The sequence below is a fragment of the Aricia agestis genome, chromosome Z (assembly GCF_905147365.1).
Source record: "Aricia agestis chromosome Z, ilAriAges1.1, whole genome shotgun sequence".
Lineage (NCBI taxonomy): Eukaryota > Metazoa > Arthropoda > Insecta > Lepidoptera > Lycaenidae > Aricia > Aricia agestis.
The window spans coordinates 5411236-5555414 of NC_056428.1; the positions used below are offsets into that span (position 1 = coordinate 5411236).

Below are 144179 nucleotides of genomic sequence, written 5' to 3' on the forward strand. Positions count from 1 at the left end.
TGGTATTATCGCCAATATTATAAATTAATGGTATTATAAAAAACTTTTGATTATAGTTTAACACTATAAGTTAAGTTTAAAATTCTGTGTCTCGTAACTTTCATTAAAGTAAAATCAAAGCCAAGCGAATTGCTTAGTCTGTTCGAGCGAAATCGAACAGACTAAGCAATTCGCTTGGCATTGCCGTTAAATCCGTCGTACCCATACACACACACTTACACCGTGCACTTAACATTCACAACCACGTCTGCAATCAAACCATCCAAATTCACAAACAAAGTTTTAAAAGTGATTGACGACTCTGTACTATCAAATAAATTGACAGGTAGATCTATTTAATTTGGTCAGGCTATCCAGCTCACAAACCAAGACTACCATTGCCACGATAGAACACGACCAAATAACGTTGATCCGCCTATTTATGATTCAATTTCTCAGTAAATATATCAGGAAATGTAAAAAAAAGACTCTGATTATTTTAATGGATATTTTTAGGGGACAAATCTTCCCGGGGGATACATTACTTTGATAAAATATGTCTTTGATCCCCCACTACCCTTGACATTCATATCATGTAAAAAGGTCTACAAGGTAAAGTTTCCTATAAATCAACATAATGTCACCGTTTGAATTTCATTACCTACTTTATCTTTAGGCCGTATGTCCACCGCCGCCATCACCGGGACGTCAGTCGTCACCGACAAAAATTCAAATAAAATGCCACTTTACGACCTAGGCTATAGGTATTATTGGAACGAAGTTTCTTATCGCGCGTTCGGCGTAAAGGAGGCTAGATAAAACGATATTTCACCTCGAAACTTTTAGGGGCAGAGGGCGTTGATAGTATTCCTGTGCGTCAACTAGATGGTGGTTTTTGAGAATATAAAGCGACGCGTTGTTAGTAAGTATTCCTAGGCGTCAATAAATGGATTTTTTAAATATATTTTTTAATTGTATACAGGTTTTTTGAACATAAGAAATGACTTCGTTCCATTCGGGTGTCCCTTGACACAAGTTTTATTTTCTACCGACATTGGTCTAGCGACCCATGCCGTCGCTGCTTTATAATAGCGTAGAGCAAAATAAAACCTAAAAAAAAACAAGGCGTCTGTACTCTGCATCCATTGAGGACAATTTAGAGAGCGAAGTAACCGCTCTTCAAAATATAATATGATGCCCAAGCGGAAACGGCATTTTCGCAACATAGTCCCTCTAGTGTAGAGGAATAAATAGGTCTGGAACTAACCTTGTGCGGGTTCCTCACGATGTTTTCCTTCGCCGTATGTGCGTCCATATTCTGTACTTGAGATCTGAAAAACTCTCATTGGTACACGCCTACACCCGGAATCGAACCTGCAGCCTCCCGAGTGCAAATCAAAGGCCTACCCACTAGGCCACGGACGCTCTGAACCGCTCGTTCGGACGCTCGAAACCTATAGCCTAGGTCGCGATCCACACGTTCTTAGATAAAAAATTAAAAGGTAATTTCGGAAATTACAAAGGTATTTATTTACATATCAATGAGAAAAGTGAAAATTTTTGTTGCTTCTTATCTCTCTGAAGTTTGAAGTGAAATTGGTGCAAGCTATTCACATTAAATCCTGGAGGTATTCATCAGTAGATCGAGACCGAAATTTTTTCTTAACAATACTTCAAAAATGCTTGGTCTGCACACAATGGGTCGGCGGTCCGGTGGTTTTTTTCTTTTATGAAATAAGGGGGCAAACGAGCAAACAGGTCGCCTGATAGAAAGCAACTTCCCTCGCCCCTGGACACTCGCAGCATCAGAAGAGCTGAAAGTGCGTTGCCGGCCTTTTAAGAGGGAATAGGGATTACCCAGGGGAGGGTAGGGAAGGGAATAGGGTAGGGGATTGGGCATCCGGTAAACTCACTCACTCGGCGAAACCGTTCCGTGAGAACGTGGTATTTCTCCGGTCGAGCCGGCCGCTTTGTGCCGAAGCATAGCTCTCCCACGTATAAAACGTGGACCGCGGTCCGCCATTCGGTGACCTCCCGAGTGTCATCCCGGTGCCGATGGCAGTGGACAAAGGGCCTTAGTAGTAGTAGTACACGCTCATAAATAAGGTTGTACTGTTGTTTTAGGGTTTCATACACAATAGGTAAAAGGGTATTACTGAGTCCAGAAAATATTAACCATCGTGTAGGACTTGAAATTTTTCAAATTATGATAATAATATTTTCATAATAATTATGATGATTATTATTATTAATGTTTTACTATAAAGTGGAAAAGTATACACAAGGTTGTAAATTATGATAAACATAAATCAACAAGAACAGTAAACTTATTCAATAGAAAATCATACTAAAATAAAATAAATATTTGGGTAAATATTTCTTATACAAATATACTATAAAGAACGAGCAATTCTGTGCTTATAAAGTCGGGGAAAGCAAATAATAAAATTTATAATTGACTTACGAGTATGCGTATAATTATTATAATAATATGAACGGGACCAATATTTAGACAGAAATATCAAACATCCTTACTTTGAGTGCCCCATTGGGGCATCAAAATTTTCAAATTTAACGCTGTAAAAGGCTAACAGGTTAAAGTCAAAAAATTCACAAGATTTTAGAATTTTGTAAGACTGTAAGGTAATAAAAGAATAATAGTAGAGTTAATTAAAATTGAAATTCAAGATAATAATACTTATTAAATAAATACTTACCTGATATATCAATCAAGGGATATATCAATCAGTGAAGGGTGCGCAATATTTCTAAATCGGATAAAAATTAAAACATTTAGCTGATGGCATCATTCTTGTACGATTTGTTTTATATTAACCAGATAGTATTATTATGTATTAAAATTTTAAAAACGTATTTATGAAGACTTACAACTAACCTTGTCTTTCATGTAGCTTTTCCAATGTGCCAGACACAAACAAGCAAATCGTTATTGTTAACGCGACGTAAATATTCTTATTAATAAAGGAGAATATGTATGTAATGACCTACCCTTACCTACAAATCAGTGTTCAATATTCTCGCACGTTGATGGGTTATAACCACACGAAATCCACTTAGTTGTACTTACGCGATTACGTGACGTGACTGGAGCTTGTTCATTAACACATTTCATCACAGCTAATGCCATCAATTTTCATTAAGTTCTCATTACGTTGACTTTTCTTAAAAGTGTCAAGAAAGTATAGCCAGTATAAAATGATCTAGGGAACGGCTGAACTGGTTTTAACATGACTTTCAACGTATGATAGGCGTAAATTAGACCAATTCTCTTAATTAAACATCCTTGTAGGGAAAAGTAATATTCTCTGAACTGCACTAATTTATAGGCCAGACTTGTATTGGTATAGCTAATGTTTGGGGTAACTAATGAGTAATGACACATTTTACCATCCATTTTATACATTTTGAAGAATGAAGACTGTCACGTAGGTACACCAGTAGCCCTAGCACGGCCACCAGTAGAAATGCGAAAGTATGGACAAATTTCTGTGGAGATAATCTTAAGGTACCGTTCCAATATTTTTTCTTTCCCAAAAATTCAATTAACCCTAAATTCGACGGATTTTTTTTTTCGCGATTTTTAATTTTTTTTTGTTCATATACCTTTCCTATAGTGTTTAAAGAACTACAGAAAAATATAAAAAAAACCCCTATTTGACAATTTTCGAGAAAATGATAGTATAGTATATTATACATTGCCGGGTTCCTACAAAACACCCTTCCAATATATACGTATAGCCCGCTATGCAACTCTGATTCAGAGCACATTACATTTTTTTAAGAAATAAAAATAAATTTAAAATATTTTTTTGGTTTTAAGGCTAAGTTAGGATAAATAATAGTTGTTTCTTTGGCTTGTTTATCAATTTGCTCAAGCAGTGACATTTATTGGGGATGAAACATAGGGGTAGTTATAAGTTTCTGCAAAAGATTATAAATGCCCTTTTTTAGGGTGTTAAATGTCCACATAGAGTAGTAGCTACATTATAGACTTAATTTCAAACGTAATTTTCTACAAATTGGAGGTTTTCGTTATGAATTTTAAAATTAATCAAAATTTGACTACTTAGAGCATTCACAGATAAAAGCTTCTGAAACTTCGAGTAAAAGTATTAATCGATTGGCTGATTTCAGAAAGCATTTAGAAGACGCTTTTAAGGTCCTGATCTGTAAAAAAAATAAAATTTCAATAAAATACAGCTATATAACTTACTTATGGCTGGTTGGCAAAAGCGCAGTAATGACAGAAACTTTGAAAGCCCTAACAAAATGTTTCATGACCTATAATGGAGTCATATACCTAAAGAACCACAGGATAAACATTGGAAAAGATAATATTATATCAAAAACCGATTTAATAGCCATCTAAGTACCTACTAAAAGTGTTTTAGTCAAGGTGGTTGGTGAGGGTTTTCATCTAGAAGTAAAGATCAATTAATTAAGTTTTACTTGTAACAAAAGCTCAGTTATCGTGTCCAGCTATACTTTTGGATCTTTAAAAGGCCTTTCATGTGACAACTAAAAAGAAATGCCTCAAACTAGCAATTTGCCAATTTTTACAAAATTAGGAATATCAGAAAAACTTTTTTTCAGTAAGCTACTTCTCACTCAATGAGGAAAAGAAAGCTTTGTAAGAGCTTAGAGTGGATAGAATTGTAAAATTCCTAGAATAACCAAAATATTTTTCGTAGACCAGTACAAAAGTAAGCTAAGACTAAAGAGGCCGAACAGTTTTCCCATAGATATTATCAAATCTGAGACCAAATGTCGAAATATTAAGTATAATGAAGACCATGGACAAAGTTTAAGTCCAATAAGTCCAACAGCTCCAGCTGCAGCAGTTCACAAAAGGTCCAGGATGATAGTACCGACTTCACCTTTAATTCGACGAAGTGAAACTCGCTATATATAGAATTTTGTAGTGTGATTTCAGAGAAAGCGGCAAATCGGCTAAACGTATAGTTTAGGCATAATTATAGGTATGATATGAAAGCAGATTTGTCCAAATTATTATTCAGTCGCATGATTCAGATAGTTGACAATTAATAACTATTGCTAAAGTGTAACTTGGACCATTTTAAATATCCTTAATAACATTATTTAAAAACGTATCCTGCAAACCATCGACTTTGGTTTACACTTTTCGATTTTTTATATTATTTTTCTTTGAAACATATAAAATAGTATTTTTTTATAAAAACTAGAAGAGTTTTTTAATGGTACAATACATAAACCTCATTAAAATATGGAATAATTTTCGAGCCAGAATTTTTTAAAGTAAACGTATAGCCCTCTATTTAGGGTCGAATTAAGGGTTAAAATGCCACTTTATGACAGACTATAGTCCTATTAAAAATTCAAATAATATCCTACTCTATGACATTTACTATAGTCTGTCATAAAGTGGCATTTTAATTGGTTTTTGTCGGTTGCGATTGGCTGCGATGAAGATCGGAACGGCACCTTTAGTTTATATCCACAGTTTGTCTATACTTTCGTATTTCTACTGGTAGCCGTGCTAGCGCTACAGGAATAAGACAAACATATAAAATGATAATAATTTTAAATTATAATATAGGTTTAGTGTAGGTATCAACAAAAATAATGATGATCTGATGATTATAATATGTACCATCGAGGAAGTTGATTCCTATGCAATTGACAGACCAACGTTATTTGGTCGAATATGTCAATTCAATGTTAATTGTGATCTGTCGGCTGGGTTTGACGTAATGCAACCAAACTACTTAGGTCCCCGATTTGCATAGGAATCAACTTCTCTGATAGTACATTGATCAATACCCAATAGGTAACTACGATATTTTGAAAGTATTTTACATTCAGATTTTCAACGAACTTTTCTATACAGGTCAATCAAAAGCTACGAACAATTTGCATGCAAACAGTTTATTTTACTTGTACAGACAGCTCAATTAAGGCCATCCCCCGTGCAAACGATCTTGACCATACATTTGAAGCGTTGGCAAGATCGCACAAAAATCCTATTTTTTTACTTATCTTAGTTCCAAAATGTATCAAAAAATATTATAAAAATTTTGTTAATGAAATTTTTGTCTATCTATTGTCGTGTGTTTCAAATAAACGTAATTGGTAAAAACTAGGGAGATGCTGAAAGTATGCTTCAATTTTAATAAATTGGTATTACTTTGGAAGCTAATATCATGAGTATAATAAACAAAAATAGGAAATTTATAACGGGGAAAGGATATAATATCAATATTATACTGAAGATTATTTATTGCTGTATTTTCATTATAACTTTGTAGCTTTCAAATTATAAGTTAATAAGGCTTTGAATACGGTAAATTACGGCATCTCCGTAGGAGGAGCGCTTTAAAGGTTTTATTTTAGTATGATCTGCTTATGAAGGCGATTCGCACACTGAGAGTCATGCAATTTTGAACATACGTCAAAGTAGCTGATACTGTCATTTTATACAATAAATAAAAACATGTTAATTAACCAAATAGTACCTTATAAAGAGGAAGTTTGGTGTTTCTGTAACACAGGTTATCTTAGCACAGATACCAGATATCTTACGAAAGCTACGTTCGTAAGCTGACACAACGGGTGTTATCTATATATTAATACGTGAGCCAAAAACTTTGTATCCCTTTTGACGAAAAATGGGGAAACATAGGTGAATGAAATTTTGCACAGTTATACTGCCGCGCAATTTGTAAACGCAGTAAAGAACATGTCAAAGGTTTCGAGAAAAACGCGGTCAAAGTTGAAATTATATTTTTGGTTGCCTGCACTTTGTTACTCAACCATTAGTAAAAATATATATATGGGTTCAAAGAGCGAATTTAGAAGATGAAGTGGATATTGGTTTTCTGCTTTTTGTTTAATATTTTGTGTGTAAAATATCAAAAAAACCGTTTCAGTTATGGCTTCGCTTAGTTTTCACTCGGTACTCAACTACTCATAAATGCAGTAAAAGTGTTTCTTACTGCATTTATGTGTAGTTTCCTGTACTTACGGTACTGTATATATGAGATGATTCAATGTAATAAAAATCCTACACCATAATATATACGCCGTATATTAACTGGTTACTGCATTTATGAGTAGGAACATGAACTGAAATAACTCTTCAATACTATTTACTGCACAGTAATATTACAATTATACTACGTTTATCTTATGTCAATGCCGCCTTCACGTTGAACTTTACCAAATGAGTAATGAGTACAAATAATTTAAAGGACACAAGGAAAACAAATAATAATTACTGGAATTTCTTAATTTAAGAAATCACAGACTCAATCTATTGTTAAGACATTGAAAATCAAATACGTAAAATCAAAACAAAACAATTTCTCTTCTCGAGATGTTATACATTATTGTACTTTGAGCATCTTAATTTCCTAACAGTTTTTCTGAAATAATCACAGCTTTAGCTACTACTACTATTTAAAAAAATAACGGTCTTACTATTTTAAATCTAATCTATTTAAGTCTTACTATTTTTAACACATGTCTTTGCACTCTAGTGGCTGTGAAAATATAATAAAAAGCATTTCTAGGTATACCAGGATCTGATGGCAAAAAGTGAGAAAAGAAATTGTCTCTAACAATACCCGGGTAGTTGTAATAAAACATTTTTATCAATTTTTTCCTTATAACGGCTGATTCTGTGTGTGAAACATGCAAATATAAAAAAAGTTGGCCACGTGCGAGCTGGACTCGCGCACGAAGGGTTCCGTACCAATACAGAGCGAAAATAGGCTAAAAAAATGTGTTTTTTGTATGGGAGCGCCCCTTAAATATTAAAATACACATATAACAAAAGAATGTATAAAAAATTCAAGTCCCTACCTTTTGCCACTTTTGATATAGAGCGAAGGAGTCCCCCTTAGATATTAATTTTATTTTGTTTTCGGTATATTTTGTTGTTATATTGGCAATAGAATATATACACAATCTGTAAAAAATTCAGAAGTCTAGCTATAGCGATTCTTGAAATACAGCCTGGAGACAGACAGACGGCCACGTTGGGTCGGAACCCTTAAAATTTATCCAATGATCAGGATATTTTTTAAAATTCTGCCATCAAAATTTGCCATCAGATTCTGGGTAGGCCTACTATACAAAAGTAAGTTATCAATATACCTAGATAGATATATCAGTTAAAAATTAAAATTTCAAAAATGCTTACAACCATTTTTTTAATAAATATTATAGTCTTTAAATATTTGAGATGTAAAGTCCGGGCACACATTCATGTCTGCTGATAGTTGTTGTTGACATGTCCTTAGATTTTTTGAAGGTTAAAAATATATCTGAATGGTATATTTCAAAGCCCACTCCAAAATTACAAATGAAAGGAATATTAGAAGCCACAAAGAATGCAATTACTTATCCAAAAGTTAGTTCCTCTAATGCCCGAAAATAGAAGACGATTTTCGTATAATTTGCCGGTAATACTAAAACTAATTCATTTACATTTTAAATAAATATTTACAGACTATAATAAGTATTTATTTTCAATGTTTAAAAATTGTTGTAAGCACTTTTTGAAATTTTATTTTTTTAACTAAGTACATAATATTTAGGTATAAGTACGGTATTTGATTTATTGATCTCACATTGATAACTTACTTTTGTAAATGCTTTTTCTTATATTTTTACAGCCACTAGAGTGGAAAGACCTGTGTTCAAAATAGTAAGACTTAAATAAATTAGATTTAAGATAGACTTAAGTCCGTTATTTTTGAGTTCACGTCATTAAAATTTAAGGTAAACCAATGCGCACACATACTATAAATGCCGTTATTGTCATTTAGTGCGTTTGTAATATGTTGCAGTTAAAACAACACTTCGGTGAACCTTAATATGTATGCAGTATAATTGTAAAGTACTGCATTAATGTTAAGTAGGTACTAGTCATCTGTTTTGACCATGGAAACAATTTTTTTAGTGCTTAAATGACCTTACTGCATGTATACTATGTGCAAGACTAAATTAATAATTTTAGAAATATAATAAGAATGACGTAATTGGCACATACTGCATATTTGTTATGTTGCTTATTCAGTAACAATGGGTTTTCACGTAAAATTACGTTTTTGAGTACTCTTACTGCGGTTATACTAAGTACATAAATCTTAAATCTGCTCTTTACTGCATTTATGTTAATATGGTTTGGCTTTTGTAATAACGATAGGAAAAAATGGGTTTTTGATTATTATAGAGCTTAACGTCAGCATCTCGAATATCTAAAACAACCATAAACGCAGTAAGTGGTACTTACTGCGTTTATGAATTGTGCGGCAGTATAGATTATATGGTGAACACGTGCATCGAGCTAATATTATTTTGAAATTATGTTTTTATCATAAATTTTTTAAACAAATAAAACATTACACACACTAAAACACACACACTAGGAAAAATGACAGATTTTTGAGTGATAAGCCTGTACATACGAATTATACTCTTTTATTTATGGTTAAAGTCTGACAACAAGGTGACAAATTGAAAATGGATTAGAGTTTTTTTTTATTGAATCTGATATGTATTGTCTAATAACACAATATGTATTGTCAATAAGTATTGTCTAATAGTATAGATTCAATAAAAAAAAAACTCTACACGGCCAGTCTGAGATCAGCTGAGTCCCAGAGACAAGAGTTGAAAAAATATTATGATAAAGTCAATATTTTTTTACAAAATATAGGTAGTAGTACTAATGTCGTTGAAACTAAGGTCGAATTTCGACCATTGGGCGATCTCTAGTTATTTTATCTATGTCAATTTGTAGAGAACGCAATATATTTTCATTTATTTCAATAAATCTGCAAAGAATTCATCCCCATATCTGACATTCAGCGCTGATGTCCGTCGCGGATGATGCCATTCTGATTTCGTCAGTCCGTATAATATCCATCTTGGATTCAACCATTTTGTGCTTATTTTGTCAATCTGGGGACAATCCTGCAGATTCTACCGTGCTGCGTTCATTTTGCTACTTCGCGTTGTCTTTCTTCCTCTCTAGACGATTTAAGTTAAATATTGGTCGACTAGCCATAGCTCATGCCAAATTTTGACTTCCACATACGGTATGTGATTGGAGGACTTGCGACACAATCTTCTATCTATATAAATAAAAATAAATTTTACATTTTGTTAGCCTCGAAAATACTCGAAAATAACTAAACTATAAAAAAAAATAGTTTTTACCAAAACATGAAACCGGCTTCACTTTGTTGTTGAGAATATTAAGGCGCTCCCCTTACGGAGATGCCGTAATTTACCGTATTTAGAGTATTATTAACTAATAATTTGAAAGCTACAAAATTATAATAAAAATACAGCAATAATCGTCACCATAATTATGAACATTAACTTATCTGTTATTAATTTCCTATTTTTGTTTATTATACTCATGATATCAGCTTTCAAAGTAATATCAATTTATTTAAATTCAAGCATACCTACATTCAGCATCTCTCTAGTAATTACAAATAACATTTATTTGAAACATACGCCATTATATCGATAATTTCACTAACTACATTATTTTATTTGCCGTTTGAATTTTTTTAGGTCAATTTTGAACTAAGATTAGTAGAAAAATAGGATTTTGGTGCGATCTCGGCAACGCGGCAAATTTATGGTCAAGGTCGTTTGCTCAGGGGATGGCCTTAAGAGAAACTCTTAGTTACTTACCTTGTAAATCTCTTGACTCAATCTTATCGAGATAAATTTTACTTGAGAAGGTGTCGTCTTTCATTAATGAAATTAGTATTCAGCTTTTCATTTTATGGTGAAAATAGATAAAACCACTTATTTTACGGATTAAAAATTTTTATTCATCACTTATTGACCTAGAAACATTTCAGAAGCATTTTATAATTTAAATTTTAGTTGTACCCTTCTTAAGTACGTTTTACTATGTTTTATTTGTTGTAATTTCGTTGGTGTATAACGCTTTATGAATAAAATTTTTTTCAGTGCAGATTTTGCAAATTGGTTTTGAAAAAAAAAAGCTGTTTTAATTTGAGCACACATACAATAATTATTTATTATAAGAATGTTGCTCGTAATAAGATGTATAATTGTGTAAAGGTAACTGTTATTGATTGATTGAATTTCTAATTGCGATTGATTCAATCGCAATTAGAAATTCAATATTGATATTATATCCGCGTGAGTAGGTACTCAATTAAAAATAAATTATTGCGAAATTAAAAAGTTGGAAATTTTTCAAATCCATCAAACTTCAACTGAACACGAAACTAAATTCGAAAGCTTTGAATTTTTTAGCACCGAAACTGTTTAATTTTAAAATACTTTTATTAGACTTAGTGTTTTAAAAGCTTATGGAATTTTTGAAAATATATTTTAGCATCGGTTTATACTTTGCGATTCAGATTTCATAAAGGCAAAGAAACTCATGGGTATTGCAAACGTCAAACAAATTATTATCTACTATAAAAAAAAGCTTTTGGGTATAATAATTTAGATTTTTTATTATTATACCGTACTCGGCAAAACATGGCCTATCAAAAACTTGTCATTTTCTATACAAAGGCTCGATTGACAACATCTGACACTCTATTGTCAATCGCGGTTTATATAGAAAATGACAAGTTTTTGACAGAGCGTCAATGACCGCTACCGCCATGTTTCGCCGAGTACAGTATAGCTAAAGCCGAGCTTTGTGAGGGCTCGCGACGTCACACCTTGACTAACTGATGATAACACATCTACACATAAATAATGCATACTGCGGACCCCCTGAAGCATCCCCCTGCCCCCTACTATACTAATCCATGAAACTTGCTATTATTTTAAGTAACAGTCGCTGTGCTTTTCAACAAATTTTCAACAAACAACTAATGCCACACGCCAAAAAATTTTGAGCACGCTACTGATCACAAAATTATTGAAGTGATCAGTACAAAGGCACCAAATATACAAGAATTGCTCGTTTAAAGATATAAGATAAAAAATAATTGTCTTCTCGATTCAGTGTGAACTGGCCTCTATGAATGCAGGCTACATTATAATCAAGCTCCCTGCATAGAGTGTACTTTGATAAACAGATTAGCTGCGCTGGTAGCCGCGCAATAATCCTCTAAGCTTGTAAAGTAGCTGTTATTAAGATTACGAGGTGAACGTACTTTATAATCTGCGATCTCTATCCGTGAATGATCTATATCATAGGAAAATGCGTCCTATAACCTTACCATAATTTATGTTATTTTGAGTTTCTTTTGTTTCCCAACTACACAGCAATAACACAATAGTTAATAAGTGAAGCAATAAAAAGGTCTAAGTAGATAGTAGATAATATCTACGTTGACGCGTGATACAATCCTACAAGGCTCATTTAGTACTATCATAGAGGACGTACGTAATTTAGTAGCGTTATGTCAAATCCAGCAGACAGGTCAGTACTTACAGAAGAATATCACGCGTCGACACAAGTGCCGTTCGTCTGTATGAAGCCTTATGAATTAGAATCATATAACCCGACCGAATGACTTAGGACCGCCGTTTACCTATGAATAAATTTATTCGATGCTACACCGAACGCCGCACCTTGTACAGTTTATAAAATACTTTTTACAGTGTCACTTGAGAGAAAGCTCATTACAATAATTATTATCATTTTGCAAGTATTCGCACGTGGGAGAGCCATGCATCGGCACGAATGGGCCGGCTCGACCGGAGAAATACCACGTTCTCACAGAAAACCGGCGTGAAACAGCGCTTGCGCTGTGTTTCGCCGAGTGAGTGAGTTTACCGGAGGTCCAATCCCCTTCCCTATTCCCTTCCCATTCCCACCCTCCCCTATTACCCTATTCCCTCTTAAAAGGCCGGCAACGCACTTGCAGCTCTTCTGATGCCGCAAGTGTCCATGGGCGACGGAAGTTGCTTTCCATCAGGTGACCCGTTTGCTCGTTTGCCCCCTTATTTCATAAAAACAAATAAAAACAAAAACACCCCATGCCAATGTCATCTAAGTGCAAGGTCCATCCTTGTAGATAAGCATTGAGATATAAGGTGTAGACAAGTAATTATATGTTCATTAGAGAGAAAAACAATCATAATGTGACTGCCATTAAAACTCACATTCCATCATTTGAATTCCACTGGTTTAACTAATCTATTTTATAAACCGTGGCTTTAAAACTGACCACGAAAACAAAATAACGATTTCCCCATTCGTAAATTAGTAAATGCAGCGTTAATTTCGCAGTACGTTTGAATACAAATCAGTCTCTGAAGCATTCCACGTTTTATGTAATTATAGGTCATACTGGTATCTGTATACATTAGGATATTAATCTGTGTCTGCATTGTTTACTTGTGAAAATGGACTTTAATTTAACGGGATAGGGGCTAAATTCAAGTACGCGTATTCTGTAAACCGTAACACCTTTAATTTACCCTAAATCCCTTTTAATTTTAGGAAGGCACGTTCCTTTTCCTCGTTTAATTCTGTGTATGTGGAAGATTAATTTTTGCCGCTTGAGAGATCCGGATTATAATTTGATCTATTGCTTTCTATAGATATTCTACATGCATGATAATTTAAAATATGCGTTCATTCGAACGTAGTTATTCTAAGGGCGCAATCAGACGTGCGCGTGTTCTGCGTGGGTGTATTATAGCGTATGGGAAAACACGCGCCCGGCACGCGCGCGGGTTCTGAGTCTACTCATGTAGTCGACATTCAACTCATGTTAGGTCAGTTCCATACATTTTGATCGGCGATTCTAAAGAAGTGACGAAGAAGACGTGAGTCAGAGAGATATAATGCTAACAGATAAGCTATTAGCCACTTATAAGGCGATTGTATAGGGCCTGAAGATATTTCGTAGTAGGATAATAGAAAAATACACCGCGGCGATAACTCTCCGGCGTAATGTCCCGCAAGTTGCCCGCAAGAGAAAATATTTTACATTTACTTTAAAATAAATTATTCGGACCACGGCGATCCACTATCTTTATTTAAATAAAGTGTTAGATGCATTTTAATGCAGTTTTGTTCTACTTAGTTAACTTAAATAAGTTTACAGTAATCGTAATCTAAGCAGAGACGGTTTCATTAATTAATAATAATAATAATAATAATAATAATAATAATAATAATAATAATAATGCCCGCAGGGCAGCTTGTGGCGAGCTGTTGGGGAGTAGCGACCCCACGAACCCGAGCCCAGGGAAGCCCCTGTTCTCCATCTCCGGCTTACCTTCACCGGCCGGCCGAAGTGAACACCGACGGAGAATCAGGCCCTACCTTTGCCTTGCCTTAACCGGCCGGTCAGAGTGGAGTCGCAAGAGCTTCGGCTCGGAGGAAGGATGTGAAGCGTAAGTGGTGAGTGGGCGACGTGATGGGACCCTCTGAGGGTGCAAATGATCGGCGTTTAAAGTCCAGCGACACCTCTCCTGCCTCAAGCCGCTCTGTCATTGTTGCCGCCTCGGTGCACCGTGCGTGCGACCATTTTGAGGGGCCCATTCAAAGAGTTGGTCACCGTCTGCCAACTTTATGATACATGTTTCCACGTTGTATTGGCAGACGCCATAGTCCTTCCATAGTTCCAGTTACCCAGTCCACTAGCACCTCACCCCATAGCCCGGTATCATTTCTAATATCCATTCCCTGCAATAGTCCTACACTGGCCGCTGGCTCTCCTTGGTTGTACTCCCATAGTGCGGACAGGGAGAGTCGCCGGCCAGTGTCACATAACATTTAGATTAAAACCGTGTAACGGGCCTCTACTTGTTGGCTTCGGCTTCCAAAGGTCCGGGATTTAATTGCCCGTGAGCAAGGAATACCTAACACAAACATAGTAATAATAATAATAACATAGCAAAATAAAAAACAAAGAAAAAAAAACAATGAGACGGACATTATAATACACATTTTTAATATCTATCTGGGTACAAAACACAATGTAGTGTAATGCGAATGCTGCCGAAAAGGACCCCACTCAGGTGATGATCGCGGTATAGTACCTACACCGCGATCCCTGGTGTTCTGTGGAGCCTTGTTGTCGTTCGCTCAATTACAATTACAATGTTACTTTATGAAAGTTGACCATCGCAGATTCCGTGATATCGCCCATGACTATTAACAATGTCGGATTTGAAAAACGACAACTTTACGGGAGAGCGATTCAAAGTCTAAATTGTGCATAACGTTTTACTTATTTCAAGTAGGATCATGAAATTTCAGGGTAATATTATAAAAGTTATTTACGTTTGTTATGTTGTTATGAGTATCTTATGCCTAAATATGAGAAAAGTCACTTCTGACCTTTTTAACGGGATACGAGTAATGCTGATTTGTCGGAAGTGCCAGAACCGACATTGTTTCTTGTAGAAAATCGATGATTGCTTGTCGGAAGTGGCATTTACGTCATTGTTGAGTGATAAATGTTAATTTAAAAATATGTCGCATGTAGAAATTACCAACAAAAACGACAATAATTTGAAGAAAAAAAAATTGTTTTATGAACTTCTGTCAAATAAAACGTAAAAACAATGTACGTATGAAAATACAAAACATTCCTTATGATTTAAATAATTCGGAAAATCATATTTTCATCCGAAATGAAAACTTACTTAAAACATTAAAATTAAAAATTATTATACATTATAAATAACAAAATAGTGTTGGCACTATTTTGTTGACTTTTTGATAGCATAAATTAAATTAGCTAAAAAAAAATTAAAAAATATATAATAATTATAAACAAAAAAAGATGTGTATTATTCGTATGTTTGTTTGTATTGAATGGGCTCAATAACTACTGAACTAATTTTAAAAATTATTTTACTTTTGGAAAGCTACATCATTTGCAAAGAACACAAGCTATGTATTATTCTGAAAAATATTATGGACCCTACCGAAAATAGCAAAAATAAAACCCAAAGTGGTAAAAGTTTGCCAAAAATTTCATGATTTCGCTTCCGCTACGAAAAATACTGATTATACATCAAAATAATGTTATACATGTTTATGGTACTCATCATTATCTACCAAGAAGCCCAGGGTAACTTATTTCTATCTTTTATGGTTAACGAATAATAACCATTACTTTCATTAAAAAATTTACTTCAAATCATCTCCTTCTAGCGTGTCTTTTTTTGCATATTCGTTATTAATCCTTACCTACATAAGTATCAAAATATTAATTGGACTTATGTGAAAAATAGAATTGTCCTTTAAATTATTACCATGGGCCAAATATTTTAGAAGTAAGGACAGTTTGATTAAAGCTCAAAATAAGGCGCCCGTGCCGACGCGGCAACGGCGGCGGCTACCACGAATTTGTAATGGAAAATATTATATTTGCAAGTCGAAAAACCGGCTATCTATCTCATCTAGATCTTCCAAATATGCTGGAGAGATGAGAGTGCCTAAATATGTGGGGAATACAGAAAGTACCGACGAAGGACTGACTGTTTTGCAGGCCAATGAAAAGCAGTTCGCGGGGTCAAGTAGTTCTTAAAAATTTCTACATTTTCCTAAAATGTAGAAATTTTTAAGATTTTGAGACTTACGTACCACCACAGCCTTTGTTAACATGAAAAATTGAGATTAGTAGTTATTAGATTAATTATTCAAAAGCAGTCCTCTTCATCCGAGATTTTCTCTGATCCAGTGTGGTATTTTAAATAGCATTTTAAATATTATTTTTAGGAATTATGTCACTTTTACATAATTTGAGTAAATCTTTATGTTTGTTGCCTACCTGCTTAATAGCAAAATGCCAAGAAAGTCTGGCTTTATTGCGGCTACTTGTCACCAAATCGCAAAACCATGAAAAAGACGATTAGTAAATAAAAAAATATATTAGTTCATTATGTATGACACGTGCCAACAAAAACCTTATTTTCGCACAAAAATTACCCTTTTTAAAGCCTTCTGAAATTTCTTAAAAGTTGGTAAGCAACGACAGATATGGTACAAACTACAAGCTCCATTTAATCAATAAGAAAATTAAATGAAATGATTATGATTTAGTACTACCGACATTTTACCAATTTATAAATCCACATAACAATGTCAGAAGTGGCACTACCGACAATTTAACCATTTGTAAAACCGATTAAAATGTCGTATGTGGTACTACCGACATTTTACACATTTAAAAAACCGGTTAAGAACGTTGGATGTGGTACATCCTACAATTTTAAGTTACCTACGATAAATTAATGTTGATGAAGTTAAGAATTCATCTCATAATCAAATCTAAAGCATAAGCTATACTGTTAAAAATATTTAAAAATATTATAAAGAATAGTAAATACCATTTTCCGTACTAGCGTTAGCTTTGGACATAATATTAACAACAGCATTTTTTGCCTTTTACTATATTTTTCTTCATTTCGTTGAATACCAAGTTTTAATTGGCCGTGCTGATCTTGTAGACATTGAAAATGGAGTCGAAAAGTAAAAAAATATAACAACGGTAGCAAACAAGTGACAGCGCGACGTCCATTCCCTCCGTTAACATAGTCGGACGTGGCACATCGTGCGCTCTTGCTCGCTTCCGCGTTCCGTTAATAACGTAGGTAGTGACTATCCGACATTGTTAGCGGGCTATCGTAGTAATATACGACATTTTTAATGTGGCTATTTCAGAAACTACGCATAATATAGATTTTTTCTTTTCAGCTTATGATAGCCTCATGATAGCCATGAAAGGTTGGTGAAAGGACATATTTTATGAAATAAAACAAAAATGACGATTTTGCACATCCGACATTGTTAATAGTCATGGGCGATATATTTTTAAGCCATCGCTAAAAATATAAAAAATTGTGAAATTTAAATTTTAAAAACATAATAACCTTCTAAAATTGTGTATATTCGTGTTTTGGTGTGTTTGTTTGCATTGTAATAGTTGGCTTACCACATGGGTTACCATTATAAATATTTATGTTATACGATCCAATATTAGCTGGCAACTAAGACCTTATGATGCACTCTCTAAACATCTTTGTGGCTCCCTCTCATATCCCCATACTCTCAATGTAAGAATCTCAAGATTTTCCAGATCAAAACGTGCATAAACATCAATATTTTCCTGTTCCCGATCTCAATGGCCGTTACAGCGTCTTGGCCGTTGACATAATTCCGACTGTGACAACACTTGACCCTATTTGACAACTGACGACCTCAGTACAAAGAATTATTAACCTTGTTCTTAAAAGAAAGGTGCTTTTCGGTAACCTGAATTCGCTAATGAGGTAAGAAGCTTTTTGTATGTTTTACCCGCGGCTGAAGGGAAGGGATAAAGCGTTTAAAGCCGTAGACCTACATTTTCAACCCCGATGATAAAATTTATGTGCTATCCAGTATACTGGAATAAGGGCCTGTATCACCACTTTCTGATAAAGTGCCTAATAGGCTATTTACATCTTTTTTGACAGATTCTCCATACTTGATCTGTCAAGTTAATTGGTGGATAGCCTTATCAGGAAGTGGTGAAGCAGGCCCTTAGACTTCCAAAAACATGACTTTTGGTACAAGCAATATTATGTACTATCAGAGAAGTTGATTCCTAGGCAGATAGCGGACCTAAGTAATTTGGTCGCGTTACGTCAAAGCCACCAAACCGATCACAGCGAACATTGAGTTGACATAAGCCGACCACATGACGTAGGTCCGTCAACTGCCTAGGAATCAATTTCCTCGATGGTACAAGTAGTGCATATCTAATGTTGATTATCTGGTTGAATCTACATTTTGATTGAAAGAATAGTGGATTCATTGAATGGAACCAATAACCATTTAATTTACAGTCAAAGACTTGACGAGTTGTCCCGTAGAGTTGGCATATAGTCAGTCAATTAAGTGGTTTCATTCAATGAACTTGGTCATAGTCATTTTTATTAGTAGGGCTATAAATAATTGATCAAATAGCAAATTCAACCAGATGACTGTGGCATTGACATGGAAGCGTGAATAGGAATTAAATATCAATGTCATTAAAGTGCCATACTTTAATGAAATTGATGTTTCATAATTTGAGCAAAATAATTTTGATGACTCCGAAGACTGACAACCTTACAGCATGTGTGTGAACTATAAAGTTAATATACCTAGCGGATTAGAGCAACAATCTCGAGCTGTCAAATTAGTTTTCATCTGTGTGAAAATTATGTGTACGTATACACTTACACAAGCATGATTGAACATGAATTCTATCAGATTAAATTGTCAACGTGCGGCACGTGCCGACTGGACGTCAAAAAAGAGTGCTGCTGTCATGTATCACACGTCTCTTTTTACCACGCAGTGTTACTGATAGTGACATCTCTCTTGCTCAGGCCTTTGTTTTTCTATTCCGCTAGGTATATTAACTTTATGGTGTGACCTGTGAACCTTTGGGACAGTAAAAAATATTTAATAATAAAACGTCAATTCAAAAAGTTTATTTTTATTTTTAAACATCTCGTACCTAAGTACAATACATCTAGCATATTTAAAGTAACACTTGAAAGTTTTAACATATTAACTCGTATCTTAAATAATAAGAGGACGGGGAACAAATTAATTGATACAATCAAAATATGCTTTGACTACGTTATCACAGCATAATATATATTTAATTTAATTAATTAAAATTATGAGCTTCAAACGTAACCATAACAATATTATAATGGAGTTTTACCAATTGAAAAAGGGGCATACCAATTAAAAAAAGGTATTATGGGGCATTTTAAAATACTATGACATATTCAATATAATTATTATTATACTATTTACATAGTATTTTTAATAGCTGAACTAAACAGTTGTACATTAAACAGGACATCTGAAGCCTAAATCTGTTTTTTCTTTCTAATTCACCACAACTTTATCGTACCAATCTCACTTTTTTGTCTCACTTACACACACATTTTTCTTATCAGAATTGGCCCTCAGGAAAACTTTAATTTAACCCCAAAAATTTATTTTCTTTACTTTTCAAATTTCCTTTATTTTTTCGACTTAAAAGTTTTAAAAAATCCCTGAATGCTTAGTCACAAGCACCTAGACAAGCGGCAAGCGATTATCGTAAACGCCAACGCCACCAAATGTATGGGATTTGTCATTAGTATTCGCCAGCGAAGCGATGACTTATGTCAAATCGCATACATTTTGTTAGCGTCTACGATAATCGCTTACCACTTGTCTACTAGGGCAGCATTCGCTGTTAAAAAAGTTAAATGTTAAAAAAGTATGGGTGTCAAGTACACCAACTTCGCTAACGAAACTAACGAATGCAAACTAACTATGCAGTATGCACTATGGTCAGTTTCTGGCCAAATAAATGCTTTATGTTACACGTCTATTATATTTTACTCAATGGATGCACCATAAAAGAAAATTGTGACGTAATGAAGCGTCTATTACGGCAGGCGATATCGTGCCAAATGACGTGTTTGCTAAACTTATATGTCAGGTCAGATCGATACGAAATTGCTCAAATTGTTATGTCCGTTTTGTGGAGTGACAGAGGGTCAATTTGAGTATATTGGCGCCCATTATTTAGCTATTAACCCCTTTTGATATTGTAAAATGTGATTTGATAAAAAACGATTCGAATATCGAATTAAAATTGTCAATTATTTGAATTTTAACCTCGCAGCGTTTTACAACTTGTCATGTAGCACTCTGCACTGTTGAATATTTAAAAAATGTTTTATTGTTACAAAACGAGCGACTGGCAAAACTATGATGATTTAGGAACTATAATAGCTCGTCTAATGATCACTTCCTGAGTTTATTAGGAGTAATTCAAAATTAAACTACATAATATTTACTTCTGAGGCGGTAGAGATAATAGTATTTTCGTCTCACCTCCTCTCGTTCTAAGCACTTAAGCCAAACTACATAGATATTTTTTTAAAACAAAAATCAATAATAACATCAACACTATAACACAACGAAACCGTAATTCAATATGGCGCTTGATTTTACCTTCAATTCACGAAAAAATATATTCGGGCGCGGTATTTAAATATTCAGCATGTAAAACCGGCAAGGCCGCCTGTAATCAAAAGTATTTGTGAATCAATTCAAAGCTTCAAGGCTTTCAGTCAATATGTTAGTCGGCTTATAGTTTTAGTTTCATATAACAAAGTGTTTTTAAGGATTAAAATCGATGGAAAATTGCGTTGTGGTCCAACCGTAATTGGACGCTTTTCATGTTATGTTTGTTTACACGTCCTGCGTGTGGACCTGGTCCGCATGCGGGTGACATTCTCCTGGCCACGCGCACCCGCACGTTTTGCCCGCGTGAAAAACATCTATGAAATTATAGGAAATGGGCAACTTTCATGCGGATATAGCAAAAGCGCACTTACTATAAGTTAGTTCGTCAGGGGGCCTTTTCATAATATTGTTTGTGATGTTCACTCACTTCTTATAATACTACTGTTGTGACAGTAGGAACCTGGTATTAATTGTGTTAAGTCGATGAACTGACAATCGAAGTGCCCCACTATTTACAATAAGTAGAATATAAGCCCGGGCGAGATATAGGCCCGTATGTATCTCGATGGCCGCCGCGACCTGGCCGCCGCGGCCTGGCCGCTAGTGCGCGCCCAGGCTATTACTGCAATATTTTCACGCTAGAGGCAGTATCAGCACAGGCAGTAAGCAAAAAGTTTTGTTAGACATTTGTCGCCGTTTCTGTCAATATTCTGATAAAATGACGTGTCCAACATGTGTTTATGTGTCAGTAATGCCCTCTGCGTAAAATTCCCTATTGACGTTCGATTGTATTAGTAAACATTCCGCGCGTTCGTGCTGTCTTCGAAAACACCTTTTGATTATCGGCAGTCTAGTCGGCACGATAGATTTTCGAATCCGAATCAAACGGGTGTTATGAATAAAATCACACGGCCCCGTTTCGCAATGCGAAATTCGACACGGACTTGCCAACTTTTCTGTGTATTCCTTGGGTAACTGCTTATTAAAAAATGCGTAAGTATTAAAAATTAACCAATTAGTTCAGTACACAAGTAATATGTTTACAGTACCAAGGGACAACAATTATTTCAAGCAGATTAGTAAAAAACACTTTAGGTCTATAACATTTATAGACCAATGATGTAAAAGAAAATTATGCTTATAAGATAATTTATTTTAAATTCTCATAGTAAAGAAATGAAATAAATTATGTTATTAAGATACTTATTTTAACAAAAACAATATTTTAATGAATACAACTATGATATATTTAATAATCTGTACTAAATTAATAAAAAATTAAAAGTTAAAATAGCAGTACTAGTGGAAAAACTAAACTATCAAACAGGAATATATTTACATTTCTATACAGGTTTTATATATAAATAGAAAATATTAAAAGCTGACTATATACAAAACGACTATTTCAAAAGAGCTGACATGAAAACACGGCTTCCCATCACAAGTCTGAGGTAAGTTTAAAATAATATTAGTAATTACTATAATTACTTATAAGACGTGATTATAGTAATTTTTGTAAGCTTTCTACCAACTGTATAATATTATACAGTAACAAAACATAGTGATAATACTTAAGGGTGTGTATGAGTCTCCTGTATGGATTTCACTGTGAAAGTAGCGGCGCTAAGCGAGCAACTTTTTTAAACTTTTGTATGGAAAAACACATCGCGCTAAAGCGTTTGTCAATACATATATCTTCCAAAAAATTTTAGTCTTTCAGTGCTGCTATTTTCACTGATCTCTTTGTAATAAGGAACACGTACACACCCTAAATTATTATCACTTAGTTTTATTACACCTGTAGATATCATGATTAAAAAAAATATTATGTCATTTGTGCGTAATGGCTCAACAACAATAGGGACCATAATGTATCTAAATGTATCTAAACCGTATCCGAAATCGAAAATAATATTTTCGATTCCAAGAAAAAATTAAAAATAACGCTTCTAATAAAAAGCGTGTATTGTTAAAAATATTATCATCAACGTTTTCGAAACTCCAAAAACGAAAATAATAATTTCATATCGCCGTGTGTAAAATTTTAAATATTAATTTCATATTTTTATTTCAGTTTTGTAATAATAAAATATCAGTACCACTGCATATTGAATTACAAAAGGTTTATTCTATTTGGTTTTGTTTGATATTTAAATCCGATTTTAAAAGTCTTTCATAAAAATATCTTTCATGAAACGAATAAACCTTTTTAAATCATTTACTCTGCGAATATTCAATGTGCTTCGGCCTTGTGTTTTCATACTGTGAAGTAAGTCGATTTATTTCATAAATAGTTAGTGTTAATTATTTAGATTTTAGACCTTTTGAGTGGATTGGAAATTATTTTGATAAACATTTACGACTGAATATTAGTACTAGTAGCAGTTTAATTGCATTGCTTTAATAATGATTATATTTTGAAGTTTATTTTAGAAAATATACTTAAGGTATTTTGTGAATGAACAGTGAATAATGCTACGTTAAAATTCTCTTGAAATTCTGGATACAAAAATAGTCATCAATAAGGAGTTACATTTAAAATTCTAATTATAAATTTAAATATCTTTGATGTGGGGTTTTAAGTGGAACAAATCTTTGATGTGGGGTTTTAAGTGGAACATTTTACAACCAAGCCAAGTTCAGGTAGAACTTTCAAGGTCTAGATTAAGAGTGTTTTTGTATACATTTTATATAATTATATAATATATATAATTTTATAATTAAATCCGGTTACGGTAACGGATTAAATATTCTCCCCAAACTGAAAAGGTTGTTGTAGTAGAAAAATGTGTTACTATGAAATAAAAGTGCGATGATTGAATAATAATAACAATATTATATTATATGAAAACATAAAACTAATAACTACAGAAATTATGAAATTATTTAAAATGCAATCATGAGAGGAAGCCGTGTCGTATTTTTGACTATAGATTATTTAATATTGTCGTTATGCTCCACGAGAATTTACATTTGTAACTACGTTATTATGTACAGTCTTCACAATTTTATTTAGAACATCTCTATATTATCCAACACAATACGAACTGGGACTAGACGCCTTTGAATATGCCAGCGACGGAATATTATCTGCTTATTACAATTTCTGTAAGCAACTTTTGTGCTTTGTACACTTTAGTTTGCGCTGTTGCTAAGTTTTTAACCGACTCCTTATTTTTATGTTACATAAAAAGTTTTGTGTAATATAAGTTTAGGTATGTAATTTGATAATAAAATAAATGATAGTCTTGTAAACAAATAATGAAATAACAAATTAATTATTGCTTTACGGATACGAATTCGGAATCTTCGTATCCGTAATAATAGTTTATAAAAAATAATAACTAATTGTTATAGAAAATAATAATTCATTTTTTCAATCAAAGCTTAAAATAATATTAAACTCTCATATTGATTCCATTGTGTAATATTTATAATAATAGTGATCTTAGATGATTGTCGTAAATATACTATAATCAAATTTATTTGATTTTCAAAATTGGTGTATTAAGTAGCCACAATTATTGTGGCTACTTAATACACCAATTTTGAACCATATTGTTATTATTCAATAAACTCCAAAAATAGCAGGGAAAGCTATTCTTGTAAGAGCTAATTATATTCCGAAAACTAGCATTGCATTGGATAATATTTTGAATTTGATTAATTTTAATACAATTTCAACGTCTATAAATTATAACTACTGTCGTTTTGTTTTTCTTCGATGTGTTTCTGGATTCTCATTTTTTCATTTACGTCAGACCTGTTAAAAAGTGAAAGATTTCATATTTTTTATGCATTTACCTCAGCAGGCTTAGCATGGCCACCATAGAAGCGATTTCTCTCTAATACGGAAGGTTAAACAAAGTGACAGTTTGACAGAAAATTCGCCATTTTCTTACTTAAATTCGTCAGTATGTCCATTGTTTTCCGTTTCTTATCTTGTTATGCTAAGCCTGCAGATAGATTATATACGGGATTATACAGGGACGGGAAGAATTTTTAAAGTCGGTCTAAACTTCTAGAAGTGAATATTATTCTTACGAAAATAAGCAACTTCTATAAAAAAATCTACAGTTCCATAAAAAAAACGCCTCTTTTTAACTTCAAAAGTAGACTGCATAAAAAGTTGCTTATTTTCATGAGTATATTTTCTTCTAAGAGTTTGGATAGTTTTTAAAAAATCTTCCTGTATTTTTATTTCAATTTAAATCTGACTTACTTAGAGCGTTTTTTTCTTCGTGCTGTATCAAGTGGTGTCGCTTCAATGCAAAGCACGATGAGTCTCGTACTGCACGAATATCTGTTGACAAAATTAATTACTTAATAATTATAATTTGGTAACTAAGCCTCTTTCGCTAACCGATTTAAGCCTCCAAAATTAAGGATATACAAAGGTTTATTGACATTATATCCTTATGGATCCAGTAATTTAATATAAATTAATTACTTTTTCTTAAAAAAATTAACCTGAAATATAAATATATTTTTTGATATAACTCATAGTAACCAATTGCTGTCAGTGGTTTAGAAAGTTGTTAATATTGGTCCTATGGCTTTACCACAGCGTTATTTATATTGGTATATTTCTATTGTAAAAGAAATGACTCAAAAGCCATTTATATTATTAACGAAATGAATTTCAGCAGCTGTCGCCACAGCATTTTCTTTGAACTTTAATCAACTTAATATCAACCCCAAGATTAAAATAAAATAACACAACGCTCCAAAGCAGATATGCGTCCTAGCTCCAACGAACTATTTTCCCGATATTCTTAAATTCAAATGTTTAAAAAGTGAATTTTACGTATCAAAGAGATAAGTATTCATTCCTAAATATTTACTGCTCGGACGGCGAAATTTGTTTGAGATATTATTTTACTTTAATTATATATTTTTATTTTACTGTAGAAGTTTGACGTCAGATATTGGCGTTGCACTTCTTCATCGGGCACCAAGTATAGATGAAACATAATAATATGAACAATGGCATGTAAATAAAGACAAAAATTATAATGTTTTTATTGTAAAGCGGGGATGCGATGAACCATCACAAATACATTTGAGCTTACTCACGGTGTTTACATACTAAATCAAACAACATCAGAAAATAAGAGAATACAAAGTTAATATTATAAAGAATTAACTAACAATATATAAGATTGAACTTTGGTTTCCTATATTTTGATATCTATTCAAATTATCAAAATTTCTCAACTATGAAACAAGATTATTCGGATTCAAATTTTAGCTGTAATATTCAAAAATTATTCGAATTCGTAATAACACTAATTAAATTATTCTTGATTTAATAACTTGTTGGGCCTCAGCAATAAGACCGAATTATTCGAATCCGAGTAACGATTATGGTAATTCAAGTTTATCTACTTCGGAATTAACAATAACATTAATTGGACTTACGTTTATTGATGGAACGTCATGTCGGTCAATTGACATTGCGACATCACGAGGCAATAAGATGCATTTTTAAAATAATATGAGCCGTCCAATTTGGAAAAGGCCAAAAATGTCGGTGCCAAGTCTGTCAATCCATTGTGATATTTTCGTGTAGTGCTTAACTAGTGCTCAAACTTATGTATAGTTTTTAATGGCTTATTTTAGATTCATTTCATTGAATCGATGTGTCAAATTACAATAATAAGAACTGGCTTATCCGAAACACCAATCACTTCATATTTTCGAAAATTTATCTTATAGAGAAGAGATAATTCCTTTTAAAGTAGGAACCCAAGAAATAGACTTACGTTTCTTGATCTAATAGCTTGTTGGAGCGTAGCGAGGAGGCCAGGCCAAATTTGTCCGGACTGCTGCTGTGCCATGCATCGCAGTACGCGTCCATGGCCGGCTCGCCATTGGGACTCGTTCCATGCCATACTGCTTTTATTGGCCTGAACAAGGGATACAATATTGTATAAGAATCCTACTAAGTAACAACATATTAGGATTCTTATACAATGCTGTAAAACAATCGCAATACAATAGAATGTAAATGAAGAAACGTTTATCGACAAACAAAACAAAGGTGACCTTGAAATTTACTTCCTTTTTATAATAAAATTAAAATTTAATAAAAAAAAGTTCTGAAAAGGCATTGGATTGAAACCCCAATTCTGTGGGATGGTTAAATATAAAATTAAATGCAAATACATGTAAATTCATACAATAGTGTATTACGAATCGGCTAATGGAACAAAATTAAAATGATTAATTTCGAGGACTTTGTCAAAAACATTAACGAAACGACAGTTAATTATAACTACGCTATTTCCACCTTTGAAGTCGTTTGCTTTGAATACCCAAATGAGAAATTAATGGAAATTCTCAAATAATAATTAGCGAAGTATATTTGAGGCAAATATTTCGTCATGACATGAAAGTTATTACCTCGGAAGATTTGTCAGTGTCCTTTATTACCATCTTTGATACTTTATTGTTGTTTGTACTTCCTAATGACAAAGTTACTTTACTTTATAATAAGAGAATAATGTAATATTGCCATGGAATTATACTCGACATATTCGTAGATCCATGAACGTATCCGAAACATGAACCGTATCCGGATTTAAATTATTTTACAACCCTATTATTAGGTTGTTTCAATATATTAATGTCATAATAATGAGTCATAAAAACATACAGCATGTATAAAACCTCTCACCAATTTAAATGTGAGTGTTCTCTGCACCAAATGCAAGTAATAATTGTAACAATATAGGTGAGTGACAGGGGCATGTGTTTCATTTGTTGAGTATGGCCCCACACCCATGACCCATTGGATACCTTGTTCTTATCCGGAGCTTATATTATACTTGTACAAAAAACTGCTTAGCAGCTAGTGAAAAACTTACCAATCATGCTGTAAATATATACATAGACATAATAAAAGCAGTGTCAGGGCAAGACCAAAATTTGATGTAGGCAAGATGCTTTGTCAGGCCCCCTGATTGATGGGAAGGATTTTGTTAACAGATAGAATTTTTTCGTACTTAAACTGTTATTTTAAAAATATGAGTATAAGAACTGGTTAATCCTGAAAAATCGCGTAGCCCGCGCCTCGCGTGGACCGCGAGGTCGTAGGCGGTGGCTAACATCGTCCACGCTTTAAGCCGCCTCTGAATAAAAGACAAGCATAGCCATTTGAAAACTTACCACCCAGGATCCGTCAGCACATTCTTCCCGTTGAAGCTGTAAATCCTTGGTGCGTGGGCAAATAGAGCTCCGGAGCCGTCGAACATCTCACCCCAGGAGTTGAATAGGACATCCCCTCGTGTGTTGACCACCGGTATGTCTCGGTCCACCCAGCTGACTATTGAGTCGATGTTTTGGACCCTGGACGTAATAAAGACATCTGCAGGGTGTGTTGCGGCAGCAATGCCACGGGCGAGAGCATCAGCTATTATACAACTTTCGCTAGAGCGTTGCTGTAGCAAAATTATCCTGCAATACGGCTACTCGTGACAGTAAAGGTACGTGACACAAAAGTGACGCGACTACTGCTATTTAAGAATCACCTGACCCTAACTTGACTATGTAGTCAGACTTACAGATTTTGAGATCTAGGTTTAAGTATGTACTTAAACCTAGATCTGTTATGTCTAGAAAACTGATTATTTTACACAAGTAACTACAATTGACGAAAACACGATAACTGGAAAAATGCTTGATAGTTTCTTTTTTACAAAAAAACCTTGTTTTAGACACATTTTTGCTTGGATCTTCGAAGTTTGTTGTCTTTTCTTTAATATTTTTTAACATCTAAAAAGACATTGATAAAACCTAAATTTTCTCAAAATGCTTTTTGCTTCAATATAGTTCGTCTTTTATTCAATTAAAACTAACTTGGCGATGATTCCGCGTCGTCCCTTTTCACCTGGCATATTAGACGGGCGTGAGTGTGAAGAGAGAAGGACGATGTTTGATTTTTTGGGTCAGTAGCCCTCCAAAAGATATGCGTCGTTTGAAAATACCGACTTACTAATAGACTTGCAAGGTCTTGCAATATCATGACCCTCATAGAGTGATTTAATTAATATTACAAGACTAATGGAACAAGACTAATGGAACTGGAAAAAGAAAGAAAGGAAGACAATTTAAAAGATGGACAGATGATATAAAACATGTAGCAGGTAGCACCTGGACTAGACTGGGGAGGAACAGGGAAAGATGGAAAGCCCTGGAGGAGGCCTATTGCCAAAAGGGCAAACAAGCTTAAGATAGAAAAGCAACAAAGAAACTAAAGAAAACTGCAGCTTGATAAGGAGGCTAAAATAAATAAATAAACAAGACTAATACGGAGATAATACATTGAGATGACGGCGATAGTTTGCCGACCTTGGCATGAGTATCTTTATAGTGCCCAAAATGAAATGAAATTAAATTAAATGATATGAAATGAAATGATATTTATTTGGATAAAATATGGTTGCTAGAGATGTTACATTTCGGTATACACTTACAATAATACACTTACAATGAGCACTCTTTTTTTGCCTTAAAAATATTATGACTTGTGCTCATAAACTACTATACCTTGAAGACACAAACGCCTTGAAGCTTCCTTCTAACCCTACTCTCTGGGCTTGTCTTTGGCAGTCATAGTTGAGGCTGCTCACTCCGTGCATGTCGCCAGTATGAGGCTCGTTCAATGCGATCAGACGTAGCTGGGAACAAATGAGTATAGTTATAGTAAGAAGGAAATACTAATACTATATTTAAACTTGACACAAGTATTAGGTAGTGGGTACTATACTAAGGGCCTGTTTCACCGCTTCCTGATAAGGTGCCAGATAGGCTTATTTTACAGATCTTCCATACTCTATGTGTCAAGTTAAGTGGTGGATAGCCTTATCAGGAAGTGGTGAAACAGGCCCTTACTATAATATTCTACTAGATAAGTACTAATGTCAAGTTAAAATTTCGTTATAAGAAACAGAAGATATTACCATAAGGTCGTTCTGATTGAAATTTAAATTGGACGATAAACAGGGTTATGTAAATTGTTTGATAATATTATGACAATTAATATACTTCGAACATGGCGCTTGACATTTAGCGCGGCCCAAGTGAGCCTTATGAGGATACAGGAGTTAAAGCGAAAGAGTAGGGGTCATTGGGAAATAATTTGAGTGGATTTAGCTAGACTTTGAAGGCGAGTTAAAGGCACCAAAAGACAAGCCAGTCATAGCAGTCACAGGATACTTTCCTTTGTAAGTTGTAACGCTACGAATAATAAAAACGAAGGAAACGTAACTCGCATACTTCAACCGTTTTGAATTTGGTTCTTTTTCGAACATTAAAATATTATGACGAATAGCAATCGAATGGTTACGAACGAATTGGAACGAACCTTAGTTTTTAATATTCTTAAGATAATAGCGACTAATCAAGTCGTTGATAATTAGTATTGGTGAATGCAGTCTTGTTCGAAACCAACTAAAGAACATGACTGCATTCATAACTCAATACGTAATTTTTGTGGGATCATACGCAAATGCTTAACAGAGTCCTATTATAATATTACACGTACAAACATTTAAACATTATTATGTATTTACACGTACTTAACAAAGGTTGTTAAGATTCAAGTATAACGAGAAATTAGTTCTAATTTCTCCTAAGAGAACCTAAGCTTCAAAGCTCCGACACGAAGGCAGTATATTCTTAGGACTATGATTACATACCCTCACACTCTCGCAAATACAGAGAGCCGCTTAAATTGCTTCAAGCTTAGTAAATTCCTTACAAATTATGTCCAATTCACACTAATATTATTATAAATGTCGAGTATGTCTGTCTATTATCTCTTCACGCCCAAACCGCTGAACCGATTTTATTGAAATTAGATATGGTGATACTTGGAGTGCCGGGAACGGACGTAGGTTACTTTTGATCCCGAAACAATTTACGGTTCTTGTGCGATAAACTATATTTTGGCGAAACGGAGTTGCACGCGTCATCTTCTATTAAATACAGTTTTCTACGAATTCTAAAATATACTAAACTAGCTTTTGCCCGCGGCTTCGCTCGCGTTAAGAAGTATTATTATATTATACAATCGTTCATCCCCTATTTTATCCCCTTAGCGATGGAATTTCTCAAAATCCTTTCTTAGCGAATGCCTACGTCATAACATCTACCTGCATGCCAAATTTCAGCCCGATCCGTCCAGTGGTTTGGGCTGTGCATTGATAGATCACTATGTCAGTCAGTCAGTCAGTCACCTTTTACTTATATATTTAGATATAGTTTCCTTTTAAATATATTTTGAACAAACGAATGTTTAAATATTTAAAAGAATCCTGGCTACGCCGAAATTCGTGTTTAATAGCGAGTGTCAGTGACTCAAACACATTTCAGGATAAAAACTATTCTCGGAACAGCTTAAAATATGTCTATCTGAAATACCTGTACTATTTACGTGAAGGTGATATTGATAAAATTAGTATACACTCTACACACTAGTGAAAATATACTTCCTACTCCTAACTTCTTCTGATTAATTTCGTTGCGGGACGACGGCTTAGGATATCCTTTGGGCTCCCAGAGACCAAGGGTTTTTGGAACGAAGTTCCTTATCGCGTGTTCGGCGTAAAAGCTAGACAGAACGATATTTGACCTCTATGCTTTTTTATTAGTACCTGCATGGTATTATTTTGGAGCTGAGGGCGTTGATAGTATTCCTGTGCATCAACTAGATGGCGTTTTTTGAGAATAAGCCGACGCGTTGTCGCCTTTTTCCTGGGCCTCAAATAGATGGCGTTTTTTAAATATTTATTTTGAGTATATGTTTTTGAGTAAATGTCCCTATACAGGTTTTTTGAACATATGAAATAACTTCGTTCTATTTGGGTGCCCCTTGCCACCTCTCAAGTTTTTGTGGTTAGATACCGCTGACGATCCTGGCGACACAGGAGATACAGCGGTGGGAATAAACCAAAGCCCGATATAAAAATACTTGTGGTACTCGGGGACTGCCGCGGTAAAATTATTGCATAGCATTTTTATCAACTTGTACAAATAATAGGGATGATGACAAGGTCAAATATTAGCGAATTTTGTTAATAAAATAAAGAAATCACGGTAAAAAATAAGTGTTCCCAAAATTTCAGCTTGATAGCATTTGTATTTTTTTATATGCGCCTTCAAAGTTGGATATTCAAGTAGATTTTTTTTTTCAATTAAATTTCTTAATATTTGTATACAATTCGATAACTTATGCAATTAAAAGCAACTTATGTTATGAAACCACTTTCATAAACGCAATATTTAATATACCTATCGAACAAAGTTGTCTCCCGATGCATACAAACTACGAAAGACTTACGTCATACTTTCGTAGCACTTTGTATGGAGCGTTTCGGGCAGGTCTTTTTATGAGATATTTGAATTGTCATATCTTGGTGAATTTTTAAGCTATCAGAGTCATTCTTTCAACGATGTTTCTATTTTTTAAGTGTCTTTGAATTGCCGATAAGAAAAAAAAAATAGTCATCATGCCTATTCGCATACGACTTGTCGCACGCACAAACATACACAAACACCGCTGAGCCGGTCGGAGTGGGGGTGTTAGGTTTTTATCGTTACGGAATTTCTTGATTCGGTCGCTGCGCTCAAAGCCTTAAAAAGCAAAAAAAGGTATGATAATATGTATAATGATAATGATGTAAATAATGATGTAGTCAACTCGAGGTAATAATACAAGACGTTCTAAATGCAATTATATTATTATATATACGTGTATTATATACGTTATATACGTGTAACATAAACAGGGATATTCAGGAAAGCTCATTCGGAATTCTCAATCCATACAAAATGTATCGCGGTTACCTGCCCGCGGTTCGCACATTCTTAACGAACGAGAAATTCTTGGCTTGAAAACGCTGAAAATAACCGTTGTTTGCTGAAACAGAAGCGTTTAAAGTTCCAGAAACTTCACTGTAGGTTTAACTTTGTCAATGAAGATAAAGTGAATGTTCGGCGAGTAAGATTTCGAGATTGTTTCGGTCACAGATCGAAGAAATTGACGTAGCGGTGTATTTTATTGTGAAAATCAAACAAAGCCAATCCATTAACGTTTAGTTCTAAAGTTTTTAGGTCACAATAGTCCTACTGAGTAATATTTAACGATAACTTAACTTGTATTGAATGAAAAGTTTGACAGAAAATGTTTGGAGTTCTTGTCAAAATCATCATTCAATAAATAATTAAATTATTTTTACTTGAAACGTCTGGCTGCAGCCACAAGGGCCATTACAGCAGGTGATTTTCTTGTGACAATAAAATAATTAATAGACGATAAAATGCAAAAAAAAATATTTCCTCAGTCCATAATAACGGTCTCGGTCTCGGTTAAAAAGCTAGTAATAATAATATGTAGGTATACATATTATTATAACTAGCTATTTGACCGAGCTTTGCTCGGTATTCGATAAAACACGAATAAAATGACATTTTCTAAAAATGATTCCTAGCTAGATCGATTAATCGTCCCCGAAAGAAACCCCCTATATACTAAATATCATGAAAATCGTTGGAGCTGACTCCGAGATTCCAATTACATATATAGATATATACAAGAATTGCTCATTTATAGATATAAGATAACATATCGTGAACCAGAAGTTCAGAAATACTGGGTCATTTGCGTAATACACGATAACATTGTGCGACCATTCTGAACCATAACCTGACATGTGACCATCATAACGAGATTCGAGGTGTTGGAATGAAGCTTTTTCCTATTTTCTCATTATAATTGTAGACGGAAGTGGAAGAACACAAAAGGTAACAGTAGAAATTTGACGTTTTAGTCATAAATGGAGGCTTTGGGGCCGGAAAAACTATTTGAAATAAAAATAATGTGCATTATATGTGCCAGATACGTTAGCCGTGTGATGACGTAGATAAATTATTACAAGGCTTGTTCAAATTAATAGGGGTAAAAATGAGTAAATGTTACAAAATGTTATACTCGGAGAAACATGGCGGTAGCGGTCATTGACTCCGTGTCAAAAACTTGTCATTTTCTATATAAGCCGCGATTGACAATGAAGTGTCAAATGAGGCTTTGCATAAAAAATGACAAGTTATTGACAAGTCAATGACCGCTATCACCATGTTTCGCCGAGTACAGTTTATAGTTATCGTGTTCTTCAACTCACGTTTTCAATTAAGTACGATTGTATCCGCTTCTTAAGTCTATGGTTTTGATTTGGAGCGAGCGTATTATCTGCTGAGTAGTCAATATTATGTTGTTGTCTTGTGCAGTTCTCAACTACGAATGTGTGCTCGAAAGTTTCATCATTAATTTCGACAATACCGTCTCTTTATAATAATACTAGCTGTCCCGGCAAACGTTTCTTTGCCATATAAAGTATTTCGCCCGTATTATTTTATTGAAGTGACTAAATAAGTATGTCACCATGGCAACGTCCATCGCTATCCCGTCGCACAAACAATAGTCGCCGTCAGTCTCGAGTTGTAATAATTTACTATTATTTATTCAACAAATGCACTTATCAATATAAAAAGTACCCAGTAGCCGATTCTCAGACCCACTGAATATGCATTTAAAATTTGGTTAAAATCAGTAAAGCCGTTTCGGAGGAGTAGGCGGCCTAACATTGTGACACGAGAATTTTATATATTATAAGAAGATGAAGATATTGGTGGATAAAGCAGGTAAGTAAAAATAAAAAATAGCCGTTTTTTGCATAAATGTAGCTTTAGGGCTGGGAAAATATTTTTAAATCAAAAAACTGTGGATTCTATGTATGGAATCGGAACAACTGATATTTATTATAAACTTACCTAATTCATCATCTGGCTACTTTAATAGTAGCCAGATGATGAAGTAGGTAAGTTACAAGATTTGTTCAATTATATGGGATAAAATTAGTTATGTTTCTTAGGTTATAAAATGTTTATTGTCTAGTTTCTCCACTCTCTTCAATTATAATACGGTTTATAATACTGACTGCTCTACTCCCATTTCGGTGACCGTAGAAGGTTTCATTGAAACCAGGCCAGCTACGTGGGATTGATTTGAAAGTGCCCAATTAGTGTGTGCGATATACACAAAAGCACTCTGTTTTCCTTTACTCTTAACGGCCGTTCCCAATATTTGATCTATCTCTGGTTTTGCCCTACTAGAGATAGGAATAGCTCACATTAGACATTAGAGACATATATTTTATGTCAATTGTGAGCTATTCCTATCTCTAGTAAGGCAAAACCAGAGATAGATCAAATATTGGGAACGGCCGTAACACAATAGCATATCCGACACTTCTGGTAAGAGATAAGGCGCAGGATCAACTTTTGACAAACTCATTTGATGCACAAATTATATTTCTTGTCAAATGATCAGCTGATGAGCCTCCGTTGTCGTAACCAAATGTCAAAGCAATATTTTTCCATCGCGGAAATCGAACCTACGACTTCCGAGCCAAAACCTCCAAACCACTGGACCACGAAGACTTTCTATCTAGGTGATGAGCTTGTATTATCTTAGCCAAATGTCAAAGCAACATTTTTCCAACGCGGAAATCGAGCCTACGACTTCGGAGCCAAAACCTCCAAACCACTGGACTACGGAGACGTTCTATCAGGACATACACGTGCTCTTAAACTAGGTCACGATTCCTAAAAATATTCCAAAATATTAATAAGTGACTTTAAAATTCAATTGAGTGTCCACGTGTTTCGTTTAATTAAATTCAAAACACGAATATTAACTTATACATAGTAGGCGGGTCAATCTCTAATTACGTACATTAAAATTAACATTCGGCCTTCGTACACTTGTAAATTTGACTTTTTCTCCATTTCATCAACTTATATAATATCATCACCGCTATTAATAATATAAGGATAATTATGATATTAATCGCTTAAATATTAGTGTTGTAATGATAGTCGAATAAGTAAATTAACTCCCTACAAACAAAATATATCCAATATTAGATAATTAATTATTAAATTATTAGACGAACCATGATATTATATGCTAAGTAGTGACATACGGTTTTGCTCGATCGAGCAATCACGTAGAGTATACCCACGGCTATGGTTTTCGTCCACGCATTCAGCATTGCTCGATAGTTTTACTCCAAATCGAAGGAAATTAGATATATTTAGTTAATTCCATCGAGCCGGCTCGATGCGAGCCTTCGAGCTGTATCGATGCGAGCCATCGAGCTGTGAGATTTGCGGTCCACACGTGGTTTTTTTTTTCGATTTGGAGTAAAACTATCGAGTAAAACCGTATGTGAGTACTTAGCAATAGACTATTTAATTTTTTTTATTGCGCAGGGCTTCGCCCGTAAAAACAGTTTTCCCGCTGTAAATGTAACTTTTTCCAGTAAAAAGTATAATATTAATAATATGTACTTTTTCATGGTATACTTTATGTTTTTGCCAAATTTACTCATAATAGGTTGTTGCAGTTGATTTTTAGACTCGTTTCGGAGCCTATTCGATGCAAACAACCTTATTTTTCTTTATAATATACTTTACATTTTTGTCAAATAACATAAAAATCGATAAAGCAAATCAACTTACGACTGGTCCTTCTCCCGCTGGATTCTTGTGATGTACCAAGCTGGATGTCTCCAAAATGTTCTGGAGTGTGGTCCGCGTTGGCCCACTCTCTGGTTGGCTATGGATCGCCAGCAGGGAGCCCATCTATGAAAAAAAAAACATCATAAGTCATCCTGACGTACTTCGATTAATATCGCTACTACGACTTTTTCAGTTATGTTGTGATTTTTATCTATCACTAGATAAACTTACTTTTTATATTTTCGAGTCTAGTAACGGATATGAGCTATATTAAGATGCTTTTGATTGACGAGATTGACATGAAGATGAAGAGATTGACATGACGTGGTGTTTTGAAACAGAATTTCTGTGACTATACTTTAGACTACAGTACACAGTAAGAACAGGTTTGAGTACAAAAAAGTATAGGGCCGCGCCACACCGGAATGGCAGCGGTGAGGCGAGCACTTAAAATCATAATATTGACAGACACTGAAAGAGCTCGCCTCGCCGCTACCATTCCGGTGTGGCGCGGCCCTTACAGTATGCACAATTTTAGGCAAAATGTTATTAAGTGTATCTATCTATATATTAATACGTGAAAGAAAAACTTTGTTACCCTTTTTACGAAAAATGGGGAAACGTAGGTGCATGAAATTTCGCACAGTTATAGTGGAGGAGTGCATCGAGCTAATATTATTTTAAAATTATGCTTTTATCATGTATATTTTTAACAAATAAAACGTTACACACACTACGACACTACTACTAGTCAAATCAAATCAAATCAAAATTGTTTTATTTCTGAATAAATTTAAAATAAATGTTATCAGAAAGTCCTACATGGTCCTACATGATGCCTACCACCGGTTCGGGAACTAGGAAAAATGACAGATTTTTGAGTGACAAGCCTATACATACGAATTATACTCTTTTATTTATGGTTGAAGTCTGTTGACAACAAGTTGACAAATTGAAAATGGATTATTGTTTTTTTATTTTTTTATTTTAGATACTAAACAATGCTTAAACGGCCAGTGTAAGATCAGCTGAGTCCCAGAGACAAGAATTGAAAAAAACTATGATGAAGTCAATATTTTTTACAAAATATAGGTAGTAGTCCTAATGTCGTTGCAAGTAAGGTCGAATTTCGACCATTGGGCGATCTCTAGTAATAATAATGGCAACAACTGACTCTTTCACACACTTTGTGTATTTGTGTATTTTGTTGATAATGAAATTATTTTATTGTTGTAAAAGTTTTCACCACAAGAGCTCGTGTGGTATTCGGGGGATTATTTTTCCGTCCCAAATGTCGGCCAATAGAATTAGAATTTGTTTTTTATATATAGCAACTACCAGAGAAAATTTTCAAAAAATTATCAGTATAATACCATGTAGGTTGTACCACGTGACGTCGAATGGTGCAATTCTATTGGTCGATATTTGGGTCGGAAAAATAATCATAAAAATTTCTCCATAAATTTTACTGTAACGGTTATTAAAAAATGTCTGCGACGACATGAAGGAAATTCTAAAATTTTATAAGCAAAATGTTAAACTACATAATATCTTGTCTTTATTTAGCCAGCTATGTAAGGTATTCTAATAATCCCAAGTTGGGGTTATATTACATAACTTCGTATTGACATAGCCCTGTTTACCCTAAGTATATGGTAATATGTAAAGTTGTATGCCTATGTTACCTCCCAAGTTCAGCCTTAAATAAACCGCTACAATAATATTTTAGTAACAATGATATTAATTAAATGATTCTACCAAAAATATAAATAACAATTAATACCATCAAAATGGTGACTCTCTAAAATCATCATTTTAGCTTATTAAACTTTTCTCAATAACATGGATCTAGTGAAAAATAGAGTTTATTTTAAGTCCATTATAATGTTTGCGTATTAGGTTAATTTAATGATTAAACCATTAAGCCACTATTTGGCCCCGGATCAATATTCCCAAGCTATGGAAATATGAAGTCAAATTTTCGGCTCAAAACGGCGTAGCTATAAATAAGGAAGTTTAGATAAGGCAGGATCTCGTGTTCAAACACATACATTAGAACTATCGGGTGATTCCCAAATCGCATACTGTTTGGGTCCGTAGAGTCTCTTTCTGGATAGAAAGGAACATTTTTAGTTAAATTCTATATCCATACTAATATTATACTCGAAATGCGAAATTTTTCTCACTTTTTTCGTAAAAAGTGGGCTCCGTGCGAGTTCTTCTCGCGGGTTAGTTTCCAAACCGATGGTCAGTAGGTAGGACATTCTGAAAACATTTATTTTAAATCTATTCAGAGGTGAATCAATTTTGATTTTGATTTTTGATTTTGAAAGTGTGTCTGTATCTCTGTTACTTCTTCACACCCAAATCACTAAACCGATTTTGTTGAAATTTCACATGGAGATACTTGCCTCGTTTACATTGATTTTTTCACGTTAGCATAATAATAATATAATGAGAAATTGCGCGCTGATCATGAGCAACTATTGTAGATGAATATTATGCTCCTCATAAACAGGCAGTATTTGCCATAGGCCAACATAGAGAGACCGCAAAATATCGGAATTTACATGCATACTGTTCTTCGATAAAAATATACAAGAATTTAATATAAGAGCTTCCGAATGGAAAAATATTGCCGTAAGTTATTCTTTCTTCAAAGACTGATTTTATTTCCTTGTTATGACATGTTATTGGTATTTTTAATAAAAAAGCTTTCATTGGTTTAAGACTGCCAGAAAGGAGGGTTATGTTTTACGAGTTATAATTTTTGCCACGCTCACTGTAACTTCAGAATAATAAAAACTAGTTATGACCCATATTTGAATCATGTTCGATTAATCTTTTTGATTTGTCGCATTATAAGTTATTAAAATGGAGGTATACGTAATAAAAGTAATTCAGTATTTTAAAATTCTCCGTTCGTCTTTTGGAAGTTCGGGCAAGTGCAATAACTGGCGCAGCTTCCTGACATGCATGAAAATTGCAGTCAATGACCTTCCCTCTGTCCCACTTGATGACAGATTCTTAAAGTTAAGAGCCCCTTAAATCACAGAGTGTCACTAACTTAGGTGAGATAATATATTGTGTCCTTAGCGTTTTCCTGAGACTCTATAAAATGTATTATATCATTAGTTTAAGTTTTTAGTTATAAGGCTAAATATAAATATCTGGAAGTATTAGAAAAGGTATAACGTAATTTTATACGTGGGAGAGCCATGCTTCGGCACGAATGGGCCGGCTCGACCGGATTTCCGACCACGTTCTCACAGAAAACCGGCGTTTCGCTAAGTGAGTGAGTTTACCGGAGGCCCAATCCCCTACCCTATTCCCTTTCCTACCCTCCCCTATTCCCTTCTCTTCCCTACCATCCCCTATTGCCCTATTCCCTCTTAAAAGGCCGGCAACGCACATGCAGCTCTTCTGATGCTGCGAGTGTCCATGGGCGACGGAAGTTGCTTTCCATCAGGCGACCCGTTTGCTCGTTTGCCCCCATATTTCATTAAAAAAAATTATTTGGGGATTAGAGGCAAAGGCACTACCCACATAAACAGCATTGCCGTGGCGGGTCCCAATTATGATACCTCGAATGTCATTGGCATCACGAACGCTCACCATGTCTCATGCGCGAGTAAAACAGCTTATGGTGAAAGCAAAATTCGAGGTTTTAGATTAATAAATTAATTACTATATTTCTAGTTTCCCATGCGATGATTTGAGGCGATAGCCCTTTGACATAGTAAAAGGAGGGGAAGTAGTTACCAGCCGGCTGGTACCGCCGAGATTTTGTTGTGTGCCGTCCGTGGCGACGCATTGATACTATGGCGCACACATGCAAGCCGCGCGCGGTGCCTTTATATGAAGATAACTTACTTCCCCTCCTTTTACTATGCCTTTGACGTCTTGAAAAAGCTTGACGTGTTTCTTCAGTTTCTACAAAAACCGCGATTGTAAATGCAGTAAATAGCTTTGAACTCGAAAAATATTGCAGACATTTATTCTTAAGGTTGTCGTGTATGATCATAATAGTAGGTACTAGGTACTAGAAATAGAAGTTCTCTCAATTATTTATTTGGAGACGTGCGCTCAAAAGGGGCTAATTACTAACATGGTTAGACGGAGGAAATTCAGGTTTTCAATACGAACGTACAAATATATTGAAACCGCATTCACCACGTATAGTTGTGGAAATTCTGGCATAATTAGCGAGCGAGTAAATATGTGAATAGAGAGGAAACGCCGAATAATCGCACGCAACTAGCACAGTTAATTATGTGGCTGAAAAATTTCGAGCTTCGGTCTTAAATATGGGTTTGCAGTTATTTTCATACTTGAGGCCGAATAATAATACTCCACACCGGTTTGACGGTGGCCAGTTTCATTGAAACCAGGCCAGCTACGCTGGAGTAATTTTATAGTGCCCAAGTGTGTGCGTAGTACTCAAGAGTACTCTCTATTCTTTTCACTCTCATAACCCAGTGGGACGGAAGACCGCGCGACACGACTGGCGAGAGATCAGGCGCAGGACCGACTTTTTACATGCCCATCCGACGCATGGATCATCTTACTTGTCACACAATCATAAATGTTTCCAACGCGGGAATCGAACCCACGACCTCTGAGTCAGCAGCCACGCTCTAAACCACTAGACCACGGAGGCGTTGAGGCCGAATAGCAACTAAATAAAAGAAGTAGATGCTTGTGACGGTAGTAAATTATCAAGTAAAGTAAATTATACGATTTTATACTTTAGTATTATTACTAAGATTTTACAAGGCATTATTATTTGTATGATGTATATGTTATTTGTTAATATAATTGAAACTTTAATATTGTAAATCCAATAAATATATTTTGTCTCGTTTACTAAGTGTTTATTTAATTATAAATAAATATTTATTCATGTGTCTTCTACAAATTTGGTTCTTGACTTTTAAATACTTCATGCGTAGCGTAGCTTACGCTCGATTTCAGGTAAATTTATAATATTATTACAGAGAATAACCATCCAATATAACGTAATGAGTAAAACTCTGTATTACACAAGACTTTTTAATACTATTTTAAATCCTACTTAATAATGAAAATTTATGTCATATTGCATGTCCAACAAAGTGCACTGTCCCGCTCAAGTATTGTCCGACATTGCACCTCTGTGTAGTGTGGTACTCACCGCGACGTACTGCCATCCGTTGTCGACGCGAACCAGAAGTGCCTGCTCTTGAATGACATACGCCATTGTCCCCCGAGGGCTGTTTGCTCCCAGCTGTATAATAATATGCTTGATATACTGTATGTTAATCAAAGCCACAGTTGACTTCCATTGAAAAAAAAATCATGAAATATTAAGATCAAAGCTGATCGTACATTATCCAGCACCGTACGCGCCGAACGCACAGCTAGGGTTGCCATCTTGTTTGGCAAGAAATAAAGTATATTCAGATCTCTGAAGTATTTTCAACAGTATTTTAGTAAAATGAACAGTACGATCGAGGAATTAATTAGAGCTTCTGTCAAAACTAACTTGAAATTTTAAAAAAAAGTCTGAGCGTCTTGGTTTAATACGCCATAATAAATTGTTGACATTTTGATGCTGAAAACAGTATTTTGTATACTTTATTTTTCTTCAACAGTAAAAAGTATAATTTAATGAAAAACAGTATAATACTGTTTAAAACAGTATGGTTGGCAACCCTACGCACAGCATATATTATGTTGCAGGCAACTGGTTAAAATAGGTGTTCAATCAAATAACTAGCCCTTTGACTGAACGCCAATCTATCAATTTTCATTCAGTCATAACGTTCAAGACTACAGCTGATTCAAAAGCCGCCGTCTAATTGAATTAGTTCAATGCTCACCACTGTGGCGCTAGTTGCGTTTAGTTTACAATTTGGCGTCAACTAGCCGGTGTTTGTGGTTGTTTCAAGATAGTTTTCAGAAAGAAAGTAGTAAATTTACGTAACAAGTGTTATTAAAGAGGTATAATAATAAATAAGAGTAAAGGGACAGAAGTTTTAAATAACTTTTTCGGTAACAAAAGTGCTCCGTGAATGAAGCGTACCAATTTTCCTTTAGTGTAATTTGTAAATTCTTTTTTGAACACTTTTTGAAAGTTACAATACCAATAAAAATAAAAGTCGATGTTTTGTGACACGAATGAAAGATATTAACAAAAATATGTGTGGCACTCGGGGACTGCCGCTGTAAATCTAAAGCATAGCATTTTTATCAAGTTATGCAATTATAATTCGCACACGTTTAGTCGCAGTCGCACACACAAACACCGTACCGAGGTCTGGCATCGCTGCACCGACCGGCACAGCGGTACGGCGGTCGTGTGTTAGGTTTTTTCGTTACGGAATTTCTTGATTCGGTCGCCGAGCTCTAAACCCGCGATAATAGCTATGCAGTAGCTTTAATAGTACTTACCCGTAACAATGAGTCCGTAGTTTTGAATAACACCGTGCCGACTAATGTTACCCCGTCTTCCTCTTCCTCTCCGGGGACATCAGGATTTTCTAGAGTATCTAACTGGTCCGGGTCGCTTGGGGCTAAAAATATTATTTAGAGCTTCAAACATCAGTAGTTTCAAATTGTAACAAAACTTGAACAATTTCAACATTATCACTTTGATAATGCTTTAGGGTGTGCTCCGCGCATCGCGTTGTAGTGACAGTGTAGGCCTAACAGCCATGCACTGAAGCCTTTAGAGGCATCCGCTGGCAGGGTCGCGGTTGTGTATTCCGCGTATCCCGTGGCTCTGCCTTAAGCGGAAGAGTAGGAACACCGTTGGGGTTTTAGTGGGTATGCCCGGGCGCGGCCCTCCACCCCCAGGGAGTCCCACATACCCCGGTAGCCCTCCCCAGACTGCCGGGGATGCGTAAACGCATTTCCCCAACGAAAAAAAAAAAAAAAAAAAAAGGTGTGTACACATGTGTGACATAGGTCAAGATAGATACCGCATGTATATGTATTTCGCGTGCCATATTGCGTTCCCAAACAACGAGCAATGCTCGTCTTTCAAAAGTCTTTTATCAGAATCAGACGTCAATCGCAATTTTAAAAATGCCTAAATGCCTAAAAGTGCCATATTGAACTGTGAAACTTCAAATAGAAACGTTGGCCTAGATAATGGACACGATTCTTATCATCAGTACGTCACAGTACGTAGGAAAAAAGTGACACGCTCGTTTTCCTACAAAAGGAGCGACATGCGGTATCTATTTTGATCTATGTCTATGGGTGTGTAATGTGTATGTGTTCGTATATTTTAGAATTCACTATGAAAGTCGCAGCATCGAAAGAACCCTACAAAAATTAAAGAAGTGACCTTTTTGTGAGGGAAAATCCGTGACATTCGGTACTATTCTCATAGAGGTAAAAAGTAAAAGCATAGACTATAGTTGATGGAAGACATGCACACTTATCAACTGATGCAATTATAATTCGCATACGTCTAGTAGCACGCGCGCAAACACCGTGCCAAAGTCTGCCGAACTGAAACGACGTTAGACTATGCACGGCAACGCCGCACCGACCGGCACAGCGGTACGAGTTGAGAAACCTAAGTGATAGTAATTGCATAGCTTTTATTGCGGGCTTTGAGCACGTCGACCGAATCAAAAAAATATGTATCGAAAAAACCTAACACCGACCGGCACGGCAGTCCCAAGTACTGCCGGTCGACGTGCTCAAAGCCCGCAATAAAAGCTATGCAATTACTATCACTTAGGTTTCTCAAACTTTGTAATTAAAATATATAATATAAAACATAGTTACCAAATTGCTCAGGTCGATATATTTTATGCATCTTCATTATTTGATTCAGTTTTCTGAGCATCTGTATCGAGTCGTAGGGTTTGCCTGAAATATAATAGTCACTTAATATCTGTCATAAAAATATTATATTTTACGACTCATAAAACATAGTCAGTATAATATAGAGTCTGTCAAAAAAGTGAAGAAATTAAAAAGTGGCAACATCGTAAATGGTGTCCACTATTTACAAAAACTTTAGTATCATACTACTAATATTGTAATTATGCGAAAATGTGTCCGCATGCTACCTCTCCACAGTTAAATAGCTGCTAAAATAATATGTACATACGAGAGACGGGAAAGGACGTGAAATAATTAAGAAAAAATTGGCCAAGTACGAGCCGTACTCGCGCATAAAGGGTTCCGTAGCACTACAGAGCAAAAATAGGCTAAAAATTGTATTTTTTGTATTACCCCCTTAATTATTTTATTTTTTTAAATTTTATTAGTTTTAAAGTAAAAATACAACTAAGTATTGTGTGAACATTTCAATTGCCTACGTGTTGATTAAGAGCAAAAATAGTAAAAAAAAACACGTTTGTTGTATGGGAGCCCGTTTTAAATATTTAATTTACTCGTACTTATTTTGTTTTTAGTTTTTGTTGTTATAGCGGCAACAGATAATATATGTACATAATCTGTAAAAAATTCAGAAGTCTAGCTACAGCGGTTCTTGAGTTACAGCCTGGTGACAGACAGACGGACAGACATCGAAGTCTTAGTAATAGGGTCCCGTTTTTACCCTTTGGGTACGGAACACTAAAAAGTTCCCGTGTGATTTCCGAGCCTCATCTAGTATTTAATATCGGATTTTATTGTTACAAGGAGTATTATTTTGTTAGAGCTGAAAAGAAAATGAAGAATTGCGGGTGTTTGATGAGTTTTGTAACAACAGGGATTAGTCACCTGAGCCGGGCCCGCGTTTAGTCCCGGGGCTATCCGTCAACGTGTCGAACGGAACCTCGTTAGCGTATCCCGGGGGCCCCGGAGGACCCGGGGGCCCCGGCGGACCGGGGACAGGTAGGTACTGCATATTAGGAGCCGCCGGACCCTGGGGCCCCGGCGGCCCGCGGGGGCCTTCCCTACCAGTCGGCCCCGGCGCCCCGTTGAACCCGCGGTCACCCTTTTCCCCTTTTATCTGTTAACAGAGTACCAGCTGTAATTTATTGCGCGGCGGCCAAACGTTTGTACGATCTGCCAATTTACCTTTTCTAGGTCCGTTGAGGTTATCCCGGAGTCGCCTTTTTCACCTTTTTGCCCCGGAGGTCCGGGCTGACCTACGGCACCCGGTGGGCCCTATTAAAAATATACGCATTTTGAATTTAAACGGTTTGATTAAAAATAATAAATTATAAACTTTCCTGTTGCTTGAAAATACAGTTTGTAAAAAAACTTATGTAATTTTTAAATAACATTTTTACCGTCCATCCAGGCAGTCCTATGTCTCCGGAAGGTCCATCTGTGCCCGGTGTCCCCGGGGGCCCCGGTAGCCCCGGTGCCCCACGAGGCCCAGGAGGACCCGGATGTCCGCGCTTACCTCGCGGACCAGTTTCGCCCTTTTCTCCCTGAAATATTATAATATATTTAATTACCAAGAAATAAACTCACTGAAATAGAATTCTTAAGATGATTTCTTCCACCTCAAATATTAGTAAAGTTTGGATTTTATCAGGACCGTATATTTTAGAAATTTTCGGACCTTATAATTTTATTGAAGATTTTTCGCAGTCTACAGTCCAGAACAGTTTTCTAGTTTATTGATTACATTGATTGATGATTCAAGGCACAACTGCCACTATTTACTACTCAATTGACATCAGAAATTTCACTCGAGTCTTCGAATTAGTCGTCCTGTTTAATGTTTATTCTATGACCCTAATTGAGTTTTGGATTATTTATTGGATTTTGGCAATTTTGGATAGTTCGTTGGCGTAGTTTGAATACAAATTAAGGGATAAAATAAAATTAACGTTCCCAACCAATTTATAACCTGGCTTCCTTTATTACCCTGGTAAGCTTATCTCAGCGTTATCCGCGTAAATTAGATTTTTGTTACGATGAGAATAATTATAGCGTTACATTTTAAAATTTATTAAAACTTCCATCTGTATGCACTTGAATTCTAGCAATAATTATATTCTTTCAGTGTCGAGCTTAAAAACAAAATGATATTTACAATTTTGTAAATTAACTCGTGTATCTAGCGTGTAAATAATATATAAACTATCAGATAGGCCACTTAATTTTTATAATTACCTTTGTCATAACTGCAGCTTCGTCTTTCGAAAAAGCAACCGGTCCGGGTGGCCCCGCCTCCCCTTTGTCCCCTTTGGGCCCCGAGAGTCCCTGGGGCCCCTGCACTCCGGGAAGGCCGGATGGCCCCACGTCTCCGCGCTCGCCAGGTTTCCCATCAGTTCCAGGAAAACCTTGCGGTCCTTCCATACCACGAGTCCCTTTTTCTCCCTAATAATAAAAATATTTTTAGGATATCAACAAAATATAATATATTTTTTTGTATATTTATCTGAACTTGCCTATCTGATCATTCGATGCTATACAAGACTTATACAGCAAAATAGAACATAAAAAAGGGCCATAAAAATTATTTTTTACCTTTTATAACGTGTCGCTACGGCACACCTTTATAACAAATGTGTTTCATTTCTGTTTATGACTTTTTATGCGCAGAATTAATAGCAAAGTTATGGCTTCTAAAATAAGCATAATCTCATTTATAGCATCGCCTTTATTAACTTAAAACATACGGTGACTTTTTATGGCGCACCTCAGGCTTTTAAACTAGGAATTAGGGAGTGTCATAATCTAGTATTAAAAGTTAACTTGCTGATGGAATATTCAATTCATTGTGATACCAAAAATCGAAAAAAAATCTTCGTTTACATTTTTTTTAATTCAGGGTCAGGGGCCCAATTCTTTTGGTCATTTCGATAGCAGGTCGTGTCATACGTCAGCTGCTGTATGTGCGTACTCGAGTAAGATAGCCTGTGGTCGAAAAGACGTGCCGCGTGATCCAACGCTTTAGATACGGGCTGTTCAAACCAAAACGTGACGAACGGTAGATCATATTATTATAAATTATCATCAATAGATAGCAGTAAATACTGCCTTATAGTATAGACAATAAAGTTCAATTTTCAATTGCTAAATTGACGCCGCGTTTCGTCGCATCTTGTTTCGGTACTCAGTAGGTATGAACTTACCTTTTCTCCTCTCTCCCCCCTGTCACCCTTCAGTTTGAGAACTTCCCGCGGCCCTGCGACGGAAATATATTAAACCATAAAACAAGTTTATTAATGTTAACGTAATACAGGCTGTTAGTGTTTTATTCCCCTTGTATTTGCCGAAAACATGAATAATTAATTACAATATTATGTATAATGTACCAAGTTTATACTTATACTTCAATGGCGAAGTTATTAGTATGTACGTAGAAATTGCGATGAAGGCTTTCAAATTGTAGGAGATGAGAGAATTGGATTTTTCTTTTGCTCTTTGTGTTTGTCTTATTACATTTACATGTTATTGTAATAGTGCAATAATCAATAAATAATATAATTACAAAAATTTTACAAAGTCGCCATGGACAGTGTTATGCAAGATGTAACAATTTAACTCTCCGTGCACCACGTGGGGTCTGACAAACCCCAGACGTACAAAACATTTCATAACTTTTTTTAAATTCGTGTGATTTTTTTGACGCTTTATGTAGCTGGAGTTAAGACGTTGCCTTACCGTTTGGCGGCAGTAGTTTAGGATTTTCTTCACTGATGCAACGAACCGACGTGCACAAAGTGTGCTGGGGTTCCACAAACCTCACGTAGTTCAGGATGTCGTTAAAAACTTGTATAGACAGAATATTGTGAAATGTGAAAAAATCTATTTTTCACGCATATTTAAATTCATTTCAATTAAATAATATTCCTGAACAGGTTTATGAACAAATTAAGTATGACATTCATAGAAGAAGATTTGAAAAATCGCAAATATATAAACCATGGATACTGAGAGGTTATTGTAAGCGGTTTCACGCATTTCTTGGCAAAGCAGCCCCTGGACCACCAGAAAAATTATAAAAATCAATAAAGAAGTGTTCAGATTGTATCAGGAACATAAATTAAAAACTCAAATACGGTTGTGAGCACAATAGTAGACCTATTTGCTTACACATACCGTGCCCACTTTCATTGTAAGAAATGTACTGATTTCAACTTGCCTGAATATCGTGTTGACTGATTTTATTATGTTAATATTATTCAATTTGTATTCCTTATATACTTAGTTTTATAACTCCCATTTTTTAAACCTTTACACCCAAAAATGAAAATTTACTAATCTTTTACCAAGTAAAACATAAGACTCTTTTTTGGTGAGCTCCCACAGTTGAAAAGTTACCTTTCATTTCCCGTTCTGCTTTAAAATTATAAAACTAAGTATATAAGGAATACAAATTGAATATCTCAGCAAGTATCGTTTTATATTACAATTAAATATATAAAAAACAGTTATTTGAAATAAAATGAACAAATAAATACAAATTACGCATTTCTTGCCCAGGTAAGTCTTGGGGTTTGACAAACCCCACGTGGTGCACGGTGTAACTTTTATTCACGTGGTGCACGGAGGGTTAATCATAAACGAAATTTTAGGGTTTGGCTGACATTATACTAAATGCGTTATAAGATAATATGGGTATTCTCATATTCCTGGCTACGGATTTTTTTACAACAAAACAATAAAACATAATGTAATAAATTATGTTCAATCGACAAAAACAAATATTTTCTTCATATTGTAAATGAACAAAAATAAAAAACTGCTAACTGTTCTTAAAATAATATATTAATTGTGAGTTATAAGTAAGTACAAAATTTACGTAAGTTTTTTATTTCATATTCTGTAATAATTTAGCACATAGATTTTTGTAATCTGAAAACGTCTTCTCTAGGTACTCGGACAGTTTAAAATTCGCCCGAGTCTTAAAATATTTGTTCATAATTATTACATATTGTATATTATTAATATCGATGTCTTAACCTTTTAATCCCCAAGCGGCCGGATCCGGCCGCCACAGATTATACTGCAGCAGCCATTCCGTCTACACCCAAGCGGCCGGATGTGGCCGCGCTCTTTCGTTCGATTGAATTACGTATTTCGTCGACTTAGAGACTACTTTTGTATGAAGAAGTTTGGTTAGTTATGATCTACGATAAATTTGCCACATTATGAATGCAAAATATTATACAATCTGTGGTCGACGAATATTTGTCAGTCATTTGAAAATCGTGAATTTTTCGTGTGTGTTCTGCCATGTTGTGTTGTTTGTTTGATATTATTGATGGATTTAACGAATGTAAGTAGTAAAATAGTTTAATTTCTTGATTATAATTTATAAATAGTTTTAGATAATCATTTGAAAGAAATACTTACATCGTAATAACTTCTAGTTTACACGAGAAAATTTGGTTTTTATTTATGGGATTTGAACGCGATTTGTGTAATATTTTTGTAAATAATTGACGTTAAAAGCGTATATTATCGTGTACAAAACGATTTAGATCCTAGTAATAGTATATAATAGTATCGTTTTAGTAAAATAATCAAGAAAAACATTACCTATTTATAACGGCTTTTTGCCCGCCGCGGCCATTTTGAACTTTATTTGTATGGCAATAAGGACGAAGTTTGCTTGTGTATAATACCAAAACCGGTTTTTATTACTCTTATCTCTTATCTGTTTATTGATAACAAGTTAAGTTATTTCAAAGAATTGTTTACATAAACAGTTTGTATAGCTCTGTGTTATTGAGATTATAATAATATATTAATATATTTGTTGCGAAATAGTTAGAAACATAGATTTCAAAGTTTACAGTGGTGAGACAAATATCACATCTGACTAAATACTATATTATGATGGCTTGATAGATAGAAAATTTAACATATATTATAATATTTTTCACACAAACCTAAAATATGGATTAGATGTAAGGTTATTACATTATTTGTACAAAAAGGGGTAGGCCGGGTGCCATTTTTTTTTGCAAACCACGTACCCTACATTTTTGCAAAGATTTTGGCACTTACTGAAGGGTTAAGGATCAGAGAATAATGTTTGATTTTAAAAAAATAATTATGTGCTCGTTTCTTCGTGATAGTAGATGTGCTTGGTGTATACTGCATAATACTATCCGCTTTTGACAATTATTGTTTCATAACTATGACAATGACAATAACCGCGCAGGCTGTCGTCCGGCGCGCAATATTATGATACGTTACCTGGGATACGACCTTGGCGAAAATCTGAATTGTCATATTTTAGTGTTCGAAAAGGAGCCAAATTTAAAACGGTTGAAGTATGGGAGTTACGTTTCTTTAGTTTTTATTATTCGTAGTTGTAATCGAATGAAAATTTTGACACATTTCTATCAAACTCTTCAATTAACGGCCATTCCCAATATTTGATCTATCTCTGGTTTTGCCCTACTAGAGATAGGAATAGCTCACATTAGACATTAGAGACATATTTTATGTCAATTGTGAGCTATTCCTATCTCTAGTAGGGCAAAACCAGAGATAAATCAAATATTGGGAACGGCCGTAAGAGTTAAGTAATTTATATGATTCGTCTCTGACGAGCGGCAGTTAGTGTAAGCTCAGAATATATATTTATACATTTAATATACATTTAATATTTGTATGGAAATACAACTTATACAACATTACTAGGTGTCCCGGCAAACGTTTTGTTATATTTATTAATATATCAAGTATTTAGCCCAAATTATTTTATTGAAGTGGCTAAATAAGTATGGCACCATAGCCACGTCCATCGCTATCCCGTCACACACACAATGGTCGCAGTCAGTCTCGAGTTATAATAATTTACTTTTATTTATTCAACAAATGCACTTATCAATATAAAAAGTAGCCAGTAGCCGATTCTCAGACCTACTGACTCGATATGCATAATTATAAAATTTGGTAAGAATCAGTAAAGCCGTTTCGGAGAAATACGGTAACTAACATTGTGACACGAGAATTTTATATATTAAGATGTGACACGTAAATGTATACATCTACAAATTCAATTCTTCTGACAAATACCAAAGGGACATTTCTCGACATATTATTCTCATTCCTCGGTAAATAATACACACTTCAAAGACTTGAAAAATTAAATCATCGGATGCTAGATAACAAATGTTGGGAGTTAATCTGATTCCAGTGTTCCCCCGTGCCGCCATTTTGTTTATAGACATCGAGGGAAAACTTTTATACTTCAATCGGCATAAAAAGAACAATGCCTACTCGAGTAATTCAGCCTTCGTCGTAAAAGTAATAGACTCATAGTCGAACTTCGCAAAGGGAACTTAAGGCTCTTTTTGGGATTTTGGGATAAGTTTTAGGTATAGTATGAATAAGAATATGAACATTCGCACCACATAATATAGATATTATGTGGTGCTACATAGATCTATGTAGATAAAAGTATGTTTTATTTAATTTTGTTAGTCTCGCCAAATCTTGAGAACGGCTGAACCGATTTGGCTGATTTTAGTCTTGAAATGTTCGTGAAAGTCCAGGGAAGGTTTTTATTTGGAGGGAAGCGATACGAAGTTCACCGGGTCATCTAGTATAGTATAAAGAAAGCCTTCATTATCCCAATTCTAGAAGACAAATCGTGTAACATTTACAACTTTTTTTTGAAGCATAATATGCTTCTTAAAAAAGTTTTTGCAAGTGTTTTATTACAATTAATACTATTATAGCTCTGTAGCAATTATATTATTTTATCATTAGCTTGATTTTTTGTGCTATATTCAGAGGTGAAAATGAATGAATGAAATATTCTTTATTGTGCACACTTATAAAGGAGTACAAGAAAAAGGACAAAATATTCAGGTGTCACAATGGCGGCCTTATTACTAGGTAGCAATCTCTTCTAGGCAACCACCACGGGCAAAGGTGAGATTGCAGTAAAGAATAGAAACGTGCATGTGCAAACAAAAGAATACAAAAAAAAAAAAAAAACAACATGCATAATAAAAATATACAATAATACTATACATATATATTATAAATATAATAGAATGATACTATACTTAAATTACTAATAGATATAATAATTATAGCAGACACGGATAGTAATTAATAATTTAAAGTGTAATTTAACTCACAACAAATGCATGGATTATGATTAAGTATTATTTTTACAGAGGTGGTTATAATATGAATTTAAATAGAAAGTAGTTTATAAATGAATATATTAGTACAATAATAATATTGTACTATATCATTTAGAGGTTTTTATAATCAAGCTAATGATAGAAATAATATAATTTTAACTTTCAAGACTGTAGCAATGATAGTAGTAATTGTAGTAAAACACTTTTAAGACTAGCAAAAATAGTATAGCATCTTTAGAGCGGACTCTACCTACGTAGAAGTATTGTCAACGCAGATATGACTCTACGTTGGTCACCATAACGTCGATTACCATGATAGGCAAACATAAACGAATACCGATCGTATAGATTAAAGAGGCAATATTATAGGCCCACTACGGCCATAACAAGTGCTTTCAAAACACATCCAAAGTATTCAAATACACCTCAAACGTTTTTCAAATCTCACCACTTAATAATAGTAATTTGTAGTTGGAACAAACCTAATGCTTTAATAATTTACGACTCCTGACCCAAATAACGCTAAGTTCATTTTTTACTCACAATTCTATTTGGTTACACCCAACTGCTTATTCTGAACAAACTTCATTAGGAGGTCATTATTGAGACAATGTCCTTTTGTCTTGAAGAGTGTCCCAGTATTTACTTTGACCGAGGGGAGGTGGTCACACTTTTGCTATATCAAAATATTATTAAAGACGATACTGTAGGCCTACTACGAAACCGTTTTGAGACTCAAACAATCGGTCGAGAATGCCGCGTCCTGCTCTAACAACGTCATTTCACGTTTGTAAGAGTAGGACGCAACATTCTCGAACGATTGTTTGAGTCTCAAAACCATTTCGTGGTACGGGCCCTGAATGACTACGTTGCGACACTTCACGTTCCATAGAACTGACGTTTGTGAAACGTCAGATTCACGTTTGCAAAATGTCAGTTCTATGGAAGTAAAGTGTCACGTCGTGTCGCAAGCCCCCGCAGACTGCAGACTTTTAGTCGGCCGATAGTTTGAAAGCTTAAGAGGGCGACTAACCCCAAAAATCAAACATCGCCCTTCTCTCTTCACACTCACGCCCGTCTTTCATATGCCAGGTGAAAAAGAACGACGCGGATTCATCGCCAAATTAGTTTTGTCTCAATAACTCGATAAATATACAACATTTTAAAAATCCGCTAGGTCTATCTCTCAATGATAAAATTTTATACAATGTGTTAAAATATTAACTTAGTTCAATGGACGGTTATGGCAATAAATGAAAAATTCGTGAAAATTAGATGCATCTTTGTGAAGATATCGTGTTTTTGGTCAGATCGAATTCTCGGAAATATAATGTAGTATCTAATTTTAGTAAATGAAACAATTTGGGGTTTATTTTCAAGTATAAAAATGAATTATAAAATCGACACTTTAGGGTTAGTCGCCCCCTTAATTCATGAAGACATAAGCGGCCGCATCCGGCCGCGATAACAATAGGTAAGCTATTGTGTCTCGTTATTCCACGATCGATAGGTTAATCAGTATGAAGATGTGAATGTGCGCATACTAAACGATGTGTATCGGCCCATAATAATGTACTGAAATTACTGAAAAACCCAATTTGGTATAACTATCGGCCGACTAAAAGTCTGCGGGGGCTCTTAAGCCTCAACCCCGAATTTTGCAGGCAGTCGGGCGGGAGCGTTTGCGGCTGTGCGAAAAGCTGTCCAGTACGCCGCGCGCCGCTCCCGCACCGCCACCGCTCCCGCCCCGCTGCACGCAAAATTTAAGGCTGAGGACTCAGTGCAGTCAAGCCCTAAGAAGAAACATATTTTATTTGTTGCATCAAAATAACTCGATTTGATGAAGCTTGGCAAGATTGATTGAAATTAAACCATATTCAAAGGAATTAAAACACTTTTCATTGAGACCAAATAAATGTACGGTTCCCTCTTAATAGTTTGCGGGCAACGTTTTTAAAACTCAAACTCATAAATGATATTTAACGTTAACGAAAACTGTTTACTGTTTGCTATACTACTTGTTTATTTCACTGAATTGGTTAAGGTACAAAATATGCCATTAAAAGGGCCAAAATACATTATGCCCTTCAAAAGGGTCAAGATTTCCGCGTCCGGAACCGGCAGTCATTATTGCCGTATTCATACATCTATGGCGGAGTTGTGAATGTATACTTATTTTATATAATATATTATATTATGTACTTATTTCATTTTTTTGATGAAATAAGGGGGCAAACGAGCAAACGGTTCACCTGATGGAAAGCAACTACTTATTCACCCATACTTACCATTACCCATACTTATTTAGTACGCCATAATCACCATAGTCTGCTAAATTAAACTCGCGTCTTGAGAGCATTAGTAAGTAGTAAAATAAATTAATGTATAACTTTATTTCGTTACGACAATTGCAAGAATAAAAGTTAAATAATATTATGCCACCTTGATGTTAATATCTCTACTTTACAAACACACTGAAACTTGCAACAGACTGAAACTAAAGTGACTACTAATAAATTGCTTAGGCAGGTTATTAGCCAATAAATATTTTAAACAGTTATAATAAGCAGTGACAGTTAATATATTATGACAATTAATAAAAGGGCATTGAGTAACTTTGTATGGACCTGTGGCGTCATTTTTTTTTTCCAGCGGCCAGGGATAAAACCAATACTATTTTGTAGCACTACATTAGAGAAACATATATTAGTAATAAAAATTGTTCTAAGTAATATCGGAGCTGAGCTACGATTATTTTAGTATATTTCTTTTTGCGCCTTATATTCACAAAATCAATAGTAATTAACGCCATTTTATGGAGCTATCCTTAAGAAACAGGTGTAGAAAGGGTATATTAATCTGTTGGATATATATTTCTCACTAGCTATTGCCCACGACTTCGTCCGCGTCAAATATGAATAATTTTTCATACATATTTTCACACGGGGTTTAACTCTCGTCCGACTAAAATATAGCCAGATTTAACCCTTAATTAGGTGCATCAAGAAAATCACACAAGTAGTCGCATGGGGTCTATACTGACCCCAAATAAAATAGTGAAAATTAAGTTGAAGAAATGAATAAAACGAAGTATCAATTATGCAAATTGTTAGAGGGCCTTACTGTTATTAATATTAATCAACAAAAACCTTTCTTTGTCTCTTTACAACAAAAAAAATTAATCAACTTCTTTTCTGTCTCGAAATGTCCAAAATATCACTAAAGCTGAGATTGAGATGAAAAAAATATATTTTTCACTCTGATAACCAAATTTTTTTTGCAGCACCAAGGAATTAGATCTTGAGATAATATTGACAAACATATTTTCCTCACTTTTATGATTTTTTACGCAGTTTTGGTAATCACCCCCTGATCATCATCATTATCACTATCCAGTGGTCAGAGATAATTTTAATAATTACTGGACTCTTCAATCTTGCTTTCCGATTCATGGCCATCAAAAATCGGTGTATAGTTTCGAAGTTTGGAGGCTAGCCTCATAAAATATCTTTGATCTTCAGAAACCTTTCAGCCGCTATTGTACTAATAATGTAAGAAAATGCTATTAATAGAATGATATACATGTATATTTATGAAAAATCCTGAATTATAACAAAAATAATGAAACAATTAAACGTAATATTACAAAAATAGAAACTTATCTTGTGACAAAAAAGTCACGTAAGTGATCGCATGGGGTCAGCGCTCAAGAGAGTAGCGATGAATGAACCAGAGCTAGCTGACCGGCTATCACTTATTAGGATACCTCAATAGGAGTTAGGAGACTACCAAGAGCATTCCTAGAACTCTAGCACATATTTTTTTCGGTTTGAAAGTGATTTGACCCCATGCGACTAATTAAGGGTTAAGAGTGTATTTCACTAAACAGTGGTTTTTAAGGGGCCGGATGCAATATTAGGCAATCATAATTATTATTGTTCTTGTGTGTTAATGTGTTGTGGGTAAAATGACTCTAGGGTGTTGTTCCCATGATATAATGTCGATTATTTTCACTATTTATCTACTTCCCGGCTCATTATAGAAATACAGCTGCTGCTGCAGGAATGTTTTATAAAATACTAACGACCTGCCCTGGCGTCACACGGGTATAAAATATATAGCCACTGAAAAAGTGATTAAAATTGATAGCCTATGATCCTTCACGTGGTCTACTTCTTATCTGTGCCAAATAACATAAAAATTGCTCCAGTAGTTCGCGAGATAAGCCCTTTCAAATAATTTCCCCCGTTTTTTCTACATTCTCCTATTACTCTTAGCGTGATAAAATATACCCTATAGCCTTCCTCAATAAATGGGCTATAAATACTAAAAAAAAATTTTCAAATCGGACCACTTGAGATTAACGCGTTCAAGTTAGCCCTTTCAAATAATTTTCCCCGTTTTGTTCAACATTTTCCTCTATTTCTTCGCTTCTATTAGTATTAGCGTGATAAAATGTAGCCTTTATCCTTCCCCAATAAATGGGCTATCTAACACTGAAAGAATCATCAAAATCCGTAGTTTAAAGGGACAACTAAAAATAAAAATAAATGATGAAATGAATTGTACTTGTATCTATATCTACAGGTTGTTACAAAACTAAGTTATAATAGTTTAGTTAGAGTATATAATATTATGTGTCCCAATTGTATAGAGTTCACTGTGAAAGGGCAGCGCTGAAAGACATTTTTTTTTGTGATTTGCAATGGACAAGCGCCCTGGCGTAAAGAGTTTCCCCATACAAAAGTGAAAAAAATATGTTCTCATTCAGCGCTACTACTTTTACAGTAAACTCTATACATGGGACTCATACACAGTAGGTACACACCTTAAAGTATTATCACTTAGTTTTGTTAGAGGAAGGCTTTAAGCTAATAAATAATGCAGTTTTTTTTTTGTTTTTTCCTGAGTATTCATGTTATGATTGAATTTACTCTTAGTTGAAGATACGAACTTAAAATGCCTAATATCTCGGCTCCGATATAGTTCAGCTATATGTCCCCCATAATAAAGTTTACTCCCCTTGATATGTTCTTTCATAGTATGCCGGTTTGGTGAGTGGCTGCGAGATTTGAAAATGACGCCAATATTACCCAAACCCCTTTATTACGTGGTAGAGCCATGCTTCAGCATGAATGAGCCGGCTTGACCGGAGAAATACGGGCTCACAGAAAACCGGCGTGAAATAGCACTTGCGCTGTGTTTCGCCGAGTGAGCGAGTTTACCGGAGGCCCAATTTCCTACCCTTCCCTTCCCTATTCCCTTCCTTACCTCCCCTACCCTGTAATCCTATTCCCTCTTAAAAGGCGGCAACCACCTGCAGCTCTTCTGATGTTACGTGTGTCCATGGGCGACGGAAGTTGCTTTCCATCAGGTGACTCATTTGCTCGTTTGCCTCCTTGCTTCATAAAAAAAATATCCTTTGAAGACCTGCAGATTTAATCACTAATACTGTAGATTTAATCCTGGCAGCGGGCGATATGAAGCGGTGGCAGACGACGTATAGACGCGACACTAGTTGCTATGTATTGTGTGGCTAGCTTCGTGTCGCTTGCTGCGGAGGGTATTTCATAGGAATACATAGAAACCAGTAGTGTCGCTGCGACACGTCGTCTGCTGCCGCTTCATGTCGCCGGATTCCAACTTCTACCTTTATTGTGAATTAAAATATTTCGGTTGATGTTTATCTTAAAGTAAATATTACACTGCACTGGCTTATTTGACACATGAGAGTTTACATAATAGTATTATAATATGCTAGAAAGTAAATATAATTTAGTTTCTACGATATTGATCCCTAGCTATATCGTCGGCAGAAAGTCAAAATAGCATCACAGTACAAATAAACAGAGTAGACTAGCCTAACATTAAATTTCAAACCCTGCGATTCTCAAATTAACTTGTGCATCGCAGGTCTTAAGCGGCTTATGGTCTGACAACATAAAATCAGTGCTTAGATTAAATCACTGATTTATGTTTGATTATATGGTTTATCGAAAATTCACTAGTATAATATGAACTGTTTTTTAGCAACAAGTCAAACAACAGTCTCAAGATAATGTGGTTTGTATAGCTGTATCTTATTATTATGGTCAAATTATTATGCAAACAAATAATTTGTATTGCAATAGTGTCCTAATCTACAGGGTGTAACAAAACTAAGTGATAATACTTTAAGGTGTGTACGTGTTACTTGTAAAGAGTTCACTGTGAAAGTAGCAGCGCTGAAAGATAAAAACATTTCTCACTTTTGTATGGGGAAATTCGTGACGCTCGGGCCCGTGCCCATACAAAAGTAAAAAAAATGTCTTTCAGCGCTGCTTCTTTCACAGAGAGCTCTCAACAAAGGAATACGTACATATCCTAAAGTATTATCAGTTAGTTTTGTTACATCCTGTATAATAATTATCATACGTTCTCCCGATGCGGTAGTATGAAGATAGCGTACTACATTATTTATACTGTGATATCGTATTTGTGGAGGTTTGATCTTCTAATCCAGCAATTTCAATTCACCTTAACGACGCAACGTGGGTCGCTTATACAACGATTTGCTAGGGTGCGTGAGGAAAATGAAAGGAAACTTGAAAATATTCCAAAATTTCGTTTACTCTTCACTATCTGGGTTGTTTCGGAATATAACATGACATAGAGAATAAACACTTATGTGTTGTGCGACCCTGAGTATTAAAATATCTGTTAAAATAATTATTATAATAATATCACCGCAAAGTTGGATATAACGTATGATGATCAAAATATAGGTAGAAGAAATAGAGGTATAAAGACAAACCAAGAGATGAGCATACTTCTTAATTTTTAGCGATAATTATTTATTATTCGACAACGTTAAACGTACCTGCCTACAGGAACTGCCTACTCATCCCTTAAAAAATACCGTCATCAACGCGACAAGCGTCCGCGACCAACAAAAATTCAACTAAAATGCCACTTTATGACATACGCTATAGGTTGCATTTTGCTCTGCACCATTACATAGCAGCGGTGGCATGGGTCGCTAGTCCAATGTCGATAGAAAATGAAACCTATAACTCAGGTCATAAATTGACATTTTATTTGAATTTTTGTCGGTCGCGGTCGCTTGCAGCAAATATCGGAGAGTCACCCATAGACCTAGCATGGCCACAGTAAAAATGCGAAAGAATAGAAACGCTGACAGTTTTTGCGGACTAACTGACAGATTTCCTTTATTAATCCATCACTTTGTCTAATTTACCGTAAGAATAAACCTTTCTATGGTGACCATGCTAAGCCTGCAGGTAAGAAACTCTGCAGTCGGTTTTGTTTATTACCCTGCGTGAACAATTAGCGGACGAACTTCCAACAGCGTTTAATAATACCCGGCGCCGGTCCCAAATTTTATGAAAATTAATCGCGGAAATCCTTGTTTATCGCTGAACATAAACAAAACATCCCAAACATAATCAAATTGTGTACTTATCTTGATTTTATTTTACCTGTGCGGGCGACGTCAGTTGTAATTAAGTTTTCGGCCTGGCCCCCACCTGCGGGCCCCGGAGGCCCCGGCAGACCTTGGGCCCCTAAAACAGAATTCCACTAATGACATAAATTTAATTAAAAACCGTTATTTACGTGCATTTAAGGTACTTAGTACACGAGAACCTTTTTAAGATTTTACGTCGTCTCGAGTGAGGTGAAGTGACACTTATTTAAAATTAAAATCCTCGTAAGATTCTTTTATGAATTTCTAAATAAAATCTAGCTGCCTCCTTCAGGTGGGTGTAGTATTCTTTCGAGTGAATATTTTCGCTTTGTCGATGTCTTGGACATTTTTCAAACAATTGAAATGAAAAAAATATATTTTCTTGTTTCTAAAACAAGAAACAATTCTACGAATGGTGCTAAAACTTGATCCCCTTGTTCGGAAAAATAAAACAGGAAACACTTAAGCCTTTATTGCTAGGGTGCGCAATATTTAATGTAACTATAAAACATAATGCGAGATCTATACCTGAAATACTAAATCTGTTTTATTGAGGGTTAAGGAAAGAAGTAAAAATTTTCCGAACGGCTGATATGAAGCCTTAAATTCTTATAAACGCGTTCCCTGGACATAAATATGGAGAATCATAAAATTTGATGGCGGACTTCGTTACCTTTTTCTCCTTTTTCCGCGGGCCGGCCATTTTGGCCTGGCAGGCCAGGTATCCCGTCTCGGCCGGCGGGGCCCCGCTCGCCTTTCGCACCGTGGGGCCCCCGAAGGCCAACGTACCCCTGTAATGTAGTTATATGCTAACGGACAAGGGTCAAACGGTTATTTCGTTACGGAGTTTGTTTTCCACTTTGATACCTACATAAGCTAAGGGTGATTCGGGATTTATTGAGTTTTTTCTTGTGACGGTCCACTTTTTAGGGTTCCGTATCCAAAGGGTGAAAACCGGACCCTAATACTAAGACTTTGTTGTCCGTCCCTCGGTCCGTCTGTCCATCCGTCCGTTCGTCAGTATGTCTACAGGCTGTATCTCAAGAACCGCTATAGCTAGAGTTCTGAATTTTTCACATTAATATTTAAGGGGAGCTCAAATACAACCATTTTTTTTTGGCCTTTTTGCTCGATATCAATAATGCCAATGGGTAGGCAGGAGGCAGTTGATGTTTTCACATAGGTTTAATTTATTTCGTATAAATTAAGTCTAAATATAAAAATTAAAAAGGGAGTCTTCCATACAAAAAACACAATTTGGCCCATTTTTGCTCTATTAAATTGTACTAAACCCTTCGTGCGCGAGTCCGACTCGCACTTGGCCGATTATTGACGAGTCTGACAGTTTATGTAAGTTGGCTGAGGCTCTTGAGTATTACTATTTTTTCATTTACAAGAAACTTTTTTGGCCTTCGCTCCATTTTAGTGAATTATTTATTGATATAGGACGAAATCACTTTCGATAATAGCCCTGCATAGTAATAATTACAGATTATGTTTGTTTACAGTGGAAACCAAATATTTACATTAGGATATTGGTCTATGTGCCCTGTATATAATATTAGTGCTTACAAGCAAGGAAAGTAGGTTACTTGACGTGTAGATACCTAGAATTTAACCTACCCACTGTTAGGGAAATGGATTCATAGGCAGATTGTCAAGCTCAGTTACATTGTGATTTCACAACTAACAGTGACTTGATCGAACAAATGACATAGGTTCGTCATGTGCCTATCCTACCACTTGTCACAATCAATTAAAATGTGTCAGAGTTTTACTCACCCGCTCTCCCTTGTCGCCTTTGGATCCATGCAACCCTCTCTCTCCCTTATTTCCCTGGTAACCCCTCTCCCCTTTGGGCCCCGTCAGACCCATGGGCCCCCGTTCTCCGGGAGGCCCCTGAATTCCGCGGTCGCCATTTCCGTATAACCGAGTAGTTTCCTGTACATAAAATTGATTAAATCCCTACCTTATTTTATCAAAAAGTGGTTGGAAGGTCGAAATACTGGTTATAAATTGCTTATGAGGGTTTCATCGCCATTAATTTTATATTTTTGAATTGGGTTCGCTTATAGCTAACCTTTTACCAGCCATGATTCAATAATAAAATGTATTAGGGGACGGTAGGGTAAGATGGGACACCTGAGGTTTTGAGATAATAGCGAGGGATGTCGACATAACGGTCATATATATTATTATACCTACTCTCAGCTTTGCTAGAGTAGACAGAATGATAGAGTATACCGACTTAGAACTCATGTGAAATTTTTAATTTTGACGTATTATGACGAAAATCGTCGCTAGGGTTGTTAAATTGTTACCTACGAATTTAAAACTATGACATATTCGCTGGACGTGTTCCTTTTTGGTCGTATTGTTGTTTGTGTTTTGGCACATGCGATTAAAATTATCAGAATCCAATTTTGAAATCTTTAAATTTTAAATATTTAAAAATAAATTATATCAGCCAGCGCGAGGCACATTCAGTTCATAATCCTAGTGAAACCCGACGAATTTGACAGATATTGAAACCTGTGAATCTCTTTGCAGTCGAACTACTGGTAGTTATGTCTATTGTGGCTTTGCGATGTCTTAACCTACCGTCCCTATACTTGGTTTATTAAAAGTTCATAGAATTAGGCGTTACTTTGCGAAAATTCATAGCTTGAAATTCAGTATATTATCATTTTCAGCAATAGTCCGCTAAATAAACCAAAGCCTATAAATAATTATGTGAGTATACACATATGCATGCCCAGCCTTTCTTCCTTCCTTCTTTTACCCATTATTAAAAGTTTCCAAATCTAAAGTATCAACTTTTTTATTTGACTTCGCAAGGTACCTAATTATGAATGTAATAAAATTTGAAATTCAAAGCGAAATCGACCCGCGATTCCCAGTAAAAACTAATATAATATTCTCAAAAAGAAATTACTACGTATGTGATTATGTATGTAGTATGCAAATGCTCATTCCCTTGTGATGAATTAAGAATCACTGGAAATGCTTTCAGAGTTAACATGGGGAATGTTATTAAAAACACTTTTGGCGAGCTTGTGAGCTAGTTCTATATTCTTTTTAATGTAATTTTAGCGACTTTTAAATGTGATGTGGTTAGTATTAATACATTTATAAGTAAACTTTAGAATTTAAGGGTCAGTTGACAATGAAATAAGACTGGGCACAGCGCCTCGACTATAGCAAAACAAAATTGAAATGCCAAGTGCCGTCAGGCTATTTCACATTTTTAATTTTGTATTATTTTTATGCATTGCCAAGTCGTTTGGTAAAACTTTAGCTAGCATTGCATATTTTATTATGTGTACACTTACTTATTGTTTACAAAATATGTAAAAATAAAAGTTAAACTACATAAATACAGTCCACGAACTATCAAGTACCTATTTAACTATTAAGCTACTTAATACAAGACTTTCTTATTCAATGTTTAATTTTTAATAGGTCAAGGATTATTGAAGTAAGTTAAATTAAAAGATGTCTCGTCCCGTGGACTTAACAGCGTTTATCAAATCATCCGACTGGCTGGTTTATCTTAAGCGAACTGCAGTTTTGATTTAAGGCCCAATTATACTCATACAGTTTGTTATAAAGCAGTTTTATAAGAGTGGAATGATTTAGTGCAAAATTGGGTCTTAAGTTTTTCCTTGGATCAGGGTGATTAAAATTTGAGGTTGTTGTAAAAGCTTATTCAATGTCGTAACTAGATATTGCCCGCAACTTGCGCTAAAATACGTTCACTCATGTGTACAGTTTCCGCCATTTAAATTATCGTAATATCAAGTAGAAAATCGATATACAACTTTGAGTGACAAAGTATCTCCAAACCAAATTTTATAGAAATTGGACCAGCGGTTTTAGCACAGTTTGAGCGTGTAATAGACAGACTTACGCATTTATAATTTTACTAGATTCGGTCACTTACTATAAGAGCCGAAGCTACCACTCCAGGTGGACCAGGCGGGCCCACTGGCCCCTGTAACCCCGGGGTGCCATCTAGTCCCGGCTCCCCTTTGGGGCCCGGTTGCCCCTCGACACCCGGGGCACCGACGTCGCCCCGCTCCCCTCGGTCGCCCTTCTGACCGGGAGACCCTGGGGGGCCTGGATCTCCCATTTGACCCTGGACAAAAAGACATCTTAAAATTGTGTAAAGGAATACGTGAAACCCAACCTAGTCAGTACTTACGAGTATAACGTCATTTATCGACGCCATTCTGTTGATTCGTGACAAAATACAGGGTGCAATTAAACGTTCCTGCCAAATTTTGATATATTAATCCTTGTTAAAAATAAAAATACACGTATTTTTTCTTTTATACTCACTCAGTACTAAAATGTTGAGAAATACCTTCCGAAAGTTATCCTAAAAAACACTACAATTAATGGACACAATGCGTCGGCCGTGCGTGACCTGCCCCCGCGCGCGCACCTCATCCCGCGTCACCCCCTGTCATTCCCTCGCGCCGCGAGTGACCGTTCTGCAACGATTTTAAATGGGATAAAATATGTCATTGAAAAAAAATAACACCCAATTTTATTTGGTTAAATGGACTCTCCTAATGATACCTAAGCCCTGGAAAAAATTTGGCAGGAAGGTTTAATTGCACCCCGTATTTATTTATTTATAACAGCATACAAAAACTATCATTATAGGTTAAAAACCTAATACAATAGAGTGTTACTCATACTTAAAAATATGCTACTTGGTACACATTGAATATATTAAGTGCATTGACTTAGTTGGGATCGCACTATTGCTTTTACATACACTAATTATAATGCGTCACACTAGTCTTACCAGTTGAACTCAGTACAATATGGCGTCGGATGATATTACGAGCACTTGCCAGTATACTGGGTTGTAATTCGAAACACATGCTTTGATTTTTTAAGCATGTCATCCCAAAAAATAATGTAGGAATAATTTAAAAATAGAAGTCAATTATTATAAGTTAGAAACGAGAGTTTACCGTTTTGCCTGGAGCCCCGGTTGTGCCGTCTGCACCTGTGGGGCCTTGAGGCCCCGGGGGTCCTTTTAATTCCGGCAGGGCCTCCAAAATTTGTGAAAAGTCGTTAACACTACATCTACACTGTCCGGCGCTGGCAACCTGTTGAAAAACATGAAATTCATTAATGTTGTTTAAATAATACTTATAATGTTTTAATTATTATTTAATAGGTACCCAGTTTTTCTGGTTTCTTTTCTTTACTGGATTTTTGTTGTCTACCTTAACTAATAAATAATATTAAAACAATATGTAAAAAATATCACAAAGTAATCTATTTTAGCTAATATAAAATAAAATATTATAACAATATAACGATTAGATAATTTTTATTAACTGAAGGTAAATTTTCTTGCTGTGAATTCGCTTTTTTTTACAAAGGACTAAACTTTCTCGTAATCTATAAATAGTGTCTCAAATGTAAGTGGTAAATATAACAATCCGCTACGAAACTCAGTTTTCTAAAGCCAAGGAAAAGCTCAAACTTAATTCCTAACTCGAGAATGAGAAGCGAAGTTTCGATTGAAAAGTTTGGAAGAGGTTTGTGCCGTTCTATATTTCATATTTCGGTTTGGTGGATTTTTAAAACGATTTAAGCTTGTCACACACAGAGCAGGTAATGTAAAGATGTATATTATAGCACGATACATCTCGATACATCTCAATATATCTTTCTATAGAAATCGTCAGGAGACCACACACAGCAGCTATAATGTATATTTTTACATCTTCGTATCTTAAGATACCGAGCTATATGAAAATATACATTTATATTTTGATACATCTAAATACATCTCAATATATTTCTGTATATTTCGATACATCTCTTCTCTTCATAGGGTGTTCAAAAAATTCTGTGATTATATTATATGTGTATGATAGACAGATACACACAGTGTTGCCACTTGCCACCTTAGCACAGCACTTCACACCAGGTACTGCAGGCAGTCTGTTCCCCAGAGCCTATATTTTCAATCAAATATCTTCAATCCACATCGTCCTGTTTTTTCACAATATGTTACAATGCGCGCATCAAAATTACAATTCGAATCATCTTCTGATGAACTATCTAGTGAATCTAATAGCAAATAACTCGAAAGGCCATAGTATTACAACATTAAAAATAAGAATAGCCTGTATAACACTTTAGCAGCTGAAATATGCGTCAAGCGGGGCGTTTAGTATTGAAATGTAGGGAAAGATACATTACATTACCTGTTGTGTGTGTGATACATTAATATAATGTAAAGATATACATCCCGGGATGTAATATACATTAATATACATTACCAGCTCTGTCTGTGACAGCCTTTATATTTAAAACGTCGAAACAAGTCACAAAACTTTATAGAGTCAAAATATTATGTATGAATTTGTTACTCGTCTCGTAGTGAAATGAAAGTAATATTTTTAGCTATAGAATATAGATAAGTCATGACACAAAAATTATTCATCGTTCAACCTACGAATAAAATAAAAATACTCTACGAAAAACCAACGTACTAAGACTCAATACGTTGGTTTTTCTTAGAGTATTAACATTTTTTAAAACAAGATATACAATAGGACATATACATGATACACAAAGACCATAGATATTATGCATAGTAAAATAATAATATTTTGTTGACTTTATATTTTAACTAAAAAAAAGAAACCGGTTAGTGTTTATTTAGGTTATGGGCCCAGATTAACGCGTCCAATGCTAAATCCATGTCATGAATATTTTATGCGTAGGTTTTAAAATGTTGAGAAGCGTTAGAATAATTACAAAACTTTACAAAACATACTCAGTACCACATTTTGTACTAAGTAACGTAATAAAAGGGCTGTTACACTTTAAGTCTACGGTCAAATAGAAACTTTTTCTATGAAACTCATATAGCGATGTTACGGGGACGAGTCTTCTGTACACATGCGCTGTTTATTTTGCCTAGAACATGTCTAGAGGTGTACGCACTAAGGTACGAATAAAGAAAAACCACTAAGCGAAAAGATAGCAAAGAAAGACGCGACGAATTAGTCGTCATTCAGAATAATACTTAAACGTGGGAGAGCCATGCTTCGGCACGAATGGGCCGGCTCGACCGGAGAAATACCACGTTCTCACAGAAAACCGGCGTGAAACAGCGCTTGCGCTGTGTTTCGCCGAGTGAGTGAGTTTACCGGAGGCCCAATCCCCGACCCTATTTCCTTCCCTACCCTCCCCTATTCCCTTCCCTTCCCATCCCTACCCTCCCCTATTACCCTATTACCTCTTAAAAGGCCGGCAACGCACGTGCAGCTCTTCTGATACTGCGAGTGTCCATGGGCGACGGAAGTTGCTTTCCATCAGGTGACCCGTTTGCTCGTTTGCACCCTTATTTCATAAAAAAAAATACAGTATAGGAGTAATGAATTCCAGCACTAGATCTGTGCTGTATGAATGTCGGAATAAGGATTCTAGACGCTTTTTTGCTTTGGAATTTCATAATGAGTTGATTCATTATAAAATTCCAAAGCAAAAAAGCATGATATACCGTACTCAAAAAAGACCAGAGTTATCTAGTCATTTATCAATTTTCCACTCACACCTTGTTCTCTGTCTTATTCTATTGTACTATAGAAGAAATATATTCTTAAGCAGATGACGGACCTGCGTCATTTGATCGGTCTATGTCAGGTTAATATTAGTCCTGATTCCTTGGTTGTATTTGATGTAACGCAACCAAAATAAATAGGTCCACCATCAACCTATGAATCAGCTTGTCTAAGTGCTTAAATACACAAGGCCGAAAAAACGCGGCCGAAGTTCGCCATGATTACGCCAGTAATGCTCTACGCATACAATATAACGCGATGTAATTTCGGCATGGTCATTATCATCAGCAATTAAATATACATTGCAGGCATAATCATACCGAAATTCGGCCGCGTATTTTCGGCCTAGTGTGTTTAGACACAGTAGACAATAATATGTGCTTATTTAGTTAATAGCCAATCTCTCCGGATTGGACTCAGCATAATGTTTGGCCAATGTCTTGTTGGTTTCACTTTGCATTAATGTATCTAATTGTATTTGTATAATAATGGTTTGTGATCAACTGATAGTAATTATCGGACTTGTTACGGTTTGAAAAAATCACAATATTACTGTTATATCTAAAATTATAGTTTTTTTTTTTTATGAAATAAGGGGGCAAACGAGCAAACGGGTCACCTGATGGAAAGCAACTTCCGTCGCCCGTGGACACTCGCAGCATCAGAAGAGCTGCAAGTGCGTTGCCGGCCTTTTAAGAGGGAATAGGGTAATAGGGGAGGGTAGGGAAGGGAAGGGAAGGGAATAGTTGAGGGTAGGGAAGGGAATAGGGTAGGGGCTAGGGGATTGGGCCTCCGGTAAACTCACTCACTCGGCGAAACACAGCGCAAGCGCTGTTTCACGCCGGTTTTCTGTGAGAACGTGGTATTTATCCGGTCGAGCCGGCCCATTCGTGCCGAAGCATGGCTCTCCCACGTATTTTAAATCATCAGACTCTATTTATTTTTTACTAAGTGTGTACGTGCTTCAACAGTCTAACATGGGCCATCATGATAATTATGTCATTTCCTAGGTATGCCCAAACCTGACTTGTAATTTTGCTTTTATAATAGCTAAAATGTTACAATGGCGAGAAGTTTTTGATTTCAGCAGCTTTCATTTGTTTAAATAATTTCAACTATTTGATTGATTATATTGATGTAATTCTGATGATGTAACGTATCTAACAAGTTATAAGTTGTGTTACTGTAGTAATAGTAAAATGAGTCTAAAGTGGTCAAAATCGGATATTGTATCACTTTAAGTACATTTCTTAGAATAATCATGAAATGTTAAAATAATCTAACACACATAACTGTTAAGGAGTGATCACACTGAGACGGGCCGTGCTGGGGCTCAGCGTGCCGGGGTTCATCGCAAAAATCCGTCTCAGTGTGCTCACTCCTTTAAAAACCAATTCATTTCCAGATTCGCTACAACTTTTTGCAATGTATTTTATGAAGAAAATTTAAATGTCACATAGTCCTTATGTAGTATTCTAATTTGAAAATAACTCAAACTTTGCACGAGAACATTATTTAAATGAAATTCCTCGAGAGTGAATATTTTATAATGTAATTTGTTCAACGAATGAAAGAAAGTTGAATCTACCAACAATCTTACATCCGGACCGAAAAAGCGATAAAGGTACCGTTTCGATTGACGCTGCAAGCGAACACGGCCGACTAAAATTAAAATAACATGCCACTTTATGACGTATGTTAAAGGCTTTTTTTACCGACATTGGTCTAGCGACCCATGCTACAGCTAGTTAGATTAGGTTAGGTTAGGTACTGGCGTAGGCTTGGGCAGGACCTCTCGCTCTCGAGCAGGTTCGCTGCATGCTCGAGAGCGATGAGGCCTGGCAGGCGGCGGTCTCTTTCCGCAAAACCGTCCTTTCGCAGAAAGAGGCCGCGGATTCGCTCCGCGAGGATGCCCAGAGAGGATGACCCATCCTCCGTTCTGCTCCGCCGGCGTAGGACGGGAGTGCGGAGGCGTCGCTATGCGAACCTCCAATAACTTCCGCGGATTTCACGGGGCTCCGGGTCAGGATGGGCAGGTGCCCGGCCTAGCTAGTCCCGGCGCCGAGGGGAACGCTTTAGTTTGCCTAAGCGTTCCCTAACTTGGTGTAAGGGACCGGCCCTTGTGATGTAGACCGGCCGGTAGTGGAGGCAGTCCTGTGTTTGTTACTACTGGCGTAGAGCAAAATGAAACCTATAGCCTAGGTCATGAAGTAACATTTTAATTTGAATTTTTTTCGGTCGCGATCGCTTGTGGCATAGATCGGAAAGCCACCTTAAGACAAAACAACGCCAGTAAAACCCTTCATCCATAATTTATACGGAACCTTATTACCCTTGATAAACTGCTGAAATAGGGTTATTTATGAAGTATGTAATATGTTATGTGGAGAAAATTAAATATATGACCATAAAATGAATATAACCATGTCTAATCTGAAAAGATTAGATTTTATTTTATTATGAGGATTTTGAAAAATATGGTAAAAATATCGTCTGAGTTCCAATAAAATTATTTAAGCGAATAATTTTTTAAAGTTCAGTCGGCACTAAGTTACTACTCTTATAATAATAATCGGGGTTCCTTAGAACACAAGATACTTGCTCGGTCTACTCTTATTTAAAATAATGGATATGATGTATTCGGTGTTTTATTTAGGAATATGAATATGTATTAATTTTTACCATCACACAATACATAATAATACGAGAAAGCTATTTACAGAATATTGTCATGAATTTTTAGTAATTACCGGTTACTAATGAGTATTTTATTAACATGATTGGTATTACTAATGATTAATTATAATTTTCATATAATTTTTTTTTTAATGAAATAAGGGGGCAAACGAACAAATGGGTCACCTGATGGAAAGCAACTTCCGTCGCCCATGGACACTCGCAGCATTAGAAGAGCTGCAGGTGCATTGTCGGCCTTTTAAGAGGGAATAGGGAAGGGTAGGGATGGGAAGGGAAGGGAATAGAGGAGGGTAGGGAAGGGAATAGGATAGGCAATTGGCCCTCCGGTAAACTCACTCACTCGACGAAACACAGCGCAAGCGCTGTTTCACGTCGGTTTTCTGTGAGAACGTGGTATTTCTCCGGTCGAGCCGGCCCACTCGTGCCGAAGCATGGCTCCCCCACGTCTATATTGTCTAATAATCTAAAACTAATGATGATGCTTCTGATGAAGACGAAGATAGTGATGACGACTGAATGAAAATAATGTCTATGAAATGATAAAAACAGCTTAGTTCTCATTTTATAGCAGCAACCTTAGTAAGTACTTCCAAGAAAGCTTAACTTCGTACTCATTAACTTGGAAGCTAACCTGCAGTTAACCGTAACAGCATAAGTTGTAAAGACTTTGGTATTATTAAGGGTTTCATGCATAACCATGAGAACTATCAGGTTGTATCATCACATTGCAGTGTCACGCACTGTCAGAGAAATTATTTTATAGGTGGTTTCAAACTCTTGGTTCGGTTTTGGCAAATAATATAGTAAGAGCCCGTGAGGGCCACACCTTCCTTCGTTTCGCAAAGCTGAAAATTGACCTGTTTGTGACCCTTGTTGTGTGAAATTGAGCTTTTCTTCTTCTCGAAGGTCGGGTAGACTTTCAAAACTGGATACCTCCTAAAGTATCCGCGACCGAAATAAAATACTTGCTGGTCGTTCTTGCCTCTGCAAAGGCCACCAACAGGTAAAATTTCAGTTTTACGAAACGAAGGAAGGTCTCGCCCTCGCGGGCTCTTGATCTATAATGTACGGCCGAGATAACCCCCCCAAATCACGTGAATACTACATTGTGAATTTACAGAAGTTGTTTGATAGACGACCTATACCTAGGCAATTTGATCGGGTTATTACAAATCGTAATTTAGATTCACTTGTCATAGCTCGACATAATAATGTAGGTGCGCACCTGTCTTATATTATAACATTGAATTGCTCTGATAGCTCAATAAAAGTACGTATTACAAGTGACAGAATACGTACTTAGACCGTACATTTATTGTACTCATATTGAGAAATTAGAACTTCGTCATATTCAATACACAATGCACATTTACATATTTTATTCATAGAAATTATATAATACACACCTTTTTCACACATTACGGAATAAATAATGTTTGCCCCAAAAACATAACATTATTCGTGATAACACGCTTAATCTTAGATAATCCTAAAATACGGGTTCCCAATACGAAAATCTTTGTTGAAGTATACGAAAAACAACAAGTATCAATAATTTATACTTACTGTATTGATTTTTTCTCCTTTGAGGCTGACTGGAAAAAGATTAAAGAATGTAGATCCATTTCCATAACTTTGCCAACAGGGTGGTAATTTATTTGCTTGTTTTTTAGTAACAAATGTTTGTGTTATACTTACAAGAACAATGAAAAAAGAATTTTTTTTAATCGTGTCCAATATGACTTTTACTACTACAATATAATAATATAAAGACTACATTATCCAAGTTGTAGATTCTCTACAGTCTACAGAGTGTACATTGAAGACTGTCTACGAAAAGTCTACCGTGTGGATAACCTACAAATAGTCTACGGCGAGACTACGTTGTAGCTCCTCTACGGACAGTCTACGGCGTAGACCTTTTACGTAAAGACTACGTTGTAGACCCTTCAAGTAGAGTATAAAGTCACGCTATCGAGCCTCTACGCTGAGACTATATAAGTCAGCTCAAGGTCATTTCGATGGAAACGCGTTTAATTCGATATCTCGAGAATGATCAGTGTTAGGCAAAAAATTGTAGAGATCTTCTCTTCCAAATTAAATTTACTAACTTTTTTATCTGAAACTTTTTTAACATTAATATTTTTCAACTTATTACTCCCGAAAGGCAAACATTTTACTTTTTAGGGTTCCGTACCCAAAGGGTAAAAACGGGACCCTATTACTGACACTTCGATGTCTGTACGTCTGTCTGTCCATCTGTCTGTCCGTCCGTCTGTCTGTCTGTCTCTAGGCTGTAACTCAAGAAGCGCTATAGCTAGACTTCTGAAATTTTCACAGATTATGTATTTCTGGTGCCGCTATAACAAAAAATACTAAAAACAAAATAAAATTAATATTTAAGCGGACTCCCATACAAGAAACGTTATATTTTTGGTCTTTTTGGCTCGTAATCCATAATGGCGACATATAGACACTTGAAATTTTCAAAAAATCCTTAATTATATGCGTGCTTTAATATTCCATAATACAATTAAAATAAAATAAATAATTTAGGGGGGCTCCCATACAAAAAACACAATTTTTTCCTTATTTTCGCTCTATAACAGTACGGAACCCTTCGTGCGCGAGTCCGACTCGCACTTAGCCGATAATTTTTAAATAGAAAAAAAAGTAAAATTTTTGCCTTGCAGGAGTAATAAGTTGAAAAATATTAATGTAAAAAAAAAGTTTCACATTAAAAAGTTAGTAAATTTAATTTGGAAGAGAAAAGGTTTCTGCAATTTTTTGCCCAACATTGATCAATCTCGAGATATCGAATTAAACGTGTTTCTATCGAAATGACCTTGAGGTGACCTCAGTAGAACCCCTCAAATTGGAATTTATGCTCAGAATACACCCCCCTATCGATCCTTAAATACCCCAAACTGTGTTCGTTCATGTTTATTTAACCTATTTTGAGCCGTAATTTTATTGGACTACACTGTAGCTTCTCTAAGGAGAGTCTACGGCGTAGATCATCTACGAAATGTCTACGGCGTAGACATTTTCGTAAAGTCCACTGCAGTGTAGACAATATACGTAGAGTCTACGGCGTAGAGCCTCTACGGAAAGTCTACGGTGTAGACCCTCTACGGAAAGTCTGTCTACGGTGTAGATTATCTACGTAAAGTCTACAGTGTAAATTCCGGGCTCTGGCTTACTTTATTTTACGTTTGTAACTTACATGGAGACGAATGTGATGTCACTGGCAGTCTGTTTTCATCTGGGTTTACCTGAAAATAAATCAAATTATCACAATGAAAATAGGTCACTTCAAGTATTATTTATAATCAGGAGGTATCTTCGGCAAATCAAGAAACAGTGTGAAATATATTTATTTTTAGAGAAATTGGTAATATCGTAATGTTATAACTTATAATATTACAAATGTGACACAATTTCTAGAGGGCTTAAAATGAATTAACTGCAGATATACAAAACTGTACAAAATTGAACCCAAATAAAACACATTTTGTTTGTCTTCACGAGATAACTCCAAAACTACGGCGCAGTTTTAATTGCTCTATTGTTTACAGCAGTTATACCACAATCAGCGCGAAGTTTGTTCAAACTCGCTAACAAGCCGCAAATGGAACATAAAAATTGTTCCCAATAGGGAACGTGCAGGAACTATAGGATACACATGCTATGTAAATAAATAGCAGAAATTTCAGTTCGCTGGCATCAATCGAAAAAAGCCCATATTGACCTATTATTTGTATTAAGATTTTATAATAATTATTTATTTATTAGAAATAGGATAATTGCAAAACATAATCAGATAAAAGAATAAAATATATAATTTTAAGTAGTATATAATTTGCACGCACCCAAAGGCAAAATAAGAGAGCTTGATCAAATAACTTTAACATTATTTCAGCAAATAACCTTATTTCAGCAAATAAATGATATCTATTTCTATAATCTTATATCTTTAAACGAGCAATTGTTGTATATATATATATATATATATATATCTCTCGGTCAAACAGCTAGTCTTAGAAGAGAACGTGCAAGAGCTTTAGGTGGCAGCAAGTGACATAGCAAGTAATAAAATTATCGAGCACAAGACTCGGCGACTATAATAGTTCGCAACAATTAATTGTGCACGTTCCCTATCTCAGAATATGATTTTTGCTTCATCTTCAGACATTCTGAGATAGATGACCATTGACAATCTCTTACCAGTGGCAACATAATTTTGTTGTGTTGAGACAAATTGTAGCCTACGTCCTATGCCTACGTATTGTGTGTTAAAAAAAAATTGTCCTGTTCTATGTCATGTAACCTAAATATATTCCAGATGACCCGGAAAATGTTGTCTTGCCATAAAAATTATTTCTAGTATCAATATAAAGTAGATAAAAACCTATTCTCAGGCCTAAAACACTGTAACACGAGATGTTACAGTGTTTTATGTCCTCTATTTGTCTTTTATCGATTTATATCGCTCGCCAGAATTGCTCTATCAGGATGAAAGTACGGTATATACTTAAAGTTCTAAGAAATAACATTATTCGGACGTGATGTTAGCATTGTTGCAGCAAAATTCCCGGTCACCGCACTACAAATTGTAATAATATTAAATCGAAAAAACGCGTATGCTAAATTATAATTCTATTCAGTAATTTAAGCTACATATGGGATTCATAGAAATTACATTTTTTGATAATTTAAAAATAGGGACTTTATTTAAACGTGCTAAAATATACAGTGTGTGACAAAACAAAGTGATAACATTTTAGGATGTGTATGAGCCACCTGTATTCACTGTGAAAGTAGCAGCGATGAAAGAGTATTTTTTATATCTTTTGTGGACAAACTCATGACGCTGAGGCGCTTGCTCATAAAAATGCTCTTTCAGCGATGACTACTTTCACAGTTGACTCTAAACATAATATTATAACATAATATAAAATTCTTGTGTCACAATTGTTAGCAGCTACCGTACACCATATTCAGTAAGTCTGAGAATCGGCTACTGGGTACTTTTTATGATAAGTGCATTTGTTAAATAAATAAAAGTAAATTATTACAACTCGAGACTGACGGCGAACATTGTTTGTGCGACGATAGCGATGGACGATGTCATGGCGACATACTTATTTAGTCACTTAATAAAATAATACGGGCGAAACACTTTATATGGCAAAAGAATCGTGCGCCGGGACAGCTTATAGTAACATAATATAATAAGGGACACATACACACTCTGAAGTATTGTTACTTAGTTTGTTACACCCTATAAACTATATCACTAAATGCATACTCAAATGTAGAACATATTATTATCAAAATGCTAATGATTGTAGTCACGTGAACCGTCCATTGGACATTTCCTTTGTAAAATATTTTGTTACCTTTTTGATTGTCTTCGGATTTATTGTAAGTTGATTGTGACTTTGAATTTGTGTTTGATTATAGTTGTTGTGTTGTAACTGGAAGTATGTTTTATTATTAATAAGGTATCAAAGTCTCAGCCCAATAGGTTTAAAATTGTCAAAGTTTCATACAAAATTTCATCCCCTTTTTTATCCCCTTGGGGTAGAATTGATTAAAATCCTTTCTTAGCGGATGCCTACGTCATAACAACCACCTGCATGCCAAATTTTAGCCCGATCCATCCGAAAAATAGGGGTTGGTGATAAAAGGGTAAAAATTTAGGGTTGTATGTATTTTTACTGCCGCATTATAGAAAAATAAAAATAAAAAAATTGTCCAATAATAAAAAAAAAACAAAAAACCCTAATCACTATAAAAAATAGATAGTAGCCGATTCTCAGACCTACTAAATATGCATATAAAATTTGGTGGTTAAAATCAGTACAGCCGTGTTGGCCAATAATTTATAATTATAATATACCTAGTTGAAAAGGTACATAGTAGGAAAACTAAGATTCTAATCACGTTTGATATAACTGCCAATTAACAAGTAGCATTTTATATGCAAGGAACTGATAAAATATTTTATTACATTATAAAATATCTTATCTTATAATACTTAATATAAAATTCTGGTGTCACAATGTTAGTTATTGTGACAATAAATATTTTTCTAGCGCAAAACTGCAAAAAACTTTATAAAATTTAGCTTATTTTAATGTAACCCCACAAAGGAACTGAGCGAGCTCGAATTTTCTAACTCGTTAACTACAAAGAAAGTATTCCAAGTATTCCTTCAAAGAATTCCTTTTTTCTGTGTATTGTAATTAAAAATATTATCTACGCGAGAGATAATAATGTTCTAAGTATTGTAGTAAGTGTACAAAATACTAGATGACCAAACCAAACCAAAATTAGTATATCGCGCGGGAACCGTACGTTTTTTCGGGATAAAAAGTATCCTAAGTCCTTGCTCGGGACTTAAAGTATCTCCATATCAAATTTTAGCAAAATCGGTTAAGCGGTTTTGGTGTGAAGACTGAAGTGGTAACTGATCCTGTCCCGGGACAAGTATCTTCATACCAAACAGCAAAATCGGATCAGCGGTTGGGCGTGAAGAGATAACAGACATATAGATAGGCAAACTGACAGATGGACAGACATACAAACAAACTTTTGCATATTTTATAATATAAGTATGAAGTTTGCATAAATAATAGAAGTTTTAATACATGAATAATATTATATTTCCAGAAAGCGAACATATCTGCGAAATGACGAATTACTCATAATTCGCACGACTTGTTCGCAAATAATAATATGGCGTCATTTTAAAGGTGTGTTTCCAACGTCTGTCTTCATTACCTTTTAAAAGCTTTTGCTTATATTATTTTTTTTGTTCGCTAAAAACTCTGGGGTTTCGTTTCATATCTGTAATTGAATGATTCACAAATTTTCTTAAGCTACTTTTCATTTACAATAATATTTTATTTTATTGTAAAAATATTTTTGTACATCGCTTTAAACTTTTGAATCTACAGTTAATAAATAATAACAACTGAATCATTGTGATTGAAATTAAAATTAATTATTCAACACCGAACAAATAAAGCGATTTAAAAATAGTTATCTTTTAATAAATGGCTGGGGTAAACTCTATATTAAAGAGTCTATAATAATTATGTGTAGCTATTGATTTAATGATATTATTACAGTGAAATTATAAATTGTTCTTGGCGATCAAAGAAATATTCGGAACACATCTATATGAATAAAAATGAATTTTTGTTAGCCTCGCTAAATCTAGAGAAAGGATAAACTGATTTTGTTCATTTTAGTCTTGAAATATTTGTGGAAGTCCAAGGAAGGTTTGTACGGTAGAAAATTGATGAGTTTGGTGATACAAATATGTATGATATTAAAATTGTACGATAATATATTATTATGCTTGTTCTATACTATCTATACCCTTTCTCATTATTATATTCTATTTCATTAATATGAAGATCTCATAATGATATTGATAAATCCACCAACAACCCTACTAACAACAACTTACGTACGTATCATACATCTTCCAGCGAAATAAATAACAGAACTAATGATTTTTTTTATGTAACAGCTTTCTGTCTAATGGCCCACTTTCGCACAAAGTGAGAACGTTAAGTGTGGAACATGAGCGGGGCCTGCTACGAAACATTCCACTTTTTAATATGTATTCATCATAATCACTAGTTTTACTACTCACTTGGGCTGGGATTTATAACCAAGACTTTACGGAAAAGTAAAGAACAAACATAATAAATGATATCATACTAGACGACGCCCGTAACTCCGTTGCGCCAAAATTTGATTATCGCGTGGACCTTACATTCTCCCGGGATAAAAAGTATCCTATGTCCTATCCCGGGACTAAAAGTATCTCCATGGCCAGCAAAATTGGTTCAGCGGTTTGGGCGTAAAGAGGTAACAGACAGACACACTGTCGCATTTATAATATTAGTATAGAAGTATGCATTTTCAGTCTTTCATTTTGTTGATTTTCAACTAATTTACGATATCAAATTATATTCCGTCACGTAAAGTAGAGTTCAAAAATGAACTTTATTTAATAAAATTGCAGCAACACAAGGGTTGCTTCTTAAAGCAACGTATGTGTGGGGGTGATTGTCTTCATGATTTAGTCAGAACTCATATTTCGCCTTGTGAAAAATGTATAAAGAATCACATCAAAGAACTTGCTTTATATTTATAAGGTACTGTAATTTTGGCAAAAAAATGTTATAAATTTGTTAAAGGTATACCAATATATTTACTTAGTTTTGTTTTGTTTTGTCTGTGTAGTGCGTATGTCTGGCTGCTGAATAAAAGCCTATAAACTGCAGTACAGCATACCTAATGTCTATAATATTATAACACTATGCAGTATGGCAGATAAAAAGTTATCGCTGTTTTTGTTTTCGAATATTATTTTCTTTTTTATTTATTAATAAAGTTTTCGTCAAGCAAGTTATTAGGTTAGATGTAAAATTATTATGACTGATTATTTTATTCTAAAAGTAAATAATATGATTCAAATAATAATATGAACAGAAATGGTATTCACTTTTAGAATTACACCTTTAAGAGGACTACTGACCCAAAAAATCAAACATCGTCCTTCTCTCTTCACACTCACGCCCGTTTTTCATATGCCAGGTGAAAAAGGACGACGCGGAATCATCGCCAAGTTAGTTTTACTTGAATAAAAGACGAACTATAATGATTAAGAAAAAAGTATTTTGAGAAAAGCAAACTTAGAAGATCCAAGCAAAAATGTGTCCAAAAGAAGGTTTCTTGTAAAAAAAACTATCGAGCATTTTTCAGTAATTGTGTTTTTGTCTTGAGCGTTTAATCTTCATGAACTGATGTTACTTGTGTAAGAAAATCAGTTTTCTAGATCTTACAGATTTTGAGATCTAGATTTAAGTATGTATAGGGTCAGGTGAATTCTTAAGACTGTCTAAAAAAACGAAACAAACTTGGCGATGTTTTAGAAAGTAAAATTGCGTGCCACTAAAAATTAGAATTGTTTCATGCTAAATTATTGATAATCGTGTCGTGTCCCATTACAATATTTCGATATGAAAAGACCCTGAGATCCTTAAAAAGAGCATTTCCAAATCACAATATTACTTTAGTAAAACTATTGCATAGCATTTTTTATCAAATGCGTTTTTTTTAGATTTCGCATACAGTCGCACGCACACAAAGACCGTGCTAAAGTGTGCAGAACTGAAAGACGACGACCGTGACGGTCGGTGCAGCGTTTTCACCGACCGGCACGGTGTGCCAGTCGGAGTGAGGATGTTAGGTTTTTTCTTGATTCGGTCGCCGCGCTCAAATCCCGCGATAAAAGCTATGCTATAGCTAAATACCAAAACTTGGTAATGTATTTTATTCGTGTTTCACCTTTATAAATCGTTTACATTTCGCAATCTTATTAAATAAACAGCGATAAGCGAGTAAATTGTGTGTTATAAATGGTTATTTTTCATTAAAAACGTTCATTCATAAAAATAAATCCGCGCTGTTAAACCGTAGGCCGTTTATTTCATTGCATGCTCGTTCAAAGACTCTCCTACGGTGACATCAGGGTTCGAACTAAATTAGACCAATTAGGCTTTTTGTGACGTCAGTCGATTTAAATAAAATACATATTTTTAGATTGTTTTGTATTATTTAAGTGTTGATTGAAAGATATGCTACATCTAAAGCTGCGTTCGCATTAAGTACCCCGTACACGGTAATTCAGCATGACCATTCATTTACGTGAATTACATGCTGCATGATGAACGCTCATTTTTCATCATGCAGCATGATAATTCAGGAGGATAATTCAAGAGTATAATAATAATGTTATTTACTAAACTAAAAAAAAAAAAACCTGGGAGAGCCATGCTTCGGCACGAATGGGCCGGCTCGACCGGAGAAATACCACGTTCTCACAGAAAACCGGCATGAAACAACGCTCATTTTTCATCATGCAGCATGATAATTCAGGAGGATAATTCAAGAGTATAATAATAATGTTATTTACTAAACTAAAAAAAAAAACCTGGGAGAGCCATGCTTCGGCACGAATGGGCCGGCTCGACCGGAGAAATACCACGTTCTCACAGAAAACCGGCATGAAACAGCGCTTGCGCTGTGTTTCGCCGAGTGAGTGAGTTTACCGGAGGCCCAATCCCTTACCCTATTCCCTTCCCTTCCCATCCCTACCCCCCCCTCAGGGGCGTCTTTCCCATAGGTGCAACGTGTGCGGTGCACACGGGCGCCGCGGTCCTAAGGGCACCGAGCGCCGCTCGCACTTGGCGCGCGCGCGCGCTGGCCGGCCGCCACGGCCCACGCTTTATTGACCAACGTAAAAAGAACTCCAGTTTGAAAACATTTTTGGGTAATTTTTTTTTAAAGAAGGCAGGTCTCTGTAGCCCTGACGTCACTGCGACCCATGAGGATCTATTGTGACTCCTTCGCACTAGAGTATCATCCCCAACCCTATACTGCTCAAAAATTGAATGATATGGTTTCTTTCCATCAGGTGACCCGTTTGCTCGTTTGCCCCCTTATTTCATTAAAAAAATATACAAAAATTTAATTGTTCTCAATAGTTTTTAATTTATATTATAAACTATTAAAAACTAATTATTATAATTTATGTTATAAACTATTAAAAATAATAATTAAAATTTAGTGCTGGTGTCTGTGACACGGGTGGCGGGGCTTTTGTCATAGTAAACACACTCGTGTTATTAACAAGTTAATTAAAACTAGCGACCCGCGCCGGCGTCGCACGGGTAGGTATAAAATATATAGCCACTAAAAAACTGATTAAAATCGATAGCCTATAATCCTTCACGTGGGCTACTTCTTATCTGTGCCAAATAACATAAAAATTGCCGCAGTAGTTCGCGAGATAAGCCCTTTCAAATTATTTCCTCCGTTTTTTCCGCATTCTTCTAATCGTCTTAGCGTGATAAAATATAGCCTATAGACTTCCTCAATAAATGGACTATCTAACACTGAAAGAATTTTTCAAATCGGACCAGTAGTTCCTGAGATTAGCGCGTTCAAGTTAGCCCTTTCAAATATTTTTCCACATTTTCATCTATTTCTTCGCTCCTATTAGTCTTAGCGTGATAAAATATAGCCTATAGCCTTCCTCGATAAATGGGCTATCTAACACTGAGAAAATCATCAAAATCCGTTGCGTAGTTTTAAAGATTAAAGGGAACAAAGGGACATGAGGGAAAAAAAGCGACTTTGTTTTATAATAAGTACTAGCTGTCCCGGCAAATGTTGTTTTGCCTGTTTACCCAGTTTTCCTGCTTTTCTCTTGAAGTTTTTCTGATTTTTTTTTGTTTTATAAACCTCACGGAGCCCGAGACCTTTCCAACGAATGCAAAATCGTGGAAATCGGTTCGTGCGTTCTGGAGTTATAGCGTCAGGAAGGAAACCCCGACTAATTTTTATATATTAGCTGTGATATTAGATAGATACAGATATGTATTGAAAGAAGTTACATATCAAAACACTTTATTGAACAATAAAACTAAAACGTAAATTAATAAACTTAAAAATTAAATAAAAGAAATGCGAAAACAAGTTACCGCGTGGAGCTCGGAAAATTATCTCCTTCTCTATTCTATTATTGAATTTCGAAATTCAGAACAGAAGAAAAAAAACACATACCTATTATATCCGATAAGTATATATTTTTTTAATTTATGTTTAGGCACAGAATATATATTAGTAGTACCAAGTATAGGTTAAACATTTTAAGAAACATTTCAGTCTAAACTCTAAACTGCCAAAAATTAAAAAAAAAAAATTAGCTCGAATAAATGTATAATTTCACTAAAATATTTCACACACCATAATAACGGAAAATAAACAAAAAAAACTTGAGAGGTGTCAAAGGACACCCGGGCTTAGATAGGTATTATTTCTTAAGTAAGTAATAAAAACCTGTATAGGGGAACTGAAGGCAAAATTGCATATTTAAGGCAAAACTCGTCTTACATCAACAAATATAGCTTTACTATTAAATTTTTTATAGAATATCTTTATTATTAATCACTCTACAATTCCTATTAATCACACAGGCCATTTTGCCTGCGTGTGAAGGTAAAATGGACCACGGTAAAGGGCAAAATGGTCCCAATGCATATGTCATTTGGGGAATACCTTTTACAAATAAATGTTGTGTACAACTAAACTACAATGTGCCTAGAGGAGACAAATCATGCACTGCACCCGTCTTTTTTGTTTTTAGGTTTTCATGAATAAATGTCACATTTTGAAGTTAACCGTTTTACCCCTTTCATTCTTTAAATACTATATTAAAGTTAAAATCATGCAGAACACTGTGTCATATCATTAAATAGAAAATATTAATTACAACAAAAGTGCGGACTGGTCAAAAATTGTGTTTTTTACATCAAAATGTGAAAAAAAAATTTAACCGCAATAAAAATCCGCTGTTCCGTATGACAGTTTCGCCGGCAATGACCGAGAACGGGAAGGGCCCGAGTAATTAGTAGCGTTACCTAGCAAATAGATGGCCCTAGTAGGTTTCAAGTAATTTGACCGTTCCGTTTTGCCTGCATGGTCCGTTTTGCATGCAGTTCCCCTACACTCAAAAATAGACGTCGCTTCACCGCACTGTTCAATGCCAGAGAGGGGGAGAGAAACAAGCACTACCGCACGGCTTACAACTATTTAGCATTTTTGCTATAGTTTTTAAAGTAACTAGTATAACATGTAAACTGGACCTTCGTTCCATCCGGGTGTCCCTTGACACCTCTCAAGTTTTTTTATGATGATAATCTTATTCATTGCACCTTGAATAAATTATTGTACAAATATTTCCGGTTTCCCACACCGGTTTCGGTGACGGTGGCCGGTTTCATTGAGACCATCCCACAGGAGTAATTTTATAGTGCTCAAATGTGTGCACAGTACACAAGAGTAGGTATACTCTCTATTCCTTTTACTCTCCTAGCCCAGTGGGCCGAAAGAACGACACGACTGGCGAAAGATCAGGCGCAGGGCCGACTTTTTACATGCCCATCCGACGCATGGATCATTACTTGTCAGACAATTAGGTGATCAGCCTGCATTGTCCTAACCAATCTTGGAAATAAAATATTGTTTCCAACGCGAGAATCAAACCCACGACCACGCTAAACCACTGGACCACGGAGATCACGATACGTTCTTGTAAATACTTACCGACGTTTTTTGTATAAATTAAATTGAAAAAGTTATTTCATCATCATCATCATCATATCAGCCTATATTCGTCCAAAAGTTATTTATTAGCAATAAAATATTATATTATGGCAAAATATATTATTTGATTTATTAATTTTGCGCACATTAACAGTTTGTATGCCCTGTTCAAAGAAACGCATATTTTTTTTAAGTGTTCGGGAGCACCACCCTGGAACTGAGTTGTCCCATGGGCATGCCGATGACATACCGATCGCGCGATCCGCTGCATTATTGCATGACGAAAAATTAAATCACTTGTAAATCAATGTACAGCACGTAGTTTGCATGTCATTCGCGTCATTCACTACAATAAACGATCATGCGTGAATTACAGCACGTCACTCATGTCGTGCTGAAAAATTAAAGAAGTTGTCATTCAATGTACAGCACGTTGTACAGCACGTAGTTTGCATGTAATTCGCATCATTCACTGCAATACACGATAATTCGTGCATTACAGCACGTAATGCATGTAATGCAGAATTACCGTTTAGCGTGCGCATTAGACTTGACTATGAATAATTAATATGTTGAACCGCACTGATTAGTTCAAATTGCAAAGCATTTTTTTTAAAGAACAATTTTCCCATCTTTTTGGTAACAGGCGGCCACGTGCGAGTTTCTTACGCCAGTTCTTCCCGCTGGGTTAGTTCCCGAACCCGTGGTAGGCCTCACGTAGACGTTCTAAAAGTGTTAATTATTGTTAACTGATTTAGAAATAAAACATTTTTCATTTCCGTTTGCAACTTGACGAGGTGATTCAATGTACACTTTACAATACTTTTTAAATGAGTATTTCAAAACTGAACTTTATAGCATAGCTGCTCACTCACTCAGCTGTATTTGGCTGCCTATTTTGAACGGCTCTATCTCAAGTTGCAATTTGTACTGACCTTATAATTATAAAGTCAATTGGAACAAAATGAAATAAACAATAAGTGTGGCACTCGGGGATTGCCGTGGTAAAGCTTTTGCAGTTACCAGCTAGTCTACACGCTTACGTCTAATCGCACGAACTCAAACACCGTGTCGAAGACTGCCGAACTGAAACGACGTTAGACGAGTATTAGGTTTGCTTACGGTTAGGAAATTTCTTGATTCGGTCGCCGCGCTCAAAACCTATGCAATAGCTTCAAACAAGCAAGCACAAGATGTTGATGATGAAAGTCTAAAGAGAAAAAAACCTTTTCTATCTTTTTGCTGGTAAGTAGCAGTTATATTGTGTATTACATTACCGGAATATGAGTATAATGGAGTTATTTTCGGGCTCTTTGATCCTGTAGGTACTGAAAGGACCCCTTTCAACGTAGCTGCATGTCATGCAGTATTGTTAGGATGTGTGCTTCTAATATTTTCATTGTAGCTTGTATCGTAATTAAGGCACAAAGGGTATATGTGACCACACGAAAAGGTACAGTAGTTTTAGGGTCAAGGAAACTGCGTGAGGTTTTATTGGCAATATAATGTTTTTGACTCTAAAAAATCCGTGTGTTTTACATGAATTTTGCCATCCCTAATTAGCTACCTTATCTTTATTTACAAAACTGTGCCCGTTAACATCTGGACCGATTTTAATGAATGTTCTGCCCCCGTAGACAAGTGGCAAAACGCTAACGCTACAAAATGTATGGATTTGACATTAGTATTCGCTAGCGAAACGATGACTTATGTCAAATCGCATACATTTTGTAGCGCTATCGCTAGCGTTAGCGTTAGCGCTTTGCCACTTGTCTCGAAGGATATAGGATTTCTGTAGCTGTAAACGCTTCACGTATTTTGTTGCGCTTGCGTAGTGGTCGTGGAGAACAGCTTGTTTTTAGCATTTACTCTACATGATATTATAAGCTAATCTTTCATTATTTGTCTGATACTCTAACGGCCGTTCCCAATATTTGATCTATCTCTGGTTTTGCCCTACTAGAGATAGGAATAGCTCACAATTGACATAAAATATATGTCTCTAATGTGATGTATTAGTGATGTAATGTGAGCTATTCCTATCTCTAGTAGGGCCAAACCAGAGATAGATCAAATATTGGGAACGGCCGTAAAACATAACGACAATAATAACGATATAATATATAAACGCATACATAAAGTCTACATAAAGTGAATATTTTCATTTATGTAACCCAGTTCTTAGCTTTTTTTAGAGTACCTACCAATAATCGTACTCTATTTTATAAAAAAATAAAAAAGATAACATCTTTTTTATCTTTTTATTCTTTTGCATAGCTTTTAAAACCCTCGAATTATCTGTAAAATCAGTAACTCTCATATCGTAATGAAGAATATTCATTACCGAAATTCAAAAGGAAGCTTATCAAACTTCGAACCTGTATCGAAAAATGTGAAATCAATGCTTTCAGTGATTCAGACCGGTCCCGAGGAATGATTACGTACCGTAATCAAAACTTGGCAAATGTAATCAGTTCTGGATGATGAGCCAATAAAAGTGTTAAAACTCCGAGAATAGAAGGAATTTTTGAGCAAGAATCTGGATGATTACAAAAACAGCCCGTAACGTTTGTAATGCTTCCTATTATACTATATTAATATGCAATCCGTACTAATATTATAAATGCGAAAGTGTGTCTGTCTGTCTGTCTGTTACCTCTTCACGCCCTAACCGCTGAACCGATTTTGCTGAAATTTGGCATGGAGATACTTTGAGTCCCGGGAATCGTACATTTTTCGGGAAAAAAGTATCCTATGGATACTTTTTGTCCCAAAAATGTACGATTCCCGCGCGACAAACGAAATTTGGCGCAACGGAGTTACGGGCATCAACTAGTTGTATAATATATTTTTACTTGTTTCAGTGTTCGCTGCCAAACTCCTCCAAAATTAATAAGTTTATGTAATGTTTAGTTACAAATGGCATATGCTAGGCCTAAACTTGTAGGTCTGAAAATCTTAACACATTTTCATTCCAAAAGAGCCTGTCCTTTGTCCTGTCCAATGTCCTTTTAAAACTCAAAATCTCTAGTTCAAATTTCATCAACATCGTTTCAGCGGCTTATGCGTGATTCTAATTAAAAAATCTATTTCTTGTCGAGATCTCAACAACACGCGAGTTTATTAACAGCTCAGTAGCGTAACGACTTACTGTTGAGTAATTGTTTTTAGTTTTATTGGTATAATCGCGAAATAATGAAGGCCATTGCATCGTGACTGGAAATATGTGGTGCCACTAAACATTGAAAGAACTTAATAAAAAAGGAAATAAACATACAATTGAGAGACTAGCCTCCGCGGTATTGTGATGCCTGTTCTTTGGCTCATTTAATGTATCGCGACACCTTGCAATGTTGCAATGAGAAAATTAAATAATAATAACTCCCACACCGATTTCGGTGACGGTGGCCGGTTTCATTGAAACCAGGCCAGTTATGCTGGAGTAATTTAATATTGCCCAGGTGTGAGCGCAGTACACAAGAGCACTCTCTATTCCTTTACTCTCATAACCCAGTGGGACGCACGACCGACACGACTGGCTTGAGATAAGGCCAACTTTTTATATGCCTCATCAGCCTGCATTGTCCTAACCAAACTTATAACATGTTTCCAACGCGAAAATTGAACTCACGACCTGTGAGTCAAGAGCGAGTCTCTAAACTACTGGACCACGAAGACGAATGAGAAATAACCCTTACATAATTGAATGTTTGTCACAAAAATGGGAACACATCCCTCACTTACATCAGATTCTAACAATTGCTTTTTTTGTCATAATCCCCCAAAACAATAATAATACTACAGAAAAGCGATGTACAGCGCGTCCCCATCTACTCGGCTCGGCGTCGTGTCGTGGCACGGTCAAGCCCTTTTCAGAGAAAATTCCGAATAAAAATTGCGTTCCAAACTTTAACGAAGCATAATATGGAAATACCTCTCAAAGTCGCGTAATGCAAATATTGTCAGATTTCAAACAAACTGAATAGAGGCATGAGGCGGCGCACCGTTTGCGGCACCGTGTCACGGTGCGGCACCGCAACGTGTCACGTTGGCGGTGTCGTGTCGTTGCACGTTGACGACACCGCGACGTGTCTGATGGGGGCGCGCCCTCAGGGTAAATTCAGACCAAAATGTGACGCAAATGCATTTCTAATCAATTTGTACTAAATTGACAGATTTCATTTGCATGAGACGTCTTGCAACTGTGTAGTGTGAAATTTATACAAATTAAGAAATTCATCTATGTGTCACGTAAAAACGTTCAAAACAAAATCGAGCTTACCGCGCGATGCGTTACAAACGACGTCCGTCCTTGCAGCCGCGCGCTGATCTTTGCCGGCGTATCCTCATCCTCCCTCTTGGGGTCAAACCAGCCAAAAGCCACCCCCACCACCAGAACAGCTCCGAGTATCATCAGCGCTAGGATCCCGCCTATCGCCGCCTTCGTCGTCTGAGATATAACCATCGCCATATTGATTTTATTTCACCTCAACATTTTATTCGTTCATTTTCTCACTTATCTCGAGTTCACACTTCACAAATGGGAAAAAGATTGTAAAGATTTATACTGGATAAAAATGTCGAACATTTATATTTCGTTTTATTCCCGAGATTATCTTCACATGTTTAAAATATTATATTCACAAGGTGGAAAAAAAGATAAGAATTGTTTGTTTATTTATATTTTATTGGCTCATAATGCCCACATTAATGTCTTAGTTTTAAGTACTTTAAGTCTGATTGTATACCCATTTTTTATGTGAGCAATAAAGACGTGTTAATCTATCTATCTAATCTACCTTGGTAATTTTGATGATCGCGATGTAAGTAGATACTATCAGAGAAGTTTATTCATCTAAGGCAGATGGCGGACCTATGTAATTTTCACGGGTTACGTTAAGCCCAACACATGGTGATCAACTTATGTTGACTGACATGACACAATCTGACCATATTACATAGGTCCACCGTCTGCTTACGAATCAATTATAAAAGAATAATATTATTAGACTCTTACCGCCGTACTCAGAGACATTTAATTATTATTAACCCTTAATTTAATGAAGAGTTTGACAGATAATGTATGGGGCTCATGTCACATATTGAATTAATTACATTTAAGTAATTAATGTTCCACTCTGAGTGCGGCAGTTAGAACTTAACGATCAGTGACTTTGTCAATGTTACCAAGATATTTGACAGGTTTTTAAGTTACATCTCCATTAATTGATATTACACTGAAATCATAATTCTTGCCCAGCAACAATAATGGAAACATTAAATTGCTTTGATATCGATTCTGCCTGCTTTTGGTACCTGTCTTTGAAGTAGACACAGTTTATTGATAAATGATAATATATGCGAGGGTTCTAAAAATAAACCAGCAAACAAACATTCCTTTTGGGTTTATGGGGCTTCGGAAAACATTCGTGTATAAATAATAAATGAAACGGACGTAAGTAAATATAGAACTTAGAATGATATAGACAGGACTTTGTCCTACTCGAGACTGAACGAGTTTACGCACGCGATTCCGTTGCACCAAATTTCGTTTATTACGCGAGTACCGTACTTTTTTCGGGGATAAAAATTATTCGATGTCTTTTTACGGGACTCGATGTAACTCCATACCTATCAAATCGGTTTAGCATTAGCATAGCATTAACTGTAGCATTTGCTTCTTATTTCTGTGGCCAATCAGATCACTTAATTATAAACATGATAAAAGGGGCTAAAATGGTGTGAAGTTCTTTTTAAAAAATCCAACTTATAATAAAACGCGCTCGTTGCATTCCATTTAGGTTTAAGTCTTTGATTACCGAAACAAAGGCAATGTCAATAAACTCCTTTTTCTGTACCCTATTCTGTAAATATTAAACAGTACTTAATTAATAATGTAAGCTACGTAGCACACAAAGCACCGCGCGTACAACGTTGAATTATAGATCTGCAAGGATTTTGATGATAATTTCATGGAGAAGCAATGGAGAAGCAGAATTCAATGGATAATAGCAGCAATACTTTACATTTCAGGTCCGTGCCAATAATAAAAAAAAAAACTTTCAAAACAAACTATATTCGATGTATGATATTGAATATACCGTAACTTCTTGGTGGAAATTCATGTTTCACAGTAATAATAATTATACACTTTTCATGCAATTTTTCCACTTTTATTAATTAACAACTATGTTTCACACGACACATAATTTTTGTTAATTAATAAAAGTGGAAAAAGTGCATGAAAAGTGTATATTATTACTGTCAAACTATATTCCTTACTAGGTGACCCGGTGATCTTCTCTTTCTCTCCAATTTTAGTCAGTCGATCAAAATCATTTTTGTAAGTCTGTGTGACTGGTATATGTTTTCTAGATCTCCGGTAAGACGAAAGCATAGGATGGTCCGATAACCTAAAACTAAATAGTCATTTCATAACAATACCTTAGTTGATCAAAACCATCCTTGTAAGTGTGTGTGACCGTTCTATGTTTTATATATAATATATCTACTGTAAGTCGGAAGCGTAGGACAGCCACGCTCAACACGCCTATTGAAAGTTGGTCCGATAACCTAGAACTAAATAGTTATTTCATAAAAATAACTTAGTCGATCAAAACTATCCTTGTTAGTCTGTGTGACCGGTCTATGTTTCCTAGATCTACGGTAAGTCGGAAACGTAGGACGGCGCTCAACACGGCTATTGAAAGTCGGTCCGATAACCTAGAAGCTTGTGACATGTGGACGATTGTTTCTCTCATATGAAGGCTATGTTAAGTGTGTTTATACTGAGAACCTTTTTAACCGCATGCGAAAGGAGCGTAATGAGTTTGTATAGTAGTCGTAGAAGGTCCACCAATTTCGATGTGGATTTTTATGTTTGAATGACGTGACCTAATAGTTACCTATAATAACACGTGATAAAAGTAAATTAGATAAAAGCATGGTGTATTAGTATAGTAATTAGTTACCCATTACACTTATAGCCAGATTACTGACATTTAAAAAAAGGCAACTAAGTTTATGTTACATATACCACTGAAAGTATTTCGATACAATATCGTAGTATAACATCAAATAGGGATGATGACAAGGTCAAAGATTAGCGAATTTTGTTAATAAAATAAAGAAATCATGGTAAAAAATAAGTGTTACCAAAATTACAGCTTGGTAGCATTTGTATTTTTTTGTAGTGCGCCTTCAAAGTTGGATATTCAAGTCGAATTTTTTTTTCAATTAAATTTCTTAATATTTGTATACAATTCGATAACTTGTGCAATTAAAAGCAACTTTTGTTATGAAACCACTTTCATAAACGCAATATTTAATATACCTGTCGAACAAAGTTGTCTCCCGGTGCGTACAAACTACGAAAGACTGACGTCATACTTTCGTAGCACTTTGTATGGAGCGTTTCGGGCAGGCCTTTTTTATGAGATATTTGAATAGTCATATCTTGGTGAATTTTTAAGCTATCAGAGTCATTCTTTCAACGATGTTTCTATTTTTTAAGGGTCTTTCATTTACCGATAAGAAAAAAAAATAGTCATAATGCCTTGATAAGTCGTAAGAAACATCGGACTTTCGAATTTTGACATAATAATAAATAGGCATCATCATCATCATCATATCAGCCTATAGTCGTCCACTGCTGGACATAGGCCTCTCTCAATGAACGCCAAGATGACCGATCTCCTGCTACTCGCATCCAACATGGGCCTGCAACTAAGCGGAGATCGTCGTCCCACCTAGTTGGAGGTCGACCTACACCCCGACAGGCATAAATCAACAAAATGACGTCATCACACACACACACACACACACACACACACACACACACACACACACACACACACACACGCACACACACACACACTCACAGCGCGCACACACACACAGAGCGCGCACTTTAATTTTTTTTAAGATAAGTACTTACTTTAATTTTTACTTTTAATAATATTAATTTTTGTTCATCCTTTATTTTAAGAAACTGCTCTTTTTGTTAAATAGGTATAATATCATAATATTTTTATGTTAAAATTTCGTTGACCTGCAGGACAGGCTCAGCCTAGTGCAGGCGCCAATGTAACACAATACCTGAAAAATCTGTTCCATAATAAATGAAAATCCACACAATTTGTACTGTACTTGTCGTATTTTGTAACAGATGTAAAGTTGTTATATGTTGTTATATAAAAGAGTTAATAAACTAAATAAATAAAACAATATATATTACTTTTATATTTTGGCAATATAATTACAATTCTCGCAGATTCTTTTGAACCATATTAAAAAGTCGTAACTTAATATTTTTGACAACGTTCTAGTGAGTTCGTGAACTACAAAGCAAGTATTTTCATAAAGTAAATCATACCATGCATAAAATTTGACATTTATTATGTTGTAACATTATTATAACTAGAGATCGCCCAATGGTTGAAATTCGACCTTAGTTTCAATGACATTAGGACTACTAAGTACCTATATTTTGTAAAAAAATATTGACTATCATATTTTTTTCAATTCTTGTCTCTGGGACTCAGCTGATCTCAGACTGGCCGTGTAAGCGTTGTCTAATAGTATCTAAGATTCAATAAAAAAAACTATAATCCATTTTCAATTTGTCACCTTGTTGACAACAGACTTCAACCATAAATAAAAGAGTATAATTCGTATGTGGCTTGTCACTCAAAAATGTGTCATTTTTCCTAGTGTGTGTGTTGTAGTGTGTGTAATGTTTTATTTGTTAAAAAATGTATGATAAAAGCATAATTTCAAAATAATATTAGCTCGATGCACTCTCTCACCATATAAACTATAACTGTGCAAAATTTCATGCACCTACGTTTCCCCATTTTTCGTCAAAAGGGATACAAAGTTTTTGGCTCACATATTAATATATAGATAGTATGAAGGTGAATAAAGATGAACATTCAAGTTGATGTGTAGACGAAATCTTATGCTTCAAATAGATACGAATTTTATTGGACGAGGTTGTATTATATAACGACGAGATAAATTCAGTATATTCAATAACAAGTTGACACAATAAAAATGTTTGTATCGTGGTGTTTCTTTGCAAAGTCCTCGAAAACGGCTGTACAGATTTTATTGAAATTTTTGTACTTATCGGGTAGGTCTGGGAATGGGTCAACACCTATTTTTCGCACCCTAATTAACATTATAACTAAGTACTAACCAATCAATCCTAAATCATGCAATTGAAATTTCTGGAATCGGCGTGACTCGAGAACAAGATTTACTTTAATTAACAATATTTTTGTTAATTTAAATTTATCTTTAGCTGTTATTTTTTGCACTCTTTTTATTGTAATTCGGTAATAATTCCCCCATAGCACAGGCTGCGCCTAGTTTGGGGGACTGCCACTTTAAAAAAAAATGTAAATCAAGCTATGACAATAAAGATTTGTATTTGTACTTTTTGAGGACGCTTTTTCTGTCATGTGTCATCGCCCGTACGCGGATCTGGTCCGCATAAAAGTAACCCGCTTTCTATCATTTCATAGATGTTTTTCCTGTAATGCGAGCAACACGCGCGCGGCCTTGTTGTCACCCGCATGCGGACCAGATCTGCGCGCGGGGCGCTAATGAAAGGGAAAGCTTGTTATACTATATTGCCATAACTATAATATTATTGCCCGTACACCTGATATTGACCACGGACGTAAAAAAAGTACGGACGTAACCTTCTCTAATCACGAGTGAAGCCTAGTTATGGCCGCCCGTGTAGGACGTGTGCGTGATATGAGGGTTGCCATATAAATCATAAATTTGTAAAATTTCCCTACTTTTTTTTGTAAACTCAGACAAGTTAAATGTATTTTTTTATATTTAAACATATTTCGCTTCAGAAATGTAAGCGGTTGTTAAAGATGTCATAATGAAAATATTATTTTTATGACACTATAGATAGAAAAAAAAACACATATTACGTACAGAGAAGTATATTATTTACATAACATTATTAATAATAATGATTATGTACAAACATTTACAATAATAAAATTATTACTAGCTATTTGACCGAGCTTTGCTCGGTATTCGATAAAACACGAATAAAATGACAGTTTCTAAAAATAATTCCTAGCTAGACAGATTTATCGCCCCCTAAACCTATATAAGAAACCTGTATACGAAAAGATATAAGATACTTAAGTCCCGTAACCCGTTTCATCAAACAATCAAGTAATGTTAAATAAATAATGGCTTGTTAAATCAGTTAACGGCCTGTTAGAGCTATCGAGAGTTCTACCATGCGCTAACGTCAAATCAAATCACCTAACAAATTGTTAAATTTATTCCTGGTCCAGAGGTCCATTCAATATTTTCATTCCTACTAGCTCTCAATGACGCTCGGGTGACTACACCAATAGCACCTTCCCTCCCCTACTACTGAAGGAAATCTAAGACAACAATTTTATCTATGAACGCTTCACACCACGTCAGTCTGACCCCGTGCTAAGTACCTGAAGGACTTGTGTTACGGGTACCAGACAACGGAAATATATTTAATACTGTTATACTATACATATATTTAAGATTTTTATTATATGATACACATATTTAATACACACTCATGACCCAGGAACTTTGAAAACTTTTTGTTCCGTCAGCAGGATTCGAACCCGCGACCCCCGGCTTGAGCTACCGACAGCCTACCCACTGAGCCACAGAGGTCGTCAAAGGGTGTAGACTATTTTTAGGAAATATATTTATTTTACAGATGTACCATCAAGGAAGTTGATTCCTATGCAATTGACAGACCAACGTTATTTGGTCGAATACTTATGTCAATTCAATGTTAATTGTGATCTGTCGGCTGGGTTTGACGTAACGCAACCAAACTACTTATGTCCCCGATTTGTATAGGAATCAACTTCTCTGATAGTACATAAGTATTTTGTTACACCTAAAAATATGTATAAAAATAAATACACTCTTATTTCAATTTAAAAAATCACTTATTAAATATAAAAAATATTATAAAGTTATTAAGTAAAATATGTCCATTTTCGGTAATTCTATAATACAAACTCTCAAAAAAACAATAATTTGTATTAGATTTCGTTCACTGTCTACACCCCTATTATTGTATTCCTGCCTAATTACTGGTCAATAGTATGCTAAATACTTACATGACACTAATAAAAGATAATAAAATTAATTATTTGATTATTTAAAAATAATTTAAAATTTTCCCCGGTTTGGGGAAAATTTCCCCACTTTGTTATGGACATTACTGACCTGTTGAAGTTGAATTAATATTTACATTATTTTATCAAAATACTTTAAAAATATGTTATCTTACCTATGAAATATTATTCCTTGATGTTTTTTGTGTAAGGTTGTATTGTTCTTGCACCATTTTACAACACAAGATGGCATATTTATTTTTATTTATGAATGACAAAGACGTGTCACCGCGATGCAGTCTAATTGCGTAATGGCGGTACGATCGGCTTATTACAGTGCGAGTGTTTGTGCAAGATGTGTACATATGATCGCCTGGGCTTATTAAGGGTGCTTCACTCATTTCTTAATGGCGATCCGTCCGTACTTTTTTTACGTCCGTGATATTGACTTAAAAGAACAATAACAACCATCAAAAAAAGAAACATTTTCTTTCTTTCATGTCAATGGAAATTTAATTTGGTATAGGTTGTGTTTGATCTCATACCGGGGTATGTAATCAACGACAAATGAATTTTGGCCTCTCAAAGGGCCTGAAATTACAAGCTTAGGTATTTCCAACAGTAATTACAGGTTAGTAATTCTAATCTAGTTTAGCTTTTGGCATGTGAATGTGCGCATCATATTGAGACCTACGTCTGCTTAAAGGAGTGAGCACACTGAGTCGGGCCGTGCCGGGGCTCATCGCAAAAATCCGCCTCCATACAATTTGTATGGAAGCGGATGCGCGTATCGCACACTGTGTCGGGGCGCAGCGGATTTCCGCTTCCATACAAATTGTATGGAGGCGGATTTTTGCGATGAGCCCCGGCACGCTGAGCCCCGGCACGGCCCGTCTCAGTGTGCTCACTCCTAAGGTACAAGTTGGAGGTTGGCTACATGAAGCGGCAGCGACGACGTGTCGTCGCGACACTACTGGTTACTATGTAATTCTATGAATAAGTGTCGCAGGCTTCATGTCGCTTGCTGCGGAGGGTGCGGAGGGCACCTTTAAAAATATTTAATTGAACTATTTGTTTTTAATTTCAAGAAGATTTCGACATAAACTTGATATATTATATATTTTCATGGAAATCTTCACCAAATTTAAGTAATCATTAAACTACTCTTATGTTACCTCTTAAACTGCTAAGCCAATTTTGATAAAATCTACAGAGATCTGGGAGCACGGCAGTGCTCCAGCCAAGCTTTTTAGCAAAGGCACGGCTGTAGCATACTTTTCTCGAAGCGGTTCGCGGCTTTTTCAAACTTTAAGTCCCGGGAAAGTACATAGGTTACTTTTTGTCCCAAAAAGTAAGGTTCCCGCACGATAAACGATTCTTGGCAAACCAGAGTTGCGGGCGTCATCTAGTATCAAATAAAATCAATAACAAAATCCGCTCAGAAGCTGAAAAAAGTCAGCGATATTCCATAAAAAACTAAAGGTGGCTTTCGGATCTTCGCCGCGAGCGACCGCGACCGACGCAAATTCAAACATAATGCCACTTTATGACATAGGCGATAGGTTTCATTTTACTCTACCTACTAGCTTTTACGCCGCCGCCGGCGGCAGCGTGGGTCGCCACCAAAATGTCAGTAGAAAATGACATTTATATTCTATGTCATAAAGTAGCATTTTATTTGAATTTTCTTCGGTCGTGGTCGCTCGCGGCAAAGATCCGAAAGCCACCTTTAGGTCGACAGACTTGCTGCTCGATGTGACAGACTGTTTATTCCAATTTTGAAATGGCTTTTTGTTGGATATGTTTTAGATTGCTTGTTTTCTATAAGAGGCCGGCCCGGCAGAAAACAAGAAATGGAAAGGGCGTAAGCGACAAAATGTTTTTTGTCGCGTAATTTAAAAACCATAAATATATTTTTCATATAAGCTTTAGGCAAATTAAAGTGTATGCTGTAAGCAACCTGGAACTTAAATCACTCTCCTCTGTTAGCAAAATTGGAATCCCTTTTTTACAGAAGTTTTTTGATTGAATATTCTGTGTTATAAAAGATGACCAATCATGTTATGCTACAGGGTAATTCAAAGACAAAGATATGATAAATACTGACAATGAACTTGAATTTCTTAGTTTTAGTCATTGCTGAGAAAAATCGATACCGCTACAGCCAAATTATCAAGGCGTCGCCTTAAAAACGCATCGCCGCATCGCAGTGCAAACTGACCCTAAGACCTAAGTATAATTTAAATTACTTTAGTTAAACCTTTGTCCTTTACAAATACGCTTTTCTCGTAAAGCGAACAATAGCCTATGTAACACTGCAGTATCGACCTATTTACCTGTGTAATTGACAATTAACAAGCTCGCACTGCCAATTACGAACAAATTGAATCCACCCCTGGTTTAGTCGGGTGATTATGAAGATTTAATGATAGTTAACATTTTAACATGTTAAATGCAGTTTAATGCTTGTTTTACCGTGTGTAGGCTGACCAGCGCGGCTTCGTTTGCGTAAACATTAACATGATCTCTAAAATAATACTTATAAATGTTTCTTTTGAATCATTCTCTCTATTTAAAAAAACTGCATTAAAGAATTTAGGACAAATAGCGGTTATCTACTTTTTTTCAATCGTGGTATGATCATCGACTTTATGAACAATATTTTATGTTATTCGAAACTTCGTTGATCCAAGAAACTGTACTTTTTCTGGTATAATACCCTCCATATTTTCTCAGTAATCAGTATCTAATATATTAATTAAAAAAAAAAATATTTTAATAAATTCATGACCTAAGTTTGAAAAGGTACTTAACATACACACGATAATTGCAGACTGTCTAAAGCCCAGCATAATATTATTCTTGCACGGTGAGCGTTCCAAATATAACACGCGTATAAGTCGTTCGGTCAAATTCATTCAGGAACGAATGAATAGGAAAATAGTGGGTAGCCACCGGATTTCATACATCTGTCTATTGAATTTCATACTTGAGTCTGCACCAGCTCTTGTGTTGAGTGGCCCACTGCAGTGCAGCAAAATCTAGATTTCGTTTTTCTAAATACACCAAAAACGGGCGGTTTATCTTTGATATATTTTGGGTTAAAACTGTTTTTGCGTTATTATGTTAATCAATATAACACTCATATAGTTTGTCACAGTATAGTTTAGTAGTACAGTTTATCATAGTACATTAGTAACATTACACTCAGAATTTATAATTACGTGCTTTACCTGGCATGCCTGTTGTCACCCGCGCGCAAATTTGGTCCTCATGCGGGTTACAACACTGGCAGCGCGCGTGTAGCCCGCATGACAGGAAAAAATGTACGTTTCTAATTGGATAATTTAAATTCTGTGAAGCTTAATATTAGCCAATATGCGTTTCGAATCGGCTGGCACAATATCTCAATTTTGCGCATTTTGCTGTTACGCGGTATTTACCAACGGCTTATAATTAACTGATCACCAGAAATAGTAACATTTCACAGACAGAAATAGTAAACGATCACCAAAATACAGACCACCATTTTAATGTAAAATGATAACAAAAGATTTAACATCATAAAACCAAAAATAGTAAATGATCACCAAAATTAGTAAATATCGAAGATTTAGTATCTCGGTATCGTATTTATGCAAAATGACTCCAAACAAATCATTGTTACTTAAACCAAAAGTAGTAAATGATCACCAACATTAAACGTTAGCATTTTAATGTAAAATTATAACCAAATATATTTTTATTTAGCAAATATCCTAGTAAAGAGAAGAAGACAGATAGACGGACAGACAGACATCGAAGTCTTAGTAAAAGAGTCCCGTTTGTACCCTTTGGGTATGGAACCAAACTAAAAACGGGAATCTATTACTGAGACTTCGATTTTTGTCCGTCTGTCCGTCCGTCTGTCTTTCTCTAGGGCCTAGGCTGTATCTCAAGAACCACTCCAGCTAGACTTCTAAAAATTTTACAGATTGTGTATATCTGTTGCCGCTATAACAACAAGTACCGGTGGTAGGCAACATGTAGTTCAACATTCTGAAAATATTTGATTCAAATTTATTCAGAAATAAAACAATTTTTATTTATTTTATTTATTTATTTACCAACTAAAACAAAATAAAATTATTATTTAAGGGGCCATACAACAAACGTTATTTTTTTACCTTTTTTGCTCGATATCAATAATGGCAACCGGCAGGCACGTTGATATTTTCGCAAAGGCCTTGATTATAATAAGTTAACTTCAATAATTAGGTAATAATAATAATAAAAATAATTTTAAAGTGGCTCCCATACAAAAACACAATGTTATGTCTAATTTTGTTCTATAACGGTACGGAACCCTCCATGTCCGACTCACACTTGGCTGACTATTTTGTTAATAATATGCTTACATGTTTTGTCAATCGTAGTGATTTATTTGGACAGAAATATCGCATTGATTTGCTCACAAGGATTTGGTGATAATTTACTATATTTGGTGATCATTTACTATATTTAGTGATCATTTGCTATATTTGGTGATTATTTACTATATTTGGTGGTCATTTACTATATTTGGTGATGATTTACTTTATTTGGTGATCATTTACATATTTGGTGTTCGATTACAATTTGAAGTGTTGTCATGACTAAAATAGCTGGTAGTATTGCAATTTTAGACTTTACTTTTATGGTGTTAATTATCTTTTTTTGGTAAACAAGTTTAGGGTATCAGTGCATTTTTTGGTGGTCATTATATTTGTTCCCTTTACCAACTGCTCATACGCGGTATCGCACGCGCAGCGACGATATGAAATGATAGGATGCGAGCTTTATGCAAGTCGCGCGGGCGATGCATGCACGCATGACAGGAAAAGTGCTATAAGCACTGATAGGAGACGATTGATAGGACGATAAAAAATTAATCTATCCATATTTTATCTCTCTAGAAAATCCACTTTATAAAGTAGTATGATAAGTTGTAAGCTATAATGCACCGCGGTCCTATTAAAGGGTGCTACCCGCTGTTTAAAAGTAAAAATAAATCGCTATGTTTTCCAATAAAATCACTCCAGGTGTTTAGACGTGAAGAAGTAACAAGCATACACAGTGCACACTAACAACCTTTCGCATAAATTATAATATTAGTCATAATAATATTATATTTTGATAATATTTTGTTTCTATTATTTCGTAGCTTGTCCCTAGAAGGGTACTTGTTAACACAATTTCGATCTTGAATCGAGTATTAGACGAAAACTTGGGACGATGTAGTTTTATCAACTGTTCAGATCTTAACTATCTAAAGCGGTTTTAGGTAAGGATTTCGGAAGGCAAATACCACGGCCAGAATTATCTTAAGCCCGTTTTAAGCCTATTAGGGAGATAGGGTTTGAAGATTCCGTGTTTTATTACGTAAGCCTAAGGGTAAATTCAGACCGCAACGCGACGAGTCGAGGCGCGGCGCGGCATAAATTTGTATGGATTTGACAGATTTCAATTGCATGAGACGTCTTGCGAATCCGTCAAATCCATATAAATTTAGAAATGCATCTACGCGTCGCGTTGCAATCTGAATCAGCCCTTATTGTGAAGGTAGTGCGTAAAGTGATAAACCTAGATTTATAAAAGTCCGTCCAAACGCGCGGCATGGCTGCTGCTCTGCGAGGTTACAAGCAAAATGTAACGATTTATTTAAATAGCGGCGCGGTCGTGCTGTCATTTACATTCAATTGGTTGTGAGCTTGAGGTTTCGCAGCCAAACCGTGCGTTCCGGCGGACGCAAATAAATTATATTTATTTACTAGCTGTTGCCCGCGACTTCGTCCGCGTGGACTTCAGTTTATAGCGCGCGATGTCAACAAAATTGGTGTCAAAAGCTTTTATAAAAAACCCTGGTACCCCTTAAATCAAAACACCCAAAAACAGCTGTGCAGTGTGCACATAACTTATTTCAGTTTTTTAAATTAAACTTTATTTACGCCAAATTTATATTAAGCCCCCCAATTACATAACTTTACCCATAAACTATTTATCATTGATAGGTTTAAGGTTACGTCACTGCATAGATAAAATACGGAGTTATTTAGATGTAGGAGACGGCATGGCGCCATCTATTATGAGTTTTTGGAACTAACTTAATTTGAACAAATTTACGCATTTTCACCCCCTTACAACCCTTTTTTCCAGTTAAAAAGTAGCCTATGTCCTTTCTCAGACTTTAGACTATCTGTGTACAAAATTTCATTACAATCGGTTCAGTAGTTTCGGCGTGAAAGCGAGACAGACAGACAGAGATACTTTCGCATTTATAATATTAGTATAGAAGTATAGATTTATCAATACAAACAATGAAAAAATAATATTAAGCACTAACAAAAAATCACGTAGGTTAATGACGTAGGTATGACGTAGTACTATTTAATTAGTTTACGTCTGTGTACAATAATTATTATTAAAAGTAAGATGAGTGCATTCCAGTGGTATTCAATCGCAATCGAGCCTTACGTCTGAAGGTATAGTGCGTAAGCTGATTTAAGGTTTAAGGCTTTTCTACACACAATTAAAAAACTATAATCTCAAGAGAAAAATACTGGATTTCAAGAAAGTGAATAGCGGTAAGAGCTTAAACATACATTTCAGAAAAAGAGGGGGATATTACTTCCTGTCTTAGGCTGCGTTTCCACCAAAGATGAGCGGAGCTGTGTTCCAAGGAGTGTGTTTTTGAGAACCAATAGCATCGCTGCGCTGAGCGATGTCATGACAAAGTCATGTCAATGAAGCGAATCTATTGGTTTTCAAAAACACATTCCCCGCAACACAGCTCCGTTCAGCTCTGGTGGAAAGGCAGCCTTACGCTACGTCAGTGGGCTATAACAGCTCTCTAGCCGTCTTTCGAGTTTTAGATCAGATCAACTATCCTGATTCCAGTTTGACTTTTTTTACTTTTCTCAAAAATGTGTAAAACGTCGCTAAAGAAGCTTTCACGAAAAAAACCGAACATGTACCTTTTTGAATTCGGTTAAAAATGAAGCAAATATTAGATTCTCCAATCAACTATCTGATATTTAGCCGATTTTATCTAGCTATACCTTCCTTTTCCATAAAATATGCCCTTCCCTGCTGTAAGATGGCTGAATTACATGAAATTACTCTATTTAATAAATCTCAAATAGATTAATTAGATAGAGTAATTATATCTTAAGTTTTGAAGAGGTCATTCCATTGCTTTCATTAAAATGATTTCTTAATTAATTATCTGGTAAATTGAAACTATTTCGTACTAATTACTCTCCGTTTATACGGTTTGCTAGTAATTGGCTTGTAATTGCGTATCGTTTACTTAATAACCCACCAATAACAATCCTGTTACAATAAGGCCTAGTTCCTAGAGGCAAACAAAGAGTTGGAATTAAATCGAATGCCAAGTTTAGATGCACTTCATCGATCATAATCATTTTCATCAACAGCCTGACCGTAACACTTCTAATTTGAACTTGGCAGGTTAATTAAATTGTATGAATATTATCTAATTATAATGTAATTAATCAAGTGTAACGTATGTCACAAAAACCTGCCAAGTTCAAATTTAGCGTTCCTTTTTTTTCCTTTGAGCGTTCCTTGGGCGTCTGATCGGGCGACGACTTGTCGGCCGTCCACGGTACCGGTGGCTAGATATCGTGGAGTCGGACCTGTACGATCTTCAAGTCACAGAGTGGCAAGAAACTGCGCAAGATCGCGACAAGTGGTGCAAACTCGTGTCGTAGGCGAAGATCCATTTTAGGTCGCTGAGCTATCGTAGTAAGTAAGTACTTAAGTATGTTTTTGGTGATATTTCAATACTTTTTTCAAGCAATCTCACCAATTTCTATCTTTTTGTGCCACGCCCGATATAAACAATAGTTTCGATAGATGCCGCCAGTGGTATTTGTTAAAATATCAATAGAATCCAAATTATTAAGTAAACAGTACAGTACCCTCCTCATCGTATTCTCATGGAATCACTGGTATATAAGATTTTTTATCTACAGTTCGTAGATGAGCTAACTCACAACTGACCGATTTCTTAAATTTCTTAATTTTTAACATAATTATAACACACGACCTGTGTCATTTCATAACACTAGGACAATTGGAATTGGCCCAGAGGTTTTGATTACCGGTCAGTGAGTGAGTGAGTGCCAATATTAGTAATTTTTACAGGGACATATTTCAGGTTCTACCAAATCTATATCTATGAAATTGGGTACTCTGCTTAAGTACTAGTATATAATTACGTGGGTATAATTTTATGTTTGCTTTCGAAATAGGCACTGAGCTAAAGGGGGGTCAAATGTGCGTCGAACCAGTTCGTGTAAATAGTGCACGGCAAGCGCACGGCCTGCTGGAACTAGGCCTGCGCACTTCCGTGCGCTTTGATTACCTTAGGTAATGGGTCCAAAACACTATGCCTTTTAGTGAAGCAATTGACATTTTTTATTCAGTTTTATTGGGGTTGAGGCATATAACCTAAAAAAATCCTTGAAAACCAAATATATTATTTATATAGAATTAAACGAGATATAATTTTCTCTTCAATTTCACGTCCAATTTAGATAAAAGAAAAACATTGTCATGTAAGAGAACCAAATTTTCCACCCACACCAGCCCACACATTTGCGAAATTATAACGTTTTTGAAATTATTATGAATAAACTTTACCGTAGGCGGATTAAATGATACCCTGGTCTCACATAAAACTGGTGCATCACGCATGCATGCGTCACTATTTGTTTCAACAGCAAACATATTATAGTGACGCGTTTTAGGGTTCCTTACTCGATATAGAACCCTACTGAAACTTCGGAGGAGTTCACGATGCAACTAGCTGAGGCGTGCTGGCAGATAGATAGGTCGTTTATTTGCTTAGAATGCAGATACAATAATAATTAGATGCTACAGTATAATTTTGGTGAGATGCATTTTAAATTAGGAATTTGAAAACGAAATTTATTTACTACACAATAATAAAAACTGAATTGTCGCGCTTGATATTGGGCTACCTATTTTATTTTTAAATAGCTTTTTTCAAAATGCAGCGCTGCATCGCGCCGAGTTGCAATGTGGACCCACTCTTACGCTCTTGTAATGAAACGAGTATTTTATTGTAAATAAAGTTTAATTTCAATCTGTATGAATGTCTGTATAAAGAAATGCATCGCTGCGTCACGTTTTGTCTCGTGTAACCTGATGTTTATTCGAATATAAATATGAATCATATAAAGTGCTCACGAGAGTTTCGGATTAGTAAGTAGCTCGCGTCATACATTAACATACAACATACATTTTACTTCGAAAACATATAACTGATACGGTAACATTACTACATGCGAAAAAACTCGAGGCGAAAGATGTGAAAAGTAAAATATAAGCACCTATTTCAGCCATCGTGAAAATATGAATGGGAAGATCTTTAATTATACAGGCTGTAACAAAAATAAGTGATAATACTTTAGGGTGTGTACGTGTTCCTTGTACAGAGTTCACTGTGATAGTAGCAGCGCTGAAAGACCAATTTTTTTTTCCTTTTGTATGGGGAAACTCGTGACGCTCGGGCCCTTGCCCATACAAAAGTTAGGTAAAAAAATGTTCGTCTTTCAGCGCTGCTACTTTCACAGTGAACTCTCTACGAGGAACACGTACACACCCTCAATTATTATCACTTACTTTTGTTACACACTTTACAACTGGCCAATATAGTTTGTTACGTTTTCATCAATAATATTATTATTTAGCATTCAATAATATAGAACGACTACATATACCTAATAACACTGTTGCCCGGGACTTCGTCCGCGAGGCCTTCAGTTTATAGCGCGCGGTGTCAACAAAATTGGTGTCAAAAGCTTTTTAAAACCCTGGTACCCCATTTTTATACCAAATTTTAAAGCTTAATCCTCTCTTAATATGAACAAATTTACGCATAAACTTACAATCAAATAAAAATCTGTGTACAAAATTTCATTACAATCGGTTCAGTAGTTTTGGCGCTGTTGTTTCTGATATCTAAGTTGGTAGGTGAGTTATTATTTAATGACGTGTATAACAATCGAAAGAATCGAAAAACTTATCTTAACATGGTAACACCTCTTATAGAAATACATATTATGAGCAAGCGATGTAGGCGACTCTTGGCGCCATCTGTTATGAGTTTTTGGAACTAACTTAACTTGAACAAATTTACGCATTTTCACCCCCTTACAACCCCTTTTTCCAGTAAAAAAAATAGCCTATGTCCTTTCTCAGGCTTTAGACTATCTGTGTACAAAATTTCATTACACTCGGTTCAGTAGTTTTGGCGTGAAAGCGAGACAGACAGACAGACAGACAGAGATACTTTCGCATTTATAATATTAGTATAGATTATATTTTTGAGTATAATATTATATAAAAAAATTAAGAAGATTGAATAAAAAGTGATGAATAAAAAAGTAGGTACGTAACTTATTACTTAAAACAAAATCGGTTCAGTGATCGGATCCAGTGATGTAGTAACTTACGAATTCATTTTAATCTCTTATTTGCAAACAATTATCTTTTTAATAGAATAATATTGAACATTCAGAATTAAAATACATTTTTGCTTTGTACGTCTCAGAAGATAATCAAAGCGACGTCACAAATAAGGCAAGATATTATAATAAGCACTGAACAACAAAGAGCTCTTAAGTCGGAAGATACTTCAACAGGTCTTGAAACTGTAAGAAAGAAGACCCAATCGACATCAACTTGCCATACAAGTTGTTGTCGATTGGGTCTGAACGAACCCACGGGCAATAAGGAATATAATATTATTGAGTATTTTAACCCTTAATTCACTTCCTGAGTCCCAGAGGCTCACATCAAAATTTTAAACGGCCATAATTCAAAAATCTTAGCAGCTAATTTCCCTCACATCTCAGTACCTTCATAAAGTGACGCGGGCGACGTGGTGCCGAGAGGTTAAGTACGCACATACCATATTTGGTGAATTATTACGCCGAGTGAGTCTCAGAGACTCATACTAGTTAATTACGTTATGATTATTCTTATTTATTCAAGTTTTCAAATGTTGATTTATTTACCGTTGTGATGATTTGAATTATCTATGCTTCTTTTTTGTTGTGCAATTGTAAAATTGCTCTAAAAACATGCTTTTATCAATTTAAGAGAAGACGTAGCAGAGTCTATTCTGGAAGCCTACTGGCTTCAAGAAGATTAAGAAGAAAAATGACATTCTTGAAGGTGTGAGCCACCCCGTAGGCCTACTACGAAACGTTTTTGAGACTCAAACGATCGGACAAGAATGCCGCGTCCTGCTCTAACAACGTCATTTCACGTTTGTAAGAGTAGGACGCAACATTCTCGTACGATTGTTTGAGTCTCAAAACCGTTTCGTGGTATGGGCCCTGAAACAAGTAAGCTAGGAGAGAAAGTATTGTTATTTATGCCACTATAAATAGAGAAAAAAAACTGTTCATCTGTGCACAAAATGACTGAAGCCGATATGTTTTAGGTTTCAATTTTATTATTTGATAAAATTATTTTTTAGAAGAGTAAACAACAATTAATAACCAAACTACATATTTCCAAAAAGTGTAATATTTTCCCTAAATCATTAAATACTTTATGTTTTATACATTATAATAATATTATTATTCATGATGAATAATAATATGATAAATTGCAGAAGAAATGTAATATTGCTTCGTCTTAGAAAATCTGTATGTGTTGCCGCCCCGGCGCGGCCCGTCGCATCGGGTATAAAATAATATATAGCTACTGAAAAAAAGGTTAAAATCGATTCAACAGTTTTGACTTGCATTCATTATTACTACCCGTGGCCCGCATTGGTCGGTTACCGCCGCAAAAGCTACGTCCCGCAATTTTTAAATCTGTATTATCTTCGAAAATATTCATTCATATGCCGGCCTTTTAAGAGGGAATAGGGTAATAGGAGAGGGTAGGGAAGGGAATAGGGGAGGGTAGGGAAGGGAATAGGGGAGGGTATGGAAGGGAATAGGGGAGGGAAGGGAAGGGAAGGAATAGGAGAGGGTAGGGAAGGGAAAAGGGTAGGGGATTGGGCCTCCGATAAACTCACTCACTCGGCGAAACACAGCGCAAGCGTTGTTTGACGCCGGTTTTCTGTGAGCCCGTGGTATTTCTCCGGTCGAGCCGGCTCATACGTGCCGAAGCATGGCTCCCCCACGAAAATTATGTTGATAAATCTCGTAGGGTTCAGCCTGCGTTTGCTATGTAAGCGGATAAATGTAATTATTTAAGACATCACATTAGAAACCCCAACAACAACAGTATTTCTCCACTGTTGTATGAATGTTATTATACCTATATAACCTTCCTCTTGAATTACTCTATCTATTAAAGAAAGCCGTATCAAAATCCGTTAGGTAGTTTTAAAGATTAAAGGGAACAAAGGGACAATGAGAGAAAAAAAAGCGACTTTGTTTTATAATATCATGTTACATAGATAACGCTCAACCACGCACAGTCCGAATAAAACATTTATAAAATAAACAAAACAAATATTATATTATTTGGTTGCGTCTACTTTACTTGAAAAATATTCTATCCCCTTGTGAATCATTACAAAATCGTAACAAAAGTTCATGTTACTTTTGTAATAAAATTTCAAGAGTTGTAATGTTGAAAATATAATATTACTTAAAGTCTCGGGAGGGTAAAAAGTTAAATTTGTTTTCATTTTAACAATAGCTTAAATTTTATATTCAAAATTGCTCCGTGTTTTTTTTATAAAGAAAACTTAAAATAATATAATATACACAATATTAAATTATAAACTTTTAAACTTTCGCGTTGCATCATAATTGAAACTTATTATTCGGGACTTAACGCGACTTATTTCTAGAAGTGATGCTACTACATACTTTTTTTTATGTAGTAGCATCACTTCTAGAAATAAGTCGCGTTAAGTAAGAAAAAAAGCGACTTTGTTTTATAATATTATGTTACATAGATAACGCTCAACCACACACAGTCCGAATAAAACATTTATAAAATAAACAAAACAAATATTATATTATTTGGTTGCGTCTACTTTACTTGAAAAATATTTTATCCCCTTGTGAATCATTACAAAATCGTAACAAAAGTTCATGTTACTTTTGTAATAAAATTTCAAGAGTTGTAATGTTAAAAATATAATATTACTTAAAGTTAATGGAATCAGGCGTTACTTTGCGGAAATCCATAGTTTAAATTTAGTTTGTTACTATTTTTAGCAATATTCCGCATTCCGTTTTCGCGGAATATTGCTAAAAATAATAACAAATTAAATTACTTAAAGTCTCGGGAGGGTAAAAAGTTAAATTTGTTTTCATTTTAACAATAGCTTAAATATTTATATTCAAAATTGCTCCGAGTTTTTTTAATAAAGAAAACTAAAAATAATATAATATACACAATATTAAATTATAAACTTTTAAACTTTCGCGTTGCATCATAATTGAAACTTATTATTCGGGACTTAACGCGACTTATTTCTAGAAGTGATGCTACTACATACTTTTTTTTTTATGCAGTAGCATCACTTCTAGAAATAAGTTGCGTTAAGTAAGAAAAAAAAGCGACTTTGTTTTATAATATTATGTTACATAGATAACGCTCAACCACGCACAGTCCGAATTAAACATTTATAAAATAAACAAAACAAATATTATATTATTTGGTTGCGTCTTCTTTACTTGAAAAATATTCTATCCCCTTGTGAATCATTACAAAATCGTAACAAAAGTTCATTTTACTTTTGTAATAAAATTTCAAGAGTTGTAATGTTGAAAATATAATATTACTTAAAGTCTCGGGAGGGTAAAAAGTTAAATTTGTTTTCATTTTAACAATAGCTTAAATATTTATATTAAAAATTGCTCCGTGTTTTTAATAAAGAAAACTAAAAATAATATAATATACACAATATTAAATTATAAACTTTTAAACTTTCGCGTTGCATTATAATTGAAACTTATTATTCGGGACTTAACGCGACTTATTTCTAGAAGTGATGCTACTACATACTTTTTTTTATGTAGTAGCATCACTTCTAGAAATAAGTTGCGTTAAGAGCTCACCTGACTCTAAAAATCAAACGTCGTCCTTCTCTCTTCACACCCACGCCCGTCTCTCATATGCCAGGTGAAAAAGAACGGCGCGGAATCATCACCGAGTTAGTTTTACTTGAATAAAAGACGAACTATAATGATTATGAAAAAAGTGTTTTGAGCAAATTTAGGTTTTATCAATACCTTTTTAAATATTAAAAAATACTAAAGAGAAGACAGCAAACTTCGAAGATCCAAGCAAAAATGTGTCTAAAACAAGGTTTTTTGTAAAAAAGAAAATATCGAGCATTTTTTGAGTAATCGTGTTTTCGTCTTGAGCATTTAATCTTTATGAACTGAAGTTACTTGTGTCAAAAAATTAGTTTTCTAGACCTTACAGATTTTGAGATCTAGGTTAAAGTATGTAGTCAAGTTAGGGTCATATGGGCTCTTAAGTAAGAAAAAAAAGCAACTTTGTTTTATAATATTATGTTACATAGCTAACGCTCAACCACGCACAGTTCGATTAAAACATTTATAAAATAAACAAAACAAATATTATATTATTTGGTTGCGTCTACTTTACTTGAAAAATATTCTATCCCCTTGTCAATCATTACAAAATCGTAACAAAAGTTCATGTTACTTTTGTAATAAAATTTCAAGAGTTGTAATGTTAAAAATATAATATTACTTAAAGTCTCGGGAGGGTAAAAAGTTAAATTTGTTTTCATTTTAACAATAGCTTAAATATTTATATTCAAAATTGCTCCGTGTTTTTTAATAAAGAAAACTAAAAATAATATAATATACACAATATTAAATTATAAACTTTTAAACTTTCGCGTTGCATTATAATTGAAACTTATTATTCGGGACTTAACGTGACTTATTTCTAGAAGTGATGCTACTACATACTTTTTTTTTATGTAGCATCACTTCTAGAAATAAGTCACGTTAAGTCCCGAATAATAAGTCTAGTTTTTATTATTCGTAGGTAACAATATTAAATTATTTACGAGAACCAGTAAATAGAACCAGAACGAAAAACATCTGACGTTGATCGTCATATTATCTTCTATTTCTTATTTTAAAACGTGATTTAAAAATTATTAATAATTTTGAAACAATAATAATTTAATAGGAAATACAATACTACTACTTATCAGTTTATAGTTATTTCTCATATTAACCTTTAGACGTTTTGAAATTTTAAACTTATGTTATTTTTTTTTTATTTAAAAATACTCATAAATTTATGGATTCACTTTTACTATATTATTCTGAAAAGTATAATTATTATATTAATTCCTTAAAATTTCATCCAACGAAGCGATCAGTACTATTAACAATGTTAATTTATCGTACTATTATCGTGCTATAAACATGTCTTAAAGTCTATAAGTTGATTGAAACCCTATGAATATGTAGTGAATAAAATATTATATTCAAACACAGTAATGACTAAAAAATTACAAAGTAGTTGCTGAATGGAAACTGTAATTTTTGCTCAACACCATCTCGTTAGCCGTTGAAACATAAGATATTTTAATGAATACCAACGAACACTACGAGGGGCTTTTCAACATTAACAGTTAACCAAAGCCGCGAGTAAAATCGCCTGACGTTATCTTAACAGACCATTACACTCAAACGTTCAACATCTACTCGGCGAATAAAACGAAATAATTTTTAAGTACTCCCTAACCACTTGACACTTGTTACCTGAAAATTGTTACCAAAATTTTACACTTCACTATCGCAACGCTCAATATTAATTTGCTCAATATAATTTATATCAATATAATTTATATCAATATAATTTTACTCAATTAATATTCGTAGCGGTCGGAGTATCCGCTACGCGCGCGTAGCACACGTCCTGCTCGCTACGATGCCGCGGTGCCACTGGCGTAGCTAGAACCCTCTACGTAGTTTCTCGTAGCACAGATTTCGCAATTTAATAATATAACTAGAGATCGCCCAATGGTCGAAATTCGACCTCAAATAAAAAAATAAATTATAAGTTTAAAATTTCAACGCTCTTCTATTGATATTCTATTGTCAAAATATTGACTTTATTATTTTATAACATAATTCCTGCGACAGGCTTAGATTAATAAAGTCAAATGATGACAGACTGGCCGTGTAGTAAATAACTAATGCAGCATTTAAGATTCAATAAAAAAACTTAATCTATTTTCAATTTGACAACAGTGAAGTCTGTTGTCAAATTGAAAATAGACCATAAATAAAAGAGTACAATTTGTGTGTCCTACACACATGTCACTCAAAATCTCCTAGTGGATGTGTTGTAGTATGTCTAATGTTTTATTTGTTAAAAAAATGTATGATAAAAACATAATTTCAAAACAATATTAGCTCGATGCACTCCTTCACCATAATATTATAAACTTTAACTGTGAAAAACTTCATGCACCTACTTTTCTGAATTTTTCGTCATTTGAATGGGATCAAAGTTTTTCGCTAGCGTATTAATATTTGATCCATGGAATACATAAAAAGGAATTAGATTTGTAGCAAACAGTATTGATATTTATAGAAGTAGTTTTCCAAATTTAGCATAATGTAAATGAAAATAGGCATGTTATACCTATTTATGAAAATATTCATGCTAAAAATATTTAAGGAGATAAACAAAATTCTATTACCATAAAGTTATCTTGTTTGATCATAAATCCGGATATGAGTCGATTACACTTATCTCCGGGGTAAATTTTGATGACACAATAAAAAGGATCAGTAATAATATCTTGCGATAAAATTCAAAAAGGGTTCAAAGACGTGGTATCATAAATTAATGATCCTTGTGACATTTTGCTTTGTAATATTTTTGCGTATCAGCCAAAAATTATTTACGAAATAGATTACATATTTTTTTCACGTAGAGATTGGTAATACATATAATATGGTAATGCATAATATCCGTAAAACACGGTAATCGTACATTTTGTCGAAATACTATCCTACTTCCTTTCTAGGGGATTTCAGACGTTTCAGTTGTTTAGTTGTAAAGATAGATCAGACAAACCGATAACCACACTTCGCATTAAACATGTATAGCATAATTTTTATTAAAATATTATAATAAAACTAGCTGCCCCGGCAAACGTTGCTTTGCCATATGAAGTATTTCGCCCGAATTATTTTATTGTAGTGACTAAATAGTATGTCACCATGGCAACGTCCATAGCTATCCCGTCGCACAAACAATGGTCGCCGTCAGTGTCGAGTTGTAATAATTTGCTATTATTTATTCAACAAATGCACTTATCAATATAAAAAGGACTCAGTAGCCGATTCTCAGACCCACTGAATATGCATATAAAATTTGGTTAAAATCAGTAAAGCCGTTTCAGAGGAGTACGCGGCCTAACATTGTTACACGAGAATTTTATATATAAGATATATTCTAATATATTTTATTATATTTTCATATAATTTATGCTAATATATTATATTTTCAAGTCTGGTACACTGTAGTATACCAGACCTGAAAAACCGTTTACCAAGACTATTTTTTCTGAAAAAATCAACAACGAAATGATAAGGTTTTACCTGAAAAACCGTTATAATAACATCATAAAAGAAATCCTCACTGTCATCGATGTGTAATTAGTGCGTCTGTGCCACGCTCGTCGGTGTAATTACAAAGGGATCGTTATAACAACACGTAAAAGGTGAAATCTTATTGAGCGCATGTATAATATTATAAATACCTATGTCCACATTGTGCACTTTCATCTTCAATTTTCGTCATCAACTTACATATTGGCGCATTCAATAATGGGCATTGTCCAAAAAAAATCACATGTACTTTTTATTTTTTTTTCGTTTATTTTAAGAATATAAATTACTTTGAAATAATTTTGAAATTCATTGGCTAGTTTTTTCTCAATAAATTTTTAAAGTTTCGCTCTGACGTCATCATCGGCGGCCAATAATTGACCTCTGCAGTATGTTTTTTCCTTTCAATCTTATTTATAATGGCTGTTTCGTCAAATGCAAGTTCTCATTATGTAAAAGCTGATACGAGAAGCTTACCAAAAGTTCGAAACGTAATGTTGGTCGAATTTATTGCTAATTTAACGCCATTGAAGGTCAAACAAAGGTTAAACATATTTGTTCAAAAATATAAGTAACTAATAGGTATTTTTTTCGTTAATACACAGAAAAACGATCACTGACCTTATTCCTCGAAACGTTTTTGTAATGAGCAAAATTAAAAAAAAATGGACAATCCCCATTGAATGCGTCAAAGAACGCAACGCCAATATTGTCATTTTTGAAGTTTTGGATACGGGCGCTTAAAACTATTTTTAAAAAGTTGTCAACTCCCGGATTGTGATCTGTCAGCTGGGTTTGACGTAACGCAACCAAACTACTTAGGTCCCCGATTTGCATAGGAATCAACTTTTCTGATAGTACATCACATATTATATTTTTTAGACTTATCATGCCTCTACTTTAGAAGCCTAACTTCTAGGGGGGGACACACATTTTACTACTTTGAAAGAGTCTCAGTCGCAAACTATTCAGGTTAGAAAAAATGATATCAGAAACCTCAATATGATTTTTAAGACGTATCCATAGATACCCCACAAGCATAGATTAGATGAAAACATTTTTTTTTGTTTCAATTGTACCTATGGGGACCTCTAAATTTTTTAATAATTTTTCCATTTTTGTATCAAAATCTTAATGCGGTTTATAGATTACATCTACCAAGTTTCAATAGTATAGCTCTTATAGTTTCGGAGAAAAGTGGCTGTGACATACGGACGAACAGACAGAAAGACAGACAGTCTTGACGAATCTATAAGGGTTCCGTTTTATGCCATTTGGCTACGGAACCCTAAAAATTGACGTTTATGAAGAAGTTCTATGCCTCTTTAATTAACCTTCAAGCGGTCGCGCGACGTCGAATCGACTCCCTTCAATACATTTTCGCTGATATTATGTATGTGTCGTAGGATGATTTGATAAATCCGTGTTTTCGCGAAATCCCTAGAATTTTCGCGAAAAATCGATTTATCAAATCATCCTACGATGTCGTAGGATGATTTGATAAATCGAATTTTCGCGAAAATTCTAGGGATTTCGCGAAAACACGGATTTATCAAATCATCCTACGACATATGTATATTTCTCGTTGAATCCGTATCATTCTCTCAGTAGCTTTTCATAATTTATTTATATACTAAATAAATATCTTATATTTACTCTCCGCACCCCCTTTGCAGCAAGGATCCCAATAATTGTTTTAGTCGCAACGCCGACGTCGAAAAGACTACGCGCGCCTCTCGTATAATTTTATATGTAGTTTTCATATTATAATTGAGGAAAATTATATGTTATATTTATAAAACTAAGTCGCTATTCACCAGTAACATCGAGTGTTATTTCTAGATGAAGTTACTGGTTATATTTAGAGTCCTTATTCCTTTAATAGTAACAGCCAAGAATATCTCTCATCTTGTTCAAAGCGATTAAAAGCAAACAAAGGAAAACTTATTCTAATATTAGCCAACATGATTCAATAGCAATTTTGATTAAAATCAACGATCTAATTTAAACTGACGAATGATCAATATTCTTTCCTCATAGTGACGTCATGGAGTAGTTAATTTTTTAGTGCCAGAAGGACGGTTTTAATGTATTTCGAGACAGTCAATTTTGAGTTGTTATCATGTTGTACAACACAACGGTCTTTTGACGCGTGGTCAAAAAACTAAAGCCGCTATATTGAAATAAGCTTTGTCCACACCAGAGTAGACAGAATGATAGAGTATACCGACTTAGAACTGATGTTGAAATTTTTAAATTTGACGTATTATGACGAAAATCGTCGCTAGGGATGTTAAATTGTTACCTACGAATTTAAAACTATGACATATTCGCTGGACGTGTTCCTCTTTGGTCGTATTGTTGTTTGTGTTTTGGCACATGCGATTAAAATTGTCAGAATCCAATTTTGAAATATTTATTTTAAATATTTAAAAATAAAATATATCAGCCAGCGTGAGGCACATTCCGTTCATAATCCTAGTGAAACCCGACGAATTTGACAGATATTGAAACCGGTCCGTTTCTTTGCAGTCGAACTACTGGTAGTTATGTATATTGTGTCCACACTATGCACTCTCATGTTCAAGAGACATATCCTGACATATCCTTTTAATTTGATATCAAATTATAATGTCAACTATATTTTGTACCATTGAAGAAATCGATTCATAGGCAGTTGACGGACCTACGTCAATTGGTCAGATTAAGTCAATTCAATATTAGCTGTGATCATAGACATAATATATACTATTATATTATGTCTATGGCTGTGATTTGTCGGAGGGGTTTGACATAATGTGACCAAATTACGAAGGTTAGCCATCTGTATATGCATAAACTTCTGTGATAGTACATATTATGTTTCGTTTAATATTTATTAAGTGACATCAGTTTCGCATCCCCACTCCCATGACAATATCATCCATCCATCATCCTTGTAAGTTATAAACCAGTTTCTTTAGTCAAAGAGAATATCTCTCTTCTCACCCAAAAAACTATCAAAGCATACAGTTTTTATTTGTATAGTTTATTATGATAGTTAACTAATAAACCCCTTGTATTATAATATCAATTTAAATATTATGATCTATTGCGGACTCGACGTATTGCGTCACAACTTGTATTATATTTTTAATTCAGCTCTTTGATATTACAAGCGTAAAACAAAGGGTTTATAGAGGTTCCCTCATTATTTCGATGAAAGCCTAGTACAGTACAGTAATGGCGGCCTAACGATTTCTTATCTCCTGATACCCTTATCAATACTCAATTAATTTTATACCAGGCTCGAGTTGCCAATTAACTTGGCTATTTTAAGGATACAGACAAACAACATTATGTATGTAAGGGTATAATCCTACTAATAATATAAAGGCGAAAGTTTGTTTGGATGTATGGATGTGTGGATGTATGGATGTATGGATGTTTGTTACTCTTTCACGCAAAAACTACTGAACGGATTTTAATGAAACTTTACAATAATATAGCTTATACATCAGAATAACACATAGGCTACAATTTTAACCGACTTTCAAAATGGGGGAGGTGTTATGTTCGTTTTCTTATATTCAACGATTACTCCGCCGTTTGTTAACCGATTTTCAAAATTTTTCTTTTGGTATATAGGGTATCATCCCAATTTGGTATTTTATTCACAAAAGTGGTGATCTGATGAAGGATCCATAAGTAATCGAGGGAACTCCTCAAAACTTATAGGGAAACATGCGGTGACTTCGGTTTCGTGAGAAGTATTCTAAGCATATGCTACAAGAAAGATTTTGCACCGAGATATACCTGGTATACCGTGGTTCGGAAGGTGCTGAGAGAACTCCTGATTCTTTATAGATACAAGTTTGGGAGTTTCGGCGTTCTTTTAAGAACAGAAAGCATATGCTACTATGCAAATTACATTCATCATCATCATCATCATCATCATCACTACCATATTATACCATTTCATAGTCTTTTAGATCGAGACTCGAGTTTCTCAAGCGATAATTTAAAAAAATCTATACCTACCTAATATTATAAACCTGAAGAGTATGTTTGCTTGAACGCGTCAATCTCAGGAACTACAGGTCCGATTTAAAAACTTATCTCAGTGTTAGATAGATCATTTATCGAGTAAGACTATAGGTTATATTATATTATCACGCTAAGACTAATACGACCGAAGAAACTCAGGAAAATGTGGGAAAAATAGGGGAAATATTTTTTATGGGAAAATGTACGGTTTCTGTAAAATTCCTAATTTACGCGGGCGAAGCCGCGCGGGACTACTAGTTTATATTATATAGCTTGTTTGTTTTACAATTGTTTTTGGAACCAAGTTACTATTTTTACGTTTAAGCAAAACGTAAAAATAGTAAGCAACTCAGCCTTACTTTTTTACGTTTTGCCTACTTTGCAAGGTTAGAATAATAGAATTATTCTAACCTTGCAAAGTAAGCAAAACGTAATTTAATTATTAAGAGGATTCCACACCGCCCTTTTTTCCATACAAACGCTGTCCCCTGTTTCCTCCCTGGATAATGCTAGTAGAGTGATAATTTTTTTCCTGAATATCTACGGCCACTAATACAATGTCCCTATGTTTCCTTTTTTTTCATAATTTAATTATTAAATAAGATATGAACGTTCAAAAACCCAAAAAAATGGCCAGATTTTCCGCTGTGTTCAAACGTCCAGAAAACAGATTTGGCTAGATTATACAAAAAAAAGCAAAACATAGGAACACAGCTCAAGCCTTTTTTTAATCTTTAATGAAAAAAGTACTTAAATCGGTTAAGTTTTGGAGAAGGAATCAGGGGACAACGAATCGTTGATTTTCTGGATTTTCTGCAGTTGTCTCTATCGCGTTCTACGGTATAGGCTTGAGGTAAGGGAGACAGCTATAGATATTACACGTACTTTTTTTTCATTTCTCTAGCCCCTGGTGTATCCTCTTAATAGCTTGTTATTTTACAATACAGTACACACACGATTAAGTTTTTACACAAACTTGATCTTGTGTTCTACCATGGTAGGCCATTTAAAAATGTTAATTGTTTTCATAACTATTATCATTTTATGAAAACAACGAATGAAATCATAAACATAATTAATAAACTTAGTATTAAAAATAAAAACGATTTAATTAATTATTATTAAATTACTGAGAGGTCATCAAAAAATTGTTTACACTTCTTGCATCTAAATATTATTATACTTATAAAAAGTAAAAACTCTTATTTCCATGCGGGCTTTGTACGTACCAATGTTCTATCATAGTCTGGGATCTGGGAACATGATATTATGCATGTTCCCCTATTTTTAGGTATAATATTATAATAATATATTATGTATATTAATTATGTATATTATTTGTTTGTCTTCAGAGTTGTATAAAAATTTGACTAGTAGTGCTTACCTGACACATTGTATCGTCTATACTGTACTGACACATACAACATCTGACACTTTATTGTCAATCACGGTTTATATCATAGACATAATATAATGCATATATTATGTCTATGGTTTATATAGAAAATGACAAGTTTTTGACAATGACCGCTACCGCCATCGCCATGTTTCGCCGAGTACAGTAAAGATACTATAATATATTAGGTACCTTATATATCAAGCTTGAAGAGTAAAACGAATCGCTTTTAAAACCCTAAACAGTAGGAAAGACACTTTGCGTTGCTTAAAAAAATACCTATAAAAAATATGAATCACTTCACGTCAAACTTCAGAAACTAATGCAGAGTATTTCAATAAAATTCAGAGTGAAAATTTGAAATAGGTTTACTGTTTTGCACTCTCAATAGTCAGTCGAACTGATTGTTTTCAAACCGAACCCGTATTCAATTTGACCCAATTTTCGAGCTTACAATCGCTTTATTTTAGTAATAGTATGTCTAAGTGGTGGAATTTAACATTTAAATTCTTATTTTATGCTATTCAATCATAAAATTGGTAGTTTTAATTTAAGTTACAATATTTCTACGGATAAACCGAAGAAAAAAATTTCTCCTAATTTAGGAGTTTCCAGTTCTGACCTATTAACCTTACCTTCGACCTGACCCTACCTTACTTTAAAAGTAACCGCAACCGATACTCCATAGTTTCTGGTCGTTCTATTATAGGGGTTATAAGCAGGACAACTTTCAGATTTTATAAAACGACGACAAAATAATTAAGTCCATACGCGCGTTTCAATTTCTATTGCATCTAGATACCGCGTTTTACGCTACAAACATGGACTCGAACTTATGTGCTCCAATCAAATACGTCCATTCGCAGCGGACTCGCGCGTACTTCTGGACAATGCAACGGCACCCAAGTATCTCGACTCGCGTTTTACGCGCGAGTAAGAAAACGCGCGTAGGCATCTGGACGCGATATAATATTATGTAGCTCTAGTATCTCGGGTACGCGCGTGTCGCCTCATCTGGACAGGCTCTAAACTTATTGTTTGCTGGGTTCCATTCACACCGCATTGATCAAAATCAGATCACTAATTTGAGTATTACGGTGGAACAAAAAACATTCAAAAACTCATTACCTCTCATTTAATCGTCGTAGTGGGGAAAAATAGTTTTGGTGATGTAATTATACAACAGTGTCAATAGATGTCGCTTAGCGTTGGTTCGCGTTTGGTGCATTAAATCTTTATCACTTTTACAATTAAAAAAAACGATTTAACGCAACATAAAAAATATATTTATTTGGAATAACTTTGTAAGAGGTTCAAAATGGAATCGTAAGTGTCACTCCGAAAAATTTCAATCGGCAAGCCGAGCGAGATAAGGCGAAGGCCTTTGAAATTGTGTAACGCTGTAAAAAACTGACGCCTCTCCTTTGAAGTGTCGTCTGATCTGTACTGCTGTGGAAATTAAAATTTTATAAAAGCTATCGGTTTTTTAAGCCCCGCTTCAATTTGTCGGAATCGCTTTTGGATTATAATATTTTTTGATTTAAATTGGTGTAAATTGTGTTAACTTTCTTGTGTATAAATAAAAATTATTTTTTATTTATGTAAAATATAATTTAATTTTCAATTTTTTAAGTCTCGCTAAAACTTTGGAACGGATGAACGGTTTTGGCTAAGTTTATTCTTGATATATTCGTGGAAGTCCAGAACGTAAGGTTTATATTAAGAGGAGGTAATACATTTTTTTTTAATAATTACATTTTTTACTATTTATTATGACTCGTGTGTTATTTTATTGGTTACAATTTACAAACCTTTTTTCCAACATTTAAGTACTTACTTTTCTCAGTAATCGACTATAGTAGGGATCGTCCATTTTTGGCGTAAAACTATTTTATCTCTGAACTCAAATTATCACATCTCCAAAATTAATACTATTTTTTTTTCTCAAAATCGGTTCAGGAGTAACAGGTAGACGGACAGAGATACTTTCGCATTTATTATATTAGCATAGATTACGCAACAAAATTATTACCTAGAAACGACCCAGTCATTGAAAAATAAGGACGAGTAGGTATTGTCAAGAACACAAGTTGTATGAAATATAAGAAATTGGCAAAGAAAAATCCTTTGTTATTATATTGTATTGTAAAAACTTGAGGAATAAGCGCTTTTCTTACTCTCTTTGAAAACATTTCAAACAAAAAGTGGTTCAAGGCGAACCTAGTCTAAGATCCTTGAAATAAAGTGGCCTTAATTTTTTACAAAACTTTTTGCGCCTATTCTTATTATTACCAAGTAGCTATTTGACCGAGCTTTGATCGGTATTCGATATAACACGAATCAAAATATGACATTTTCTAAAAATGATTCCTAGCTAGATCGACTTATCGCCACCGAAACCCCCTATACGAGTATACTAAATTTCATGAAAATCATTGGAGCCGATTCCGAGATTCCAATCATATATATACAAGAATTGCTCGTTTGAAGATATAAGATATAACAAACAATTCATACTAATATTATAAAATATGTGAAAGTGTGTCTGTTTGCTCGTGTCTGTCTGTCTGATACATCTTTATACTTAAAGCACTTAGCCGATTTTGATGAAAGGTACTTTGAGTTCCAGGAAAGAACTAAATATATTATAATATTTATCCCGGAAAAAATAAAGAGTAAACGCTGTTTTTCCATACAAACGTATTCCCCAATTTACTACCTGGACAATGCGTCTAGACAAATGATTTTTTATCCAATATTGGGATCTGTTGAATCTATACCTCTACGTTCGATTTTTTCTAAATTTACTAACAAATAAAAAATATGACCCTTCAAAAATCGCAAAAAAATTATGTCCCGTATCCCGTCAATCCACCGACCATAATACATAGGAGGCATAACATAGGCTCACCATTTCTGAATTTCTGAAGATATTTAAAAAAATATAATTAGATAGGCTCTATTTTGAAGGAAGAATCAGAAGACTACGTTACCTCGATTTATGTCTGTCTCTATCACAATACACGTGCCGGCGCAGGGTGAAGCGTGATGGCAATAGTTTCTTCGTTTAGATTTTACTGCACCCGCGTTCTCTCCATAAAGTTAATATACCTACCTAGCGGAATAGAGAAACAAAGGCCTGAGCAAGAGAGATGTCACTATCATTAACACTGCGTGGTAAAAAGAGACGTGTGATACATGACAGCAGCACTCTTTTTTTGACGTCTAGTCGGCACGTGTCGCACGTTAACAATTTAATCTCATAGAAATCATGTTCAATCATGCTTGTGTAAGTGTATACGTACACATATTTTTACACACAGATGAAACCAATTTCGGTTTCGTTTGATAGCTCGAGATTGTTGCTCTATTCCGCTAGGTATATCAACTTTATGGTCCCCTTTTAAGGTTCCCGGATAACGGATTTGCGAGCGTCATCTTTTTATTTATTTATTTATTTATTCATATTTAGTATTCAGACAGGTTATAGGCATTACACGGTAATATAATCTATTAATTGATAATGAAGCGGGCAAGGTCCTCGCAAGATTTCGAGGGTGATAGCTTCCCCGGACCCCGACTTTTGATTTTGAAGGTGCAAAGGAGCATTTTAATACCTCCATAGCCTTTTTAAGTGGGAGATCGACAGTTCGATTTCCGTGTTGTTGTTAACCTTCATGGTTATGAGAATGCAGGCTGTTCACATGAATATTTTCTGACAAGAAACGAGTAAGAAAGAGTTGGTCCTTATTTCATACATATTAAACGGTCATGCCATACGTGGGAGAGCCATGCTTCGGCACGAATAAGCCGGCTCGACCGGAGAAATACCACGTTCTCACAGAAAACCGGCGTAAAACAGCGCTTGCGCTGTGTTTCGCCGAGTGAGTGAGTTTACCGGAGGCCCAATCCCCTACCCTATTCCCTTCCCTACCCTCCCCTATTCCCTTCCCCACCCTCCCCTATTCTCTTCCCTTCCCTTCCCATCCCTGCCCTCCCCTATTACCCTATTCCCTCTTAAAAGGCCGGCAACGCACCTCCAGCTCTTCTGATGCTGCGAGTGTCCATGGGCAACGAAAGTTGCTTTCCATCAGGTGAACCGTTTGCTCGTTTGCCCCCTTATTTTATTTAAAAAAATGAAAGTTAAAAAGAAACTAAAAAATAAACATAACGAAAATGAGCTTAGGAATTACAAAATACTGAATATCGCAATACGACAATATTAACGTATTCGAAACTACACATTTTAAACGTACCTACTGCGTTATCACGATGTCGCATCAGCGTAATCTTTCACAGCTTGAGCCCAGTTTTATCTATACATATAAATAAAATTGAAGTGTCTGTTTGTAATATTGAAAGAACCGTTTCTTACTACATGCATATGAATGTAATTACGATACATATACCAAAATAGCATTTTTTTACAATTTTTGTCTGTCTGTATGTCTGTCTGTTTGTTCCGGCTAATCTCCGAAACGGCTGGACCGATTTTGACGGGACTTTTTTTGGCAGATAGCTGATGTAATAAGGAGTAACTTAGGCTACTTTTTGACTGACTTTTAATAAAGCAGGAGGATATATTTTACTTTTTTATATATTTTGTTCGGAAAAATTCTAACTTTTTTATTATCTTCGTTATCACATTTTGCTGACGCGGATGAAGTCGCGGGCAACGGCTAGTATCTAATAAAATATTAGTGGATGCCTGCAACTCCGTTGCGCGGAAATTCGTTTATCACTCGGGAACCGCGCATTTTCTCGGGATTAAAAGAATCTTATGTCCTTTAGCGGGACTCAAAGTATATCCATACGAAATGGAAATTTTCATATAAAACAGTTTAGCGGCTTAAGCGTGAAACAAACCCACAGACAGACAGACTTTCGCGTTTATAATATTAGTATGGATACCCTAAAATTAAATTATATTAAGAAATATATTCGATAATACAATTAAAATTAAGGACGATAGCGACCAAGTTTCCCGAAGTTTCCTCGATCATAAAATATTAATCAAACAGAAACTTATGGTTTTGATAAAATCTATCCTCCAGGTAGACACAGAAATTGTAATTTAGTTCACCTGATGTTTATTTGATATTCCGCTCCGTGGAAATTTTAACATAATTGGTTTATAAGAAGAGATATTTTGACGGTCGACCCGGCAGGGGTTTTCTTTGCTAGCCAATTTGTAAATTACATGTGACATAGAAAACATTATTTTTCTCCCCTTAAAAGATTAAGTCGGGTGGTATTTACTTAGAGATTTTTTTTTACACAGATTATTTATTACACAGATATACATCTGTATAATCGAAAAAATCTATATTAGTTCTGTCTATGGTCCAAACTGCGAGGCTAGCTAATATTAGACCTTTGCGTATATTGTGGATGATTTATACAGTATTTTGCAGAGCGAAGTAACCACTCTTTAAATACTGTAGTGCCTGGGACAAGATTTAAATGTCCGTATGGTTGCCCAAGCGCATACGGCATTCTCTCTACATCCAGAGGAAAGAACAGGTCAATATGTCTGGGACTAACATATGAGTGGGTTTCCTCACGATGTTTTCCTTCATCGTACGAGCATCCGTATTGTGTTCTTGAAATCAGAAAATGTCTCTTTGGTACACGCCTCAATCCAGGATCGACCCTGCACCCTCTGCGAGTGCAAACCAAAGGTCTACCCATTAGGCCACGGACGCTCACTAGCTAATAAATTGATATATTAATGTATGAACATTGTAACATACCTACCTCGTGGTTTAAACCATAGCATGATAAGTTTAAAAAGATGTTTATACCTGTTAAGCAGCTTTACAATTTACAAAGAATAAGGCCACATTGCTCCGGTCGATTGCGGTGCGTTTTGTGGAAATGAAAAAACGTATTGTAGGTATGCCACATAGCTATTTCGCTGCGAAAACGCTATACAAGAAAGTCGTTCTCCTTGTCGCCCTCCACACACGCACACACACACGTTCACGCTCACTATAATGTTATAATATTACACATTAAAAATGCATATTATTTTAGTTTTAAGAAAAATATTGTATCTTTTGTTATTTCTGAGGTTGTTTCATTTGTTTTCTTTATGTAAATTGTTTTTGCTTTTGTTTGTAATACTTATACCGTACTCTTTTAAACTCCCCCATAGGACAGGCCTTGCCTAGTTTGGGGGACTGTTAATTGTAAAAAACCCTTGTACTTAAACATTGTGGTCAATAAACTATTTTCTTTCTTTTTTCTTTCTTTCTTACTTCAGCCGTTTTTGCCTCATTTCGCGTCCAACGACGCAACCCAATCAATGTGGCATAATATGCTTGTAAAATGTTTAAAAGCTTCGCCGTTAAGGTACCATTATGGTCAACACGGCAAGCGTCCGACAAAAATTCAAATAAAGTTTTATGACCTAGGCTTTTATATGTTTAATTTTGCTCTACGTAGAAAATAAAATCTATTATTATAGCCAAGGTCATAAAATGGCATTTTGTTTGAATTTTTGTAGGTCGTGGTATGCTTACGGCAAAGTTATGAAAGTTACTTTACAGCTACTATACGTAGCAGAGCGATGTAGCTCGAGTGAAGCCACGATACGTTATACGTTCAATTTATAAAATGTCAGCTTTTGAATCTCTGAGAGAAAAGTTTAAAGAAATTAGTATTCTAACTGTTGCTTCTCAATACATTTTGGATAATGTATTAAATGTTAGAAAGAATCTTAGAAAATTTACAACCAAAAGTGACAGTCACGGAAGAAACACTAGAAATAAGTATAAACTAGAAATACCGGTGTATATATATATAAGACTTAGTAAAGTTAGTAAATCTTTTAAAGGTAAAATACGCCTTTACAATAAAATCCCAGAAAACGTTCAAAATCTTTTCATTAATAAATTTAAAAAAGTAGTCAAAGAGCGTTTGTGTGCCAAAGACTATTATAAGGTCAATGATTTCATAAACGATGGCACATCTTGGGAGTAGGATGGCTGCTCGCAAGGCTATTTCTACATAATATTTTATGACTTACAATTATGTATGTATGTTGACATTGTATATATAATTTTAAGTTACAACATTGTAAACCTTATTTTAAAAGATTAATTTTTTTCTCACATTTTTTGGTAAAAAAGTGGGCCCCGTGCGAGTTTCTTACGCCGGTTCTTCTCGCCGGGCAAGTTCCCGAACCGGTGGTAGGCATCATGTAGACGTTCAGAGAATATTTGCAAAAAATTATTCTGAATAAAAAGTGTTTGAGTTTGAGTTACCTTAATTATTATTGTGATGTAAATCATTCAGGATCTATTTCAGATCGAGAACAAAGCTTAATCGCAAATTAAAGGCGTCCATCAAGCATCCAATACAAAAGTGATTCCTCGATTTATTTTTAAATTTCGTCGGGATTTAAGCTTTTTGCCAATCTCATATAAGCTTTTTAAAGCTTTTTCGTGTAGTTAAATTATACCTGTTCACTTCGATAGCCCTCCCGTACTTTGATCGCTTAATCTCGACTTTATATAAATCGGTAGGAGCTTTGTGTGATTCAGTAATGTGGGAGAAGAGTATTTGTATATTTATTGTAATCTTGCACGTGCGATAGCTGTCGTGTTGTCGTAAATAAAAAACATGTTTGTACATTATTATCGAGCAGTATAAGAATTTGTTGAATACAAATAAATGTACTAGCCTGCAAAATAAACTAGGTACAATATTTTTCAAGATGCCGAAAGTATGAAAATATTATGTACCTTTGATTTTTCAAGTAAATTGTGTTATAACTTTGACTTTTATGTTTATATAGTAGATGACAAACGGGATCAGGGTACTTTTATCGCGTGGGAACCGTACATTTTCCCGGAAATCAAAGTATCTCCAAACCGTGATACGTGGGAGAGCCATGCTTCGGCACGAATGGGCCGGCTCGACCGGATAAATACCACGTTCTCACAGAAAACCGGCGTGAAACAGCGCTTGCGCTGTGTTTCGCCGAGTGAGTGAGTTTACCGGAGGCCCAATCCCCACCCCTACCCTATTCCCTTCCCTACCCTCAACTATTCCCTTCCCTACCCTCCCCTATTACCCTATTCCCTCTTAAAAGGTCGGCAACGCACTTGCAGCTCTTCTGATGCTGCGAGTGTGTGTGTGTGTGTGTCCATGGGCGACGGAAGTTGCTTTCCATCAGGTGACCCGTTTGCTCGTTTGCCCCCTTATTTCATAAAAAAAAAAAAACCGCGAAATCGTCAGCAGTTTGGGCGCGAAGACAAACTTTTAACAAACAGACAGACAGACACAATTTCTTATTTATAATATTAGCATGAATTGGTTTTCTGTAAGCGCGATCTTAATGAAATCTTATTTAGCATTGTGAAGCACTTAATTCCGTGAAAGGTCTGATAATAAAATGTTTGCATCTTTCTATGTTAAAAAATATTATTTATACATTAAAAAATAATAATTTACATCATTTTAAGCAGTTGTACTTTTTTAGCAAGCGAGTGTAGTTCAGAAAACGATTCTCGTGATATCAGAAAAACTTATTTCTGTACCAATTATACTTATTGTAATTATTCTACACGTGGTAGACCGCCCGCGCCATAATATTTTCGGTCTTGAGCGTAATGTTATGACTAATGACTTCTGAGATAATGAGAAGCCATGAACATCTTGATAAAAATACCCTATTGGAGGACAAAATTATTATTTTTTCGTGTCGTATTTTTGGTAGCAATATAAAAATCTTTTATCACTAAAGCTATAAATGTACAAAAAATATGCTTTAGAAATTAAATATACTCAAAATTTGCATAAATATAACAATTTTTATCATATTTTCATAGAAGTACAATTCGCAATCTTTAGTTTGTTATTTGCTTCGTTTGTGTAGGTAAATTAAAAAATAAATTTAACTCAGCATAAATATTTTATTGAAATTCAAACGACTAATAAACCCTGGCTGTGTTAGCTCAACTCAGGCAATAATACTATGAAAATTGACACAGATTTTTGTAGTAAAGTTAATAATTTTCAAAAAACAGGGTTTCATTAGGCAAAAACTTGAAATACGTTACGAGTACAATATCAAAACAGGCAACAGTTTTATTTGTGCACATACTATATTTGTAATTGTATTACCATTATTTTTACATATAAAAATGTGAAATCTTAGACCATTTATGTAAATAAAAGTATTTATCCCACTTTTGTCCTATGAGTCATTGACAAGTCTATTTTAGTCGAGTTTTTCATAAAGTTTAAATCAAATTTCAAATACAATATACAAACAAAGCATAATAATAATAAAAAAATTGAAAGCAAAATAAAACTTGCAAGAAAAACCCACTTTCTTTAGAAATTTTATTCAAGCGGTGAATTGACCGCTGCGGTCTTTCTAGGTAGGTTGTTATTTAAAACTTATAATTATTGAGCAATCATTAAAAACACGTTATCACAATTTAAACAATCGAAAATGTCACGAAAGGAAAACGAATTTCACGCTACGGTAACAAAAATATCGCAAATTAAAAACGAAAATGCGGTCATTTGACCGCTCCGGTCTTTCTAGTGTTAATAATAAGTACGAAAACTGGAGAGTTCTGGAAATATTGTATATTTTGTATACGATACAAATAAGATAATGGATGCATAAAGGAGGTTTACATGACGATAGATCACTACGACAACTCACGCTCCACGACTTTGATTCATTTCGCCACAGTCGCGTTCGAGAATTTAATTTAAAAAAAAAAACACCGATTTTAAACCTTAAAAAAAATAAGTAAGATGCAATTCAAAACCTTTGAAAATCAAAAGTGCTAAGTAGATTAAAACTCAAACTCAAACTTCAGAATAAATTAGAGGAAGATTTTATCGGTGCATAGTGCTCAAAGGGCCTGGTAGGTCCTTAGGAAACTTATAATAATCTAAATTATCCTTACGAAACTAACTAATGCATCGATAACTTGCTGGGCTAGCATGGCGACCAAATGCGCCACAACAAACTGTGGACATAAACTTAAGTGCCGTTCAGATCTTTTTTCGTTCCGAAAAATTCAATTTTAATGCCACTTTATGACAGACTATAGTCCTAAAAATTGAAATAATATCCTACTATATGACATAATATAATATAGTCTGTCATAAAGTGGCATTTTAATTGAATATTTGTCGGTAGCGATTAGCCGCGGTAAAGATCGGAACGGCACCTTAAGTTTATGTCCACAGTTTGTCTATACTTTCGCATTTCTACTGGTGGCCATGCTAGGGCTACTGGAGTAGATGTGGCGAGTGGCCGAAAGCTGCACTGTCTCGCCACTCTACTTGGTAGGTGTAACATGGCCTTTAGAGCTAATAAATTAATGTTGACTTATTTTTTAATGCTTTTAATCTTCAGTTATTTAAATTCAAATGTAATCTGTTCAAATAAAAAAATGTTATCATAAAAATTTGACTTGATAAAACGATGAAAAAACAAAAGAATTCTCACTAACTTTAAGCAGTAAAAATAATCGAACTATAGTAAAACTAGATAACACCCGGATATGAGTTGTACATTTTCCGGGATATAAAGAATCCTATGTCCTTTTCCAGGACTCAAACACCATTGCCAAGTTTTAGGGATATCGTTTCAGCGGTTTGTGCGTGAAGAGGTAACAAACAGACAGACATAGGACCGACAGAAACACACACATTCCAATTTATAAGACTAGTTTAAACTTTTTTATGCTTGCCACAAATAAGTAAGAGCCAGTCCACACGGTGCGTTATGTTGCGTTCCGCTTCGTCTCAGGGGCTGCTTTCGTCATATTGTGTGCGTTGCGACGACGCAGTGCGCAGTGTGAACACCTTGGTTATTTTTATGTTCTACCTATTGTGCATTAACTATAAATATGTTATTCGAATAGCAAAAGTTTACGGTAGAGCAACGTCACCGTAAAACTGCATGTCATGTGACATGTCGGCCGACGTGGCTCGATCCGTTGCGCTTGCTCAGTTAATACATGCACAGTAGCACAGACATAGATCAAGATAGATAATATCTATGTCTGTGTACAATAGGTAGAATTTCACAAAGCACGGTGTACAACTTGTACATTCTTATTTCTTGTAGGGAGAGTAAAACACAGAATACTGTTTATCACTCAACACCACCACTCGGGCTCGTAGCTGATAGAAGAAGTGATCGTCAGACCGAAGTCGGGCGACTACTACCACTCTCCCCACTACCTACCAAGTAAACGAGGCATATCTCTATTTATCAATATACTACACACGACAACGTGCAACGTTGCGTTTTCGTGACGTACGTTTTCACGTTACGTTGGCGTAAATTTGCACGTCGCGGCAACGTAACGTGCCACGCCACACCGTTCCACGTTGACGACGTCGTGACGTAGAGATGTGGACAGGCTTTAACACGTTACGCTGAAATAACGTTCATTATACCGTATTAAAGTCTTCAATACATCATTAGACCTAACTCAATGGGAACGGAATGAAAACAGAAAATAAAGATAAAATCTAGGTCTATTGGACTTTTGTGCGCAATTTTCTAGTTCAAGGCGAAATAGGCATTTGCCTTTATGAAGGTCATTGAATGGGACGACTTGATGAAATTGTTTTTAAAGTGCCACTTCGTTCGTCGCTATGATACAGTACTTTCAGAGGGTAGCGTTGTTTTTGACACTTATACTGTTGGTGATCAGCAGAGAGGAAAGAAAATAAAAGAGTACAAGACGTGTACAGTACTAGTTTGCAAAGAAAGAAATTAATGACATAAAAGCAATGTGTGTTTTTTTGTCTAAGTATAACTTATTAATGTTATGATGATATGAATGGGAAGAACTTTATTACAATATGAGATATGAGACAATAAAGGCAAATTCTATAGAAGTTTTGATTCTTCCAAATTGAAATGCTTTTATGAAGTGCGAATCCACGGCAAACGATTGAGTCAAATAATATACCTACTATGTTGTCTCTCCACATTAGATATGGAAATGGAAACAATAAATTTATTATCTAAAGCACATTCATCTATGATATTGGTTAACGTCTATATAATATGCATTATGCATGCTATACAGCTTAGCAATCATGATGACAAGCATAAAGCATTATTATCAGTCTATCGAAGCCCAACGTGACCCAGGATTTTAATTAACTAATTTTATACATAATAATTAATATTATAAAGCTGAAGAGTTTGTTTGTTTGAACGTGGTAATCTCAGGAGCTACTGGTCCGATTTAAAAAAATCTTTCAGTGTTAGATAGTCCATTTATCGAGGAAGGCTATATAATATTAAGCTAAGATCAATTGGAGCCAAGGAACAGAGAAAAATGAGGAAGAAACAAGGAAAATTATATGAAATTGCTTATTATCTGAAGAAAATACTAGAACAATTTTTATGTTATTTAGCACACATGAAAAATAGACTACGTGAAGAGGCTATTTTTTTCGGAAAAATGTACGGTTTCCGTGAAATTCTTAAATTACGCGGGCAAAGCCGCGCGGAACATCTAGTTTTAAATAATATTATTTAAAACTCTGTTTGAAAGATAAACGGCGGGCCCGTGAAGAAGTTCCCTTTTCAAGTGCGACTGAGACCCCACTAGACTATCAAAATAATTAGGACTCAGGTGCTATTTTGGTTAAAGTTTTCGATTGCTATTTACAATAGGTCTCAAATGTACAAAAGGTATTAAACGAACAATGTAAACCTAAAACCTTAGTATTTGAACTCGAGAGCCCTTATTTAAATGCTATTAAGATTTTAGTTACAATCGACTTAATAAGCTATTTACATAAATGTCTAAGTAATTTCAGTTTACTAATGCTATTGAAGATGCAAATTTGAATATAAATTACATTCTAGACGTAGAGCCTCGCCTCCGTAGAACAAGACTTGCATTACTGATCTTCGATTCAGATCGATTTCGTTTATTCATTGTTTTGCTTGATCAGGGGACAAAGGTATAACTGCATCGTTTTTTACGTCACTAGCAGTAGGTTATTAATAAAATCCGTTTGATTTGGAGTTAAAATTTCATCTACGAAGAAAAGCTAGGCCAATACCTAAAACCGGTAAACTTGGTAAATAATTAAAATCGCCGTGACAAATATATTTAAGTCTTCATTAAGAGGAAATCTTGGTAGACTATCAGTAAGTTTTTTATTTTTTTAAATCACTAGAATATTAACACCAACCCATTTAATTTAAATACAGTACACAAATTCCAGTAATAAGATTAAGAAATAAATCCTTTAATTTATATGTTAAATGTTAAAGTTGATAGAAGTTTGGCGAATGAAATTATACACTAGTAATCCTTCTCGCTAACGGGGATTAAACTTCGGTAATCTTGAAGTTAACCGCGGAATAGTAACTAGTATTAAGTAGGATTACGAATACTTTCATTAAACATAATCGGCTCTTTGTAAATAAATTAGACGGTTTAGTTGGGAGATTGTCTTCTTTTTAATAACCTACTTGAGGATAAATCCTGAGATTTGAGATATAATATAATAATTTCAGACAAGTAGGTATATCGATCTTTGAATTTCATGTAAAGGCAAAAATAGTTGCGTAAAATGTCTGGCAATATGCTTTAATAAGATTATATTAATGTAGGAAAAATTTGATATTATACTTTTATGAATCAAAAGTTTCTCGACCAAAATTAAAGAGGTGTATTTACTCGTGCGTAATATGCCTACGCACGAGGCAGCGTCCTATACCACCTCATACATCGCGTTTAAAATCTAATAGTACTTTTACTCTCGCGCAAAAATCGAACTATAAGGCTGTATACATAAATAATAATTTTCGCTGTGTGTGAACGTAGCCCCCTCAAATTAAAGAAATTTTATCAATATATTATACACTGTATTCTCCGGTAAAGTTGCTTTTTAAATATTTATCCGTGGGTGTGATTTTGCGCGTGTGTTTACTATTGCATGTCCTTTTCCATTAATCTTCTGTCACGGTCCTGAAGTTTTAATGGACGGTAGATATCAAGAAAATTGCTTTTCATTCAGCCCGAAAGAGTAATATTTTAAATAAAATTCCGTTTTTCCAACTGGAAAATTAGTTCTTTCAGGATCGTGTTTTTCAACTAGATCACCGGTTTTTGTCTGTTTTTACTTTGCTGTATTTCACCATTATATTGGTCTTCGACGACGTTTATAATATTTATTTATTTGGAAAAAAATCCTTAAAAAATGTTTAACAATAAAAAAATAATATTACGTGTGGCACTGCCGTGGTAAAGCTATTGCATAGCATTTTTTTTAGCTTATGCAATTATAATTCGCATACGCCATACATCTAGTCGCTCGCACACGAACCATGTGCCAAAGATGCACGGCAACGTCGCACCGCTGTACCGGTTGAAGTGGGGGTGTTAGGTTTTTTCGTTACGGAATTTCTTGATTCGGTCGCCGCGCTCAAAGCCCACGATAAGAGCTATGCAGTACCTTAAAAAATTGATTTGTAGTTGAAGAAATTTCAGTGCAAGTTCAAAAGTGCAAATTTCTTCGGAATTTATATTAAAGGAAATAGAAACATACCCCAACGTAATTGTTGGTACCGAATAAATATAATGTAGGCAATAGTGGGCACATGTGCCAGTTGCGGCGCTAAACTGCGCACAATTACATCGTTCTGGCACGCACGATGGTTCTGACAAATGATTTTTGGCGGCAAAAGTATTTGGATACAAGCCTGATTAGCGTTGGCTAATAGTTGTTATCGTACAGGCTAACACATTATTGGCAAGTTAGTTCAAATCGCATGTGTGTAATTTGGAAAATTAATAATTATAAAACTTTAATGAAACATAATTTTTCGAACACTTTTTTTTTTATTATGAAATTATTATAAATTTTCACAAAATACGCGACTAGTTTCGAAATAATTTATCATCAGGTGTGCTTAGTGTAAGGTAGTTTTAAATTAATAAGACGTACCTATCATCAAAACATAATAATATTATGTTAGGGGTAAAAATTTTAGATCATTTGAGAATTTTAAATAGATTTCTTTTGTTACAAGTATTCAACTTTTTTAGGATTCAATTATTTGTATAGGATTTCACTCTTATTTTCTAGAATTATAGCTATAATTAGTCAAGGAAACTGGCCTAAAACAAATTTACGCGCGGTACCAGTGTGACAAATACTGGACTTTTTGTTGTGTTCATTGAAAGCTTTGAATTTAACCTGAAATATTGAAATGAGCTTTTAGGTTCAGTAGATTGGGCGATGCACTCTCCATTTACGAATCTTTTCACTTTTCGTAATACAAAATGTCTGCTCGCGGCCCTCTTTGTTAATACCGCCGGGATTGCACCTGCTGTGACCTGCTCACTGTTTTGACAGGTATTTTCAATCTTCTTCTTCTTTTATTTCTGACGGTTCAGTGTTGCCTTGCTGAGAGTCCTTTGTTAAGAGTAAAATAATAGAGCACATAAGTGCTTAACGGCAATTTCGTTATAACATAATATTATACCACTCAAATCACTCATAATTTACACATAAATGAAAAACCTATACAAATTATAAAGGAGAAAATTTTGTTTGCATCAAATAGACTCCGAAATTACTCGGCCGATATTGATAGCATTGACATAGAATAGGCCACAAAGGCTTCCCTGTGGTGGACATAAAATACTTTTTATAACGGCAAAATGCCAAAAGAATATTATATTACGGCAATTTTTTTGCGCAGCACCAGCACAGATAAACAAAATATTTTGTTTGCTGTTTGATAAAGTATCTGACAATATTTTGATATAATGACGTGTGAAATGTGTCGGATTATTTACTGTATGAACAAGTAGCGCCCTCTGCTCTGACTTTTGCGTAATACTCGTATTCCCTTTTAACACGTCATGCTGTTTTGACGCGGGCAGAGCCGCGCGCAACATCTATTAATGGGACGACTAACCGTCGATCTAAAATTGTCGATTTTATAATTCATTTTTATACTAGAAAATAAGCCCCGAATTGTTTCATTTTCGAAACATAGATACTATCATAATATTATATTTCCAAGAATTTGATCTGAGCGAAAACACGATATCTTTAAATTTTCTCGATAGAAAAAAATCACAAAGATGCATCTAATTTTAAAGAATTTTTCATATATTGCCATAACAATACATTAAACTAAGTTAATATCATATTATATTATAAAATTATATCATTGAGATACTGACCTGGCAGATTTTTAAAATGTTGTATATTTATCGTGTTATTAAGAAAAACCTAATTTAGCGATGATTCCGCGTCGTCCTTTTTCACCTGGCATATGAAAGACGGGCGCGCGTGAGTGTGAAGAGAGAAGGACGATGTTTGATTTTTTAGGTTAGTCGCCCTCTTAATAATTTCAAAGTAAAAGTCAAACTTAACTCCCGTTTCTCCCGTTTTTATTTTATTCGGAATTTTTAGATTTAAAACAAATAACTAAATATTACGTTGTTACATATAAAGTTGAGACTTACACGAATTATAATACTAAAAAGAGACTAACGAAACAGTCAAAAAGATGAATAAAATACTTTGAAAAATTAAAACAAAGTTTTAATAAATGGGAGAGCTTTCGGTTTTAAAACAATGGATGGCTGCGCCGGTTTCAGTTTAAACATTGGAATTAACAAAGGAGTGCAAGATAATCTTTTAGAATTTGAATACTTTTCACGACCAAACCAATTAATTCTAGAATAGTTCGTGTACTTCTAATTGTCCTTTTTTAATTGAAGCAGTAGTGGATGATGTGGAACGCTAATATTTTAAAACAATATAATACTGTAATATAAACTTATACTTCTACTAAATTATATACAAACACATATTATCTGTCTAATCATTAATATAATAAACAGTTAAACCGCCGTATTTAGAGACATTTAATTATGACCTTCAATTTAATGAAGACTTTGACAGATATGGGGGCTTATGTCAAAATTTTGAATTAATTACAAATTACAATTAGGTAATTAATGTGCCACTTTGAGTGCGGCAGTTAGTTGGCGAGTTTCTGACGTATAAACTATATAGTAGGGGAGCCGAGAGTGCTATTCTTGTAGTTACTCTAGCGTCATGAAGACCTAGTACCTAGGTTTTATACAATATAAATAAAAAAAACAACAAGAGCGTTTTTATTTTAGCGGTGAGTTTACAAACTGCAGCCATTTTAAAGTTACGAAAAAGAAAATATATTAAGAAAATTGCTTATTTGGGCAAATTATAACAAGATCTTAGACAACAAGGACTAAATCATTTAGTTTAGGGCAACATTAAATATCTGCGAAGCTTATCGCAAATCGATGTCGCGAAATCCCCTCTTCGACTCTTCTACTAATATTATTATTTCACACCAGCTGCTTTTTAGGGTTCCGTAGCCAAACGGCAAAAACGGAACCCTTATAGATTCGTCATGTCTGTCTGTCTGTCTGTCTGTCCGTCCGTATGTCACAGCCACTTTTCTCCGAAACTATAAGAGCTATACTATTGAAACTTGGTAAGTAGATGTAATCTGTAAACCGCTTTAATATTTTGTTACAAAAACGTAAGAAATATTAAAAATTTTAGGGGTCCCCATAGATACAACTGAACCAAAAATAATTTTTTTTTCATTTAACCTATGTGTGTGGGGTATCTATGGATAGGTCTTTAAAAATAATATTGAGGTTTCTAATATCATTTTTTCTGAAATATGAAAATAAATGGAAAACATCTTAATTTCATAAAAATAAACCTTATTGCTGCTGCGGAACCATTCATGGGCGAGTCCAACTCGCACTTGGCCGGTTTTTTTTAATTGCAAAGGATATTAATATAAATTAAAGGATTGAAGGATCCAATCCAAATACATCCTTCCCAATTTTAGGGCTTCTGCGAATTCCAATCGCATATCAAATAACTGTAACAAAAATCCAAAGTTTTGTAAGTTTGGTGGTAGAACCTTATGTCCAGAGTCTCCGAACAATATAACTTCATCTCGAAAGGAACTGCGATTACCATATAAATGAAATGAAAATTTTGAAATTAATCGCAGGAGATATGACGGAGTGCCAATTAAGTATACATTTTTTGAGACGGGAATTAATTAAAATTTCATTATTCAAAAGAAAATTATAAGTTGCGGGAACTCGATTTGCATATCTAGGGTGTTTAAGTTCTCGGAGGGTTCTTATTGGCTTTGTATAACTTCGTTTCACTGACCTGTATTAAATTAGAGGATTGTATACTTTGGATAAGATTAGTTTAACTAAGTCGTTGAGAAGAAATTCGATAATCTTCGATCGCGTGAAATCTACATCTAAGTAAACAAAAAGAAATTTTAAATTTTGTTAGTCTCGCTAAAACTCGAGGGCGCCTAAACTAATTTGGTTAATTTTAGTCTTGAAATGTTCGTGGAAGTCGGGGGAAGGTTGCTATTAAGCGGAAAGTGATACGAAGTTCACCGGGTCATCTAGTAATTATAATATTATTGGAACGTAGATCCTTATCGCGCGTTGCGCCTTGCGGGGCTAGACCGAAAAAGTTGTAACGACACTTTTTATTAGTACCTGCATGGTAGGGGCATTGATAGTTTAGTTTTTTTTTTAGTTTCTTACACTTATTCTAATAACAGTATTTATTTTACTCAATTGTTTTCAAGCTAGACGGCAGCACCAGCATATACTAAACAAACATTTTGTTTGACGTTTGACAACGTTTCTGTCAATATATGACGTGTGCAACATATCAGTTTGGCCGGTTTTTTAAATGAAATAAGGGGGCAAACGAGCCAACGAGTCACCTGATGGAAAATAACTTCCGTCGCCCATGGACACTCGTAGCATCAGAAGAGCTGCAGGTGCGTTGCCGGCCTTTTAAAAGGGAATAGGGTAATAGGGGAGGATTGGGAAGGGAATATGGGAGGGTACGGAAGGAGATAGGAGAGGGTAGGGAAGGGAAAAGGGTAGGAGATTGGGTCTCCGGTAAACTCACTCACTCGGCGAAACACAGCGCAAGCGCTGTTTGAAGCCGGTTTTCTGTGAGCCCGTGGTAATTCTTCGGTCGAGCCGGCCCACTCGTGCCGAAGCATGGCTCTCCCACGTCAGGGCGCTCCCAGCAGATATTTTACTGTATATGCTAGTAGCGCCCTCTGTTCCAACATTTTGCGTCATATTGTCTATTTTCATTCGACTTGTATCTAAGTCCATCCACTATTACCTAAGAATGGGCCTTATCTTTAAAACCATCCTTTTAGTTACGACCCCCATATTTCAAGACACTAACGCATTAAAATTAACGAGCGGGTAAAATTAATCTTAGAGCAAGTTTTGGATATAACATTATATCATGAAGGTTACTCTGCATTGAATATTTAAACATAAAAATATGTCTAGAATTAATTTGTAAATTGGTTTCATTTTGACTAATTACTATGTCATTAATATAACTATAATGTAGTCGGCGAAACGAGGCAGTAGCGGTCAATGACCTATTTAGTCTAGGCGCTGAAATGAAAAATGCTCGCACTGTATTTAGAATATTTAAGAATAAAATTGACCTTTTATAAAGACACAGATTAAGAAACACGGAATTAAGAACACACGGAAAACCTCTTGGTAACTCTTAGAATGATAGTAATCTTCAACTTTTTATGAGTTTGAAGTGATAATTGACGACCTTTGTGGCGCAGTTGGTGGGCTGTTGGTAGCTCAAGCCGGGGGTCGTGGGTTCGAGTCCCGACGGAACAAAAAGTTTTCAAAGTTCCTGGGTCATGGATGTGTATTAAATATGTGTATCATATAATAAAAATCTTAAATATATGTATAGTATAAAAGTATTAAATATATTTCCGTTGTCTGGCACCCGTAACACAAGTCCTTCAGGTACTTACCACGGGGCCAGACTGACGTGGTGTGAAGCGTCCATAGATAATATATTATTATATTAAAAAAATATATATTATTATGCTTCATATTCAGTTCACATCGAATATGCAAAATACGATATCGCTCTTAAAGGAACATCTGACATTTCATTGTTAATGGCAGTTTTTATAGAAAATGACAAGTTTTTTTAAAGGGAGTCAATGACCGCTACTGTCTCAATTCGCCGAGTACACCTTGGCTCATTTTCATTGGTCGATAGGGTCCGCATGCGGGGTGCGGGAGATTTCTGAAACGCATGCCACAGGGCCCGCATTCGGGGAACCGTTTTCATTAGTCGATAGGGCCCGCATGCGGGGTGCGGGAGATTTCTGGTACGCGTGCCACAGGGCCCGCATTCGGGGAACCGTTTTCATTAGTCGATAGGGCCCGCAGGGCTGGGGACAACCTCTGTGTTCGTCGCCAGTTACAGACGTTCTTGCCATGGAACGACAATTGATGTTACGCGGAGCAATTTTGACAGTCTGTGATTTATTGAAGAAGAAACTATTGGCGTCACTGAAGGAGAAGAGAAAAAGATTTTGGGTGCGAACTTTACTGAAAAATAGAAACAGGCATGGCTCATCAGAAACATTGTGTAAGGAGTTACAATTGCATTTAGAGTGTGATACAGTAGAAGATCATGATAATTTTTACGGACGGACGTAACGCGACAGACGACACGCTATGCCGAAAATCCGTCGCCAGCCGAATTTCCGTCGAGCCAAGTCGAGCGTAAAGTTCGGCAGCGATTCGGCGGTAATGTTTTGTATAGCAACACACTTAGATACGCGACGGAATTATCAAAACCGAACATAGCAAATCAAACCTTAACTCCAAATCGTTAACGCACACATTACATCTGAGAATTTTAAATACTCACTTACGCTCGCGTTCCGCACCGAAAGTTACGCCGCGAAATTTCGGCTCTTCGCGTAATTTATAGTGTGTCGCATCAGGCGTAAGCGGCTGAACGTAATTTCGGCCACGTAAATTACGCCGGCGTAATTCAGCCTTGCGTGTTTAGACCCTTAGGCATCATTGTATTCCGTTCATTTGGATAAAATTGGATCAAATTCAACCTTAAAAAAAGTATGTAACCATACTATAACTATGGGATGGAAGACATCTTGAGAAATCTTTCGAGCGGTGGGAGCCGCAGAATAATAAACAACATAACATCTGCTTTGACAAGATTGCCGCCACCTAGGTGTTTGAAACTTTGTATTTATATATTTTGTTAAACCTCAAACTTACAGAAAAATTAGTGCCATACTGTTATAAATCGTTCGAATTACGAATAAAATCTTAGGATTTTGAAAAAATATTGTTCACATTCACGACCTCCCACAAGTATGGCATTATCAGACTTCTATTTATGATCATACAGGGAACTGTTAAAAAAAGTTACAGGGTGGTACAAATAAAAAAAATCTCCTTTGCAGTAGTATGGCGGCCATTGGGAACTGTCGGAAACGTGGCAACTTGCGTCCCGCAAGCTGTATATCGACCGATGAATTTCATTGGTAGATATCACGGTCGGTATAAAGCATGCGGGCAATCCCCGCAGGCGGTGTAACGAACACGTATCGACTTGTAACTTTCATTGGTCGTTATCTCGGCTGCGGGGACTGCCCGCATGCTGCATAACGAACGAGTTAACGACCAATGAAAATAAGCCCTAGTAATATTCTTTTAATCTCTTAAAATATGACTTTGTAGAGTTTTTTGACATACCGAACTTCTTGCATTATTAATATTATAGTCTACTAGCTGTCCCGGTGAACATTGTGGCACTTTAAAACCTTCCCTGGACTTCTATGAATATTTTAAGACTAAAATCAGCCCAATCCGTTCAGCCGTTTTCGAGTTTTAGCGCGACTAACACATTTGAAAATCTATTTTTATATATAAGATTACTAAAATACCATTGAATAGACTAGCTATTAGCAAAAAAGAAAAGATTTGGATCGATTTTAATATAGTTGTAATATAAAGTTCACTATAATTTTAACTTTATTTATGGTACATACCATGAAATTGGAAATACCTAAATATTAAAAAATCTTTACTTTATGCAATTTACAGCCTCTCTATATTGACATTTTAATAGTATGGTAAATTGTTGTTACTGTCAAAATAGTATAATAACAGTACTCTTGGATTTGTCTGACACACTTCCAAACCGAAACCGATGTTTAGTCGGAGGTTGGTAACAGCTTAACAAACAATCAGTATCTGAAATTCAATGCAGAATACACGTCAGAGACCGGACCCAATTCTCGGTAAGTATTCTCATTTCGGTCCCCGTATTTCCAAATTCGCTGGTGTACCCTCACTTTGTATCGTGGTCCCACTTAGCTCAGTGTATTTTGTACACTTCTATGACCATATTTACCGACAGTTATGTGTGTCTATCTGTTATCTCATCACGCTCAAACCGTTTACCCATTTTACTGAAATTTGGTATGGGTTTTGGTACGAATTTTTTAGGTCAATTTTGAATTTAGATAAGTAAAAAAAAAATAGGATTTTCGCGCGATCTCGGCAACGCGGCAAATGTATGGTCAAGGTCGTTTGCTCAGAGATGGCTGGGGGGGAACCGGATATCTTAAAATATCGAGAACGATAGAAAAAAATCACAAAGATGCAACTAATTTTCACGAATTCTTCATTTATTGCCATAACCGTGCATTGAACTAAATTAATATTTTTTACACATTGTATAAAATTCTATCATTGAGAGATCGACCTAGCGGATTTTTAAAATGTTGTATATTTATTGAGTTATTGAGAAAAAACTAATTTGGCGATGAATCCGCGTCGTTCTTTTTCACCTGGCATATGAAAGACGGGCGTGAGTGTGAAGAGAGAAGGACGATGTTTGATTTTTGGGGTTAGTCGCCCTCTTAAACCGTAAAACCGATTTTGATAAAATTTGACACTCGGGTCTCGGAAATGAACATTTTCAGCAAAATATACAATTGACAGCGATTTACAGTGAACCCACAGCAAGTGGGACTAGCGACTTTGTCAGTTCGGGGCAAGATTTGATTGATCAGTCTTATACCGGGCTTATGTTCTGGATATACGGGGCTCAGATTAATACTAGCATAAGCTCCGTGTAATATCGTGTTCGTAGTAGTGATAACATAATACATAATATATGTAATATAAGGGCCAATTCACATTGAAACGTGATGTGGGTTTGCAACTTAGATATTCAATATTAATAATATATAAATAAATACGCAATAGTAATCCTAATCAGTCATTCAGAACTGAACACAAGAACATTAGATTTAAAATCTTGCCACTGGAGATCATTTCTATTAGCACATTAAAAAATGCATTGCATTGCTGACCCTAAAGTTTAGGGACAGATAATATTGCAACATCGGAAATTGCAAAATCGGAAGAGTTTAGGGCCTAAACTCTTCCGAATTAAAAACAAAGTACCTGGATGACCGAGCTTGGCTCGGTATAGCAAACACTCATTGACTTCGTGTTACTTAATAACGCCATCTGCTGGTCGTTAAAACAATTAGTTGCTCACATAATAGTATTATTATTCGCCAATAGATGTCAGGAAGAGTCATATTTTTCAGTTTATCGATTATCGATAAAACACGAATAAAAAGACATTTTCTGAGAATGATTCCTAGCTAGATCGATTTATCGCCCCCAAAACCCCCTATATACTAAATTTCATGAAAATCATTGGAGCCGATTCCGAGATTCCAATTATATATATATATATATATATACAAGAATTGCTCGTTTAAAGATATAAGATTCTTGCAACGCTAACATTTAAAGTTTCACAAGCAACTTATGAAAACGAACGAGCGCACTTACACACATTTGTAAATTTTGTAATATAATAATATTATATTGTCAATCATCGTTCACCACTGAGACAACGTATTTAAAACATCCAGAAATTCATACATTTGGTGCTGACTAGTTTTCGCAACGAAAGTTTTGTGTGAAACCGCAATACTGTCTCGTTTCTAGAGTTATTTAACTCGAATTTTGTAGGAGAATAAACCTTATGTCGTTAGTATTAAGAAGTAATCACAGTTAAAATTAATTTTGGACTGTCGTTAATAGCAAAATACCAGCAAAATCCATTTAAACGTTCCCCTCTGAAATTCTCTAGTAAGTACACTCTTGTATAATCTATTGATTTGATGTTACTATAATAATCTCATTGAATACCTATATAAATATAATTAATAAATAAATTAAAAATGTTACTTAATAGGTGATCGGTATCAAACCCAGAATACTTATTATATTATGAGACATATTATTATTTCGTAGGTGGCCTCTCCATGATGGACCAATACAAGTAGTAGTGAGCAAAATTGGTCTTGGTCTTCCCAACTAAGACTGAGACTAAGACTGCAAGACCAGAACCAGTTTTGCCCATCACTAAATACATGCAATTAAGACGATATTGTGCATATTATAGAGAATTTAAGTAAAGAAATGAGGGTACAATATAATGTTAAAATTATTAATATTAAAGAAACAGACCAATATAACATTAGTAACCAAAATATTTAAAACAAGAGAAACCATTACATTGTTCCTCGCGTCTTATGTTCAGTGTTAAACTTTTATCATAAAGTTTTCATACGTGACAATCGTTTCACAAAATCAACTTCAAAATACACTCCTATCTCATTTGGAATCGCTAATAGGCTTGCAAATAACTCGCAAGGAATGACTCTAATTAGCGAACTTAACTGGGTCAAAACGAACAAAAAGAATGGAAATTTTAGGGGACTAACTTCATTTTTCTGATTAAACTTTCAGATCGCACCTTCGCAATGGCTAGTTCCAAACTGAAAAAACTGGGAATTAAAAGTTATATCGTTGATCGGAAGATTTTTCGTACATGCTTTTTAACGAAACTTGTGCTATTTTACATACAATATGGCTTATAGTGTCGCCGCACACAGGCCATACGCGACAGCCAAAAACGCCGTTTTAAGCTAGTCTTTTGGTCGTAAAGTGAATCGCTGTAGCGTGTGGAGGTCACCGGCGTCACACGTGTGCGGCGAGTCCATATAAAATGTATGAAAACTACAAGAAATATCGGTAGCGGCGTTTTGTGGTTGCGGCCGGTGGCCCGTATACGGGAGCCCTTAGAGTTTGTTTGTTTATTCAGATGGCCGTGGATAGTTATGCCATTATACGTTTCAACATTGTCTTATGAAAAACCTCGTGTCCTTGTAGATCATCATTTCAAAAGAGGTCAGGGATCCAGTGACGTTAAAGCGGTCAGTTTTGCGTTCTTTGTGTTTCATAGACAAACTCACACAGGGGGCGTTCTGACCGCGTCATAATTGAACGTAGACTACGAACGCAGAACGCTTGAACGAGTGAGCGCTCTATGTCCGACAGGCCCCTCAAGACGAGACTGCATTAAAGCGACACGACACGACGCGATACTTCAAGTTTCATAAAACTGACGTTTGTAAAACGTCAGATTTACGTTCGTAAAACGTCACTTCTATGGAAAGTGAAGTGTTGCGTTGTGTGATGTGTCGCGATTTTAATTTGGATTACTTTAGCTCCAATCACGGACATATATTATCTTGATCTATTTCTGTGGCTACAATATTACTATTTAACCGATTTGTGCGGTATAAAAAACAAACAGAAGAAGTGTTGGTCGTAAAATTTTTGTAAGTAGTCCCTGTCTATTTACAAAAGTTTTACGACCAACACTCCAGTGTTAACCGCTTTGATAAAATGATAGTTATGCCACCGCAAGGCACGGGACCCTTGCGGTGGCATAACTATCATTTTATCAAAGGCTTTTGAGGCTTGCATATAACAATGTCTGAATCGTATTGCGAGGTAGTTACACTTTATCTTAAACACACTTACACCGGTAAAATGCACTCTACGAACATCTAGATAAGCTTCATATTCGTTCGGGGAAGTCTTAAAATAAAATCTTTAAGTAAGGATACGACCTAAAGAAGCCTTACTGTGGAGGCATAAGATTTTATGTTAAAAAGCCTCGGAGTATAAAACCACATAGTATACTTCCTACTATGTTTTTGAATTGTGATGCATGAATGTTTGTAGCTCTTTATTAATTTTTTTTAATGTTAACAATGCTGTTTTGATTTTTATGTTTTTTTTTTGTAAAACAGCGTTCTTTAAAGCCATAATTATTTTGAAAATAAAAAATTATTGTATATTAATATATTGTCGGTTCTTGGCCTTTCAAGTATCAATTGATACTTAAAAGGTAACGTTTGCTAATAAATGAAAATAACCACATGATTGTTTAGCTATTTTCTACCGACAGCATCTATACATAATCAGCGATCGGTGATCAATAATTAAAGATGTATTATATTTATATATAGATCTTTACATGTTCATAATCGCCTGTGTTTGTCAATCATTTTTCCTCATTGTCCATGAACTTGCATGG

The 144179-nt window shown here is 35.1% G+C and overlaps 1 protein-coding gene across 1 annotated transcript; it reads right to left on the reverse strand.

Annotated features, from left to right (window-relative positions):
• Positions 1-24661: 24661 nt before the first annotated feature.
• LOC121739484 (collagen alpha-1(XVIII) chain-like) lies at positions 24662-88070 on the reverse strand. Its single transcript, XM_042131971.1, has 22 exons — positions 87833-88070; positions 73580-73628; positions 71920-71948; positions 65041-65178; positions 63996-64190; positions 61835-61993; positions 60726-60843; positions 60066-60149; positions 47602-47654; positions 46637-46843; positions 45802-45945; positions 45587-45676; positions 45287-45518; positions 44342-44425; positions 42992-43113; positions 41733-41825; positions 36560-36682; positions 29525-29655; positions 28145-28324; positions 26740-26883; positions 25197-25277; positions 24662-24737 (listed from the first exon to the last, which is right to left on the reverse strand). Exons 1-22 carry the CDS (start codon positions 88019-88021, stop codon positions 24662-24664), a joined length of 2721 nt encoding a protein of 906 aa, XP_041987905.1. The 5' UTR covers positions 88022-88070.
• Between the last annotated feature and the right edge of the window lie 56109 nt (positions 88071-144179).

Coding starts and splice junctions, on each gene's coding strand:
- LOC121739484 (XM_042131971.1), bottom strand. CDS start 88,021: ATGGCGATGGTTATATCTCAGACGACGAAGGCGGCGATAGGCGGGATC. Junction 71,949..73,579: donor GACATCACATTCGTCTCCAT/GTAAGTTACAAA, acceptor ATCTTTTTCCAG/TCAGCCTCAAAGGAGAAAAA. Junction 29,656..36,559: donor CAGCGGGAGAAGGACCAGTC/GTAAGTTGATTT, acceptor ATTTGTTCCCAG/CTACGTCTGATCGCATTGAA.